This window comes from Ictidomys tridecemlineatus, chromosome 6 (assembly GCF_052094955.1).
Source record: "Ictidomys tridecemlineatus isolate mIctTri1 chromosome 6, mIctTri1.hap1, whole genome shotgun sequence".
Taxonomy (NCBI): domain Eukaryota; kingdom Metazoa; phylum Chordata; class Mammalia; order Rodentia; family Sciuridae; genus Ictidomys; species Ictidomys tridecemlineatus.
The window spans coordinates 40,065,792-40,209,970 of NC_135482.1; the positions used below are offsets into that span (position 1 = coordinate 40,065,792).

The 144,179-nt window shown below is 37.4% G+C and overlaps 3 protein-coding genes across 6 annotated transcripts; 2 read left to right on the forward strand and 1 right to left on the reverse strand.

Moving 5' to 3' along the window:
- Positions 1-27,512: 27,512 nt before the first annotated feature.
- LOC120888554 (uncharacterized) lies at positions 27,513-57,207 on the reverse strand. The gene is made up of 5 exons (XM_040281822.2): positions 56,704-57,207; positions 54,767-54,860; positions 38,835-38,900; positions 29,228-29,313; positions 27,513-27,664 (listed from the first exon to the last, which is right to left on the reverse strand). The coding sequence occupies exons 1-5, from the start codon at positions 57,205-57,207 to the stop codon at positions 27,596-27,598; spliced, it is 819 nt and encodes a 272-aa protein (XP_040137756.2). The 3' UTR covers positions 27,513-27,595.
- On the forward strand, positions 56,285-87,997 carry Nap1l1 (nucleosome assembly protein 1 like 1). 4 transcript variants are annotated; one of them, XM_078053114.1, is made up of 16 exons: positions 56,286-56,466; positions 66,323-66,359; positions 71,020-71,105; positions 72,505-72,607; positions 78,389-78,530; positions 78,786-78,866; positions 79,978-80,106; positions 81,000-81,071; positions 82,013-82,152; positions 82,967-83,112; positions 83,208-83,227; positions 84,740-84,862; positions 85,572-85,601; positions 86,108-86,158; positions 87,144-87,187; positions 87,876-87,997. In XM_078053114.1, exons 2-15 carry the CDS (start codon positions 66,343-66,345, stop codon positions 87,177-87,179), a joined length of 1,176 nt encoding a protein of 391 aa, XP_077909240.1. In that variant the 5' UTR covers positions 56,286-56,466; positions 66,323-66,342; the 3' UTR covers positions 87,180-87,187; positions 87,876-87,997. The 4 variants fall into 4 exon arrangements, with proteins under 4 accessions (XP_077909241.1, XP_077909240.1, XP_077909239.1 ...); XM_078053113.1 differs by having other exon boundaries at positions 56,287-56,466; positions 87,144-87,215; XM_078053115.1 differs by lacking the exons at positions 86,108-86,158; positions 87,144-87,187; positions 87,876-87,997 and adding an exon at positions 85,832-85,927 and having other exon boundaries at positions 56,285-56,466.
- Positions 87,998-99,989: 11,992 nt separating this feature from the next.
- Positions 99,990-105,708, forward strand: Phlda1 (pleckstrin homology like domain family A member 1). The gene is made up of 2 exons (XM_005343102.5): positions 99,990-102,132; positions 102,534-105,708. The coding sequence occupies exon 1, from the start codon at positions 100,901-100,903 to the stop codon at positions 102,104-102,106; it is 1,206 nt and encodes a 401-aa protein (XP_005343159.3). The 5' UTR covers positions 99,990-100,900; the 3' UTR covers positions 102,107-102,132; positions 102,534-105,708.
- The last annotated feature ends 38,471 nt before the right edge of the window (positions 105,709-144,179 follow it).

Consider the following 144,179-nt stretch of genomic DNA (forward strand, 5'->3'; position numbering starts at 1 on the left):
TAGGAATATTTTTTGTTGGTAGTACAATAAATAATAAAGGCAAACTTATATCAATTCTATCCAAATGCATATTTTCCATATATGTTTCAATGATTTTTAATGCCTTTCTTGCTTCAGGCGTTAACATTCGGGGTGAATTTGGATCTGATGGACCTTTTAGGATATCAAATAAAGGTCCCAATTCTCCTGTTGGAATACCTAGATAAGGCCTTATCCAATTTATGTCTCCTAATAACTTTTGAAAGTCATTAAGTGATTTGAGTTGATCAACTCGTATTTGAATTTTTGGTGGACGGACCATGGTTGAGGATAATAGAACTCCTAAATAATTAATTGGAAAATTTAATTGTACTTTATCTATTGCTATCTCTAGATTATAATTTTTTAATAAGTTTGTAAGTGTGGCATAACATTCTAGCAATGTGTTTTTAGCTTTGTGTGCCAATAACACATCATCCATATAGTGAAATATTTGTAGTTCAGGATTTTGATTTCTAAGTGGCTGGATTACTTTGTTAACATAAATTTGACACATAGTTGGGCTGTTAGCCATCCCTTGAGGGAGTACTTTCCATTCATATCTCTGATCAGGACCTTCATGATTTAGTGCAGGGATAGTAAATGCAAAACGTGGACTATCCTCAGGATGAATTGGAATTGAAAAAAAACAATCTTTAATATCTATAACTAAAACATACCAAGTTTTTGGCAAAGCAGACAATTGAGGAATCCCCGATTGAGCAGGTCCCATAATGACCATTTCATTGTTAATGGCTCTTAAATCTTGCAGTAGTCTCCATTTACCAGATTTCTTTTTGATGACAAAAATGGGAGTATTATAGGGAGATACAGAAGGTTGTATATGTCCTTCCGATAATTGTTGTTTGACCAGATCATGGGCTACTTGTGTCTTTTCTTTAGTCAAGGGCCACTGAGGAACCCATACTGGTCTTTCTGATTTCCATGTAATTTTTATTGTCTCAGTGGCCCTTTGTGAAAATCCAACCCATGTCTGTCTGTTCTTTGATCTATTTGTATTGGTGCTGCTATACATTGTTCTTGTCTTTCTAATCTTTTTCCTTTCCTAAAACCTTGTCTAGCCATAATAGTGGGTGCATTTTGATTGATATTATTTGTTAATGTCAAACCTAATTGATCTAAGACATCTCGTCCCCATAAATTTACGGGAAGATGATCCAATACATATGGCTGTATAGTTCCTTCACATCCTTCAGGATCCTTCCAATCTAATAGCATTGCACTTCTATCGGGATTAGTCGCCACTCCTAGGCCTCGAAGCGATTGAGTGGCTTGTTGTAATGGCCAATGTTTTGGCCATTCTTGACGAGAGATGATGCTAAGATCTGCACCTGTATCCAGTAGCCCATTAAATTCATGTCCTTGAATATTTAGTTTTAGCATGGGGCGAGAATCTAAATTTAAAGAAAGCATAGCCCAATCTACACCTGTGGAGCCTAATCCCTTGGAACCTCTTTCTACAACATGACTGGAAAATTTATCATGTAGGCTTGGTATTATTAGTAACTGTGCTATTCTATCTCCTGGTGAAATTACTGATATACCCTTTGGAGAACTGGCTATAATTTTTATTTCACCTTCATAATTGGAATCAATTACCCCAGGACTTATCAAAAGTCCTTTTAGAGTAGAAGAGCTGCGTCCCAATAATAAGCCTACTGTTCCTTTGGGAAGAGGTCCTTTTACCCCTGTGGGAATGATTTGAACTCCCATCTCTGGAGTTAGTACTGATTTGGTGGAGGCGCAGATGTCCAACCCTGCGCTCCCTCTGGTTTGTCTGATGAGGGATCTGATGTGCTGGGCACTACCCTGATGGGGTTGCTGGGGTTGCTGGGTTCCTCCAGTGCTCCGTATATTTGTGGTTTGGGGCCCCGGAGCATTGGGGCCCCCTGTCCATTTTTTGGCAACGGAGCCCGATGCCTTTGTCCACGATATTGTGGATAAACACCTTGTCCTTGTTCGTTTTTTGATAATGGAGTACCCTCTATGGTGGTTTGAGGACGGTATTCATTAGCCCAATATAATGGAGTACCCTCTATGGTGGTTTGAGAACGGCATTCATTAGCCCAATGTCTCCCTCTACGGCATCGTGGGCAAATACCCGGTATTCTACTTGTTTGATACCTAGTTTTGTTAAACCCTCCTCCTATGGGGCAATTCCTTTTAAAATGTCCTGTTTGTTGACAATTGTAGCATGTTCTTGGCCTGGCATCTAAAGCCTGTTTTACTGCAGCTGCCACAATTTGCCCTTGTTCATTAATGTCTCTGGCATCTAAAACCTGTTTTACTGCAGCTGCCACAATTTGCCCTTGTTCATTAATGTCTCTGGCATCTAAAGCCTGTTTTACTGCAGCTGCCACAATTTGCCCTTGTTCATTAATGTCTCTGGCATCTAAAGCTTGTTTTACTGCAGCTGCCACAATTTGCCCTTGTTCATTAATGTCTCTACATAATTTAATATATGTGTTTAAATCTTCATGTTTCCATGGTCTAATGATATCTCTACACCAACGATTCGCTTGGTCATAAGCCAGTTGTTTTATAAATGGCATTGCTTGTTCTGTATTCCCAAAAACTCTGGTAGCTGTTTGAATAAGCCTATCTACAAATTCAGCGTAAGGTTCATTAGCTCCTTGTATTATCTTAGATAATTGACCTTGTAAACCTCCAGGTTCTTGTAAAGACTTCCATGCCCTAACTGCATCTACAGCAATTTGTAAATATACACCAGGATCATATGCAAGTTGTTGCTGCCGATCCTCATAAGGTCCCTTTCCTAACAACATATCTAGATTTCTCTGAGGATAACCAGCTGCTGCATTTCGACTAGCCGTCTCCTTGCAAAATTCCTCATTGGCAACCTTCCATAACAGGTATTGTCCTCCATTTAGCACAGCTTTACACAAACTAGCCCAATCTGCTGGCGTCATGCTTAAGTTGGTAATGGATTCGACCAAGCTTACAGTGAAGGGTGCTTGAGGACCATAGGTTGCTACAGCCTCTTTTAGCTCCTTCACTGATTTGAAATTTAAACCCTGGTAAGTTCGCTGCCCTCCTACCTCAAATACAGGGCATACTTGAGATCCTGTCTCAGGATCCAAACTATCAACTGTGGGGGTTGGGAGTCTCTTAGCATATGGAGGTGGTGCTGTTGATTGGACACTTATGCCCTCTGGTGATAGAGTGCTGTTAGTAGCAGTCTCCTGTAGAGGCGGTGCTGTTGGTTGGACACTTACGCTCTCTAACAAAAGGGTCTTATTAGCAGTCACCTGTTTTAACTTTTCCCCTGATTTAACTTCCTTCCTCTGTCTCACTATCTCGAAAGACCTTCTCTTTTACTTGAATCTTTTCCTCTTTCTGACTAGCTCGAGCTTTTACTTGAATCTTTTCCTCTGTCTGACTAACTTGAGAGACTTCCTCTTCTACTTGAATCAATATGTCTTCTTCTTCCTCTACCTCTGTCTGAACTGAAGGCTTTGGACTAAGCAAACTAGATACCAACGTCCACAATGACAATGTGCCAACTGGCAGAGTCCCTGGGTTGTTCTTTTCTATTCTTTTTAAATCTTCACCATGATGGTTCCATTGTGATATATCTAACAACTCCTCCTTAAAAAGCCATGGGCTATATTCTTGTATTATATCAACGTATGCCCTGACTGCTCTTGATTTTACTGGGAAGCTTCCTTCCTTTAACAATTTACTTAACAGTCTTTCGGTTTGTTTTTTACTAATTGCTGATCCCGTATTTCTACTATAATACAACCCAGCAAGATAACAGCAAATAAAACCGAGACAGAATCCAATAAAAATGGAACCACACAAAATCATTATATCAGCCTTTCTATCCTCCTGACGTGTGCATCCGTCCTTTCTCCCTATCTGTTCCTCAGACGCAAATAGTTTTTCCTCAGATGTGAGTGGTTTTTCTTCCCTCTTACTCATCTCCAGGGACAGGAAAGTTAAAACAAAAACGAAGCAAAACAAAAGAGGAGACTTAGAATGGCTCCCCATCCTCTCGCCCTGCCCTCAGGGGCGAGCAGTTTACTTACCCTCAGTTGCTCCCCGTGCGAGCCACCAAATGCCGAAGTCTGGCTTGGCACAAATCAGGAGCCACTTGTCAAAAGGAAACTAACTTTATTTTTAGAACTACAAACGCCAAACAAAACAGCTCCAGGGAAAAACCCTCAGAGCCCAACTGCCACCACCGGCTTCCACAAGCCTCTCTCCCCAACACCAGCCTTTTCCTCCCACAATCCTCCTCCTCTTGAGGCCGATTGGCTGGGTTGCGTGGGCAGAGCCAAAGAAGTCACCCAATGAGCAGCTCCGTGGAGGAGCCAATCAGCTAGATGTTGCTGGGGCAGCTGTGAGCCAATCATCAGCTGGCAGTCTGAAGGGCAGGGAAACAGCCCAATGAACATCACCGCAGAGGAGCCAATCAGCTAGATGTTGCTGGGGCAGTCTGAAGCTTGCTGGCAGCTGGAAGTTTGCTGGGGCCCCTTTGGCTGTGGCTCTCAACACACTACAAAATGTAATAATCAGTTTCATTAGTTACAACAAAAGGCATCAGAAAAATGCAGATTACAATGTGATGAAATACATCTCACCTAAATCATTAAAATTAAAAAGATAGGCAATAACCAGTGTGGGAGATGATGCAGAGCACATAAAATTCTAATGGAAAGGCAAATGGGTACAATCACTGTCAAAAACTATTTTACACAATCTTCTAGAAGTGAACATACACATACTCTATGACCCTGAAATTCTATTCCTAGGCATAAACACATGTGCATACCTATGTGCACTAAAAAAATATTTAATATTTTCATAGCACTACTATTTCTAATAGCCAAAATTAGAAATAACTCATATGTTACTCAATAGAATTGCATTAGTCTGTTTTTTAGGGAGGGTAGTGTGGGGGAGGGTGCCAGGGATTGAACTCAGGGACACTTGACACTGAGCCACATCCCAGCCCTATTTTGTATTTTATTTAGAGCCAGGGTCTCACTGAGTTGCTTAGTGCCTCACTTTTGCTGAGGCTGGCTTTGAACTCACGATCCTCCTGTCTCAGCCTCCTAAACCACTGGGATTAAGGTGTGTGCCACCACGCCCGGTGCATTAATCTGTTTTCCACTACCAAATAAATGCTTGAGGCTGGGTAACTTGGTAAAGAAAAGAGGTTTATTTAGCTTCAGTTCTAGATGCTCAGGGGCTTCAGCTCAGCTCCAGTGAGGAACTTATGGTAGACAACATGTGTAAGAGCAAATGATTACATTGCTAGACAGGAAACCAAAGAGGTTTTATGAGTCAGGCTCTGGCTTTTATAAAAATTTGTTCTCATAAAATTAACTCAGGGGTCCCATGAGAACTATCTAAAACTCTTCAGAGGGTATGTCCTCAATGACTTTAGGATCTAATTAGTTCCCAATTTTTAACATTGCCACATCATCTTCCATGATAATATGGCTTACTTCAGGCCCAGAACAGTGAAGCCAAGTACCACAGACTCTGAAATTATGAACCAAAATAAGTCTTTCCTTGTCTGGATTGTTCTTTTCAGGTACTTGGTCACAGCAATAAAAAACTGACTAACAGAGGACACACTCAACCATATCCAAAACCATAGTAAGAATGAATTGACCAATGGTGCTATGTTTATAAACTTTAATACTACCCACGAATGAACACACACAACTACCTGCAACAACATGGTTAAATCTTATAAACCTAACCATTGAGATGACATTTGCTCTAGGTGTCATGGAATGAGCAGGAATTTGTGAAGTCTGGTAGGTAGGGAGACAAAGGACAGGGGGATCATTTTAGATGAAGAAGGTAGCACATGCAGGACATTAAAAAAATGATGTGTTATGCCCAGAAGGGAATTTGGCATTAATGGGAAGGAATGGAGGAAAGGGAGATTAGACAGGAACTGAAGTCCTAACGTTTGTGACTTTGTCCCCATATCATACGTTGTTTGCAGATACAGTTGTAGCAAATGCCAAATGTCACTCATTGCATCAGAGTGTATAATACAAGTCCTAAAGTTTAAAACATCTTTTTAAAAAATCTGCTTAATAGAAATAGCTTGATTTTTAAAAAATAATGGTCTCTACATTAGCATACTGGAAGCCCTGAAGAAATCAGCTTGAAATAAAAACAATCTTTGTAGAATATTCTCAGGCTCTAAATTATTTAAGTTGACCAAAATCCAAGCATGAATATAATATGTGCTAGGCCAACTACCAAGGACTTTCAAAACTTTTTCCCCTAGAATTAGAGAATAACTTGGTACCTACATCAGCATCCTTGCATGAAACGAGTTTTTAAGGAGGGGAAGTTACAGTCAGGAATACCAATATTATAAGGAGACACCTATTATTTTGATGAGTAGCTGCAGACACAATGTCTGTAGCCTCTCGGAACAGCTCTCTAGTTTGCCAAAGAATCACTTAAAAATGCATAAATGTTCTCTTTGTACTAATGGAACAGATCTTTGCAGTGGTTTCAAAGAGGAGAGAAGGGAGAGAGAGAGAGGGCCATTCTTGTGCCATTTCCCATGGCTTCCACACCAAGATAACCAAATGAGAAAGGCTGCTTGCTCTCCCAGCAGCACCAAGCCAGGGGGGAAGAGTCAGACCACCATCCACTCTGCCTTCCCACTTCTAAATTACACATGACAGTGGAGGCAACAGGGCATGCATTCAAATGCACAAACTTGAGGTTGGCTCTGGGAATGAATTCAGTAGTGCAGACATAGTTGTGTCCAGCAGGTTACCACACTCCTCTAAGTGACCAGTACAGGTGCGAATACTGTGTCCACTCAAGATACTGCGGCAGAATAGGCTGTTGCTGCTTTCAGCTTCAATTCCTGCCAAGGAAGCAGCAGAATGAATCACTTTGGGGCAGATTCCGGACTGCACCAGAGCTATAAATTGAATGCTTTCAATTTATTTATTGCTTTCACTGGCTCTGACATTAGCAGAAAGAGCTGAGTAATCATATAAATGGAATGGAAGAAGAAAATGGAAGGGAATTAATATTGAGCATCTGCTCTGTGCCAGGCACAAACTAAGTATTTATTTGTTACAGAGGCAGCATAGTGTGGTTGATTCTACATCTACCGTTTGCTAACCATGTGAACTTGGACAAGATCCTGCAACTCTCTGAACCTCTGTTTTCTCATGTCTACCTTTTAAGGTTGTACAGGAAAGAAAAGAGAATCCATTTCATGTGGCAAATAATAAATACATTTCAAAAGTAGGTACTTTTAGTTATTGTCATTACTGTCTAGATCATTTAATTCTCCAAATAGCATCATTACCATTTTACAGATGTGGATACTAAGGTTCAGAGAGGTAAGAGGGTTGTCCAGGGAATAAAACCTTGGAACTGTGATTCCAATCCAATCTCACACCAGAACTCATCTTCCTTACTTCTCTAGACCATGCTACCTTTATCAATCAGTTGTGAAACAATGGATTACAGAAATAAGAAGCAGCAAAAATGGGCTGGTTCTCAAATGTGAAATATCCATAAGACAAAAGTTGGCGTGGTGTATTAGTTAGGGTTGTCCAAAGAAAAGAACCAATAGGATACATATGACAAATACATGTTGTATATTGATTGCATACTATGATATGTAGTATATATGTAATATTATAGTTAAGCACAGTGATATGTATACTATATATATATAGTATAACATATAGTACACAACCAATATGTAACACACACAACGTGTACATATATATCATATTGATTCCTCCACAATTGCATGAGACAATTCCTTAAAACCTCCTGTCTCTCACTCTCTCACTGATGTCTATGTATTCTATTTGAAGCCTGTCCAATAAATGTATATTTTATATGTGTGTGTATTAGTGTACATGTGTGTTTAAAAAATGATTTTATGCATTGTCTTACACACTTGCGGATGCTGGCAAGGCAAAATCTGCAGAGCAAGCTGGAGACGTGGGGAGAGTCTGAAGGCATTTGGCTCATCCCTGGGTGAACTGTCTTTTTCTCCTAAGGCCTTCAACTGATGGATGAAGCCCACTGGGATATGGAGATGTAATCTGCTTTACTCAGAGTTCACTGATTTAAATGTTAATCCCTTTAAAGCACTCTCTCTCTCTCTCTCTCTCTCTCTCTCTCTCTCTCTCTCACATACACACACACACACACACACACACTCACACACACACATACACACACACACACACAGAGCAACATCTAGGATATTGTTTAACAAGCATGTAGGTACTGTTACCTAACCAAGTAGATATAAAAAATTAACCATCCTAAGCAGGGGTGGTGATCTGTGACAAATACAATACTCAGGACAGAAGGCTGGTGTCTAAGAACTGTCCTTAATTGACTTCAGGTATCAAACTACTTAGGGTTTTTAAAAAAAAAAAAAAACTGGATATTATTCCCAATTTCTTAAAACCCACCTGCCTTTAGGCAGTTTTGACTATTCAGATGAACTAAGATTATTGTTATTTTTAAATAAAGCAGCAAGGAATGCAGACTTTCTTAACAACAAAGACATGTTCTACATATAACAAGAACACAAAATATAAATCAGTGTCAGAGGTAGGTAAGTGACTTGTAGGAGCTAGTGTGGGGAATCAGATCTTAGCTGAGATAAAAACAGAACTTTAGGAAGTAAGGTCCTTTTACCTAATCCAAGCTCCAGGGTGAGCTATTATTTTCAAAGTACAGAAAAAGCTTTATATGTCACCTCTCTGTTCCTTGTTGCTAAGCTATGCGACTTATTCATAGCAAGAGCAGAGTCATTAAAAACATTTATTAAGATATTTTTAAAATATAATGATTAGGGTTTTTTCCTGAAACAAATAAATGAATAGTTTTGTTATAATTATTATATTATAATAATTCAAAATTATTAACTTCTCAAAATGACATCTGCGATAGAATAAATTTTCTGCTTTCACCTGTGAAGATAAATCTTCTGGATTCTCACATGGTAGGAAGAAAATCCAGAGCTGGTATTGTGGCCTTACAAAGAAACTTTATGAAGAAGTTCCATTGTGTTTGACTACTACTCACAGGGGTACCTCCTAACTCACACATGGCTCCCCTCCCAGCACTCTTTCTGGCTTCAAGGTATTGTGAAGTAGAAGGATTTGTTTTAATCCACTTTCATTCAATCACCAGTTCTCATACTGGTAGAAGCCCTGTAGGGTTAGGGAAGTGACCTTCAACCAAGAATCCATCCAAGGCGACTAGCATGACAGATGGTAGTCTCCTTTTCATCCATCTCTCCTTTCTTCCTAGTAATAGCAATGTGCCCAAGTAAAGAACAACATTTCCTAGTTGAAGGAGGGAGCAGTTCATTGTTCCTGGAATAAAGGCATAGTAGTTGGCATCTTAGCAGTCATTACTGAGTTAGGAGGTACCCTTTCGGGTAGTAGTCAAACACAATGGACCTTCTTCATAAAATTTCTTTATAAGGCCACAATACTAGCTCAGGATTTCCTACTTTCAGAGTTCCTTTATGTCACAGAAGAAATCCTTGTGTGTTTGAGCAGTAACAGCCAGGTCTGTTTCTTGTGGTACAAATTAGTCCTTACTGAATTATTAACCCTGGTAGTGATCAAAAACTACATACACTTCTGCCACATGCTTCATTGAAGAGTAATAGACCAAAGACTCAGTATTATTTTAAATCCTTTGGAGTTTGATGCACGGGACATTAATATAAATGATCCAAACAATAAGAAGAAAAGGGTTTTGCTCTCATTATATTTAGTCATAAAATAAAAACCTGTTAGAACTGGAAAAGTACCTTAGAAATCCTTAATCTATCTTTCCACCCCATTATTCATTTTATAGATGAGAAACCAGAAATTCGGTGTTTAATCCAGCAAAGATACTCAACAACTAAGCCAGGGGATATGAACACAAATCTTCCAAACACCATGGCTATTTTTTCTTCTGGTTCTATAAATGGGACATAATCTTTACATAATCATCAAAGAAACAGGAAACTTGCACACATTTGAGTACTGTTCATCGGAATACTCTTGGGGTACCTTCTAACACAGAGCTGCCCAATTGCTCAATTTACAGATGGAATAATCTGAGCTCACGCCACAGTGCTCATCCCACACTCCAACATCACGTAATAGTCCCTACCCAGTGTCCAAAGCCCTTTGTTGTCTTACTTTTGGTTTTCAGTGCCAGTTCTTGTTAGCTGAAGGCAAATTACCTACGAGCCTAGCAAAGAAAGGGGCCCATTTGGCAACTATTCATCCTCCTCAGATTTGTGTTCTGGGAAGACATTTTAATTACGCAGTGGGAGAGCTACTACATTTAGAAGCAGCTCCTAATGGGAAGCAGGGAATTTCAGGACCAACTGAAGTTCTTGGTGCTTGTGTGGCTTTACCATTTAAAAGACAGCCAGTGAATTCTTCTCTGCACTCCTTTAGTACTGCAGGCTTTGTAAGATTCAGAACGGTCGACTGGTTTCTTAAGGCTCATTCCTCAGTTCTCCTTGCACCTCAGTGCATGCTTTGCAGACAGAACACAGGTCCTTTGATTATTGTCTAATTAACTCAAGCTGTGTACCATGTAAATGGTCACTGTTTTGATTATTACCTTTGGTTTTTCCAAAAATGCGAAGAGACAATTCCTTTGGAGGGATTTTTCCATTCATGAATATTAAGTGAGTTTTATTTCATTCAAGCAAAGGAATAAACCAATAATCAATGTAACGCTCCATATTTGTTATCTGCTTGCTCACAAAAAAACTGAGCAGTATCTGAGTTGAGCTTCATTGTCTATTTTACAGAGGGAGATGTCACCTGCTTTGTGAAAGGCACAGCAAGGATTCCAAGCTAGAAGCCAGATAATATTATAGTATTGTTCAAATGAGAAACAGTTTTCATCTTCTCATCCTCCTTTTTGTGTCAAACACTTAGCAGTTATTAATAATACCTTGTGAATGAGCATCTTTTGTAAAGAAGTTGCCCAGTTTAGATATAGAGTGGAAAATGGCAAGCTAAAAGAACACCAGACTAGAAGTTAGGACTGGAGTTCTGCCCTCAGCCCTACCATTGCCACCTGCTGTGACCTTGAGCAAGGCCCAACACATCACTGATCTCCCGTTTCTCACCTACGACACACTGTATTAACATCAGAAGGATTTCATAATTCTCACTGCATAAAGCAAATAATAGCAGAGCACCCCAGTGCAGAAGGGGCCAAAGGGTCCAGTGCCTAAAACCCCTGAGTCTTGCTCCTCTCTGGGGATCAATAATGCCTACAGCCCCCTGTATAAGCTTAGGACACTGATCCACATAACTGTATATTCCCTTTCAAAAGTTGTGTCTTAACAGTTATTCCCTGTATCCTAGGCTTAACCAAAAGGAGAGAAAAATGGAAAATGGAGAGATATATGGAGAACTCAAGCAACAACCCATTATTTATCATCCCTTAAACCTTGTATTGGCTCAGGAGACACCAGGCAAAGCAGAAACTTGTTGCATTTCAGCAACAATATTTCTTTAATGCCCATCTAGGAGCATCCACCCAAAGTGACTGACAGCTGACAGTGAATGTCTATTTTCATTTTATTGGCTTATAGGAAGAGAGAACTTCATGAGCCATTTGGGGAAGAAGAGAATATTATCTGAAGGACCACAATTCCCAGAACCTGTTTATCAGTGAGGAGAAGAGGATGAGGTAAGTAGAAAATGTCCCCAGTACAACCTCATTATAAACAAGCAAAGTACCAAGGAAAATTAAAAATAGACCCATGTTGCATTAGTGTCCATGCTCATTAGAATGACTGCCTTTCTCGGGTTGAAGGATTCTCAGACATTATTACATAATTTTAAAAAATGTTTTTCATTTTTAAAAAAATGTAGTAAAAAAACAAATTTGTAACCCAACTTGTGACTTACCTGCCACGCTCATCCGCTCTGTGAATCTGTTGAGTTCATGCTGAGACTTCTTCAAAATAGTACTAACCCCTGCCCCATGCGAATGTGGCAAGGACTAGCAAACTGTCATTCAAAAAGAATCCAGGCCTCCTTGAATGAGGTGGAAAGGACAAAGTATTATTGCTGACACAGTTAGAAACAGTGTCAATGGTTTCTCCATTTATAGAAGGCAGGAGAAAAGCCTTTTTAGGAAAGGGGATGGGCTGGTCCTGCAGCCAGAGATGGAAGTAGAGACGGCAGTGGGTGGGTTCAGGAAGCACATGGAGGTGTATGAGTGAGTGAATTTCAGACATGCTCCTATTTTTAATGTTGGCTATACCGGTATTTTAGTCTGTGTACCTTATTGGGATATGGTGAAGATAAAAGCATAGATACAACATTTGTACCTCAAATCACAAACTTCCCAAAGATTTTACTTTTCTAACAGCCTGCTAGCTAATACTTTTCAATTTGTAACCAGGCAAATTATAAATATTTTCACTGAGATTAAAATATTTTACTCATTTGAAATACTTCCAAAGAAGAAAAGATTATTAAACAAACCATTATTTTTATGTATCTTGGTGACTCAAAACTGTGGTTTTTTTTTTTTGGGGGGGGGGAATTACTCTCTTCCATCCAGAACTCAGTGTTAAATATTCCTTTTTACAATCTGTACCGGTGAGTCCCAAACTCTTTAATCATCAGAGTTCCTAAGGCACTTTCCAAAAACATGGAAACATTGGCCTTACTTATGGATATTCTGATTCACTGGAAAGTTGGAATCTATATTTTCAAAAAGGTCAGATAATTGCCTTTATTACTTTTATTTTGGAGATAAGTAAATTAATATTCAGTAAATAAATTGCAGTAAACAAAGCATATTAATGTTAAACCTTAGTAATAGGGGAAACTAGGTACAGGATATATAGGAGCTATTAATTTTTTTTTTTCAAAATTGCTGGCCAGTCTTGAGCTGCAGGAAAGATCCCATGCAGTCAGGTTACTTCCTTATTCACTTCTCTTTGAACTTGGATTTCTGAACAATTCAAAAGAGGAGAAGAATTCTTTCCACATTACTGGCATTACATTTTTGTGTTATATACTATTTTCAACATTCTAAGCATATGATAAGTAATTCCTAGCCATGCCATCACAGAAGAAAATACCAACATCCTGTGGCTTTCCCCAACTCTTACGTGCTTAAGAGTGTTAAATCCTTCACTCAGGACAACTGGGTATAGGTTATCTTTTCTTAGTGGTTGCTTTCTTACCACGCATTAAATATATCAGAGTCTGGAGAGAATAGATGGAGATATGAAGAGTGTAGGCAAGAAGAGGTTAAAAAAGAAAGGAATCTACACATCAAGGAGAGAAAATTCTTTTAGCTTCCTCTAAAAATATTTATCCTTCATGTAGAGAGACACTTTTAAAAATCTCTATATTAGCATAGCATAAGTAAAAAATAAATTCAAAGGTAAGAAAATAAGAAAGGCCAAGAATCCTAGAAAAAAAATAGTTATTATATGATGGATATGGTTGTCCACCTACTGATGCCATATTGATATACCTCTTTAAAAGAAGATTAATTATAATAAAATAGATGGTTAGTAAATACCATTATAAAATACCTTCTTCTACATAGATTTGGTCCATTTTGGGTCAAATCCTATTCTTTATGTGCTGTGATGCAGAAGGTTTTATGTTGCCTGTCCTCCAACACCAGTGCCATTGAAATTTTTTGTGGATGTCTGTGAGTTGATTTGCACAGCATCTATTTTCCATTTTTCTGGTAATACCACTCAAATATTTTAGGGGAACTTTTGGGGGACCCTTTCACTCTCAATCCATGTGCTTTAGATGGGTCATCACACTTTAGCCCCAGGGGTAGCATGTGTCCTTGCCCCAGCCAGCCAACACATCCCACTCTTCTAGCTTAGGGTTTGGTTCAGTGAGGGCTTCATGACGCATTTAACACCAGTGAGGTCAACTGAGAACCCAAGAGAAATGGTTTCCTTCTCCTAAATATGGAATTTGGGCAATCTATGCTTGACAGCAACAGTGACCACCACCAGGGATGGTCAGCCTGACATCAAATCCAACAGAGCATGGCAAAGCTGAGAAATAGTGTGTAAGAAAGACACTTAACATTTTTAAGCTCCTATATCCAATGACATAAAGGACCCTAGTCTTTTCAGTTATTAGAACCAATAAATTTCCCTTTCCTTTAAGACTGCTTAAGTTGGGGTTTCTGTCATTTGCAACCAGAAGAATCTTGACTAATAACAAGTTTAACAAGTTATTTGTCTATTATGTAAAACCATATTTTAAAGGAAAAAAAAGAAGATCTCTTTTGGATGGCATGAACATCTTTGCAAAATAACTCTTCCAGCATCTCAGAATTAGATCAAAGAATTTATCTACTGAGCTCATGTCGGTAGCCATAATGATTCCCAATATCAGTGGCTTACCATGTACCAGGCACATGCTCAGGGACGAACTTAAATTTCTCTCATTCCAGCCTCACAATCAGAATCTCTGTATTGTAGATGAGGAAACTGAGGCCAAGAGTCAGAATTTGAGCCTGAGTCTGTCTCTGTTCAAAATCTGTGGCCTCAACTCATTCTCCTTCTGGATGGAGTGTGTGTTTTTGTTTTTTGTTTTGTTTTGAACCTAGGGCCTCCTGCATTGAAGTCAAGCACTCTGCCACTGAGCTACCTTCCCAGCCCCCTTTAATTTTTCTTTTGAAACAGGCTCTCACTAAGTTATCCATATGGGCCTTGAACTTGCAATCCTCCTGCCTCAGCTTCCAGAATAGCTGGGATTACAGGCATGGGCCACCCTGCCCAGATATATATATATTATGTTTTATTCTGGAATCTTATAAAAATTCATATTGGAAACATCTAGTTTGGTTGTCAGTTTAATAATAACTTTTTAAATTTTAGATTTAAAACACAAGTAGAAATACTCAGAAGGAATTAATGGATCCTTAAAATTATATATCAGTGTCAAGTAAACTCAATCCCCAGCTCTCCCTTTCCTGTCCCTGGCTGTGGCTGCTCCCTTCTCAGCCTTGCCTAGCCTGCTTGTGGACTCAGCGCCCCCTCATCAGGCACTAGGCACCACACATGCAGTCTGTCCTAGGGCAGGTTATTATAGCACATGGTTTTTAGCTATCATGGTTCTTTCTAATTTCTTCAGCCACCCCTATCCCTGGAAAGCTCTTTCTGGTTATGTTGCATTAAGTCTGTAGATCCCAGCCTTCTCCTCAAGTCCTAAGCCTCCCAAGTCTCCCAGCCCTTGGGTTATTTTGAAAAACCAAAAAATTCCCAATATTGGAGTAGTTTAGACCTATCTCAGTTTTTCCCCATTCAGAGAAACTCAGGGCTTTACCAAAATATTCACAATACTTTCTCAAACAAAATGATCCTTCTAGTGGATTTCTATCCTTAGTAATATGGAAATCAAGAAGAATCTTGGAATGATTTTTTGCTGTCTTATAATTGTAGTAGTACTAAGAGTAAGTGATATTTTATCTGTCTCAAAATAAAAAATTAAAAGGGCTGGAGATGTAGCTCAGTGATAAGGCACCCCTGGGTTCAATTCCCAGCACCAAAAAATCATTAATTATTTAAAAAGTAAGTGATATTCTGAGAGTTTGCCTCGATTTTTCACAGTACTTATTGCATCGAGAACATACAGTAAGAAGTCAATGAACGGTTGTTAATGGACTATCCACTCAATATCCAGCTTCTGTTTCTCTCGGATGCTGTTATATAGACCTGATGTCTTTGGGAACTGCTCTCTGGGGTATGTGATTTGGAGATCAGCTGAGTTAAATATTGTAGTTTATTTAAAGTTCTGAGAGATGTAAGCTTAGTGTCTTAAAGAATCCTGACAACTTGAGGCAATCCAAACGATGAATCCACCGAAACTAAGCAAAGCTCAACCCCGTCTTCACCAAAGAGGTACAGGCTGTGGATCCTCATTCCTACTGTGTTTGAAAACAGAATTGGATGGTGTATGATGCCTGAGCATCCATGTTTGGTGAAGGTTTCTTCGAAAAGATCCTGATCCTCACTGAATTTTCTAATAGCATTTTACAGTTCAAATGTTGACAAAGAAAGAGATATTTACAAGTGTGCTTATTTCTTTTTGTGGGAGATGGACATATACTATCGTCTCTCTAGCTGTTGAGACAGGGCCATTTGAAGAGACACCAGACTTTGATTGCTTAGTGCTTTGGGTTCTTGGGTAAAATATATTTTTAGATATTATCATTAATAATTCATGAATGAGAAACCTTTCCCAGACCTGAGAGATTCAATATTTTTGTTTGTAACATATCTTTGCATTTTTTTTCAATGCCCTTCAAATGCAGGTCTACCTTGAATTTATTTTGAATGATTATTAGAAATGATTAATGACATCCTAGTGCTCCATGAAAAAGGTCGATGGTAGTACCCCAGCTGTAGTCTTGTGTCTGCCTCACCAGGCCTCGTCTGGATGCTTCTACTCGCTATATAATGGCCTTTTTAACTAACTCTATTAGATTTTTAACATGTGGGTATATATTATTACACTTGACGTCTTTTTGTCTTACATTTAAATTATTTGATCAGGTGATGGGGAAAAGAAAGAACTAATTTGTCTTGCTAGTGTCTGTGTTGGTGATGGAAATTCATGAACAAAGTGATTTTCTCTGCTGTTGATACAGCCAGATGCCTTACCTCTAGATCTGAAGGTAAAATAAAAGACTTCTCTCCCTCCCTGTGAGCTTTAAAAAAATCAGAAACGGCTTTTCTTTCCTGGAGTGTGATGCCTTTGTAGATGTGACTTCATGCTTTCTGAGAGCAGCGGCTTTTTGGAGGTGGTTAGAATCATCTGGAAATTTTTTCAAACACGTGTAGAGTCTCACGCACCTCACTCCCTTGGTAGAATGCCAAGTCCCACCACCTGGACATCCTTCAGAAAAATAAGGCCAGCTGAGCTGACAGAATGCTGGGGGCATTCTCTGCCCTGAGTTGTGATGGGAAGAATTAGACATGGGAGGAGAGGGCTGGTCCTGCAGGGAAACCACATCTGCAGGAAGATGCTGTAGAATAAGGCTTCAGGCTTCTTTCATTTCCCTCAAAAAGAACCTTACTAGCTTTCTGCCCAGTTTATTTGACCAGTAGTAATAACATCAATAATAACAACAAATTCTGCTTCACCATTGGTTATGGGGAAGGAGAAGAAAAAAAAATTAAAAAGAACATTCCTAGAGAGGAGGAGTTTGATAATCCTGGGACCAAGGATTTCTGGCATGGCTTTTTTGATGTTTTTGGCTTATGAATCCTAAGAAAGTCAAACCCTTTAGGCGAGTAGCTTAAATGCTTGGTGTCCTAGTTTTCTTTTTTATAAATGGGGATGATCAGATAAGTGGTTGTACTATGCTTATGCTGTTGTAGGAAAAAATGGTGCAATAAAAACAAACCAAAGATGCCAGCTGAAGTGTTCTGAGTGCTTGCTATGACCAAGTACTGTTTTTAGCAGTCAACACGTTTGAGTTGACTTAACTCTCACAGCATAAAATGAAAGAGTAACCAGAAGGTTCCAGGCAGGTCAGGGGGTATGCCAAGTGCTCTTTAATTGTTAGCAGTTGTTCTGGAAAATGCGAAATAATAATCTCTATAGTTAAACCCATTCTTCATTCAGACGGATAGTTAGGTTTTCTTGCCATTGTCATTCTCATAAACAGGGCTTCGTGAACATCCCTGTAGGTTTCTCCTTTGTGCATGTGCAAGGATTTGGGGGTGGGGGTAGGAGGCTTGCGAGATCAGGGATGTCTACAAGCGCTTGGCTCGCCTATATTCAGCCTGTTTCCTTCCTTCTTTAAAAAAAAAAAAATCCATAGAATATATTCCTTAATCTTTGAAGAGAGGTATAAATTTTTTTTTAATTAAAGATTTCTTTCTTTAAATATCGGTTTGGATTACAGTGTGCTGCACTAAGCAAAGTGTGACAGCAGAAGGGCTACTAGCAATTCACTTATTAATTTGCCAATCCGAATTAGAAGCTAAGTTTGATAAAGTATTGACCAAATAGAGAAAATCAATTGGGGAAATTTATAGAAGGTACTAATGATTAGTTTTGCTGCCTAATTTTTGTTGGGTTTTTTTTTTTTTTAGAGAGAGAGAGAGAAATTTTAATATTTATTTTTAGTTTTCGGCAGACACAACATCTTTGTTTGTATGTGGTGCTGAGGGCTGCACACATGCCAGGTGAGCGCGCTACCGCTTGAGCCACATCCCCAGCCCCTGTTGGTTTTGTTTACTGTTTTTTTTTTTTCGTTTTTTTTTTCTTTTTAGGTTTTTATTCTTTTTAGATATACATGGCAGTAGAGGATATTTTGATATATTTATACAAACATGGAGTATATCTTATTCTTTTTTTATTGATTGTTCAAAACATTACAAAGCTCTTGACATATCATATTTCATACATTAGATTCAAGTGGGTTATGAACTCCCATTTTTACCCCGTATACAGATTGCAGAATCACATCGGTTACACATCCACATTTTTACATAATGCCATATTAGTAACTGTTGTATTCTGCTACCTTTCCTATCCTCTACTATCCCCCCTCCCCTCCCCTCCCATCTTCTCTCTCTACCCCATCTACTGTATTTCATTTCTCTCCTTGTTTTTTTCCCCATTCCCTTCACAACCTCTTATATGTAATTTTGTATAACAATGAGGATCTCCTTCCATTTCCATGCAATCTTCCTTTTCTCTCCCTTTCCCTCCCACCTCATGTCTCTAATGTTAATCTTTTCCTCCTGCTCTTCCTCCCTGCTTTGTTCTTAGTTGCTCTCATTATATCAAAGAAGACATTTGGCATTTGTTTTTTAGGGCTTGGCTAGCTTCACTTAGCATAATCTGCTCTAATGCCATCCATTTCCCTGCAAATTCCATGATTTTGTCATTTTTTAGTACTGTGTAATACTCCATTGTGTATAAATGCCACATTTTTTTATCCATTCATCTATTGAAGGGCATCTGGGTTGGTTCCACAGTCTAGCTATTGTGAATTGTGCTGCTATGAACATCGATGTGGCAGTATCCCTGTAGTACGCTCTTTTAAGGTCTTCAGGGAATAGTCCGAGAAGGGCAATAGCTGGGTCAAATGGTGGTTCCATTCCCAGCTTTCCCAGGAATCTCCAAACTGCTTTCCAAATTGGCCACACCAATTTGCAGTCCCACATCAATGTACAAGTGTACCCTTTTCCCCACATCCTTGCCAGCACTTGTTGTTGTTTGACTTCATAATGGCTGCCAATCTTACTGGAGTGAGGTGGTATCTTAGGGTGGTTTTGATTTGCATTTCTCTGACTGCTAAAGATGGTGAGCATTTTTTCATGTACTTGTTGATTGATTGTATGTCCTCCTCTGAGAAGTGTCTGTTCAGGTCCTTGGCCCATTTGTTGATTGGGTTATTTGTTATCTTATTGTTTAATTTTTTGAGTTCTTTATATACTCTGGATATTAGGGCTCTATCTGAAATGTGAGGAGTGAAAATTTGTTCCCAGGATGTAGGCTCCCTATTTACCTCTCTTATTGTTTCTTTTGCTGAGAAAAAACTTTTTAGTTTAAGTAAGTCCCATTTGTTGATTCTTGTTATTAACTCTTGTGCTATGGGTGTCCTATTAAGGAATTTGGAGCTTGACCCCACAATATGTAGATCGGAGCCAACTTTTTCTTCTATCATATGCAGAGTCTCTGATTTGATATCAAGCTCCTTGATCCATTTTGAGTTAACTTTTGTGCATGGTGAGAGAAAGGGATTCAGTTTCATTTTGTTGCATATGGATTCCCAGTTTTCCCAGCACCATTTGTTGAAGATACTATCCTTCCTCCATTGCATGCTTTTAGCCCCTTTATCAAATATAAGATAGTTGTAACTTTGTGGATTAGTCTCTGTGTCCTCTATTCTGTACCATTGGTCCACCCGCCTGTTTTGGTACCAGTACCATGCTGTTTTTGTTACTATTGCTCTGTAATATAGTTTGAAATCTGGTATCACTATGCCGCCTGCTTCACACTTCCTGCTTAGAGTTGCTTTTGCTATTCTGGATCTTTAATTTTTCCATATGAATTTTATGATTGCTTTATCTATTTCTACAAGAAATGCCATTGGGATTTTGATTGGCATTGCATTAAAACTATAGAGAACTTTTGGTAATATCGCCATTTTGATGATGTTAGTTCTGCCTATCCATGAACAGGGTATATTTTTCCATCTTCTAAGATCTTCCTCTATTTCTCTCTTTAGAATTCTGTAGTTTTCATTGTATAAATCTTTCACCTCTTTTGTTAGGTTGATTCCCAAATATTTTATTTTATTTTTTTTGAGGATATTGTGAATGAGGTGGTTTTCCTCATTTCTGTTTCAGAAGTTTTGTCGCTGGTATACAGAAATGCCTTTGATTTATGTGTGTTGATTTTATATCCTGCCACTTTGCTGAATTAATTTATTAGTTCTAGTAGTTTTTTTGTAGACCCTTTTGGGTATTCTAGGTATAGGATCATATCATCTGCAAATAGTGATAATTTAAGTTCTTCTTTTCCTATTTTTATGCCTTTAATTGTTATTGTTTTTGTCTTTCTGCTTCAGAGATGGACATTGATTGCTGGCCTGACCAGACATTCTTCTTCACTTTGAGCTAAAGTGGGTTTTTGTGGCACATCCTGGTGAGCTATGCCAACTACTGTCTGACCACTTTTGCACTCTGTTAAAAAAAAAAATGCTGGAGAGTTTAACAGGGCAGGTCCTGTCAACCCTGGACACCACAGAGAATTAAACCCCAGGCCACGGGCTGGGGATGTGGCTCAGTGATAGAGTGTTTGCCTAGCATATTTAACATTCTAAGTTCAATCCGCAGCACCAAAACAAAAATGAAACAAACAAATAACAACAACAACAAAAACCCCAGATCATGTCCCTGATTGTCTGTTACCCTGGATCTCTTGATTTGCTATGTTCATGTTTTGTGCTTCTTGGATATATTGTGCCCTTGGATATTTCAGTAGCATAAAAAAGATTGCCCAAGGAGCCAGCCCTGGTGACAATATGCCTCAAAGACTAAAATATTAACAGCAGAGCAGATTATAAAAATCTCTCCCTGTATAGTTGGTACTACCCAGGTGAATCAAAATGTGGCCATTATTGTTTGGGGGAATCTTCTACCCCAGTGTAATTTTTTGGAGGCTATAGATTGGATTATATATAGATTGTCATGCTTTGCTTAATGCAACACACTGTAATCCAGCTCAGTGATAGGACATTAGCCTAGCATATTTGAGGTCCTGGGTCTGATCCCCAGTACTAAAGAAAAAAGAAAAAAACCAGAGGCTGGGGAGGCTGAGATGAGAGGATCACATGTTCAAGGCCATCATAGCGAGACCCTGTCTCAAAATAAAAAATAAAGAGAACTGGGGATGTATATCAGTGATAGAACCCCTGGGGTCAGTCCCCAGTTTCACATTAAAAAAAAAAAAGAATAAAAGAAATAAGGAGAGTCTTGTGAACTATAGCATGCTTCTTTTAAAAGCAAGCATGTAATGTTGGTGTTTTTGTTGTTGTTGTTGTTGTTTTTGTAGGGGAGCAGGGACCAGGGATTGAACTCAGGGACACTCAACTACGAAACCACATCCCCAGCTCTATTTTGTATTTAGAGACAGGGTCTCACTGAGTTGCTTAGTGCCTCACTTTTGCTGAAGCTGGCTTTGAACTTGCAATCCTCCTGCCTCAGCCTTCTCAACTGCTGGGATTACAGGCATGCACTACGCCACCAGGCCAATGGTTTTTAATTTTAGTTTGCATTCCCCTGGCATTAGTAAAGAATTTATTCATACTGTTCATTTGTACTTCTTCTTTGTTGTTTGTTCAGGCTCTTTGACCATTTTTAAAACTGGAATGGTTAATGTGACACTGATTTCTAGAAACTTTTTGTATAATGTGGATAGTTATATTTGTTGAATGTGTTGCAAATTCTTTTCTTCCTAGTTTGTTGTTTGTCTACAAACTCTTTATTTATGGTTTCTTTCTTTCTCCAGGCTGACCTGGAGCTCCTGGGTTCGCGGGATTCTTCTGCCTTAGTCTCCCAAGTACCTGGGACTGTAGGTAGGAGCCAAAGCACCCCCACAGGTTACTGAATTTTACCAAGTGATTTTTGTAGAGGCTATTGAGATTTATTGTGAAGTTTTCTTTATTAATATGCTAATTAATGAATTACAATGATGAATTTTACTAATGATGAACAAATTCAACCAAATCTTGTTAATCATGTTTTGTATTTTAATACATGGCTGGATCAAATTCATAAATACTTTAATTAGAATGTCTGAATATATATGACCATAACTGAGACAGCCTTGATGTTGAATTGCTTGTCTTTTTACCATTCTCTTTTGCTTTTTGCTTATTCATTTGGATACTATAATTGCTCTGGCTTGAATATCAAGGTTATGTTCATTTCATAGAAAGTATATTTCTTTTTATGCTCTTGGATATTTTGGTAGTATAAAAATTATCCATTTATTGAAGACCTAAATGAAGTTTATTAAAGCTGTATGAGCTTGGTGCTTTTTTTAAACATAGATGCCTGTATTATTTATCTATTACTATGCAAGAAATCTTCCCTAAACTTGATGGCCTAAATCAAAAATAACCAATTTTACCCAACTGATTTTGATTTGGGGATAAGGAATTTGTGAGCAACTTAAGTAGGGGGTTCCAGCTGGAAATCTCTCATGAGGTTGCAGTTACATATTGGCAAGGGCTGGAGATAGTCAAGGCTTTATTGGAGCTGCAGGATCCATCTTTGACTTGACTCACTAACATGATGGGCAAGATGGTGCTGGTTGTTGGCCATGGGCTATATTCTCCTCCTGGGCCTTCCACAGAAGGACTCGATTGTCCTCACAGCCTGGTGGCTGATATCCTCCAGAGAAAAAAATAAAAGAGAGCAAGATAGAAGATGCAACTGCAACATCTTTTATTGACCTAGCTTTGGAAGTCACATGCTGTCACTTCTATTGGTCACACTGGGCCACCCCTAATCTTCCCTGATTCAGGAAGGGGACTGGACAAGGGCATGATACAAGGAGGCAAGGATTATTTGAGACCATCTTGTAGGCTGGCTTCCATACGCTCTCTGAAACTTCTCCATCATTTAATGATTGTTGCTCTTGTTAGGTTTTACCTCTTTTGAATCCCTTTAGTACTTTATAGTTTTCAGGAGATCTACCCTGTCCTATAGTTAAATATTCTACAAGATTTTATCAGAAAGTCCTTTCTCTCTCCAAGCATACATTAAAAAAAAAAAATTCCCTCTAAACTTCCAGAACTTTCATGGTTTTATTCTAATTACATTATTTTTTCAAAATTTAAATATTTGATATAATTGGCTTGTATCTTTTTTGTGTGTGTTAGATATGCATTCAACTTCATTTTTTTTTATAGATGGCTACTTAGTTGTTCCAATATAGCTAAATGAATAAGTGCATCTTTCTACAACTAATATTACCTATATCATATATAATAAATTTTGATAAGTAATTGGTATTATTTCTAGTCTTTATTATTTTTGTCCAATACACTATTAAATAACAATAATAATCCCAGGAGTTTAAAACAAACTCCTTAGTTTTTCCCATTGAAAATTATATTGGTATTTGGTCTCAGACAAACATAACAAGGAATTATTTTTTTATTTCTCTTATTGAGAGTTTCCCTTTTATTATTTAGGATATTTGTTAAATTTTGTCATAGGTCTTTTCATGATTATATGTTACACAATAAATACTACTGGATTTTCAAGAGTTGAACCATCTATATTTTCATGGGGGAAAACCTTCAGAGTTACAAATTGCCATTGGATTCTGCTTGTTAATAGTTATTTAGTATTGACAGTAATTGAAAGACTAGCTTATATCTTTTTTTAGTAGGTGTTATCAGATATATATTTTATATTTCCTTCATAAAGATAATTTGGAAGTGCTTCTTCTTTTTCTCCTTTCCTCCCCCCAACCTCCTCCTCCTCCTCCTCCTCCCCCATCTTCTTTTTTATCTACAGAATAGTTTAAACAACATTGAATTATCTACTTTTTTAAAAAATTGGTAGCATTCCCCTGTGCAAAATCTGGTTCTGACACTTTCCTTGGGAGGAAAAACTGTTAATTTTTTTTTACATTAAACTTTCTCATATAATCCAAGTATGGGATGGTGTGACATAAGAAGATATATATTTGGTTCCTGTAATCCCCCTTTCCTGGCAATCACTGAAGGGATACATGTATTTTTGTATGCTAATGAGATGACTGGTACCTGGGGGTAATTGAAGAGCCTTAGGGTGGTGGCTGGTTTTCAGGGGTACCAACTATGTGTGGGAACCAATCAGTACCTCTGACCTCCAGGAAAGATGAACTAGAGATTGACTTGATTACCAGAACCCAATGATTCAGTCAATTATGCCTATGTAATAAGGCATTTATAAAAACCCAAAGCTCAGAGAGCGTTCCATTTGCCAAACAGAGGGAAAGGCTGGGAGGTTAAGCATGCCTGGGGAGGGATGGAAGCTCCACACCTTTCCGTCTGGCTTTTCCTGAGTTGTACCCTTTTTATAATAAACTGAGTAAACTAGATTTTGTGAGTTCTGTGAACCATTCTTGCAAATTATTAAAACTAAAGGAATGGCTATAGGAATTTCCAATTAACAGCTGATTGGACAGAAGAACAGATGCTAACTTGAACTCAGAATTGGGATCTAAAATGGGGCAGTCTTGTAGTTCTGTGTCCTTTATCTACCAATTTCACATAGATAGGGTCAGAATTGAATCAAACACATTTAGTGTCAGAACTGAAGTGGGGTGAGTGATGTAAGTTGAGTATAGCAAAAATAGGAGTTGTCCTTTCAGATGGGATACAACACTGTGGGGCATCAAAAACAGGTGATGGCTTGACGTCATGTTGCAGATAGAGGACTTGCTCAGACTTACTGACATCTGCAGAGACATTGCAATGCTAATTTGAAAAGGCAGAATTAATAAGAAGCTAATAAGGAGAGCTTTGTGGTATAAGAAGAAAACAATAATATAAGAGATATCCAATGGAAATTTCCTATGTTTCCAAGGAAAACAATGAACATTGCTACTTTATTTTAATTTAACACTTCTTGGAAACAGCTGGCAACCCGCCTTCATGGCCTACATCTATTGTATTATAAAAATTTAAATCAGCCACCAAAATTAGCATGAATCATAGACAAGACAAAGAAGGAAGCAGGTTAGACTTCCTGAAGGCAAGAATTTGACTAAAAGAGAAAAATATCAACAGCTGAATTATTTTTATTTTCAGTCTGCTAATGCTGCATAAGAATGCTATGTCTTTTTATTATCACCATTTGATGAGGCTTTTTAAGTTATAAAATAGAAATTCTTTTTAAAACCATCACTGAAAGTATACTCGATTTAGAGATTAAAAAGTTGAGGGCGGTATTTGCTTTAGATAAGATAAGAAACACATCTAGTATTGCCTAATCTCACCGTTTTTTAGCCTAGGCAATAGGTATTGTTATAGAATCACTTTTTAAACACTTAGATGATTAATTCCTTGCTAAAGGAAAACTAGCTTAAAATTCAACAAAATATTATAATAATTAATTTTTTTAAATGTTATTTTTAGCCAGGTGCAGTGGTATACATCTGTAATCCTAGCTATTCTGGAGGCTGAGGCCTGAAGACTGCAAATTCGAGGCCAGCTTCAGCAATTTAGCAAGACCCAGTGTTATGATTTGAATGTGAGGTATCCCCCCAAAGCTCACATGTGAGACAATGCAAGAAGGTTCAGAGAAAAGTTATGGGGTTGTGAGTGAATTAACCCCCTGATAGGGATTAATTGAGTGGTAACTGTAGTGGTAGGGTGTGGCTGGAGGAGGTGGGAGTTGGAGGTATGACTTGGGGGTATATATTTGTTTCAGGCAAGTGGGGACCTCTTTCTGCTTCCTGATCATAATATGAAGTGCTTCCTTCCACCACACTCTTCCACCATGATATTCTGCCTCACCTTAAACCTTGAGTTTATGGATTGAAACCATGAACCCCCAATAAACTTTTCTTTCTCTGTGGTTGTTCTGGTCAGATCCTTTAGTCACAGCAGCAAAAATGCTATCTAAAACATCCTGTATCTAAATAAAGGATTTTGGAAAAGGTCTAGGGGTATAGCTCATTGGTAAAGAGTCTCTGGGTTCAATTGCCAGTACTGGGGAAAAAAAAAAAAGCAAGAAAGTTAAATTTTTAGCAAAATTGTATTATGAATGCGTAGATGTATATACTATATATACTATACACATTTATATGTATTTATTATATACTATACACATTGATATGTATTTAAATATTGTTTCAGGATCTAGTGGGTAAAATTTGTAAAATACCAATTTTGTTTCACTTTAAATTTTAAATTAATGTTGTGAATGTAGAAAACTGCAGTCTTTATATAGTAACAAAAAAAATGTATATGATACTGATTTTAAGTACTATGTAGGAAACCAGATGAATTTATTTGAGGTGGAGGAGTTAGATGAGTGGGCCACAGTTTAATGGTGCCAATATTAAATAATACTATTCACTCACTTCTGAAAATCGGAAATTTTGGCCAGACTACTTGTCACTGACATCATTTTTTATAAGAATTAGATAATTATGCTTTAGATCCTTACTGATATAATTTTGAACTGCATCTAAGAATATCATGTTTCAGTGACTCTAAGTGGAAGACCTCAGGTCTAAGATTCCCAATTTTGTCAGAGATTTTGCTACAGTTTCACTGTATTCAAGGAAACAAATAAAGCTGGTTCTCAAGTATAATTGTTTCCTTACTAAAAATCTTTTCATTAAGTCTTTTATAATTTGACCCCAGACGACCCTCTGTCCTTCTTCTGATTCTCTATTTTTTACATTTTATTCAACTTCATTTATACCAACACAAAATGTTAAATCACGCTCAATGGTTCTTTTTGCCCTGAATGTTCTTTCATTTGTTAATGTGATAAGTTATTTCACATCCTTCAAGGCCTAGCTCAAATTTTGGTATATTCAAGTACTCTACATGACTTCTCAGCAAATTGACTTCTCAGCAAATTGGCTTCTACCTTTTTCTTCTTATACTATATAGTTCAACTGTATGCCTCTCCCACTAGCCCATGGTCTTTCCCACTAGATGTGAGGTCCTTGGAAGCAATGGCAATGTCTCATCCACTTTTTACATTCCTGTCTGTATTGTGATTCCCTCACTGGACTGCCCAGCACAATGTCTGGCATGACACATCTTTTATGGATGAGTGGATGCTAAGTCAGTATGATCCCTGGTGGCTCCAAAGTGCAATCTAAAGAGCATGATATCAGTGTGGTTAGGCATGACACAAAGTTATACAATTTAAACCACAACAACAACAAAAAAAAACTACATTTAATTTAAGCCAAAAATTTTATTCAGGGAATAAAAATTAGAAAGCTAAGTATTTGTGGTAAGTACAGAAATGAAATGTAAATCATTGGAAATTTTCAAAGGACACAGTGCTTGGAGGTGGATGTAAATCTTGTTTCCACAGGTGCTCAGCCTATAAAAAAAGCAAATGATTATGATCAAATAGCTCATTTTTTTTACCTACTATGGCTGTTTTTCCACAAATAGTTTTTATACGCATCTAGATTGTGTGAACGATCCCGCCCCCTTTTTAAAAGCAATATACAGTCACAACAATTTGTTTCAACAAACAAAACAATGTTTATCGCAAGTCTCTGAAGTGTCTGTAACCACTGCAGTGAACCAGCCAGACATAAGGGGAAGTGTGACAGGGGGTGCTGGAATGGAAAGATGTGATGATCCTAACCACTGATGATTAAAATATCTAGCCTTTGCAACTTTACTCTACCATTTGACCATGTGAATACATTGGTGGGGCCCTCCTGGTGCCTTGGAGGGGAGCTATACCAAAGAAGGGCCCCAGAGAAGAAGTACAAGTGAAAGGAAAAAAAAAAATATTCCTTCCTCCTCAAATAGAAATGAGAATAACAAAGGCTGATGGCAAAGAATGTTGTCATAATTCAAAGGTTTGTTTTGTTTCATGAAGAAAACAGACCTTTCTTTCTTATTCCCCCCAAACAGGAAGGGGAACAATTCGGAGGCAAACTCAAGAAGGGAGTGAGCAAAGGAAAGACCATGGTTTTATACAAAATATGACTTATAAGACATGGATTCTGGAAAGAAAGTGACTTTGTGAATTAGGAGATATTTGGAAAAATGTGATTTTCTCCTTTCTAAAAAGTTTATATGGTTTTAGGCAAGGGGTTGCAAACTGACAAAACCTAAGGGTAGGTTTTATTTGGTCCGTAAAATGAGCTCTTTAAAAAAATGAGCCAGTATATCAAATATGACCTAAAAATACAGCATTCTGGCTACATCAACCTTCATCTCTCTATGGTAACATTCAGCTGGGCTGGGTGATGAGCACCTCTTTTAGATATAGTACTGATTGCCACTGTCCTCACATTTACACATTTATATAAAAGCATTTATTTCAGCTCATTTTTTTCAGAAATTTCTAGTTCTTGCCTAGGCCTGATTATATGTCTTTATACTTTAGGGAGTTCATATTTGATCCAACAGGCACAGGGCACACTTGTGAGGAGATCACGAAGGGACAACTTTATTTGGAGAGGTCAGGTAGATGGTTGATGGCACCACCAGATGTAGAGAGGCTGTTCCATGGGTAAGAGGCAGGGGATGACCACATTAATGGGCTCCTCCCACTATCACAGATGGAAGGAGTTAAAAGTTGGGAAAACTATTGCCACAGGGAGAATGGAGCAATCCTACTAGGAAAGAGGATAAGCTGTTATCATTAGCTGTGTGCAGATGATGGGGTTTTTAAAGTAGAGAGAGATTCAGACAAGACATCAGAGAAAGGAAGGACTTTGGGGAGAAAAATGCAAATTTGAAGGCAAAAGAAGCAAATTAGGAGCAGTGGGGAAATCCAAAGAGTATCACCATGTGAATATCTTAAGTGATTAGATCTCTTCCCCTTGGTGCTTTAAAAAGCCATTTTTACTTTAAGAGTTCCTCTCCTAGGGTACAACTCTCTTCAGTTAATCCCCAAGTGAAGGAAACCATATAACCATACCATATGTACAGCAGTGCTCAGGAGCCTGCTGGTCCAGGGTAGTAAAGGAGAAGGATGATCTAACCCACCTGCTGATTCACTAACACCTGCAAAAGGAGAGAAGCATTCAGTGGGAGGAATCACATGCCCAGAATTGCTAGGTGTGAGCAGCTGTAAGGTGAGTACTCTGAGTATTGCAGGAAAGAATTTATGGTTTTGTCAAGTTCATTTCAAGTAGGCCAGGTTGAAAGACTTCGTAAATCCTAGTTTCTGGCACAGAGGAAGTATCTAAAAATTTTAGTCATCCTTGTCATTTTTATTATCTTAAAACAAACAAACAAATCTGCATTCCTGCTCCTTTGGAGGTAAGGGTCCCAAAATGGCATCTCAGAAGCTACAACTGGTCCACAGATGTGTTTTGTTTGAAAATGTTTGGTTAGCCTGCCTCATTTCCCAGACCACACCACTTCCTGTTGCTTTACATCTCACTAGTTCCCTTTTGCAGATTAGCTGATGACCTTTGTAGGCAATTGAGTTTTGGCGTCTATTAAACTCAACCCTGTGGAAGGGGAAGGGAGGGTTACATAGAGACAGGATTCTGCTATTTTTTTTTTAAGAGGACAGGAAGTAGAGGACTTGAGGAAAGGAAATGGTCCAAAGGAAGAGTGGTTTGTGAGTGGATAGTTCTGGATTCATGTTAAAGCAGGTTGGTAGAAATAAGACAGAAGAGCAGGGTAAGAACTGGGTTTGGGAGCTGGGGTTGTGGCTTAGTGGTAAAGCTGCTTGCCTAGCACGTGTGAGGCACTGGGTTTGATCCTCAGCCCCACATAAAAATAAATAAAATAAAGTTTAAAAAGAACACAATTACTAAAAAAAAAAAACTGGGCTTGGGAATTCCAGCTTTAGATATTTACTGCCTGTGTGACCTTAGGTAAATTCCATAGATGATAAACTAAACAAGTAATATTAATGTGTTTTTTTCATTACTGGAACTTGGTGTAGATTGCTCTCATTGGGGCATAATAGATGCTCAAAAAGTCTTTGTACAGCGTATGCTTGTGTGAATGAAGTTCATTTTCTTCAAAATAAAATTGTTCAGTCCCTGCAGATGTCACAACCCACTATGAATCTGTCCTGTGATCATAAAGTCTTGCATTTTAATAACTCTTGAAAACAATAATGGTGTTTTCAATTGGTGATTATGATAAATCTATAAAATAGATTTGAATACTACTATTATCATATTTTGATGGCTGAAAAAATAAAAGATCAGAGAATGTCATAAAAATAACTATATTCTCTTAAAATTATCATGTCTAAATTTATCTATAGCCATAGTAAAATATTCAGAACATATTGTCATTTGAATAGCCAGTACTAATGAGTATATACTATAACCCCACTATAGTAGTCTGTTTTTGTGTTGCTTTAACAAAATCCCCGAGGCTGGGTAACTAATAGAATAAACTTTACCTGTCCCACAATTTTGGTGGCCAGAGGGTCCAACAGCATGGCACTGGCATCCTGATGATGATGATCCCTGGCTACTTCACAACATGACAGAGAAATAGAAAGGGAACCTACTGTGTGCACAAAGGACCAAGTGTGTGACCTCGCTTTATAACAACCCACTCTTATAAAAACTGACTCCATGAGTTAATCCCTTTCAAGGCAGTACACTCCTGGCCTAATCAGTTAAGGAACTTCTTAAAGATTCCTCTACCTCATACTGCCATACCAGAGACCTAGCTCCCAGGAATCATATGAATTTTGGGGGGATATACTCAAACCACATCCAAACTTTAGCAAGCATTTTCATTAAAAAATTAAATATATATTATAAATTATAAATAAAAATGGGTAACACATATAAAATATCTAAAAAATATTTTTAAATCAATCAATAAATTTATCTATCTATTCACCTGAGAGCTGGGAAGACTATATACCAAATAAATTACAATGCTGACTGTTGCTCAATGATAAAATTTCATTGCTATTATTCATTTTCACTGCTATTTCAGTTAAATTTTTTAATGTATCTATATTTCTATTTTTTCAAATGCACATATATTGTGTTATTTTATAATTATGAGACTTGTTTAAAAGATGAAGTTTTTTTTAATTAATGAGAGAACTATTTAAACATAGATTAAGATCCAAATTAGCTGTCACCAGGACATTGAAAAATGTATGGGATTAAACAAATGCCTATTCTTGGAGAAAAAAATGAAAGAAGAGACCTCAGTTGAAAAAAAACTGATAAAGATAAAGGGTTATAAAGAGAAGGAGAATTAGGTAAAATCTAGTAATATCACCAAGTGATGAAAATATTTGAACAGCATTTATGATAATAATTGCTACACTGTTTAAAAATTATTTACAGTTATAAATATTTCTTCTTAAATTTTTACCACTGAAAAGGAAACAATCACAGATGGTAAGTTAATAAATAAACACACTCAAATTTATAAATTAAAAATAAAGTTTTTAGGGACTTCAGATCCAAATATTTTATAAAGAAATTTATTCTACTGATGTTCCAACATCATGTTTTCCAGTCATCCAAGTTTTGTTAAAGAGAGAAAAAGTGAATTATCCTCAAAGATGACTAATTTTTCTAGGAAATCCCTCTAGAGAATGTAAAGAAGGAAATTGCTTAGCATCAGAATTTTAAGCTGCTAAAAGGTCACCATCTGGCCAGGTACTGTTTTACCTCTTTATGTGGTATACCAACATCCACAATATGAAAAATCTGAAAGCCCTTTATAATAAGCATCCACACAAAAAGGACAATGTGTAATATTAATAAATACACGTTAGTAGAACAGAGATCATTTTATCTTTGAACTGTTTTTGACTGTCTGCAGTACTCTGTCATCCCTGAGGATGCAAAAGAAGCACAGTTGGGGTCCAAGAAAAGCTCTCAGACCCAGGGGGAGATCCTGCAGTCGGGTAAAAAGAGGGTCCTTGATGTTTGTGGTTATCTTCTGAGTAACAAGTGAGCAGATGAGGCTCAGAGGGGAGAATCATCTGGAAACTGATTTTATAGGTGAGATGGTATTGGTTATGGCCACAAGGGAAGAGCTGTTGCAGTCACAGAATGATAGAAGCCATTGCCAGAGGGAGCAAAACTGGTTTTAAGCAGCAACTCCAAGAGTGAGGTATAATTGCAGCAACACTTCATAATAGCAAATCTAATCTCACACAAGTTAAGTAACTTTATGATCACAGTCACATTCATGTGAAAATATGAGATGGCAATTCCAAAGGTTTTAGTCTTTCCTAGCCTGGATTTGGATAAGTTTCTTTTTCTTTTTTATATTTTCTAAAAGCTACAATATTTTATATATACAATCAGTGTATGCTCAATGTAAAAAAAAATCAAAATAAGTGAAAATAAAAAATGAAATCCATGAAAATTTCAACTCTGAAGCAACTATTAGCATTTTCGGAGATAATATTAAACAATGTTCTCATAGTAGATATTATTTGAATGTGAAAACAAACGGAATTAAACATTTTAAAGGGTTAAAAAATGATTTGTTAATGTCATTTGGTCAATTCCATATTAGATTTGATTAAAATCATGTTCTTCTGAATTACCATCTAGTATTAGTATGCACATATTAGAGTAGTATAAGTGGGTGGAAGAGAAAATTTAGTTTTTGGTGATATATTCTTATTTCTTCTTAGACTCATGATTGGGAGAACTGTCCTTTATAAACAAATGGCTGATGGGTATGGATATGTTCATTAAGGATACCCATTCCCCAAATTTAACTTTAAAATTGTAATGGGAAAGGAAAGTAGAAGGCAGAAAAATAATTTCACTGATTTAAGCATTTTGAAATCAGTGAAAGTGAAATGACTGAGGTGACTTAATGCATCGACCTTGTAGCCTCTGAAGATGCTTGTGAAGCTGGTGCTTCCTGGAACTTCAAAAGAAAATAAAACTGAAAGCCAGTGGGAAGATTTGGGGATGAGAGGGAAGAAAAGGATGTTTATGAAACCAAAGTCACATATGGATGGGTTAGGTTTTTTTTTTTTTTTCCTGTTTGTTTGTTTGGTGGTGTGTGTTGGATATTTATTTATTTATTTTTGTTGAGGGCCCGGGAGAACTAAAAAAGGAGGTAGCATAACCTCTGTCCTCAGCTGTGTTTGAGCCCTTGAGATGAATACAGATAAAAACAAACAAAAAACCAGAAAGCCAAAAACTGATGGAAAGTGATTTCATGCTGTTGGTGAGGTTCTGGGCAAAATCTAAGGGTTTAGAAATTATTAAACCAATCCTTCTTTTAGCCTTGGGATTCTGGCTTACATAGAATGCAGAATGCTTCGTTTCCAAGTGGCAGAGTGTAGTCTGGAGCTAGAGAGGAGGCCACTTGCAGCAGCTTCCAGATAGAAAGTGTCACTCCTCAGATGCTCCCATGACCTGGGAGACCATGCCAGACACTGAGCTTGGCTTTCTCACTACAAGCACTGTCAAGACCGCCAGGGTGAGGCTTCTGCTTCTGCTTCTGCAACAGGTGGGAGATGAAAGAGGAAAGCAAGAAAAGGTAGGTGCTTGACAGTAACCACAATACCCATCCACATTGAGGACTTCCAGAAATGTTTGGGATACTCTGAGAGGAGCAGGTTTCCTGCTGGGTCAGATAAGAAGGGAGAACAGGAGGCGAGACAAGAGCCCAGGCTGCTAGATGAGCAGGAAAAGCAAGTGTGATTTTGTTTTACAGCAAGACTAGTAAGATCTGCTTGAATGAGCAACATACAGATGTGCTTGAAATCCATTGCTTTTGTGACCACTGACTTTCAGGGATGTTCATCCTATAAAATGTTTTCTCCCCTTCCATTTAGAACCACTGTTTCTTCACCTTCAGCACTATCATTTTAGATTGTTGTACATATTCGTATCAAATGGTTGTATCATGTTTGATTTTAGGATCTTATTCTTGGACATTTAGGCTGTCTGGGGATGTGCTATATCAATTAAGATACAATGAACATTCTTCTTGGTAGAGATTTGAGGGTGGCTGTTATCCTCTTAGAATAAAGAATCAGAAGGAGTATTTCAAGGTCAAAGAACACATGGGCTGGGGGGATTTCAACAGCACTACAAATTATCTTCCAGAGGATTCTTTCAGTTTATACTCCCACTGGGAAGACATAGGTGCTTGCTCATGTCCTTTTAATAATGGGTATTATTATGGTATATATGTTATGTTCATATATATGTTATATGTGCTGTATTCACCTTTATATAGGTGACTATTGCTTCTTGACTTTATCCTATATTTGATTATTATTAGTGAAGTTAGATGCTCTCATTTATTTGTTGGTGATATTATTCTCTAGTATTAGAGATTGAATCCAGGGCCACTTACCACTGAGTTACATACTTGGCCCATTTTTAAATTTTTAATTTTGAGACAGGCTCTCACTAAGTTACCCAGGCTGGCCTTAAACTTGCAATTCTTCTGCCTCAGCTCCCTGAGAAGCTGGGATTACCACAGCACCTGACTTCTATTTATTTTTACAAATCAATTTTTAAAAATTTGACTGACTTTTAGGACATGGAGGTCAAAAGCAAATACTAAGTCCTAAATTAGGAAAGAAAACTCAACATGAATTTTGGTGTACTTTTATATATTTTTAAAAAAAGGAAAGAAGAAGAGAGAGAAAGGAAAATGATAGTACAAGTCCTGTTCTTCCATCTCAAAATTACCTTTCTTTAAACATTTTTTTCTGAAACTTTGCCTTGCTGTGCGTATGTGCGTAGCACTCTGTATCAGTGTGTGCACACACTCCCTTATACAATTGCCTGAGATTTTAGTTAGGAATGCCCACAACTGGCCTGCAGACCCCATCGCTGTAGCCAAGTACCCTAGAAAAAACACTCTGCTTGGTGACAGGGCTGTGTTGACACTTCATTTTTCTGTCTTCAGTTTGCAGATATAATATGTTGGTCTTCAACTATGGACTATTGGTTTTCACATAAACATTATATAACTTATCCCTGTCTACCCTGTCTACCTTCATTGTCGAGGAGGGTAGGCAGGGGTGATTTAGGGTGACTTTTGACTTTCTCCACATATCCCTAATGGAAGGAAAGAGGCTGGCACTAACTGAACATTTATCATTTATTCATCACAATTGCTCTTAGAGGTTGATGCTTCTCATCCAAACATTTTATGGTTGAGAGTTATGAGGCTAGGGGAAAGTATGTAAATAAATTCATCCAAGCTTCCAGGGGCTGGAGTGGAGTGCCCTCAAACCAAGAGCACTTCTCAAAGTCAGTAGCTCCTAAATGTCAACCATTCACATGCCAGCTTCAGATGCTTTGTTACTTATGAGCACCACATTAATAAACATTTCACATCAGATCAATTCATATTTTTAACTTAAAATATTTATTTAAAAAAGAAAGTTTATATTAGTACCATAAATGGGAATCCAGTATTAATAGTCATAAACAGAAGGTGTTATAAATATATCCTTCAGCAAAATGCTGGTTTTCCAGCTGTCCTGAGGCTGTTTCTACCGGCTTGTGATTTTTAAAAGCCCCCCTCCCTCTTTTGTTTCTGGTCCTCAACCTCAATTTCCCATTTAGCCCCAATCTTTCTAAGAACTGAAGGCTGTTTATCAAGTCATTTTGAAGGCCATATGCCTCCACACTTGGCCCCTTGAGGAGCCCTTTTGCCCCACTTCCAGGAATATAATATTCACCCTTTTGCATAGATAAGCATACACATTTTAGGAAACTTCTAATTAGGGCACTTCCCACCCTTCCCTTCTAAGAAGAAATTACTAAACCCAAATATGTTGAGGGATCAAAATACAAGTAGCTCAGTCCTGAGATCCGAAAATTGCCCTAGTCACTGGGTAATGACTTTGGAAAAATACAAAGGGCTAATGGATCCTTTCTTGGCAGATAGCATTTCTCTTCTGGAGCTCTCCACAGTGACATTTGTTTATTTTTAGAGTCCTGTGGCTAGCACACTGGGCCGGGCCATGATTGATCTATTCATTTCTGCTCTCTTTAATGTTGAAAGCGATTGCTACAGTTGAAAACAGTCATGAACCAAACTAGCGGCCACCAACACAAGTGATTCAGTGGTGACTTGGGCTTTTATTTTGTGGGAAAGCATCGTTTCTCTCTGGTTCCATTCAGAAACTATGAGGATTTTTTTTTTTTTTTTTTTTTTTGTAGCTATGGTGAATTTTCTTTGGAGCATACGTTGTTAAATGTTGGTTCTCTGACTGGAAACCTCCTTAGGTGATGATGCTTTAGTTGCTAATTATATCTTGCTCCATTCAGATATGTATGTCTATGATCCCAATTCTAATACTAGTCCCTTTCCTTCCGTTAGTGGCAGGTGTCATTCTTAAACAGTCTATAAGTGGCATCCCTCTGGAACCTACGGTTCTCGACAGCCAAATTTTCAGGTTTCTTGTTCTTTGCAAAGTGTCATTTATTTTTTCTTATAAGGGCTTTTACTAGTGTTAAAAATTCTTCTTTGCAAGTGAAAATAGAAGCCAGAAGAAAAGAGAATAAAACACTAATTCTGAGAGGCTCAAAATGTTGGGCTAGAGATAAAAGGGGTTTGCTTCAGAAAACTGGAAAAGAGGGAAACATTAAGTACGAATTACAAGCAGTAAATTTTATCCTTGTTGCTTGAGCTGATGCCAACATATTGATCACTGTAAACAAATAGTCTATTTTCCATGTCTGAAGATCCCTGGATTTTTTTTTTTTTAACCTAGTTGGTTGCTTGTTGCAGGATTTAAAATCTTTGAAGAAATCTTTTTTTTTTTTTTAAATCAGCTTGAGAGGTAAGTACATGGGGAGTTGCTAATGAGGAAAACAAGATATTTTATGATTCAGACATGAGCCAAAATTAAATGTGAATAAATGCAGGATAAGTGCCATGGAAGTGATGGGATGAGTACACCTCTCAAAAAGCAGAGAAATTGTTGAGAAGTCATTCAGTGGGCAATATTTAAATGGCAAAGATACTTTAATGTGTAAGCTTGTGCCACAGGTATTACATGAAGAGCTATTTATCAATTTTATGAGAAAAGCTGCAGCAATTGAGACTGCTTTAAAAATAACAGCTGAAAAACTTTATGCTTTAAGAACTCAAAGTCCTATTAGCAGAAGAGTTTTTGCTATCTTAAAAAATATATATTTTTTTTATTTTTTTGCTTTTAATTATTGGTTCTCTGACTGAAAACCTCCTTAGGTGATGATGCTTTAGTTGCTATTTTTACTTTGGCTTTGAGTTATCCTTATAAACACATTTCTGTCACTTAATATTAGATTATAAAAGCACTCATTGGCCTGGTTCAAGTGGTGCATGCCTGGAATTCCAGCTACTCAGGAGGCTGAGGCAGGAAGATCACAAGTTCGAAGCCAACCTGGGCAACTTAGTGACACCCTTTAGCAAAATAAAAAATAAAAAGGGCTGGAATGTAGCTCAGTGATAGCGCATTCAAGAGTTCTATCCCCAGTACTGAAAAAACAAAACACTTCTTGGCTAATATTTCTAGGCATTACTCTCTCTCCCAGTTTAATCGGACAGGGATTCTTTTGCTGGACTTTCTGAATGGCTCTTCTAGAGACAGGTTTTACCTGTTTCTGTGCTTTTACTACATTTCCAGGATCTGGACTCAGAGACCATTCCAAAGCCAAGAACATGTTCTATCTAAAAGAGCCCCAATTGTCTTTGGTTCTCTGCGTGTCAGTGGCAATTTGTACCTGAGGAACCATTCCTGAACTGTTAATCATAGATCTTTTTTTTTTTTAATTTTTAAAAATTGAGATGGGCACAATACCTTTATTTTTTATTTATTTATTTATTTTGATGTGGTGCTGAGGATCCAACCAGTGCCTCACAAATGCAAGGCAAGTGCTCCACCACTGAGCTATAAACCTAGCTCCTCACCATAGGTCTCAATGACATCTCCTGTTTTTTACCCTAAGACAGGTGAATCATTTAAAAATGTGTTAGATCTTTTTACAATTTGGGATCAGTCTTACTGCTCAGCCCACTCTATCTCTTAACTAACCTCCCTCCATACACATTGCACCTTCTTGGAGTTGCAACAGCAAAACCTATAGGCTCCATAAGCACTGAGGAGCACAATTCATTCAAGTCTCTGAGTCTCTGCTCCCAAATTCAGCTACAGGACCCCAAAGCTGCTTATTAAGAGCCTCTCTGATTCAGTATAGACAAGATTGTCTTCCTCAGCCTGTCCAAGGTAGGGGTGTTTAATTCTTTCACTTTCAGTAGAATGGTTTTGTGAATTCAGGAAAAAAAAATTCACCAACTATCATGGTCATCATGCACAAATCTTGTTCAGTCCTGAAGAGAGCTACATTAAAAAATGCCTTCAACACATGGGGAGCACTCAACCTGCAAACAAGAGCCAGCCCCAAAGTGCAATTTGGTTGTTTGCAATGCTAAATGTGTTTGTATTTATACAAAGAATTGTTGAGAACCTATTATGCAAAACACTTTTTCAATCAAAATGATAGAATGAATATTGTTTAGGTTGTAGGACTAGATCATTAAAGCCTTTTTACCTAATGTTGAATAAACCATAACACAAGCTGTACAAGTCATACCTTTGTGAATTGTGAATGGCAGGCAATGTGATAAGAGGGGAGAGAGAAGAAGCCTGTGTCCAATCCCTAGTATTTAAAAAAAAAAAAAAAAGTTATACCATCATGGGGGACTCATTCTCATGACCTCATTTAATACTAAATATCTCCCCCAAATCCCCACCTACAAAAACCATTAGCATGTACATTTGAGGATTCAATTTCCAACACGTCAACTTTTAGGGGACACATACAAATTACAGCATCAATATTGTGAAAGAAATGGAAGCCTTCTTTGTAATCAGATTTCTATTACTGTTAATGTGCTGACTTCTGTATCTGCTATTTACTAGCTGACCCATGTGAAAATTTACATTTACCCCCTTTTAGGAGAACTCTACCTAGAAAATTAAGCATTAAAATTCGTTTCTATAAATTGTGATTTCTAGACTAGAAATACCCCTAATGTACTTTTTGTCTTAGTTTTTAATGATGACAATGGACTAAAGCCTTCAAAGACCAGAGAAACTAGTTTTTCATAGTTATCTTTTGGGTATAACTTCCTGAGGCAAGAATTAAGTATTTCACAAAGACATGATTTTTGCTTCTTAATCTTCTTAACGGAAGGCTAGGACCTTATTAGTCTTTGTCTACTTCAAATTAATAACATAGATGCCCAAAACAGAGACATCATTTCAACTCAATTTCCATTTTTATTATATTTAAGTTGCTTTATGTATTTTTCAGAGGAATTTTAAAGATGAGAGTTCTAGTGAAAGAAAAATGAGTATAATTATTGAGTACAATCCCTGGTAATTAAAAGGAATTTTATGCTTCTTATTTATTTTTATTTTTTATGATGAAATTATATGAAATTATATGCAGTGATATCAGCACATAATAGAATTCCTGATTAGATCACAAAGTTTGCTTTCAGAGTTTCTTCCTATTAAGTAACCCATTAAGCTAGGCCTATTGCCTGGTCAGATTATGCCATCATTCATTTACCTTTTATGGCTCTTGTCACATTATAAATCTCCTCCCCTTATCCAACTGTGGGCTGCCTTAGGAAATTGCTATCATTTTCAACAGTATATTCTGTACCCCCTGCACCCCATGCCCATTACTATAGTCCCTGGCACACGATAGACCTCATAAAATATAATAACCATATGTTTTAGTAAACAAATTATGTCAGTAGACACCCTAGATAAGTTCACTGTGATGGCTGAGCGATAGATTTGGCAGTTTCTTGGCAATTAAAGCTCAAGGGAAAATATACTGAGCTATATGATTTTTGTTCTAACTAAAAATAGCATGCACATGAAGAGACAGTTTTCTTGAACTGAACTCAAAAGCGCTGAATAAGAGAAATGACCTTATCTGCAATTTTGCAGAAAAAAACAAATGCTATTTGAAGGAATATATTTTATGGGCTCTCCCTAAAAGTTTATATATAACTAATGAGAATGGTTTTTTTTTTTTTATGTGTGTGGTAGTAGGAATGGAACCCAGGGCCCCTCACATGATTGGCAAGCACTATATCCATAGCCCTTGATGAGGATATTTTTGCAGATAATAGATTATATATAACCCAAGTATACTGATAACAATTATTAGTGTAGTTTTGTGTTTAATTGTTTAAGCTTTCTGTCAGATAGATCTGGATTTTTATACTAGGTGTACCATTTCCAGGCTTTGTGATATGAGAAATTTACTGAGACTTGGTTTTCTAAATCTGTAAAGTGCTATGCTATTTCCTAGTCGTAGATCTGTGTGAATTAAGTGAGATAATTTACATTATCCTCCAGGTAATGAGTAAGTGCTCAATAATTGATAGCTAACAATATTAATTAAAACTAGGGGAATCTAAAAAATAATATTGTGTATTCAGTAGCCACCAACCATATGCAGATACCTAAAATTAAAGTTAAATTGAATAAAACTAGATTTTCAGTTTTTTGGTCACACTAGCTACATTTCAAGTGCTCACAGGTGGCTAGTGGCTATCATATTAAACAGTGAGATTACAGGACATTTCCATCATTGCTGAAAGTTTTATTGAACATTACTATTCTAGTTTGATTAAAATTTCTGACTGTTAATTTGGGTTGATTCCTGGAATCATACAAAATATTAAGATCCTTCTAAGGTGGTAGAGTTGAAGGAAGTAATATGTCCAACTATCAATGGAAATCCATACTTTCATAATTCCTCTTGCCTTGTCAAAAGCAATTTTGACAAATAATGTCATGTCAAAAGTAATTTTGTTCTGACAGCTGAGAATAGTCTCTGATTCCCAAAATAATGCTACATTTCCAAGTTTTCTACTAGGCAAGCTTCAGGTTTTCTCATTAAATCTACACAATAGTCCCAAGAGGGAGGTATTATTTTCAAAATGTAGATGAGAAAAGTAAAGTTCAGCATGATGAACTTACTTGTTTCCAATAATTTGGATGGTAAAAGATAGAAATAGAAATTTAAAACCTGTTCTAATTCCAAAACCATATTCTGCAGCCTCTCTATTAGAAAATACTAATAGTGCTTCTTATATATGAACCACTTTAGATATTTTGAGCTAGACTCACACTTACTACCTGTGTGAACTTCAGCAAACTATTCAATTTCCTCATCTATAAAATGGGAATTGAGGAGCTGCCTCAAAGGGTTTCTGTGAATATTAGGTGAGGCATATGTGAAATATTTGAAAATAGTGTATATTATGTGATAAGAGCTCACTAAATGCTTGCTATTATCTAACTCAGTGTTTTAAGAAGAGCTTTTAGTAGTTTTAATTGATTATAATTTGGTATAGAAACATTTTTTAAAAATTATACCAATTTGGTTTTCAAGATATGATACAAAGAGATTTTGACCAAGACAGCCCTCGTCTCAGTTCCCCAAAAGGTGGAAAAGTTTGGCTTCAACCAACCTTTTGATTGACATATCATTAAAGGGGAAGGATCTTCAAAAAGTCTGATCACAGTAGCAGAAAAATCCTCAGAGCTCAGGAGTTTGCCCAGAGGCTGGGTAGAATCTATCCTAACTCTATCTTTGGAGAACACAAAAGAGGGAGAGAGGAGTAAGAAGTGTGGATGGAACATTATCAACTAAAAGGCCCCATGTGGGCTGCTATCAAATGCATATCTTACTTATTGGTCTTAATTTTGCAGTTATCAATCTCAAAATATTCTAGAAGCTTGTTTCCTGCTGGTCCCTGTAAGGTGAGAAATTCATAAATATTGGGGGAAGTTGATGTGTTTCTGGGGAATATGTTTCACACACTGGGGCATATGAAAAGTACTGAGGCTGAGCACCCCTTTATCATTTAGGGTGAGGACTCTGCATTTTATGTCTAGAAAAAAGAGTTAAAACAAACTGTCTGCTAGTGCATGGTTGTAGCAGTAATGGTCACACATAAACAATCACCACCACCATCACCACCACCATCACCACTGACTGCTACCACCTCCACAGGCAATAGTAATATCCCAGGCCTGAACAATTTAACTAGAAATTGGAAATATTTCAAGTTACAATAGCAGGAAAACAACCCCCCAAAACCCCCAAAACATACCCAGTAAAAATAAACATCCAGGTCTCCTTCCCTTCTTGTATATTTTATAGCAGTGACCTTCTAGAGTCAGTTACATTGCCTAACTCTTAGAATAGTTCTATTGAAAAGATGTGGGAGCAGGTTTCAGACCCAAGAACTGGAATATCCTCCCACCATAGGCCAGTAGAAGAGAGAGAAATTCAGATAGTTGCAATCTTCTGGCAATGCTGAAGTAACATTTCATTTTGTGTAGGGCTAGTCCTCATCCTAACACCTATTCTGCAGATTCAGGTGTTTCAGGCAGGAGGAAAGCAAGACCTCAAGAAAGAAATCAAAAGCATCACCCAATGGTAGAGGAATCACTTCTTATTACACAGCCTCATTTAATTTATTATGAAGTCAGACAAGACTTAGGAACAAAACCAAAGAAATGATATTTCTTTCTAACTACTTTTTCAGTTTTCTCCAAATCTATTATTTTAAAAAATTAATCTGATTTCTACTTCTTTCTCTATAAATTGATCTGCATTTTGTCCATTAAATAAAGCAATAATATATTTCTGAAATTGAATTCTTGACATGTCCTAGGCACTGTGTGAGAAACTTAAGATATCATTTCATCTTTCCAGCTCTTGAGCAGTACTGTTACTATTATGGTTTGGTTATGAGGTATCCTCCAAGAGCTCCTGTGTTAATGCAGGGGTATTCAGAGGTGAAATGGTTATGTTACAGAGCTGTAATCTTTCCATCCTAACTGGGTAGCAACTGTAAGCTAGGGGGTCCCTGGGGACCCTAGAAAAGTTCACCTTCCCTGCAGTCCCTTCCCCTTTCTCTCTCTGCTTCCTGGCTGCCATGAGGTGAGCAGCTTCCCTCCACTGCACCCTATAGTCATGATGTTCTGCCTTACCTTGGGCCCAGAGCAATGGAGTTGGCTGTCCATTGACTAAACCTCTGAAACTGTGAGCCAAAATAAACCTTTCCTCCATTAAGTTGTTCTTTGTCAGGTATTTTGGTTACAGTGATGCAGAGTTGACTAACACAGTTAGGAAAAGGCAGAGATGGGATTACAAACCCACAGCTCTCCACCTTTTAGCCAGGAAACCCTTTTGCCTTTGGTATGTAACTCATTAGGCAAAAGTGTAACCTCCACACTCACCCCAGTTGCTATCCACACTGAGGCTCTATACTACAAAGAATAGAAAGTTTACTTTCAGAGGTTTTGCCTTTGAACTTTGTGTCAGCATGGGAACTTCCCATCATTTTAAATTCAAACAAGACTCTCACCACTTCTCTTTCTCCCCCCCCACTCCTCCTCTTCCTCCTCCTCCTTCTGCTTCCTCTCTCTCTCTCTCTCTCTCTCTCTCACACACACACACACACACACACACACACACACACACACTCTTTGATGTTGATCTCCACCCAAAATTCTTTAAGAGCAGCTGCCTCTGGACCAATGCCTTTAAAAAAATGAAGGAGGTATTTCTCACATTTTTTTACTGTCTCAGATTTATTCTTCCTTACATCACATTAAAGCCAGCTTAGTTGTCTCAGGCTTTACCTAAAATCACCATTACTAAAAGGAATCATAGGAGTTAGGGAAAATAATTTTTTTTCTTAGCAGTATTGGGGATTGAACTCAGAGGCACACTACCACAGAGCTCCATCCCTAGCCCCATTTATACATATATTCATTTATTTTGAGGCAGGCTCTCTCTAAATTGGCAAGCTGGCCTTGAACTTGTGATCCTTCTGCCTCATCCTACTGGATAGCTGGGATTACAGGTGCATAACACTGTGCCCATATGAGGGAAAGTATTTTTAAACTATGTTTTATAAAACTATTCTTATAGTCTAAACCAGAAATTGCATACTTTTTCCATGAAGTGCCATATGCTAAATAGGCTTTGTAGCCATATGGTCTCTTTTCCAGCAATTCAACTCTGCCGTTGTTGAATAGTGGGGAAAATAACCTCAAATGATATACAAACAAATGTGTGTGGCTATTTTGCAATAAAACTTTATTTACAAAAGTAGGCATTAAAACTGGGCACAGTGGGCTGGGGATGTGGCTCAAGTGGTAGTGTGCTCGCCTAGCATGCGTGAGGCACTGGATTTGATTCTCAGCACCACATGAAAATAAAAAAAATAAAGATATTGTGTCCACCTAAAACTAAAAATGAATATTAAAAAAAAATGGTCACAGTGGCACATGCCCATAATCCCAGTAATACAGGAGGCTAAGACAGGAGAATTCCAAATTCAAGGCCATCCTCGGCAACTTAGTGAGATCCTGTCTCAAAAGTAAATTAAAAAGAAAGGTAAAAATAAAAAGGTTTTGGGTGTAATTCAGTAGTAGAGCACCGTAGGGCTCAATCCACAGTAACAATAAAATAAAATAAAATAGACATTGGGCTGAGTTTGGCCTGTGGTCTACATTGTGATGACCCCTGGTCTAGTCCAGGACTGAGGACTGTCCAATAGAAATGTAAAGTACATTAAAATTTAATGTAATTTAAAAATTTTCAGCAGCTATGTTTTTTTTTAAAAAAAAAGGAAAAAGGAACCAATGAAATTAACTTTAACAATATATTTTTAGCCCCATATATCCAAAATATTAACATTTCAATGTATAATTTATATCAAAAATTACTAATTAAATATCTTTAATTATTTGTGTTCTCTGAAATCTAAGTGGATTTTACACTTCTAGTATATCTTAATACAGACTAGCACATTTCAAAACTTCAATAGTCCATGTGGTTAGTGGCTACTATATTGGATAGGACAGCTCTAGACTGCGCTATTTCTAGTTCCTCACCTTCTTCCCTTCTTCTAGGTCTACTAATTCCTTCCACTCACCAGGCCTAGTCCAGTATCATTATTCCTTTCCCCGCATTTAAGCTATTCAAGGGGATTGCTCTGGGGCTGCTTATCATGGCCTTCATCACTGCAAGATCCATAGAACAGTGTGGAAGTCTATGGGATGGGGTGGTAGGGTGTCCCAGGAGAAAGAACTAGCAATCCACTTTCTGAAAGGCAGGCAGATATGTGGGCAGACTGATAAATCCAGTAACTTTTGAGATTTCCTATCAGAAGGAGTTCTAGAACCTCCTCTTTATTTTTCCTTCCTTATTTGGAGCATATCAATTAGTTCTGGAGTTCCTCTTCTCTCTCTGTCTTTGCTTCTATTTATATCTCTCAGAACACACACACACACACACACACACACACACACACACACACAAGCAAAATATGTCTTCCATGTAAATGGGGTTATACATTGACAAAAACATCATACCTCAAAAATTCATGTAATACATCTAACCTACTGAACACCATAGCTTAGCAACAAAGTATGCTGTAGAATATCTGTTGTTTCACCTAGTGATCACATGGGTAGCTGGGAACTGAGACTCCCTACTGCTGCCCAGCATCCAGACAGAATGTAGTACTTCATACTGCTAGCCCAGGAAAAGATCAAAATTCAAAATTCCTAGTATGGTTTACATGGAATACTCAGGCTTTTATACCATCATAAAGTTGAAAAATCATAAACCATCATAAGTCAGGGACGATCTGTATTATTGTTATACTGCCTGACCAAAAGAATACTAGTTCTTGAAGACTAAACCATCCAATAAATTTGTAAAGAGGAAGAGTAACATTTCACCCCAGCTGCCCCTTAATTTGTAATGCTGCCTCACTCACTTTAGAATCAAAGCTTTATGATAAATTATAGAGCAGTATAAATTCCTTTCCTTCATCTTTTTACCTCCTATTCTCCAGTTTCACCTGCCTGCGTTTGCTGAGAAGCAGACTCATCACTGAGCTGCATACTTCTTATGGCCATACCCCTGGTTGCATGAAGACACATCTGGAAACTTGTGAAGGTCCAGCTGAATTCTTAGGTCATGGCTGTATCAGCTTGGATGGGGCCAGACAGCTGCAACAGAGACCACAACTACAGCGTCCTAAACAGTAGAGAGTTTGTGTCTCACCATATAACCATCATAAAGAAGGTAGGCTAGGTCTAAAAGGCAGCTTTGCTCTGTGAGACTATTTAGGAACCTTTTCGTTATGTTGTTTATCACCTCATGGGGCTTGTCTTCCTCTGCATTGTTGAAGACTGCTAGCCACCAAACCACTCTGTATGATATAGCTGGAAAAACAGTGGGAACATGGAGCAGGCATTTGAAATGCTTTAAAATTGAACCCTAGAAGCAGCACACATAATTTCTGCTCATACTCTATTGGCAAGACTTATGTGTCAGCTTTTAGTTACTGTGACAAAATACTTGAGAAAAAAACAACTTAAAGGAGGAACAATTTATTTCTACTCATGCTTTCAGAGATTTTAGTCCATAGTTGCTTGGTCCCATTGCTGTGGGTTGTTGTGAGGCACAACATCGTGACAGGTAGCCTGAGTCATGCCATTCAAAGGTACTTTGACTAGAACCCCACCTCCTGAAATTTCTATACCTACTAATAATCCCTTAAGCTATTAATTCATCAGTGGATGAATCCACTGGTGAGGTTAGAGCCCTTGTGATCCAATCACTTCCCCAAGGACCCACCTCTGAGTACTGCTGCATTGAAATGTCCGTCAAAAGTTCATGTGTTGAAGGATTGCCTTCAACACATGAACTTTTGACGGACATTTTAGATCCAAATTATAATAGCTTAGCAACACATACATCTCAATATGTGAAAGGCTAAGGAATGTTGTCTAAGAAGACAATCATGTACCCAGGAAGGAGGAAGAGGAGAGTGAATTTTGGTGGGTAAATAATAAACTCTGTCAAAGGGTATTTTTCCCAGGCTGACTGGGCTGTGATTGTATGGGGATCATTCTTCCAATTTCAACTATATCTTCTTATTTAGTAATTTTAACAGTCCTATAGCATAAATATTATTATTTCCACTTCATAGACAAGGAAATTGATATCCTAGGTTATTTTACTTTCATAGAATAGTACTTTTTAAAAATAGTACATTCTTCCTTTTACTATACTATATATAAGGCATATATAACAATATCTCCTCAATTAGATTATACAATTGTATCCCCAGCATTACAAAATTCAGCATCTAAACATAGCAATTGCTTAGCAAAATTTTGTCAAATGAATGAATGCATGAATGACGAAGGTGTATTTATGCACAGACATTAGATACTGAATATCAAACTCCAAATCAGGATACACATGACCTTCTCCTGGGGTCCTAATTTTATAGGATGACTCACAGAACTCAGGGAAGCATTTGCTTACATTCACAAAGTTTATTAGATTATTAAAGGATATAATAAGAGGATACAGATGAATAGCCAAAGACATATGTGAAGTAAGGTCTGGCAGAAGGGGAGCAGAACATCCTTCTCCAGGCAGCCATCTTGGGGGCCACTCCAGTGTGATGTCAGTTTGGAATCTCTCCAATCCTATAGTTCAGGGGTATCTTTGGAGGCTTCCCCATATTGGCACCAACTCAACCGTAGCCCCTCTTCCTTCCCGGAGTATGGGGCAGTAGACCTAAAGTTCCAAGTTTCTAATCATGGCTGGGACTTTCTTAGTGACCAATTTCTATTGAGAAACTCACAGAGTGACATCATTAGAGCAAGAGACAGTCTTGTCACCCAGGAAATTCTAAGGGATTAGGAACTGTCAGGTACCAGGATCAAAGACCAAATATCAGAACAAAAGATTCTTCCAGTACCCCAATTGCTCAGAAAATTATAGGGGGTCTTAGCAGCTGTGTGCTAGGAACTGGGGAAGAAAAATAAAAATTATATATTTCTTAGCATAAATCACAATATCATAAGGGGTATCAAAGATGGTTACTAATTTCTTAAATAATGCTGAGTCATGGGATTTTTGTTTAGTTAGGTCATCAGTTTAGCATTAACAAAAACATCAAACCAATAAAAGAATCTAATTTCTTTTTTTTTTGTGGGGGGGGTACTGGGGATTGAACTCAGGGGTATTTGACCACTGAGCCACATCCCCCACCCTGTTTTGTATTTTATTAGAGACAGGGTCTCACTGACTTGCTTAGTGCCTCACAATTGCTGAAGCTGGCTTTGAACTTTTGATCCTCCTGCCTCAGCCTCCTGAACCGCTGGTATTACAGGCATGCACCACCATAGCCAGCAAAATATCTAACTTCTTAATGGTTCAGTAAAAGCAGGTAGGGTCAGTCCTTAGACCTAGGAAAAAAAAGAAAGTAGCCAACACTGAATGTCGTATGTGGTATGCATTTTGCTGTCTTCCGAAATGTTATTAGGTAAATAGCATATAATTTTTACTTATTCAGAATGAGATTCAGAAAGATGAGATTATTCATTCAGGTTTAGTCAGGTAGGAAGTGGAGGACTATGGGATTTCAATCTCTACCAGCTGGCTTCCAAAGCATCTTCTTATAAAATGTAAATATTCAGAAAAATAATCTGATTTTCCTATTTAAAAGTACTGAAATAGTAGTTTCATCCCAAAAATAACTGTATCACAATTCATTTGTGAAATATCTCATTTGATCCTCTAGGTGGTATACAGGCAAGACTTGCTAAACTGGTTTGACAGTGAGACTACTAGGATAGGAAGAGTGGGTTGGTAACATTGTTGTAGCCATATTCTACCTTCTCCTGAATCTTTTTTTTTTTTTTTGAGTGGGGGGGGCGGCTATTTCATTGTTGCCTCTACTCAAAGAATTAATTTTAATTATTTTATCTCATTTAACCATAAACCTCTGAGGCATAGCCTCCCAGATTAGTATGAAAATCACTGTTCTAAAATCACAAGGATTTGTCTGGAGCACAGGTTTAGTTCTGTACTAGCCATGGGAATGTGACCCTGGGGATAAAAGAAACTGTACTTTAAAGGAGATGAGGCATAAGGAGCGCTACCAAACCTCCTCCATGTCCCTGGTGTTAAGGACTTCCTCAACCAGTAAAACCTGCTTTAATTTTCCCCTCTCAATTGTTTAACTCGAGGGCAGATGGAGTAAGTGATTGGGGAGTTTGGGAAAAAGAACTGGGCAGGCAAAGCCCAGTCTCTTTTTGGGTTCCTTTTTCTTCAGAACCATTCTACATTCTGCCTTACCAGGATAGCGATGGGCTTGTATTAGTAAGAGAAGTCTTAGCAAGTCCAGCCCTCTGCACCTATAAAGCCATGTTCTCCAACCTGCCTTATCTGTAAGAAAGATGATAATTGGATCTCTATTTGTCTGCCTCCTGATTGCTCTCTCAACGGGTTCCAAACTCAGGGAAAATGGACTTTATGTACTGGTTACCTTGGAACTCGAGAATATAGTTTTTTGTTCACATGTTGTTTGTTTTTATTTTTTAACCTTCCTTGCTGATAGAAGTGTCTTAAATTAACTATAAAGTTGTGTCTAAGTTACAAATAAAGTTTGATGTGTGAGTCGAGTGTTAACCTGTGGATGTGAAAAATTTTTCTATGCAATTATACACCTAAATAGGTATTACTTTCTCACAAAAATCAGTTTTTGTTATAGGTGGTTCTGACAAATTTCGGTATTTTGGACATTTCAAAATGCCCTAAGAGAAATGGAATGATAATTGTTATGCTAATAAGATGTCACTAAAGTTGGAAAAATGGTAGTAAAATACTTTTAAATTTCGAGTCATCAAAGTAATTAGCAGTAAAATGTGTTAGCTGAATTTTAGATACAAGAAAGTCATAAAAATTTGTTCTTTGAACTCCTACTATTTCTTCTCAACTAAGGAAGACCCATTCCCCTTCCTCATTTGCATCTCAAACACTGCTGTCCTTTACTATCCTCTTACTCCAGGTCTTCCCTCCTGGCTCTTCCTGTGTTGTTAATGATATAAATGCTGGGCTCCTGGTCCTCATATTTGTCTCTTAATTGAAATCTTCTCCATGGGCAGCTTCATCAACTACGTGCTGAAGATTTCTAGATCTCTCCTTACTCCCAAATTATTTACCTAATTCACATATTCGGTTTCTAATTGCTAGAGACTTGGCTTCTAACTGCAAATGCAACATGTCCAGAATTGAACTCATTTTATGCACTCTATCTTCCAAATTGGAAGATTCATATCAAAATCTGCTTTTCCAACTTTTCTTTAAAACTTGGAAAATCTGATAATATTGACTCTGTGACTACAATTGGATCTGAGGAGTAGCTACCCCCTTAAAAAGAGGCCTATGGGATTGGGGATGTGCCATGTAGTAGAGCACTTTCCTAACATGGGTAAGGCCCTAGGTTCAATCCCTCACATCCTGTTGTTCACAATGTTTACCAATTCCCACTATTGTACACACCTGGTTGAATTCTCAGTATGTTTCCAGTCTGGCCCTGTAGATGTTAGGGTTTGTGATCACCTATCTAGGCCATACTAGACCATTGTTGAATTAAGAAATGAATCAAAACAAAAACAAGTAGTATCATTCCTTTCTGTTAAGACTGAAATTACTGGATTTTACTGAATCCACAAGTTACTAAAACTGATTACAACTTTGTGTAAGTTACTAAGCCTTTCTGTACCTCAGTTAATTAGCTATAAATAAAGATATCACTACTTTATTTATAAAGTAACTTTATAAAATAACTACTGCACAGGGTTATTGTGAGAGCTAAAATGTATAGGTGACAGAACAGTGCCCAGCACATAGTAAACTATGGTGTTTGTGGCTTCAACTTCTACTGTTTTAGTTACTGTCTTATGGATTTTTTAAAAACATACCTCCCCCAAATGTTTCTAAAAGAGATGATTTCATAAGATTTAAAAACTTAAGAGTTAACCTGGCTCATCCAGGTTAACTCTTAAGTTTTTAAGAATACATCTTTAATTGTGTGAAATTTTCATTACTAAGAAGTGAAAAACCTAGTTATTGAAAGAAAAATGAAGACTGGCATGGTGGCTCACACCTGTAATCCCAGCTACTTGGGAGGCTAAGGCAAGGGGATCATAAGTTCAAGGCCATGGGGCTGGGGATGTGGCTCAAGCGGTAGCGCGCTCGCCTGGCATGCGCGTGGCCCGGGTTCGATCCTCAGCACTACATACAAACAAAGATGTTGCGTCCGCCAAGAACTAAAAAATAAATATTAAAAAAAAAAATTCTCTCTCCTCTCTCACCTCTCACTCTCTCTTTAAAAAAAAAAAAAAAGAAAATTCAAGGCCAACCTAGGCAACTTAGACTCTCAGAATAAAAGATAAAAAGGATTGGGGATAGTTCAGTGGTTACTCTTAGTTTCAATCCTTAGAACTGCTAAATAAATAGTGATACTTCTAACAAAGGTGAGGTCTTGACACCTGAAAGTATGAGGATGAATAGACCCAAAATGGATTGATAGACACTTGATACCAACTCCTTTCATGATGACTTGGCCAAAGTTTGTCTGTGTGAAATTCGTGCCCAGGTAAAGGCAGGCATCATTATTTGTGCAGTTCTGTGTTTTCCACATGACCTTGAACAGCTAGATCCCATCTTTTTCCCAATGGCTGGAGTTGTTGTGCGTGTGTGTGTGGGGGGGGGGGGGTGAGGGGTGGGGTGCTGACCAGGAATGCCTGATCTATTGTCGCAAAATATGTTCTTATTTCTCTTTCAATATTTGTTCTCAGTGTCACTTCTGCACAGTCTTCTCTGATGGCCTGACCCTTATTTTAAGCAATTACACTGAGTTATAATGCTTGTTTACATCACATGCTCATTTCTCTTGAAATTAATTCCTTGAATCCTAGGACTACATCTTATCCATTTAAATGGAAAGGATGTATTTGCATGCAGAGGTTCTGATGCTAAGATCCTTGTAATTCAGTCTGGCTCTGCCACTAACAGGCCGTGTGAACTTCAATTTCCTCATCTATGATAAAGAGATAGTAAGAGAATATTTATGCAATGATTTTTATATCATTATGAACTCATGAATATTTGTTTACTTCTTTGGGTTATAATCAACATTATTATTATTTTGTTGATGAAACTGCTCCAGTTCTTTCAGATGGCTCCTGTGTCCTTTTGACAAGCTTCCATCTCTCTCTCCTCTCTCTCCTCTCGCCCTAATTTTTTATTTCTAACACTATAAAATGTTCCAGACTCACCTGGTATTTTCCCTCCTTTAACTGGCAAATGGTATTTAGAAGACAAGATTTATGTGCTGAGTATGCTTCTTGTTATGAGTGTACCACTGCTTCTAGACTTAGTGGACAGAACTAGGAAATGGGTATAGGTTTATTAAGATATATATAGATACATATCTCTATCACTCCAACAATCATCTATCTGTCTATAAACATAAATTTGTACTAATATCTCTGACTCAATCTAGTACCACAGGGTACCCCTGTATATTTGTGACATTTTCTAGGATAGTGAAGGGCCTGGCTCCCGATATCTACAATTGTTTACTTATTTGCTTGACCCTAATACTATGGGTTGAATTATGTCATCCTAAAACTCATGTATTGAAATCCTAATCCCCAGTACCTCATAATTTGACTTCATTTGGAGATAGAGTCTTTATTATAGAGATAACCTAGTTAAAATGAGATAATTATAGTGGGCCCTAATCCTACTGATATCCTTATCAAAAAGAGGAATTTTGACACAGACACACATATAAAGGGAAAAGACGAGCATCTACCAGCCAAAGAAGGAGGCCTGATACAGATCCTTCCCTCATAGCCCCCTGAAGGGACCAACTAGTTGTTCACAACTCAATTTCAGATTTCTCGCCTCTAGATCTATGCTTAAGTCCCCAGTTTAGTATTTTGTTATAGTAGCCCTAGCAAACCAATACAGATGTCCTAGTATACCTATAAAGTTAATTCATATTTTCTAATGCTTACCTAATGAGATATTTACCAACTATAATAGGATGTTTACATATAGCTCTTTTTGCCTCTATCCAATGAACATCCAAACTTTATTTTCCAAAGTCAACTTCCTTGTAATATACTTAATTTGTCAGTCTATTTCCATCCTATAATTCTCCAAGATCTGGTTGATTTTTTTAAAATTCCAAAACAGCAAATAGATTTTGACAAACATATAAAGTTATGTTCTCTACTACCTATAGAATATGAAACAATTTCATTACTTTAAAAGTCCCTTCTGCAACCCTTCTGGAGTCAGTTCTTCACCTCTCCCCCAACCTCTGCCAATAGAAAGTTTTCTATCCCTAGAGGTTTGCCTTTTCTATGTATTATATAAACAAAATCATAATATATAGGCTGGCTTCTTTCACTTAGCAAAACTTAATTGAGATTCATCCATGTTGTTGAGTGAATTAGTATCTCATTCCTTTTAATTGTTGATTAGTATCCCATGGTACTGCTTATCAATTTACCTGTAGAAAGACATTTTCATTTTTGATTTTGGCAGTTAGGAATAAAACTGCTATCAACATTCATGTCCTGTTATTATTGTTTCGTAGTGTGTGTGTGTGTGTGTGTGTGTGTGTGTGTGTATACATCTTTTCAACTCACTTGGCTAGGAGTAAAATTATTGGTTCACATGATGAATGTATATTCAACTTCATAAGAAACTGCCAAACTGTCTTCTAAAGTGACTGGATTATTTTGCATTCCCCCCGTAATTAGAGTTCCCATTGTATTACGTCTTTTCCAGCATTTTGTACCAGTAAGCTTTTTTCCCCCCAATTTGAGCAATTCATTTTAAAATTCATCTGTGTAGTATTAACCATTTTACATTCAGTTTTCTGATACTTAATACTATATGATGTACATCCACCACATTTTACTATCAATTCTCCCAATAATGTACACTCTAATCATCTTCCAATTACACCATATAACTTGTTTTTGTAATTCATTATGATCTCAAAGATGTTCATTTTTTACCTTTTGGTACTGGTCATTGAACCCAGGACTTTATACATGCTAAGTGCACATTCTAATACTGAGCTACACCCCAAGCCCCTAACCTTTTTTATTAACAAGTTGCTAATTAGCCATGAAATTGGTGAGGCTTCCTGGAATGAGATAACATTCCAGGCTAACATCTCAATTTTATCTCAGAAATTCTATCACTATAAAGGTTATGGAAAGTTTAGTTCATTTTAATATGCTAATTATCTTGCATTGGGCATAGCTTTAATTAGAATATAACACTTTTTTTGAGGGGTGGGGGGGGGAGTACCAGGATTGAACACTGGGGCACTAGGCCACTGAGCTACATCCCCAGCCCTGTTCTATATTTTATTTAGAGACTGGATCTCACTAGGTTGCTTAGTGATTCGTTGTTTCTGAGGCTGGCTTTGAACTCTCCATCCTCCTGCCTCAGCCTCCTGAGCCACTGGGATTACAGGCAAGTGCCACCACTCCCAACAGAATGTAACACTCTTGAGGCTCCTATTGTAATGAGTCAGTGCCATATACTATTGAGCATGGGTCTACCTTGTTCATGTATAGTGGGTTCTTCCTGAAGTGCCATTATCCATGCCATCACAATCTTTGTTAGCTTTATATCAATATTGAGTAGGGAAGAAGTCTAGAAAAACAAGAGAATCATGTATGAAAAACCAAAAGAAACAAGTAAACCAAGGCATCTGTAGACCGGGGAAAAGAACCAATCTCATTAAGATTGGGGGGTACCCAGAAAAAGCTGGGTACTTTAATGGAACACATAATTACTAACACTAAATGTGAGGATTCATATAGAAGATCCTAGGCAGTTTGAAGCAACATTTAGAGAAGCGGTTCTCAAACTTTTCCCTTTACACTCTTAAAAATTGAGAATTCCAAAGAACTTTTATGTGCATTATAATTATATTTATCATATTAGAAATTAAGATTTAGAAAATTTGAAGTTTTTCAATTCAAAACAATAATAAAGCAATCAATGGCAACAAGGAAAAATCTTCTGTATGAAATACAACAACAAAACGAGTGGCATTGTTGTTTCACATTTCTGTAAAGCTCTTTCATATATGGTTTTACAACAGATGACTGGATTCTCCTGTCTGCTTCTATTTCAATGTTTCCTTGTCACATGTCGGGGAGCCTCTGGAAAACTCTGCCATAGGCTTGAGAGAGTGTGAGTGTAAATGGTAAACAATGTCCTATGAATACTGTTTACCAATGACCTAGTATTATCATAGAAATAGTTCTGATTGTCCTCTTTGAAGGACCTGGGGACACTCAGTCTACACTTTGAGAACCACTGAAAGTTACTATTAGACAATCCAATGTCAACTGAAAATTAGCCAAGAGGTTTCGTAAGTTAGGATTTACATAGGGTTTACTTTTTTTAGAAAGATGACACAGCGGACATACTGAATGGTCTCATTATAAAGTAAGCTGAGAACACAGAAAACATGCTAATTTCATCCATCAAATGATAAGCAGAAATAAGGGACTGCTCATTAGGTAAGAGAGATAGACGAAGGGCACCCCTAGAAGGCGGGGACACACTCTAAGAATAACCGGCAGAAGATGCCGCCAACGTAGTCAGGAGGAAAGAACAGTAGTTCTTAGGTGAGGAAGGAAAATGGTTTCCAGAGGCCTGGGAGTTGAAGGAATTAGGCCAGGACAGGCATGGGAACCAAGAAGAGATCAACGTCAAGGGCAGCGCGAGCGCAGCGTTGGGCTGCTGGCCACTATCCTCATTGCCTACACCCCCTCGCCCCCCAAGGTGGGCCAGGGGTAAGACGTGAGGGTCAGGGCCCTGCCCGACTACTAATGGGGTTACGGTTTCTTTTTCAGCGAAGCCAGGAGAGAAAAGAGATGGCGGGGTGCTCAATAGAGGGAGGCGGATAGACCGTGGCGGGAACCCGAGGAGCCCAAGCTGGACGCTGAGGAAGAGCCCACCCCGCTGGTTGGAGACCTCCGCAGAAGAAGGACGGTTCTGTTACTAGGCAACCAGGCCCGGGCCCGCCTCCCGCCCGTGTTGCCAGGAGACGACGAGGCCTGGGGGAGGGCGGCGGAGCGGGCCCTACGTGCTGACGCTAATTGTATATGAGCGCGAGCGGCGGGCTCTCGGGTCTTTTTTAGCGCCATCTGCTCTCGGCGCCGCCTCCTGCTCCTCCCGTCTCCGCTGCCTCCCTGAGTCACTGCCTGCGCAGCTCCGATCGCCTGGCTCCCCGTACTAGCTGCCGGTAACGGATGGGGGCCTGAAAGGGAAAGGGGAACGTGGAGTTGGTCGGGCGGCCTTCACGGAGGGGAGGGACGGTGGAGCGAGAGCAGTGGCTGCTGGCTGCCCTGGGCCTCCGGGTCGTCCGGTGAGGCCGGAGTGGTCTGCGGAGTCTGGACACGGCAGCCTGAGAGGGGCCCAGGACCGACCGGTGCTTTTTTCAGGGGCCGCTGAGGAGACGCGGGGGGTCGGCGCGCCCTACCGTGCCTAAGGTTTCTCGGGGCCCCACCGGCTTCTGCGCGCGGACGGGAGCGAGGCCGCGGCGACGCCCGGGTATTTTAGAGGAGTCGGCTGCCGCGCGGCAAGGAGCGGGAGGCGCTGGGAATGCGGGCCGGGCCAGTGTGGAGCCCGCCACCTCGACGCCTCTGTCTTTCCCCCCCAAAGTAATACCCCGAGGGAGGCCGCTGGGGGATGGAAAGAACCGGGAAGGCTGCAAATTCCGACGGGAGGGAGGGAGGGGCCGCTGAGGGACCAGGCCCGAGGCAGGGGGGCGGGGAGGCTGCGGGGCTCTCCGCCCACTGGGGGCGGTGGCCGCGCGGGGCGGGGAAACCCCCGGCGGCTTCCTTCGACACGTGGTGAGGGGGCTGCGAGGCCGCCTCCTGGCCAAGATTGGAGACCCTTGCAGCGGGTGGGAGTGTATGTGTGGGGGTGCTATTCTTAAAAAGTTGTAGAGTTGGTAGGGTATGAAAAGGGATGATGAGCTCATAAGTCCCCGTCCCCTGGGTTTCCAACTCTTAACTGCTTCTCTTTGGTCTTAAATCTTTTTATTGGTACAGAGGAAATTTCGAATGTTAGCTGATACACTGCCAGGATTTTAAAGAATTAAAGCGTGTAAAGCGCTTATGTTAGCTGTTATTAACAAAAGATAGTATTGTGTGTCCCAGATACAGTTAGAACTTAAGATGGGAAGGTGGGTGTCTACCTTTGTTTTTGAGGAGTGGGGAAGGGGAAGGATTGATCCTCATCTATCTAAACCTTTAAACGTTTCTAAGACGATAAAGGGTTTGGCTTGTTATAGTTTAGATTCTCACAGGCTTTCCGACATTATTTCCTTTAATGAGGTTCCCAGAATAGGATACTTCACTAGCTATTTTGAAGGTGAATGGGGTGGCGGGTTAATATAAACTGACCAACCCAAGTGAGTACCTGCTACCTTGTCAATGTGCCCCATTTCAGTAAAAATCTCTCGGCAATTAAAGGAGGCGGCCACTGAGGTCCTGTGGGGGAGGGCTATTACAAAGGATCACTCAAGCAGGCACAGGCTGTCCTCAAGGAGTCCCTGGTTTAAACTATTACTGGTCTGATGATTTCCAGAAACACTATACTTTGAAAGTCTCAGAATTTAAATCGGTTGCAAATTTTCAGGAGAGGTGTAAAAGAAAATTTGCTATTTTTGAAAATACCATCAAAACATCTTTTGAAAATGGTGTCTGTGTCCTCTTTTTTTTTTTTTTTGCATGCTGGGGATTGAACCCAGGGTTTTGTGCATGGTAGGCAAGAGTTCCACCCCTGAGTTACACCCCCAGCCCATGTCCTGTTTTCTTGTCAGTTTAGATTAATGCTCCTTATCTTAGAAGTAATAGTTCTACCTTTAGATAAGAGAAAAATCATACACATATATGTAATTTATTTAAAACTGGAGGAAATGAGGTTTTCAGTGGTCTTTAGGGATTTTAGTGTCTCAAGCTTGTTTGAAGTTGCTAAAGTGGAAATACATGTTCTAAATCTAAACCATGCAGTTGTACTTTTAAGACTGGAGCTAACATAAGCAGGTGTACTTAGAAGACTTAATCTTTTGTGATTTTAAAATGTTCTTTTCAAGCCAGTTGTTGGTTAAAGTAATGAAATGAGAAACTTCACCATACTTGTGTGCAAATCTTTGTAAATTTTATCTATTGTGAAATATCTGCTTTTTATATTATACCCATTAATTGAACGAATTACTAAGTTAATACTAAATGAGGCAAATGACTGTCCTTACACAAGATTTTTTTTTTTTGTTTTTTTGGTTTTTTTGGTACACTCCCTAGCCAGAAGTAATGTGATCTAAATGCCACAGCTTATTTTATTATTCAATTTGCCCATATTGGCCCCAGGTGATTAATTTGATTATAAATTCTTAAAATATTTCAAAACAAGTGGTCTTTCTATAGAAGGGGCTAAAAGAAGCAGAATGCTTGATTTATAAAGGTCTGAGGATGTCAAAACAAAATTTTGTTACTTTAGTATTTTGCTTGGTTGTAAATTCTCAATATAATTAAAAGATTAAAGAATGAGCCCCTCATTTTCTCCAGTATAGAAATAATAATGATCAATCTATTTGGAGTCTTAAGGTTTAATCAAACCTGAAATCATTTGTAGTCTTGGCTAATACTTTGAGTAAATATTTAAGTCCCATTTAAACTCATTTCATCTGAATAAGAGTGGTGGTTAGAAGGTGGGAATAGTTGCTTTACACCTCTCTTTGTTAAGTTTTTCAGTGCATCAACAGCATTAGAGCACATTACTGGTGTCATGGAAAGTGGCTTCTGTACCTTCCTTGAGTTACCAATTCTGCCATTTATTGCTGCCTATTTGAATACTTTGCTTGCTGAGAAGTTTGTGCCTCTTGATAGCCACCCTCTCCCCCAACGTGGCCTGTGATAATCATTTTTTAAAATAAAGTAAGAATACAAAAGTACAATGGAAAACTGTTTTATTAACAGCAGTTACAGGGTGATTATTCAAGCCTTGTTTTAAAATTCTTTTATGAGTATTTCACATTTGATGCTCTTAAAGGTAGGTAGTATTAATATTTTAACAAGGAAACAGTATGTCATGGTTAAAGAAACTATCCAGGGTTACATAACTGAGCAATGATGACTTAAAATGAGGTGATTTTTGTAGTGGTTTTTGAAGGATGTCCCTTAAACTGTTCTGCTATATTTTGGATTCTACAGTGGTCTAGGGAAAAGCTACAGCATTGTATAGTTATGAGGTGTTCTTCCATGTAGTTGGGCCATATGTACGCAAGTTATGTATGCTGCACGTACATGTAACTTTGGAAGTACAATGAGGATAAATTTTGTAAGTAGGATGAGTTTTGACCAAGTGTCCTGGGTCCTAGGGTAAGTTTCCCTGTTATTGGATTAGATGATACTCTATAGATGTTTTTGGACAGAAGATAACAGTGTTCTCAAATAGGAATTCATTTTGCTTGGGAGTCTAATACAAAGTTCTCGGTTGACTATTGATAGCACTGAAATGAAAAAACTGAGTGTAAAAAAATAAGCTGTTTAAGCTGAGGGGTTGTGTTGTAGCCAAATGCAGTGCTATCTAAAAATTTTTGCTTAAAGTTCATTTGGAATGAGGTCTGAGGTAAAGGGAAAACTATATCCTGGGATATTATTGTTTCCATCTTTGGCTTTAAACCATTTTTGTTTTTTAGTGATTGGCTGTTTCATCATGAAGTAGTCATTTTTTGTAAAGGAATAATGATTTAGTTTAGTGAATAATCTATGTAACAGGCTGATTGGAAAGTACCTAGGTTTTTAGAATAGTGGAATGGGCTTTTGTTTTCAAAGTCAGGTTTTAAAACCTAACTACTTCAGGATTGTGTTGCTAAGCAAGGCACTTAATATTTTATTTCCAAAGTAGGAGGAAAGCCTATAATTCCTAACAGAGTGGCCAAATGTGTTTTCATAAATGTTGGCTTTTCTTCGTATTCATTGATAGTATGGGCAATTTACTCAGAATAAGGATTACCAGAATGGTAAGAAGTTGAAAGTAGGTGTCTGGACATCTGGTTATTAAAAAGACCACAAAATGATCAGATTTTGTGGCCTGATTTAGTCAATGGCCTGTCTTCTAATGAAAGATTTTCTTCGTATTAGAATTTTCAAGATTAAGATTTACTTTCAGGAATACTGTTTGGAATCACCATGCCTTTCCATTAAGATCTTGTGTACATTATATATTGGATTATAAATTGAACCATTTTGGGAAAAGTGGCCTTTTTATATTTAGTAATACTCTTGAAGTTTGTTTTTTTCTGATGTTAATATATTAGGTTCATACTGAGTTTTGAAACTAGATGATGAATTTCTTATCCATAGAATGACACTGAATTTTCTTGAAGACAGTCTTAGGAAATTTTTTTTCTTTTGTGTACTGGGGATTGAACCCAGTGGTGCTCTACTACCAAGCTACATCCCCAGCCTCCTTTTTAAAAAAATTGTGAGAGGGTCTTGCTAAGTCACCAAGAATGGAGTCCATCTGGGCGATTCTCCCACCTCAGTGTCCTAAGTCACTGGGATCAAGGTGTGACCCCATGCATGGCCTTAGAATCTTTGATAGGAACATTTACTTTTACATTTAATGTAATTACTCTGAAGTTTACAGGAATATTTTACTTTTCTTTATTTTTTGGTACTGAAAATTGAACCCAGGGACATTTTACCACTAACCTCTACCCCAGCCCTTTTTATTTTGAGACAGGGTCTTCCTACCTTGATTAGGCTGGCCTAGAATTTGGAATCCTCCTGCCTCAGCCTGTGGAGTTGCTGGGATTACTGATGTGCAGTACTGGGCCCAACTTTTCAGGTTTATTTTAAAAGTGTGTGTTTTCATTACTTTATTTTGGAAGTTATATATGCTGTTTTCTAATCTTTTGGTAGTCATTCTGGAAATTACTATTTGCATACTAACCAAACATTGGAGTGCTTATTCACATCACTGACTTCAAATACTGTGATAATTTTAATGTTTTAACACTCACAATGGTAATTTTATTTCTTTCAAAATCCTTATTTAGCTGGACATGGTGGTGTGTGCCTGTAGTTATAGTGCTAGGGAGGCTGAGTCAGGAAGATTGCTTGAGCCCAAGAGTTTTGAGCCTGGGAACCTAATGGGTCCTCATCTCTAAAACAGACACCATCTTCATGTAGATATACACAGATAATCTTTTTTCCTTAATGTATTTTCAAGTATCCATCTGGAATCACTTGCCTTCTATATGAAGATTATACTACAGAATATTTCAGTGATAGTGCTTGGAGGGAGGTGTTGTTAAGTGAAGTATTTGCTTTGTTTTCATTCTTACAGGTTACTTTGTTTGCATATAGTATTCTAAGATCATCAGTTATTTTCAGAAAGTTGTGAATTCTATTATCTTTTGGTATCTGATATTGAAGAGAAGCCAGCTGTCAGCTATGCCTTTGAAATTAATCTTTTGTGTACTTTCTTAGGTGACTTCTTTGTCTTTGGGATCTTGCTATTTTACTTATTTATCTAAGTATGGTTTTCTTTTTTATTTATCTTGAGTAGAATTGATAAAACTCCCTGAATCTGTGAGTGTCTGTTTCATCAGTTCTGGAAAGTGCTTAGCTATTAATTTGTTCATGTATTGTATCCTATCCTATCTTTTCCTCCTTGAACTTGAAGTTTTCTGTTTTTTGTTTTTTTTTTCCCTATGAGAGATTGAACTCAATGTACTTAATTAACCACTGAGCCACATCCTCAGCCCTTTTTATTATTTGGGACAGGATCTCACCAAGTTGCTTAGGGCCTTGCTAAGCTGTTGATATGATAAACTTGGTGATCTTCCTGCTTCAGCCTTTCAAGCCTCTGTTATTACAGGCATGAAATCTTTTTTAGACTTTGTTGTATCCTAAAATGTCTTTTCATTTCAGTACTTCCATTCTTTAGTTTCTTGCTCTGTTTTAGAATAGTTCTTCTTTGCTTTCTTTAGCTCGCTTAATTCTCAATTTTGTTTAATCTACTAAAGGCGACCCTTTTAATTTGATATATTAAGTTCTTTTCCAAATCTGCTGTTAATTTAATACATGTCTATTCTTGCAGATACTGTTTTTTCTTCCTTTCCTCTTTCTTCCTTTCCAGTGAACCCATAGTCTTGCACATGCCAGGCAAGCACTTGATTCTGGAACTATACCTACAGTTCCCGATACTATATTTTTAGACTTAGTAAGACTGGTTGTTTTTTGGCCTTTGTCTACAGTTTGTTTATAGTCTAATTGACAATAATACTTAAGTCTTTGTAGGGCTGATTTCTGTTGTATTCCTTTAGGTTGTTCTGGTTGCCTTTGGAAAATACTTGTATGAATTATTAGAGATCTAGAATGCAGTTGCTTTTCGCTTACATTTGATAAGCAAGTGCCTGTGAGTATACTGCCAGGATACTTGACGCTATCTTGGAGTTTGGAGCAGCAACACAGATGAAATGAATTTGGGTCATTTGTTTAAGAGAGTTGGCTTATAATCTCTGAAGACATAGCACTTTGGGGTTGCTGCTTATTTTCAGAAAGTTATTATAAAGATTCCTCATTGGATAGGCTCAAAATTTTGATTTCGAATTAAAACCAGAGTTCACATTTGCTGATAATGGCAGTTGACCTCAGGGCAAAAGTATTTTCCTATTTTGCCTTCATATTTTGACCAGTAGTAATTCTGTATTATATTATTAATGTTTCAGTGCTATTAAGATTTTAATAAATTTGTTCTTTGCTTTTAATTATTTTTTATTGGCAGTATTAATCTGCATAATATAGCTTGTCATTATCAGGAATGAAAAGTTTTTCACAGATTTAGGAGTGCAGTTTTATGTCCAACATTGTTTGATATAATGTTAACCAGATTAAAAAAAGCAATGTAGGTATTAATATAAACCTGTATTTTTCAGTGTAATCTGATTATCTGAGCCATCTGTTTCAGAAGCTGCGAAGGGTAGGGGTTAAAAATGAAGATTTTGGAGGGGGGGGCACTCCATTGGACCTTTTGGGTTTTTTTCTTCTTTTAACTTTTAATTTTAGGTTTACAAGAAATTTGTAAACATAGATCAGAGAGTTTCTGTATGCTCCTTTCCCATTTTTTCCTAATATTAGTATCTTAAAGTTACCATGGTATATTTTTCAAGACTAAAATAATCTATTTTTTAAATTATCATCCCAGCTTATTATTTTGGAAAACTGTTCAATGGTATAATTAAAAATGGATTGGATGAAAATAGCATGTGTTCTTTAGAGTACTTACCAGGTATCAAACTCTGGTTAAAGTTTTAACATGGATTTGTTCCTTGAATTTTTTTTTTTTTTTGTAATAGGATGAAAACATTTTTAAATGCTGATAAAAATATAAAGCTGTACATATGAGTGGAGTATATTCCTTGAAATAAATTCAATCCAATGAGGGAATTTTTTTTAACTTTTTTATATATGATGAAATGAAGCCAGAAGTTGTTTCCCTGTTGATTGCTTCAAAGGTAGTGTAAACCATAATGATTTAACTGAAATTAGGCCCAGTTTTATGAATGTACACAAGCAAAAAATCTAATTTTCCTGAATGGACAGTTTGGGTCTTCATTAAAAAGTTCTATTTCAAAAGTTCAGAATCTAGAGATAGTGCTGAAAACTGGACATTGGAGGTAGTTCTGTGAACATGTTAAAATGGCCTAAAAATTTAAATCTGAAATTCTGAGTTTTTTCCCCATATATTTTTCCATATTCTAATTGCTAGGTTTATTAGACAATATGTTAATGTTTCCAACCCAGGAAATTGAAAAATATTACTGATTTAAGTAAACTTCTTTAAACTGGAAAACCAAGTAATGCAAAATGGAAGTTCTCACCATGGTAAATCTCTATATCATGTACTACGACAAGACTGGGATCCTAATTAGAACAAAATGTATTCTATGTTTTTATAGTCAAATTATACTTTATTGTCATATAACTAAAAAGAAAAAAATTTTAAAAAATTCTCATTTCTCATGTTTTATAGTAACTACTTTCAGGTTTCTGATATAGAAAAAAGGTTTTATTTAAGGGGCTGGTGGTGTGGTTCAATCATAGTTATGTGTTTAGCATGTGATCTGGATTCAATTCCTCAGCACCAATAAAATGTATGCAAAGGTTTTGTTTATATTATAAAAGTATGATATTTTATTCATGTCCTAATGGGATTTTGCCATATATCTTATACCTTACATTTCCATATCAGCTCTTGAGAATTGCTTCCATTTTCACTATAAAGCATTTCTTTATGTGCATTCCATGCTAATAAATTTATAACATATAAGTTGTGTATATTACTCTGAAGAATAGTGATTGGTAAAAGCATATAAATTTCTGTAATGAGTCTCATCTGAAAAGTTGGGAGAGACCTTAGCTTACACTAATGTGTAATTATATACTTGAGCCATCTTGGGATGGAAAGAAATAGAACTATATAGGAGTTTGTACAACAAAGAATTATTTAACCAGTTGTTCAAGATGTATAGGATTTGTTCACTGGGGCTTTGGAGGGATCTTGAAGGTGAATATGAAAAACAAGGCCTTAGATGCTCAGTAGTTCTTTTTTTTTTTTTAAGAGAAAATTATAATATTTTTTTTAGTTTTCGGTGGGCATAGCATCTTTGTATGTGGTGCTGAGGATCGAACCCGGGCCGCACACATGCCAGGCGAGCTTGCTACCACTTGAGCCACATCCCCAGCCCGCTCAGTAGTTCTTTATGGAACATTCTTATAAGTAAATAAGGCTGGAGATGGATATATTTAAACTTTGCTTTTGATATTCCTTTAACCAGGAATAACTGTCCAGAAAAGTACTAGTTTATGAGAACATAACTCAGATTTAAGAAAGAATATTTATTAAATTTTTCCCTGTGTTGAAAGAAAATTCTCAATGATTTGATAGACACTTAGAATCCCAAATACATTTCTTTGAAGATTCAATATTTTTCTTAATTTTTGAATTCAGTTTCATCAGTAGTTTGCTAAACATTTTGTAGAGATATGCTAATTGCCCAGTATCACTGGAGAAATTTGTCATACTACTAGGAAATATTTAAGGAAACATTTTTAAACAAAAGGAAGGTATGTTAAATATATATTAGGAAGAAATATTTTCTTTACTAATTAAAGGACAGATACTAGATCCTCAAATATTACCACTTGACTTAAAATCAGAACCTTAAATACTCTTAAGTAATATTTAAGCATGCTGTTATGAGAGTAGTTCATCTTATAAGATTTTGTGGAATTAATCCTAAGGCTGAAAGATGAAAACTTGATTTTTTAATGCGGAATTCTGTCTAAACTTGGTTTAGGTTTTTTTTTTCAGTGATCTGGATGACTTAACATTCAGCCATTTTTCACTTAAGTATAACACATTTACCTTAAGGTTTTCTTCCCTCTCAGAAGTATTCTCTAAGTATTCTCTAAGTATTCAGAAGTATTCTCTAAGCTTTAGGAATTTAAGTCATTTAATCAATCTTTCCAGTAAACTTACTTAGATTTGGTAATCAGAGTGTTAATTAACAGTGTATCAGCATTACCAGGGGAGGTTGTTGCAGGGGATGGTGGGAATGGTTGTACATCAGTCATGTGAGATGAGATACAGAAGGTTTGTCTGACATAAAAGGTTGGAACCTAGATCTTTACAATTAATGTGTAATCGTTTTAAAGGGCTGATGTGTGATGCAGAGATTACTAAACCTTTATTTTTTTAGTACCTCCAGGAGCATAAGTACAATAGGTAGCAAATATTTTTTTAATTTGAATTTGATAAAAAAAATACTGTTAAAAGTGGATTTGTTCAAAGATGTCCTGAATAGCCTAAAAGTTTAGCAAAAATTTAACATTTATGATTAAAAGAATTTGAACAAAAGACTTTGTAACACTATTCCTTTTACAGCAAATAGGAATTCTTTACTGATGATGTTAATATAATAATTTTTTATATCAGATTCTAAAAGCCTACTCTAACATGTTTGTTTTAAGCAATATTCTCCTGAAAAAATATTTTAACACTGATGTTTCTCTCCATAGGTATTTGAAGTTCCTACAACATGGCAGACATTGACAAGTAAGTGGCAAATAGTTGATACTTTTTGAGAGATTTGGCATCACTTTGTATTGTATTGTAGTTAACTTCTGTATACATTATATATATTATGAAAATGTATGGTAATGACTAATGCTTGATACTTGCTATTATGAAAGTTGGGTACAGCACATCAATGGAAAAACACAGTATGGATAATCACTTTCATGGTAAATCATTTGTCAGTGTGTAATCTTAGGAAAGTGCTGAGAACTATAATAGGGCATAAGTACTTGCAGAGTTTTTACCATATGTGTATTTCCCAGAGATTTTTCTACTTTTATTATAATGGGCATATTACAGTGTTTACAAGATGTATATAAAAGGAAGATACACTATAGGTACAAGATGTATATAGAATGTATATATAGAATTTAAACAAAAAGACATAAGCACAAGTTAATTTTAGAACATTGCTATTAGAAGCCCCTTTTGCCCTTTCTAACTTGCATTTCCCACCTTTCCTCTTTAGGTATGTAAACACTATCTGGCTTTTGTCTAATTTATTTCTTTGCTTTTCTTTTTAGAGTTTTACTACTGATAAATTATTAATCAATATTTAATTTTGAAGAGCTGAATAGCAAGCCAAACTTAGTTAAGTAAAACAGTATTAACTACTGTTAGTTAAAGGCTCCAAGATAGGACAGTAAAAACAAGAGACTATTTGGGTCATAGTCTGGCTTAAGCTTTTCTGAAGCTTTTCTGGTTTCCATTTTGGGAAAAACTATAGGGTAAGGTGCTATGCACTTTGAAGTACGTATCTTGGGAAACAGTTTTAAGTTGTGTGGTAGTTTTCTAGTGTGAGTGGATGGATGTCTTGCAGAAATATAATCAGGGAGAATGGAAAAGGATGAGCTGCCCAACATCTGTTGCCTTTGATTTAATAGTAGCTTGCCAGTTCATATAGGTTAAAAAGAACACTTGGGGGTGAGGAAAATGATGGGGTTATTTGTTGCTGTTTTTAGGCATTAGTGCATAGTGGTAGAAGGGCAGATAATTTTACTTCAGGGCCAACAACATGCAAGTACACTGGAGAATTTGAGCAAGTATTCCCATGTCTACGTACTGTCTTTAGCATAAAAAAAAATAGAGGCAGCAGGCTTTTTAATGATATTGTCTCAAAGTGATTGTGTCTCAAAGACACTGCTCTCATCTGGATTTCTTCACCCTGGTTGTAAGGTTGTCATACTATCTTCCTGGTGTTTCCATTTCTTTCTCTTTGAGTTTGCTATATTCTACACTTTTTCTTTTCTTTTCTTATGGTTCTTTAGTACTTTCTTGGAAGAGTGCAAGGGAAGTAGATTATTTTAATACACGATATGATTGAAAATGACTTCTACTTTATGCTTGATAGTTAGAATTTTAAGGTAGGAATTATTTTTCATCAGAATTTTGAAGGTGCTACTCCATTGTTATTGTTACCTTGCTTGCAGTGTTGTTGTGTTGAAGTTAAAAGTTAATTCTTGATTATTTGCATGTGATATTTTTGAAATAATATTTCTGGAAGCTATTATGGCTTTGGAGTTTTGAAAAATTTCCCATTGTTTTGCTTATTCTATCTCTTTGTGTTAGACAGTCAGTGGTGGACCCTTTCAATCCAGCAGTTCAGTAGCTTTTAGTTCTAAGGAATATTCTTGACCTTTTGGGGGGCTTGTTTCTGTTTTCTCCTTCTGCACATTCTGGTAGATGTCATATGTTTGATAGGTCTTCTAATCACCTCATTTTATTTTTCATCTTAGTTTCTTTGTTCTTTCTGGACAGAACTAAAGAAACCTTGTTTTTCCAGTCTTAGATTTTAAATCTCTATTGTATTTAGTTTCTAAAAGTTCATTTGCTTTTTATTCCTGATTTTTTTTTTTTTTTAAACCATCCTGTTCCATTTCATTGATGGTAGTATCTTTTCTCTGGATGTTTCTTCCCTCTGTATAATCTTATTTGCTCTTTAATTTTCTTTCACCCATTTGTTTTAGTCTCAATAATGTAAGAGATGTAAGAGATTTCCTCAAATATGAGCTAGTATTTGGTTATCTGCTCATTAAGATTGGCATTAAGTTGAGAGATTAGGGGTAGGGGCAGTGGGAAAGACATTAAAAAGATGATTAGAAAATTTGAAGGTTGGGTAGGAGGGCTTATTGATTTGGAATTTTAAAGTAGCATCATTAGAATGGGTATTTGTTTTGAGAAGCCCCCAATTTCCAGAAATCCCCCCCCCCCGTCAGTAGTGATTTCTCCATCTGTAGTGTCTGGGTATAGGCTTGGCTTCCATTCTGTTATGTTAGCAAGCAGTCATGTATCTTAGGTACTCTAAATTGTGTCTGTCTCCCAGTACCAGTTCAGAAGTTCCATCTTTCAGAGATGAAACTTCCATGTTTCTAAGAGGGTGGAGTAGAAAATCTAGGGATTTAACTGCTTATTAGTTTGTACCCAGTCCTTTCTTGTTTTAGTCATCTTCATCCTTAAGCCCTAATTATAGGAGTATAGTTGATGCTACCAGTTCTTGTTTTTTTGAAAACTCTGTATTTGGGTTGTTCTTAGCTTTTCCCACTATTTACATTTTAGTTCTCAAGTGAAATTGATTATCTGTTGTCTATTTTCTGGCTTCCAGAGTTTTGCTGTTATTGTCTCCTTGTCTTTCTGTCTGTTGAAACCCTTTTTCATAATGCTAATGGACATTTTGGAGAATTCAGAATTATCATATGAGTTTGTGCAGTACTACCTTATTAATCTGGGAGCCTGCAGTTTGTAAATTTTTAGAAAAATAATAAATTGGTTATGGTGCCTTGATTTCTTTCTCCCTTATTATTTAATTTTAGATACCTCTTAGCCCTCAGTGACTGAGAGAAAGGGCATTTTGTTCTTTAAAGTAGGAGTCAGTGAGCTTTTCTCTGTAAAGGGACCAAAAGAAAATGTTTTAGACATTTTTAGGCCATGTGATTTCTTGTAAATACCCAACTCATGTCATGTAGTATGGAAGTGACTATGGTGATACATAAATGAATTAGTTTGTCTGTGTTTCAATAAAAATTCCATTTGTGAAAATAGAAGTGGGAGAGCCAGGCTTGGTGGTGGTGCATGCTTGTAATCCAAGCAATTTGGGAGGCTGAGGCAGGAGGATCACAGGTTGTAGGCTAGTCTTAGCAAATTAGTAAGTCCCTGTCTTAATCACAAAGGACTGGGGATATAGTGGTAAAGTGCCCCTTGGGTTTAATCCCTGGTACCCACCCACCCAAATGAAAGTGGGCTGAATTGGGTATCTGACATAGTTTGTGGGCACCTGTGTTTAAAGCCTTAAGATGTGGATGTTCAGTAGATGATTGAAGATATATGGCTGTTCCATGTTGTCTTTAGCTTAGCCTGTGACTCTAAACTCTTAGGCAAGTATACACTTAGGTTTATACCATGCTCGACTATTTCTGCAATGTTTTACTAAGTATAAACCGAGTACTTTGTACAAAGTAAAACAAATTGCATGAATCATCATTTCTAAGGGCTGAATTTCTTTCTTTAGCTGGCCCTAGATTTTGTTAGCTTACCACCTTTTATATACTTGTGCCTGTATGAGAGTTAGTATTTGTTCCTGTATGAAAAATAATTTTTCAAATGCTGTTTAGACATGAAGCAACTAAATCTCTAATCCAAATATTAAAATTCAAATTCAGAGGCTTGTATCATGACTCTGTTATTGATTTTAGGTATCTTTATCCCCCTTTTTAATGCTAGATATAATCTCATGTTCAAAAACTAGATTTTTGGTGATTCTTTAAGACTAAATGAGAAGGATGCTATCTTTTTACCTTCTCTCAATGAGATCCTCCTGATTTTACTCTAAGTGAGAAGTGGGCTTAGATATCTTAACAGTTCTTCTCCATCTCTACTGTGAAGTAAAGAAAAAGGAGAAAAGTCCAAAGATAGTGATTACAGGTTGGTATGGTTGCTCCACCAGCCATCAAGGACTCAAGGTCCTTCTATTTTTCCCAGCTCCTTTATAGTTATCTTGGTGGCTTACATTTTCTGGGTATTCATCATTCTGTGTGGCTGCTAGAACTGTAGCAATCAAATCCATATTCTAGGGGGGAAGGAAAGAAGTGAGATTAAAAAAAGGACTTCCTAGCTATCTACTATTCTCTAAGGATTCTTCCTAAGTTCTATTCTACTTCTGCTTTTTTTATCTTACTGCCAAAACAGACATATTGCCACATTTAGCTACAAGGTAGGCTAGAAAATGGTAGACTTTGTGTTTTGCTTCCTATATAAACTGAGGATGCTCATACTAGGAAGAATGAACTCAATAGATGATGTTAGGTCAAAAGCATATGCCACCTGAAAGGACATTCCCCTCAGATTGACCAAACTACATTTTTAAAGATGGAAGTATGTACTTTATAATTGGAAGGCAGTTGTGCTTACTACTATATCACCAACACATTTCCCTAAACTTTATAATTGGTTAGATGCTTTTAAATGAAAGTTTATATACTTCCAGTTAGTTCTTACCTATGAAGTTAAGAAACTGAATTACCTTTTGAATTTCCTATCATCTTTGAAAGAAAGCATATTGATTTAGAAAATGAATTTAAGTTTTTTTATAATTTTTTTTGTAATTGGTACATTTGAACCATGGTGTGATACTATGATATTGTAGCAAAGAACAGTCTGAACTTGATCAAGATTTGGATGATGTTGAAGAAGTAGAAGAAGAAGAAACTGGTGAAGAAACAAAAATCAAAGGTATTATTTTAAATTACTTTAGGAGCCAGTGGTGGCTGGCAGTGGACTTCTAGAGGAGAGTCATAAGTACCATTTCATTAAAAAAAAAAAAATGGGGCCCTCTACATTGTCCTTTGCCCACTAATCCATACTTCCAGTTCAGTAACTTTGAGAGGGAGGGAGTGTGTGTGTGTGTGTGTGTGTGTGTGTAAGAGGGAGGGAGGGAGGATGAAGGGAGAAACAAAGGAGGTAGTCAGGAATGAATGTAATGACTCATCAAAAATCACTCATCAAATCCTTTGCTGCTGGGGCAGCACATAGTATGGCTGTACTAAAGAGCTGTGTGGATTTTATCTGAATTTAGAAATGTTTCAGGTGGTGGGGTTGGGGGGACTTTGCTAGTGCTTTAATATGTTTAGTGTTTAATATAGAAAACATGCAGTATGTATGCCTTTCTAAAACTCAACTCTTCCAAACAAGAAGAAAGTAGTTCATTAAATGTAGATAAAAATCATTCAAAATTTACTCTAGCACAATTTTAAAACGAGTGGCAGTAGTAGGGAATTGTGCTGCTCTAGGTATACCCTGTTATCTGGGCCAAAAATATTGAAGCACCAGATGACTCATGTTTTCATTTTTAAACCAGAGATGAAAGTAAATTGTGACAGGATTCTAGAACTTATAGCTTTCATCTTTCAATGTTTTTTTAAAACAGATATGAGACTGTGTCCTCAGTGGACATTATTGATGTTTCTAAAATGCCTTTTAGTTACTACAGCTGTATGTTATCCAGTGATTTAATATCAGAAGTAATTTGACCTTCTGGAACATAATTGGGAAAAATTAATGGCAATTTTGTATAATATCTATATAGGTAAATACAGAAAGAGCAATATTATTTGTTTTGCATAAATTTGGCTTAGATTTGGACTGAATAATTTTTAAAAAACAATAATAATCAAATCTTGTTTGGCTTCAGTTATACCTTTGACTGTTTCAACTCTTAACTTCCTTTGTATACACACAAGTATATTACACAAACATGAACATCCAGGTCATTCCTCCGTCTTTATCCCAGGCTGTCACTATATTTGTTTTTGACGTGTTGTATGCCTTCAAAGAACTGTCAACAGTATTAGATAGGCATCTGGATGAAGCTTTGAGCTTTGCAAAGTACAAGGTGGGTGAAACAAGGTACTAGGAAGAATAGGAAATGAGAGAGAATATTGTTCTGAGCTTTCCTGAACATTGGGTTTTCCTACAGTGTGTTTTCTTTAGCTTACCCTGCCCATTTCTTATTACACAAGCATTTTATATATAGGCCAATTAGGAAAACTTCACGATTGGACTATCCTGTTAAAAAAGCTTAATACATTTTTATAAAAGCCTTCTTTCAATGCCCCCCCCCTTTTTTTTAAAGCGCGTCAGCTGACTGTTCAGATGATGCAAAATCCTCAGATTCTTGCAGCTCTTCAAGAAAGACTTGATGGTCTGGTAGAAACACCAACAGGATACATTGAAAGGTACAAGTTCTTTTTCATCCTCCTTATTTATCTTTTCTATAATCAGCATTGCAGGTATATCTGTTTTTTTAAACCATCTAAGATTTATGTATGCAATAGTGGAAACCTAATGTCTACTAGTACCTAGTATAGGATTATTGGAAGTTTAGAATTTTGCTTTAGAACCACCCATTTAGAGTTGATCTTTTAAAGTTTGTTTTAGTTTAAGTCCACAGGAGATACACTGATCTTAACCATTTCTGAGATTTGTTCAGTGGTTTGTTAGAAATGCATAGATTTAGAAGAACGATTTCTTATATTTCGTTAGTGACATAATAATTAACAATATCCTGAATATCTTATTAAACTTACAACTCCGCTTTATGATTTTAAGATCCAGTTATATTGGATATGGGTCTTATGTATCTAGTACTTAAGTAGGTAGTATCTAGTATATCACTACCTACTAGCTTCTAAATGTTTGGTTCTCTGTGGTATGTGTCCACTGTTTTTTGTTTGTTTTTTGAACCTTTTGATGGACTTCTCTTCATCAACACAGATTCTATTGTGATAGGCATCCTGTGCATCTCCTTTAAAGAAATCGTGCATATTTTCTTTGGGATGTGTACATTATGTATAGTGGGATCATTAGTACTGTAGGAGATGCAAGCTTTTGGTATTTCTAGCATGATTTCCAGAAATACTGTGCCCCGTGCATGAGGATTGCTTTATCTTTGTGTCTCTGCCAACAGTTGGCATCATCCAGATTTATAGTGTTTTTAAAATTTTTATTTTTAAACCAAATTAAGAGTTATGGGCTCACTTGTTGTATTTTCTGATTGTTCATGAATTTTGAGCTGCTTTTTATAAAGATAGTGAGACTTTTAGATTTCCTATTTGCACCCTTTGTCCATTTTCCTATTGGGGTTACTGTCTTGTTTCGTAGAATTCCTTTTGTATTCTAGATGCTGTTATTCCCATATTGGCTTTAGGTATTATAAACAATATTTTGTATAATTTCTATTAAGTTTTATCTTTGGAGTCTTCCATTAAACAAATACTTAATTATTTTTTAAATTTTTGCCTGTGGCTTCGATTTTTGAAACGTATAGAAGTCTTTCGTAGTTCCTTCCACATTTCCTATTCACTAATAGTTTTACCTTTGACATTTAGGTCTTTGATCTCTCTAGAAGCCACCTTTGTATTTGGTGTGAATACACATCCGTGTCCTACCCCAGGGGGCTAGGTTTTAGAACACTAAAGTATAACTTCTTTCCCCCATTTCACTTGTGTACCCCTCCACATTTATTGCATGTCACGTTCTTATAAACGCTTGCATTTGTCTTTGAGCAGCACTTCCTTTCATTGGTCTCTCTGTCTTTTTGTTATTTTCACAGTGTAGTTATGTCTTAATATCTAGTAGGACAAGTTGCTTCCTTCCATACCCTCACACCCCCAGACACAATATTCTACACTCTCTTGTTTCATGAGCCTTTTTGTGTATTCTTTTGTCATTTTCATAACTTCATTACTCTGACTTTATAGTATGTCTTCTTATCTGACAAGGCAAGTTGCTTCTTTCCATCTTTCCCCATCCCCAAACATAATCATAAAATTGACACAACATTACCACATATTTGACAATTAAGTTCATCAGAATTCCCAAATTTTAAAAAATTTAAAAACACTAAAATTTTGATAGGAATTACAATTTGTAGATTAATTAAAGAGAAGTGTATCTTTAATATTGCATATTTATATTGTGTTCTGGGTCTTATAATTTCACTTTATCAGAGAGGTTTTTTTTTCCAGACATTTCTGTGTATTTTAAATGTGTTGCTTCCTTAAATTTTATTTTGTTGTAGTTTTGGCTGACTGTTCCTGATATACAGAGGCATGCTATCGATTTTTTTATTATTGTTGTTTTAATGTTGATCTTCTATCCAGTAACATTACTGAGTTTGTTTTTGTAATTATGTTCTCCCACCAGACCTGACAAAAGAGCTTATCTGCATTAATGGCAGTTTTAGCTCAAATCTTCTACCTTAGATCATGCTATATTCTTCTGTCTTTAAATACTGTATTAAACATTAGCATTACAGATGAGCATCTTTATCTTATTTCTAGTCATATTGGGAATTAATATAAAAACTCCATTATATTCAGTCCCCACTCGCCCTTTAAGTTTGTCACAGGTAATTGAAGCCAGGGCCCTTGCACATACTATATAGGTGCTCTACCTCTTAGCTACATCTTCAGTCTTCAGTTTCTATTTATTTAATCCATCCTTTCCTGTGTTCATTCAAATGCTTTTTCCTTGAATCTGTTCAGTATATAATAATGTATGTTTTGGTAATACATATTTTAGATATCAAACTAGCCATCTTCCTGGAATAAACTTAATTATCATGTGTTACATTGCTGTATACTTATAATTCTGTTTTTATTCATTAGTGAAATAGCTTGTGTTCATATGTGTGCATGGATGTATATTTGTGCTTCCACAAAGAAACTTTCACAGAGTGATAATATTTAACAGGCTTTGGAGTCAAGACTCCAAAACTGTCTAATAAATGAATGCAGCTGCAATTACTTTTTTAATTCTGTGTTTTGAAACACCTTAGTAAAATAGGAATTTATTCTTCCTTGAACATTTGGTACAACTCTTCTAAATTATATTGGGGCTTTTGGAGTTTGGGGATTAGAGCTCTTGGGGAATTTGAGGCCACCATTTTTAGTTATAGACATATAGATAGGTATTATTATACTTTTATTTTATTTATTTATTTTTATGTGGTGCTGAGGATTGAACCCAGTGCCTTACGGGCTAGGCAACCACTCTATCACTGAGCTACAACCCTAGCCCCTGGGCCACCATTTTTTTTTTCTTTTAACACAGTTTATTCACATTCTTTTTTGTGTCTATTAAGAGTTTTATCTTCTAAACTGGTATGTATTTTATCTGGGTTTTAAATTGACTAGTATAGTTTTACATATTTTTGTTTAATCAAAATTATATTACTCTTATTGATTTCTGGCTTTAATGTTAACATGTATTTGTTTAGTTTGCTCTATTCCTTTTTACAGTTTGGTTTATTTGATTTGTAAAAATCTGTCTTTTGTTGCCTTAACACTTTTATATTTGTCGGGTATGAAGACATGCTGAAATTAATAGCTCAGGCTTATTTTATTGTTCAAGTTCTCATCCTTTCTGCTTATTGAGTACCTGCTTAATCTAAGTTTCTTGGAACAATATGTTAAAGATCTCTAGTTTATCTTTTTTTTTTCCCTATAATCCTATCAGTTTGGGGTTGGTACATTTTGAAGCTGTATTATTAGATATTTGCTGTTTATAATGTATATATCTTGTTCTTTTGTACTGAGATATTCACTTGTACTTAGCTTTTTTTTTTCCTTGCCATAAATTCTGTTTCCCTCCCCGCTTAATATTATGATAGCTATCTGAGCTTTCTTTTATTTATTTATTTTTTTAAGACTGACATTTCTTTTTTGACTTCTTGTATGGATATTTGCTTCTTTGTGAGTAAATTCAACTTCGTGCTTCTTGAAAATTACATTCTCTTTGAATTTACCACTGACATTTTTTTCTATTTTTAAATTTTTTGTACTTATTTCTTTTTATCATCCTCCTATACTTTCCATCAGGCTGTCTTCTGATGGTTTTGAAGTTAATACATTCTGTTTTAAGATGTATCATAACTTAATACCTAGGTTTATGTACCCCTGTTTGTTTATTAAATTTACTGTTAATATAAAAATTTAAGCTGGTTGATCACCTATATCTTAAGGAATTACCTGTGTTCTTGTTTTACCTTCTCAAGAATTTTCTTTAATATATGTATGTATGGCCTTCAAGCCTGATGTTCTTGATACAATTTTTATATTGCTTTCATATGTGGATAATTTGGCCATAAAATTTTAGATTGATAGTTCTTAAAACTTTTAAAAATTAGGGCTGGGGTTGTGGCCCAGTGGTAGAGCACTTGCCTAGCATGTGTGAGGCACTGGGTTTGATACTCAGCACCACATACAAATAAATAAATTAAACAAAGGTATTATCCATCTACAACTAAAAATTTTTTTAATTACAATTAAGTTTTTTCTCATAATGTTTCTTATGAAACCTAGCATTATCAGTCTGACTCCTTTTGATGATTATTTGCTTTTTTCTGTTGAACACCTTTATAATTTTCTTTTATTTTTGATATTAATAAATACCACTGATGAGTAAGGATTTTCTCAAGAAAAGGGAAATTGTAATCATTTTTTGTAATAGTCAACCCCCTACTGTTTAGCTGTTGCTACTTTTTTGTCGTCCATAACTCATATCTTTTCAATATTACTTAATGCTGTCTTCTGGGAGAACTTTTCAACCTCACGGACTTTTTTTTTTTTTTTTTTTTTTTGCTTTTGGGCTCAGGCATTTTGGGTAGTGTCATTTACTCAAAATAAACATTGGTGGGAAGAAAAGGTCAGAAGTAGTCTATGGCATTTTCTTGGAGAGAGGGGATAACTTGAATGCACTTGGAGCCTAAGACTCAGGTTGGTTGACAATTCCAGGCAATTATTCTGGTTTGCTTGGAGGAGAAGCAGTCTCCTTTGGTGTCTGATCTATTTATTATACTTAGATAGATGGGTAAAGGAAGTAGTCTGGCTTTGACTGACTGTTACCCTAGAAACTCTGGCATTGGGCTCTTTTGAATGATATAAGACAGTGTTACAAGGCAAGAGCAGAGATTTTAAATTTTTCTTTGCAAAAATGATTTTTTCTGCCTATCTTCAATGCTGCATACTCTAGCCATCCCCTCCCCAGATTGCAAACCACCTTATCACCCTATACCAGTTAAATAGCCTTTGATATTACTCAGAAGTGACTTATGGAGTGTGTGTGTGTATGTATATGTGTCTGTGTGCATGGGCACCTGCAATAGTAGTTTTCTCTTTGGATGGCAAAATTTCTAGAGGCAATTTTGGGGTAGGAGAGAAAGCCAGAAGCCCATGGTAGTTTACCATATTGACAGAATATTGTTTTTAACTTTTAATTATAAAATAGAAAATTTATCTTTCAGTATTTTTTTGTTTCTAATAATCTTAACTTAAGTAGTGGTTAAGTATGAGAATTGTTTGATCCACAAAAATTTGTTTGTGGTAGTAAATTTTAACTTGGATTCTGCATCTGTTGCATAGATTCCCTGAAATTAGGTAAATTTTGAGTGACATTTCTTTGGGTAGTAGAAGGGTTCATAAATTTGATTTATAACCTAAGTATAACTTTAAAAATCAGTGGCCCATAGTATATCATATATGAATTGTTTCTCATTAGATCTGTTAAAAGTTTATGCCCTCTGTTGATAATATATTCTTATTTAACATAATTCCAAATTAAATAGAAAGTAATACCATATTCTTTTCTTTAAAGTAAATATTCTGTGCTTTCCCCAAATTGGTACAAGTGATACAGATATGAGGGGAAAAAAAAATTCAAGTAGTCATTGTTATTCATTTCAGATGCCTTCAATGACAAGTCCAGCTCTGAACTTGATTACAATTTAAAGACGTTAGGGTTGACAATATGATTTATAATACAAACTTACTTTACCTGGTTTTATATAGTCTAGGGTCAATATACTTGTCTTTTTAGGTTTAATTTCTTTTAATATACTTTTACTTCAAATAGGAACTTATTCATTCACTCACTCCTTTGCTTCAATTTCATGATGATTAAAGAAGTGTGATTTGTGTGTTACTATGATGCTATGTAACTTGTATGTGACCTTTCAGCTTGCCTAGGGTAGTTAAAAGACGAGTGAATGCTCTCAAAAACCTTCAAGTTAAATGTGCACAGATAGAAGCCAAATTCTATGAGGAAGTTCATGATCTTGAAAGGAAGTATGCTGTTCTCTATCAGCCTCTATTTGATAAGGTAATAATTCTCTCTTTACTACTTTATTTAAAATTAGTACCAGCTCTGGAAATATAAACACTCTTGGAGGTGGGTTAGTCTTTGTACAGCTTACTAAAGTGGGTGTTAGAGGTACTTGGGGAAACCATCAATAGTAACAGTTAAGGTTGTGGTATGTTTGTTAATTAAATCTGTAAGAGTCCTTAGTGAGAAACCATTAGTTTTAAGCTTGTTCCAAGTGTGTTTATGAAAGCTTTTTTTTTTTTTTTTAATTAGCGATTTGAGATCATTAATGCAATTTATGAACCTACAGAAGAAGAATGTGAATGGAAACCAGATGAAGAAGAGGAAATTTCGGTTAGTACCAACTTTTTTTTTAGTATATTTTTACAGTTGTCAGAAATATTAGAATTGTTAGGAAATGTTTTCTTTTATAAAATGCATATTGTAGATGAACCACTTCAACCTGGCACCAGCTGTACCCAATATCATTTTTTCCTTGTGTTTTTGTAGTATTTCAAGCTCATAGATTTATGGTGTGTTCTTTTGAACTTTCTGATGACAGACAAAAGACTGTTTCCATTTTTCTATTGGAAACTTTTAAGTAACTTGCAACAGATAATGACAGAACTGACACCAATCCAGTGTTGTGTTTTTTTGACCCTGCTTTTCTCTAGCATTGCTATTTTAAATGTTGATTGATAAAGAGAATACTTTAAGAACATGTCAAGGTAAGGCATTAGACAAGTTACTATTTTGTTAGCTTTTCCTTTTTACTGTATATTTATTTAAAGTCTTTGTTTTTCATTTATCTTCCTAAAATGGTTTTCCTGATTCTAATAGTTTTTTTTTGGGGGGGGGGAGAAGTGTGGTAGCTGTTATTTTGTTGAAATTAAGGTTTAGAATGGATAAATAGCAGTTTTACACAATTAAACTAGAAGTTCATTGACTAAAAGTTAACTATTGGTGATAATAGATTTATTATTTCAGTATCTAGTTCACTGTAAGTTAAAGAGAATGTTATATGACAGTAGAATGCATTACAATTCATATTACTTGTAAAGACCACAAGTTTTCATATCTCTGCTTGTAGAGTCACATCCTTTGTTTCTTCATATATGTACTTAGGGTAATGATGACCATCATATTCCACCATCTTTCCTACCCCTCCCTCCCTTTTTCCCCTTTGCCCTATCTAGAGTTCATTTAATCTTCATATCCCCCCACGCCCACCCCACTCCCTGCAGCATATTATGGATTACCATCCTTAAATCAGAGAAATCATTTGGCATTTGGTTTTTTTGGGATTGGCTAATTTCACTTAGCATTATATTCTCCAGCTTGATCCATTTACCTGCAAATGCCATGATTTTATTCTTTTAATGCTGAATAATATTCCACTGTGTATACATACCACTTTAGGTATTCAATAATATATATATATATATATATACTGTCACTTATCAAGGAGGAGCTGAAAGAAAAGGCCAAGATAGAAGATGAGAAAAAGGATGAAGAAAAAGAAGACCCTAAAGGAATTCCTGAATTTTGGTTGACTGTTTTTAAGAATGTTGACTTGCTCAGTGACATGGTTCAGGTAATTTTAGTCATAAAAATACCAGTTTACCTGCCCGGGTAAACCTTTGAATTTTATATGGTTCTGGTGATTGTTCTCTTTAAAGGCTTGTTTTTTTGAAGTAGCAGTCATCCATAGAAGGAAAATTACAGTTTTGATGAGTGTAATCTTTCAAATATTAGATAATGAAAGAGATCTCATTAATAATTGATCAGTATTGACCGGGCACTTTCTCATACCTTCTTTATTTTGTTTAATTTTGAGATAGTAAATGGGAGGGAATCTTAATTGCAATTATATAGCTGTCAAGACCTTTCAGTCTGAAATCAGAACAATTTCAAGTGAAATTTGCATTTTAAAGGAATACTATAAGGGTGTGTTTAACTCATTCATAATTGTCTTATTCTCTGGAAAACCAATACAGACATTACTTTTTTGGGAAATATTGCTTCTCAAGCATTTCTTTGAACCCCTACCATCTGTATTATAGTACTTGTTGCCATGTCTTTTGGTTGTTGGAAGTCATGTGAAGAAAAAAATGGTCTCAATATAATGATTGCTTACTGCATTTATACTTTAACAAAAAGAAAAGGAAAAGGCAACAGTTATAATCAAGAAACATTTTTAAAGCAGAGATGCCTTATTTAGATTTGGTATTGTGTTTTTTTAGACTATTCAGCTTGTATGATGATTTGTCTCTGTTTAGTCACTTTTTCTATACCAGTGGAAATAGAACTATAGTATAAAGTAGCTTCAGTATAGGCCATAATCTGGAGAGTCCTAAGGTTTATAATTGTCATATAAAACTTTGCTGTGAAAGATATTACATCCTAGCTAGGGTTCATGTAGTAACAGAACATGGATCCAGAAATGCCATGTTAGATACTCATTTTTATTATTATTTTAATTTTTAGGAACATGACGAACCTATTCTGAAGCACTTGAAAGATATTAAAGTGAAGTTCTCAGATGCTGGCCAGCCTATGGTAAAAGAACTTTGAAATATTTTCAATTTTGTAACATGCTAACAGGTAGATAAAAGAAAGTTTTTAAAATTAGGTGCCATTCAAGAGTTAGAGATGGAAGTGAGACGGAACTGATAACTTGTTACTCTTAATTGTAGTAAATATTTGGATATTGCCATTGTTTATGCTGTTTTCCTTTCCCTTTCTATGAATTTCCACTTGTTTTTAAAATACAGTTAATGATCCTGGATTAAAGTGGATTAAAAAAAATAATGGCAAGGTAATATATTAATAAGTAAATTCTTAGTCATTAAAAATCATGTGCATAGGAATTTCATATGATATTAGAGGGTCCCTACTCCTCCTCAAGAAAAGATTAGCTAACAATCTCTCCTAAAAATTGGCAATATTATAACTATAGGCTATAGATTGTTAAGGTTGAGCTTTTGCTAGTGTCAAATTCTAGTCTCATTTAAAAGCCTGTTTTTGGAGAGGTTTAGAAAAAAGGGGGACTTGGTTAGACTGTTTACTTAAGTGTGATAGTTGTAAATTGAAACTATATTCATTTTATTTATGCCTTGTTTTGCTTTTAACATATTATGTTTCAAAATTAGGAAAACATTTAAAATTTTGTATATGCTTATTAAAAACCATAGATTAAGCTGGGTGCTGTGGCGCATGCCTGTAATCCCAGAGGTTCAGGAGTAGGCAGGAGTATTGTGAGTTCAAAGCCAGCCTCAGTAAAAGCAAGGTGCTAAGCAACTCAGTGAGACCCTGTCTCTAAATGAAAATACAAAATAGGGTGGGGGATGTGGCTTAGAGGTTGAGTGCCCCTGAGTTCTATCTCAAGTACCCCCACCCACCAAAAAAATACACTAAACCATAGATTAAGCTATTTACTTATTCACTGAAATTCACGGTGTAAGAGTTAAATTAATTTTTATGCTTTTTTTTTTTTTAAGAGTTTTATCTTAGAATTTCACTTTGAACCCAATGAATATTTCACAAATGAAGTGTTGACAAAGACATACAGGATGAGGTCAGAACCAGACGATTCTGATCCCTTTTCTTTTGATGGACCCGAAATTATGGGTTGTACAGGGTAAGTTAATTTTACTACTTTCACAGTGTATGTTTTAGTTAGTGATTTTCAATGCTGTGACTCAAAACCTGACAAGAACAGCTTTAGAGGAGGAAAAGTTTTTAGGACTCTCAGTTTCCGAGGTCTCAGTCTATAGACAGCTAACACCATTCCTTGGGGCTTGAAGACAGGCAGAACATCACTGAGGAGGGGAGCAGCTCACATCACAATCAGAAAGCAGAGAGACTCCACTTACCAGATATGAAATATATGCCCCAAAGGCACATCCCTAGGGACCTACCTTCCCCAGCCACACTGTATTGGTTTTCACCTTCCACCCAGTTAATTGCACCAGGAGATTAATTCACTGATTGGGTTAGGGCTCTCATAACCAACCATTCTCCTCTAAGCTTTCTTGCATTGTCTTACATGAGCTTTTGGGGAACATCTCACATCCAGACCATAATAACGTTATATCTCTTTGTTGTACTTATTATTTGTGATACTTGGTATTTCTATTGTGTGTACTTGATGTATACATATGTGTGTTATTTATTGCCAAACATTTCAGTACAATGTTTTGTCCAATTTTCCTACGATTTTTTTTGCCATGACAACAACAACATTTCTCTGCAGAGGAGTGCACTATTATCTTTATTATACTGTGTTTTTGCTAATTGTAAGTATATTTTAAAAATGTTTAGAAATAAAATGTCTCTCATTATGCTGCTATAGAAAGTATTTAATAAGCCAGTTATCTTCTCTCAAATTTGATATTAAAATAGAACATTTCTAAAAAATTCAAAGTGTGCTGTTTCCTCCTTTGTTTTGTTAGGTGCCAGATAGATTGGAAAAAAGGAAAGAATGTCACTTTGAAAACTATTAAGAAGAAGCAGAAACACAAGGGACGAGGGACAGTTCGTACCGTGACTAAAACAGTTTCCAATGATTCTTTCTTTAATTTTTTTGCCCCTCCTGAAGGTAAGTAGAGGTTCAGTTTCGATATTGGTGACTATTTTATTATGAAATTTGTTTAGTTTCTCACTCATTTACATTTCTTTTTCTCAAATTTTCAGTTCCTGACAGTGGAGATCTGGTAAGTTGAATTTTTATTGAGCTGTTTATTACATATACATATAAAAGTAAAGCATTGGTCTTCAAAAGTGGACAGTGTGGTCACTGCTAACATTTGTTTTAGACAGTTTTTTTCTATTAGGGATCTAATTTTTAAAACTCTTAATGAAGGCAGAATGCATTCTACTATGAAAATTTTTTTGTTTGTTATGCCAATGGATATGATTTCATATGGTGACTATTATCCATATGTGGCCTGTGACTTAAGAACCAAAAATGTATACAAAATGATCTAATGAAAACCGTGAATAAGTCCTTACAGGCAGGGTAGGCCAGTTAATGTTTTGAATTTGCTTTTCTGTTGACCATGTATTTGAATTTAAATTAATTGAGATAGTTTTAAATAGTTTTATGTGTGTGGGAAAGTAAATATTATGTTAATTTGAATACTGGAACACTCTTGACTGAGGCATAAGCCATATTGCAAATGGCAAAAAGTATTTCTGTCTGAAAAGAATATTAACTGGCCTACTCAAAACATCCTTTATAGGACAAATGATGGGAATGTAAATCAGTGTGTGAATTTTAGTAAGAACTACTTAGGAGCATTAAAAGAGCTTCACACTATTTTTATATCAGTTGATGGCTTGAAGTTTGTCTTCAAGTGCAGTTTTAGTATATTTCTAAATATTGATGGCAAAACCAGTCTTATATAAGAAATCTCCATTTAGGATTTCTTCATAGTCCTCCATGTCTGCCCCTTCCCAGTACATTTTTGTTTATCAGGGTGTGTTATCTTGATGGCTTAATAAACTTTTTTTTTTAATTCATTGGTAAGTATCTAAACGTAAGAATTTTCTCAATCATGTCAGTCATTTCTGTACTGTGTTTTGCTATTACATAGAAATCCTAGATTGACTTGGTTTATTGTCTTTATTAAGTAGGACTCTGTAACTCCTCATTTGCAATAATGACTTAAAACCTTACAGCTGTTTGGGTACTGTCCCTTAGGAAGTGTTAAGTGATATTCTGTGGTCTGTTATGTCCTTTTATTTATCATATACCTAGAGTTGTTACTTACGAAAGCATGAGATTTTTTTTTTCTTAGTTTTTCAGTAATATTTCCAAAGGAAAAACTCAAGAGTTGCTTTTACATTTTGTTTGAACCAGAAAAGAACTAAGTGATAACCAGTTTTAAATTCTATTTGCCATAACTATTCTTAGCATGAACACTAGTCTGCTAACTTATTTAAGTTTTTAATTAAAATTCTATAAACCTAGCACATGTAGATGACTACTTAGGAGCTAATTTAAATTATTTAATTTTAAAGTATTTTTTAAAAAGTAGAAAATACAGTTGGCCTTTAAAAAAAAAAATTGTGGTGCTCAGGATTAAACCCAGGAGTTTACACATGCTGGGCAATTGCTCAACCACTGATTTTGTTATTATTTAAATTCTTGAATCTTACATATGCCGAACTAAGTTACAGCTTATTCTTAAATTTTGTGCTTTTCTTAAAAAAAAAAAAAAAAGGATGATGATGCTGAAGCTATTCTTGCTGCAGACTTTGAAATTGGTCACTTTTTACGTGAGCGTATAATCCCGAGATCAGTGTTATACTTCACTGGAGAAGCTATTGAAGATGATGATGATGATGTGAGTAAATTTGAGTCCTGCAATGAAATAGTTTGGTGTGGGTATGAGAGTCAGAATTAGCAGGAAATTAGGTTTAATTTTTTTAAAGGGATGTAGAATAATTCAAAATGAGGCTAATAACTGATTATCCTATAGATCTTTTCCTAGTTTTGTTTTTTTGGTACTGGGGATTTAACCCAGGGCACTCTATCTCAGAGTTATATCCCTTTTTATTATGTTTTGAGTCAGGGTCTTGCTAAGTTGCTGAGGGTTTTCAAGGCTGGCTTGGAACTTGAGATCCTCCTGCCTCAGCCTCTCCTGAGTTTTAAAAATATTGTTCTTGCCTTTTCCATGTAGAACAACTAGGACTTCTTTGGTGTTTTAACATAACAGAATTTTTCTCTAAGAAAATATTACATGATGCTAACAGATAAAATTAGGCTGCCCTTTAATGTTCTGGATTTTTTTTTTTTTTTTGCTAATAGGTTTTAGGCTTTTTTTTTTTTTGCAATGTATTTTACACCTCAATACAGGCTAGTAATTACAGTAATAATTGTCTGATAGCACCGAACTGATTTCCCAAAGCTAATATATGATTAGCTTAATCATTTACTGTAAGAGAAAGCTCTCCCCTGTTTTAGATATAAAAGGTGTTGAAAATGATGGCTGTTACTGATGGTATTCTCAAGTGTTTTATTCATCCACATTTAATCCCGTTTTCTCTTTTCAGTATGATGAAGAAGGTGAAGAAGCGGATGAGGTAATGTTTACCAAATGAGCAAACAATTCTCTGTGTTTAAGACATTGAGAAGCAAATTGAGTGATTTATGTATTTCTTTGCTATATAATCATTATGTGATTTGGGATAAATTTTGGAAAGTATGATTTTAGAATTCTACAGCCAAACAATGTATGTATAAGGTTTCAATAAATAAATTGTAAAACTCAGCAACATTTTTTTTTATTTCAAATAATTTTGTTCTGCTGCAGGGTTATCAGCTCTTTGAAGAAGTCAAAAGCTGCAGTAAACTTTTTCAACGTTGGCTGCAGTAAATCTTTTCAATAAAAGCTGTCTGGATGTCTCAAGTTGTGTTGGGAAATTTTTCATAATAGAAGCTTTCAGATTAAATTGCATTATCACCAAACTCTGTAATCATGAAAATCTGTTGACCCATAGAGTAACTTGTATTAAATTTTCCCTACATTATGAGCCAGTTTTTCCTACTATATACCTACTTCATGGATGCATTTTGAACTTTAATATAGGAAGGGGAAGAAGAAGGAGATGAGGAAAATGATCCAGACTATGACTCGAAGGTGAGCAGAATTAGTGGTGTTTTCTGTTTAATTTGTGCAGGCTAAAGTAAGATTATGAAATTTAATTTTCTTCATTACAGTCAATAATATAAAATCCCATTGTCTGTGTAACTTTTATTTTTCCCCTTTTCTAATTCCCGCTGTCATTTCATATGGTTCACATAAAACTTCAGAGCACCTTTCCCTGAGAAGCATTGTTTTTGGTTCTTTGCATTTTTTTTTATACTTTTCTGCCAAGTAAACCCTAAAATTTTATTTTAATGGCACATTATTTGGGGCTTTTATTTATTTTTCAGTTTTTAAGTGTTAAAATTTAACGTGTTTTTATGTTTTCCCTCCAAAGAAAATCTTATAAACAAGGGTAAATTTTAAGAGATCTGAGTGCAAGAATGCTTGGAAAATGGCGACCAGTACTATTTTTTAGATTCTTGCAACCACCACTATTCTTAGTTTCTGAAAGTTCGAGTCCTTCATTCCTAGGAATTGAATTTGTCATATCCCAAATAATAGATAGTAATTTACCAGAGATTATTTAAAATGTAGGATCTGTTCATTCATTTGCTTGATGTTAAAAAGTATTCGTAGAACACTTCAACATAAGCAAGCAAGAGGCTAATTTAAAATCAAGTTAAATAAATCTTGTTAAGTATAAATGGATCTTAATATGTAAATATGAATGGAATTAGAATCTTCAAATACAAAAAAAAGGCAAATGATAATATGATTGACAAATTGGTTATATTTTTAAGATTATTATTTAGTGTGTCTCATTGAGTTAATTCTGCAATGTGAAATTTGGAGTTTATTTTAGCATTTCAACAATTTGCTAATATATGAAAATATAACTTGCCATAGTTGTCCTATGCCTTTTTTTTATTTGGCAAATTTTTTACAAAAGTGAGATGCTGTGATAAGGTAGTTAATTACTATTTAAAATGCATTAAGCAGGTAGAAATTAGATTGACTTGTTGTTTTCCTTTAACAGAAGGATCAAAACCCAGCAGAGTGCAAGCAACAGTGAAGCAGGATGTATGTGGCCTTGAGGATAACCTGCACTGTAATAGCCTATACACAACTATTATTTACTTACAGCCTTATGTTTTTGTATTTTCTTGGTAGACACAATAATTTTTTTTTAAAGGAAAGGAATTGATATTTTAAAGACAAATTTGTTCTACCTAGCATTTTAACTATAGCTTTTCTGTCATATCTGTTGAATGCACAAATTCTCACGCATGTTCATTCATTGCTGCAGTTTGGTTCTTCTGGAATATTTGTATCATGTAGCTATTGGAGTACAACTATAAAAATTAATAACTGTTAAATTAAGCTAAATGTTTTTTGTTTGCTATTTTTTTTTCCTGATGAACCAAAGTAGTTTTCAGCTGGTAGTAAGAGTAACTTTAAGTCTGCTTGCAAAGTTGTGCTTTTCATTTATTTGTTACAGAAATGTAGTGAATTTTTACTAATATAACTCATCATTTGAGAGAAGAAAAAAACCCATAACAAACATGGTTAAGAATTTCCAGTAAGACCAAACTCGATAACTGTTAGGATTATTAATGAAGTGTAGTTAATTTTAAGGAAACCTAACTCATAATTTGGTTATTGGTTATCACAGGGAGGTGAATAAAATAATTTTCAGAAGGTTATTAACCTGATAAAGTGTACTTGTAATTTTAACTTCCATTAACTAAGCATCTTTTCTTTGTGGTAGGATCTACCTTCTGCTTTCCTGGAAAGGATGAATTTACATCATTTGACGAGCCTATTTCAAGTTTTTGTTGTTTGTTTGCTTGTTTTTGTTTTTGCAGCCTAAAATAAAAATGTCAAATATAATTTTAGTTCTCACAAGATAATGTCTTAATTTTGTACTAATTCAGGTTAGTCCCAGAGGCTTGGATTAAGGGTTGTGCCCAGTTTACCATATTATTGACGGAAAGCATGCCAGCTTCATAAGCAAGTGGAAGGGGAAAAAAAAAAAAAAAGACTCTTAATGATGTGATATAGTTTTAAAAAGCAAAAGAGTTATATTTCATTTCCTTTGGGCTAGAACCAAAGCCCTAAGCCTGTATGGTTTATTCTAATTCTTATTGCTTTAGTATGTCATTTACCCATGCTTCTGTTTACTGTGTATTAAAATGGGTAGTACTGTTTACTTAACTACCTCACAGATGTGATAAGGCATATTAAGTTAAATTTCATGAGCTGTTTCTCAGCCTTTTTAAAAGCTTAAAAATTTGGGCCTGTTTTGTACCACAAGTGTGATATTTGGCATTTTTTTTTTCATACCAGGCTTCTGTAATTAACTGGAAAATGAAGTGAAAACACTTCTCTTCTGGATCTGGCCAGACAACACTCTTTCAGATCTGTGCATGGCCCCTATTTTAATGAAAATTGGATGGGATGAGTGAACTATTCAGTAGGTCCAAGGATTTTTTTCCAGGGTATCAGATGACCATACTGTAACAAAATACTATAGAGATCATGGGACTAAAGTGGTAATAAGACCATTTGGGAAAGGGGAATGCAATTAAATTTGAGACTATAGAGCCACATTTAAAATACCTCAGGCTTATTACTGTTAATTTTGGGGGGTGAACTTTTGGTTTGACAGTGAGGGTGAACTAAATGAATTGTAACAACAGGAGGGTTTGAGTTTCTGCTGTTAATAAAATTACATTAAGTTCACTTTTAGAAGTAATAGTTTTCTTTTGAAAATTTAGTATTAAGGTTTTAGAATGTGAAGACATTTTATTATTTGTATAGAATTATCCATGCCTATTCCTGAGATTTTTAACTAACTACTGGAAATCCTTAACCAATTATAATAGTTTTTTTCCTTCATTTTCAAAATGATTTTGATTGCTTTGACTTAGATAGTCTGTAATTTTTTTTAACCATAATCTAAACACAAGCTTTTTCTGAACTTAAAAATTTTGATCTAAAGATAGAATCCCATTTTTAATGAATTGAAAGAAGCAACAAAATCACTATTTTTGTTCCTTTAGGAAACAGCTATGCCAAAGTGAAAAGATAGTAATACTTCATCTTGTTAAATAATCGGTGTGGTCTGCACAGGAATTGTTTTCTTTATAAAATTGGAGTTTCAGGGAATGTCAGTGTTCATTTATGCCATTTCTTCAGTTCCAAAGTGGTTTTATTCCATTCTAGAAATTTGAAATATGTAATTTGAAATCCTTAATAAAACTTGGAATTAATTTTATAAAATATACTGGTGATATTTGGATTTTTTAAAAACACATGAATATACTTTTTTAAACATTGGAAAACGGATATCTAGATCAGGCTGTTCTGTGCTTAGTCCGCTGTGACCTGTAAATCTGTAACAGAGCCACCTCCCTAGTCCTGTTAAATAGAGTTAATTTGAAAACTAGAAAGGAATTCCATAATTCTGACAGATTTTATTGAAAATGTAGCTACAGATACTTTTGAGACACTTCAGAGTTTCTTTTTATGTGCTTAATTTTTGGTTTCCACTAACCAATTCACTATCAAGTTAGTTCTCTCTTTTTTTTTTCCTATTAGAAATGGTAAAATCCCATAAAAAAGCTTATAAGACCTGTCATTTTATGGTCATTCAAGTATGACAAGCAGAGAAAGAGTTGATTAGTCGTTAGTTTAACCTGGATGTCTGAAAGTCACGTCTGTGTAATTTCTTATTCTTTTATATAGATTTAGTGAAGCAGTATTTGTAATACTCTTATCTAGATGTGAAAATATCTTAATTGTTGGAATTGGTGAGTTGGTACCTAAGAAAAATGGGATTCTACCTCTATTTCCTTTTGAGCTCGTTTAACAACAAACATGAAAGGGAGACATCTTTGGTAGAAATATTTTTATTTTTCTTTGAATTTAGGTTAACATATAACTGATGTATGATAAGGCCCCTGAGATAACTGGATTAACAGTGTTGATATTACTGCTGCTTGTAAGACAGTATGAATTTGTGGATTTATCTGAGTTGCTGACTATTTCCATTATTAAAAATGAAGATAAAAACTAGATTGTTTATGAAAACCTTATGCCATGCAAAAATGTTAAACTAATGAAAATATCCTTTGCTGTGATTTCAAGGCTTGGTTTAAAATTTTAGTCCATTTATGGATTTAATCTTAGAAAGGTTTTTAGCCTTTTATTTTTGACTAAGCCAAGCCAAATGTTATTTTAAAATTATGGAACAAATAGTTAAGTATAAGTTCTTTGTAGGAACTTTAGAAAATAGAAATATATATGTAATTCAGTTTTTAAAAAAGTCTGCATTGTAATATACTTTAGCGCAATGAGTGTTCATAATTAGGTAATTTGCCACTTAAAAGCACTAAGTAAATGTAAGTGATAATGGTGAAATAATACTGAAATTAACTTAATAAGTGTATACTGGTAGTTTTTGTATACTGAATTAAAAATCCAGATATTAAAATATAAACTGGATTTAAAAAAAAAAAAAGGTTCTTGGACTGATTAAGATTCACCTGACCACCATGTAATTTTGGAGAAATGGGAACATTTTTAGTGTATGAAATTACTTTCTTTAAGGAGGAGTGTTCATCCATAGGAAATTTTTAATTTATGTACTTAGTATACTGTGTATCTTGTGTTTCTTTCATTTGACATTCTGCTGTACTTTCAAATTTATAAGTTAAATAAGTTTAATGACTAAAATTCTTTGGTATAAAACAAGGGCAGGGGCTGGGGTTGTGGCTTAGTGGTAGACTGCTCACCTAGCACTTGTGAGGTACTGTGTTTGATCCTCAGCACCACATAAAAATAAATAAAACAGTATTTTAAAAAAAGACACAAGGGCATAACAATTTAGAAATAAATTGCTGGCAGGAAATAAGTCATCTTATTTAAAAATTTTTCATATTAGAAATATCATTCATAGCTTTTGTTGATCTTTTAATTACCTGTTTTGATTTTTATTATTTCAGAACTCTGTAGTATTGCTTAAAATAAAACCAATGCTTTTTAATTTCTCATGTTTTACACCTAAAAGGAGGAGGAGGAATTGGCAATAAGCACTTCAAAATGCAACTGCCAGAAGTTAACAGATTTAATGACATTTCCATGATAAAGTTAGCGAGTTGTTGCTTTAAAAAATTTAATGAGGTTATTCTGGTTTTTGCTAGAGTACTCAAAATTTGTGTAAGTGTTTTTAGCAGAGATTTCAAGAATGAGTAGAATTTTGTAAAGTGCAATTCAGGTGGAGGAATAAAAAATGTGATGATTGTGTAATCCTTCCATTGGAAGGCAAGAACATTCGCAGTCTACCCCAAGTTATATATGACCCCAGAGTCATATATTAAGAAATTGAAAAGTAAATAAACGGATATAAGGAAGGGATGAAGAAGTTGTGAACAAGGTGGGATTCCAGAGCTGTGACTCTCCTTAGTCAAGTTCCAGATTGATATTTTAGGTTCTCTCTGATTAATGATGTGAATTACTTTTCCTTTAACTTTGAAATTATAATAGTTGAAAGAATTCTTGTATATTCTTAACTTTTGTTGAGTATTCTCATATGCATGGATATATACTATTTATTTCCTGACATGTTTGACAGAAAGCTGCAGACATAATAAACCATTTACCTCCTCAACACTGTATTTTTTTTCCTTGGTATGGAGGCTTATTTTAATTAGCAGTTAATCAAAATTGGCAAGTCTTATACTATCACAATTAATTTTGATGTTTTTATTGTCCCAGATTCAATGATTGGTATCCTGTGAGCTTTTGATACATCGGGTTTTGAGTATGTGCATGCTTTATGGCTAAGAAAGATTTTAGGAGCATCATTGGCTTTTTCTTTCCCAGTCCTGGAATGTGCCATTTCTTTAAGATCTGTTCCTTACAGTGGACAGTGTTATTTAGAATGCAAGTCCTGGATGTGCTTGTTTCTGGGGTTGTTTCTAGTCCCTTTCAGATGAAAAACTTAGAAATTGTACATCAAATGCTTTGAAATTCAATCCAATACTTAATATTTGTCCTAGTCTTATCAAGTCTATACTTGTAACTACCTTCAAATAAGTGAAATTGACTGATCCAATAAGATATTATAGATGAAGTTATTCTATAGGAATAAAACATGATGAATAAAAATGGGAAAGATGGAATTTTAGATTTAAAACCGTAAGTCTCTGAACAAATGTCTAAAGTACTTTTGGAACCTGATCTATCCATCTATGTGAGAATTTAGTAAATGTGATTTCTAAACATGATAATGCTTAGAATTTTGTTGAAATCACTTTGTAAATTGACTTTGGAGAGAATTTCAGAACTAGTTGAAGGTTTTTTGTTTATTACTGTTTTTAAAGGTCTTGCTTAGGTAACAGGTGTCTTGATATGCTGATGCTACATCTAAACTTATGCCCCTATTTTGAAAAGGTTTTTTCATGTTTGCTATGGAAAAATAAAGTAAAAAAAAAAAAAGCATTTGTAGCATTTAACTTTTAACTCAGCTTTTAAGTTTGGAAAATCTCATTTCATTCCTTTTTAAAAATACCTGTTTTTATATATTGGAATATTTTCTTTGACCATTGGATGGTATCCAGAAACAATCTAGGTTAAAAACTAAATGAAATCTGACTCGATTTCTCATGTTTCATGCTTTTATTATTAGCCTATCTTCACCTTAATATTTGCCAATGTTCCTGGACATTGAGGATTTTTTTCTGAGATGTGTATCTATCTTGACATCAGATGGAATTTTAGACTTTGATTATGCCAGTCTTACAAGTTTTAAAAGTGGAGGCCGAGTCTGTTTCTGCTATTAGCTGGCTTATTGAACCTAGAACCTGTAGAGTGAATTGGAAGGCAACCACTCAGCCCATCCAACCTGCATTTGCACAGTTTGAGCAGTTTGTCTACATTTCCTTTCACTTTCTACCACCGGGCTTTTGCCCATATGTTTTATTATTTTGACATAATTTTTTTCTTTGATTGAGTACCTACCTTTTTTGGTTCTTCAGTTCTGAACTGACTCTACCTGTTCATGACATATTCCAGAGATGCTTACTTACTAATGGATCTCCCAATTTTACATCACTGAGCTTGAACATGGAAGGTTTATTTATCTGGACTGTTGGCAGTATACTAGCCATATTCCTATATTGGATCCATGTAGCAAATTAAGTAATTTGTTAATAGTTGAGTCTCCTTGGTGTTAACCAAGATATTCTGAAGTCTTCTGTAGTTGTCATTTCTACATGTTGTATATTTTTGAGAAAACCAGTAAAACCAACAAAGCTAAATTGTGAATATTTTATAAACAGCTGTGAGAATGTAGAGGACATATTATAACAAAATTACTCCCCAGACCTCATGGTTTAGGACAATTGTTTTGGCTGACCAGTTTTATGTAGTTAGTTATTGCTCTATTGAGCTTCAACTGGGATAGCTTTTGAAGATTAGAAATTGGAATCATCTGAATATTCTTCATGCACAGGTCATTAAAGTTAGCTGACACCTAAGCAGCCATGTGGTAAGAACTTGACCTGTGTATGGTCTCAGCTTGGTGTCTGTTCCAAGACCTGGCAGGCCAGACATTTAACCCTTTGTCACCCTCTTGGGGTGGTCTTATAAATTCTCTATTTTGGATGAGTCAGAAGACCACCCAGATTTAATAGGAAAAGACTACTGCCTGCTGGAGGAAGGATAAGATACTGAAAAAGTAAGGAGTTGGCATCTTGCAGTGGCCACATACTTTATGGTTTTTGGAAAATAAAATATTCTACAGTAGTATTGACAGAGCAAAAGCTGTAATTGTTTTCCAAATGACCAGAAACAAGGAAGGTTAAATTACATATTGTATGTCTGCTTAGAGAAAATTTTTTCTCCATTTTTTGTCATTTTATCTGAACAATTGAGATTCGTTGATGTGTATCTAATGAGTTCATGATGAGCTTGATTAGTCAAGGAACCTTAAGTGGTAAATAAAAGATGATTTCTTTTTATTAGAGCTTTTAAAATGTGAAGTATTTTAAAGATCAGAGTTAATCTACACATCAGTAGAGCTTTGTGTGTGTGTTTTATAATAAGAAAAATAACAGTGGTTTAGAGTGTTCTTCCAGAACTGATGTGAGAGCTTAATAGTTTGAGAGAAGCTTCTGTCCTTGGCAAGTTGCTTTATCATCCATGTCTGCTGGGGCTCTAAATGTTATATCCAGGTGCTGTGCAAAGCAGCAGGGGCAAAAGGCTATTGGTATTCTTACTTTAAAGGAAAGCCTGTGATTTATGCTTATAGTGCTACAGGAGGGCTGGTGATTACAGTAGACATGGGCGTGCTGCTTGCTGCCTAGAGCAGAATCTCATAGGAAAATGGATGTTACAATGACAGACATTTGCCACAAAGGTTGAGTAAAATTTAGAAAAGGATTATTTGATCAAGGCTATCTGGGAACCTATAAATATCCACATTCCAGAAGTAAACAGGCCTAAGAAAGGAAAATCATGGATAAAGCCCCCAAAGATGAGTTAGGACAAGAGATCTAGTTTTTATCCACAATTTCTCTCACATTTTCTCAGAGCCGTGGCTACACAAATGAGGTTATTACAGGTTTTGAAGTTTTTGATCTGTTAGAGATATTGATTGTCACTCAGTAGTCATTTACTTAAAATTAGGGATTGTGACTTTTTTAAACTTTATTTTTTTTTTCCTCCTGGAATGTTAAGTGGCAATGTAGAAACTTGCTGCAGAAAGATTTCTTTATTTGTATTTTTGGTTAAAAATAATATTTTTTTTTACCTTTCTAGACTTGCTACCCCACAGATATATTTTTTAATCCCTTCTTTTGGATCTTTGTTATCCCGTCATCTGTTGTGCACCTCCACCTTCTGATTCTTAGCAAATTGTTACTAAAAAGTAACTTGATCATTTATACCACCCAAGTAAGCTGATAAGCTATCTCTTTTCCTTCATCCTTAGGCTTTTGGGAGGAATTGTCTGTAAGCAAGGCTTTATGTCCTTTATTGCCCCAAAAGACATTTGTCCATTTACTTTGTTTTTACTTCCAGAGAATCAATAATGACCAAATTAAAGTTTGTTGTTTCTTCAAGCTACGTTCTGTGTTCTAATGAAAAGAAGATGACAAAAGAGGGAGTCATCCTTGGAATCAAGTCCCTTCAACGGGAAGATTTGCCTAAGTGACCATCTATCAGATACTAAAATTGCAAAGTAGAAGCAGACCTAGGAAAGGAAATTAGGTGTTCATAATCTCTTAGATGAAGGGCAGAGTGATGGATATTATTTGACCAAGGCAATGTTCAGACTAAAATGTTTATTAATGTTTCCAGTGTTATTGTAGAATGTCTGATGCCTCTCTGCTTGCCAAGCCTGAAAGACTTTGATTTGACAGTTTTGAACTCAAGTGGTTGGAGTTTTGTGAGATCATAGTATTTTTCATTTTTGTGTATCATTGAGTTACTGCCTCTCTAACATACCATGTTTTGAATTTAATGCAAAAAGAGCCAAAATCCTGCTCCATTTGCTCCCGTATTTTCATGTTACTTCAAAACAAACACTGCCATAAGTGTCTTCTACATCACCAGACTCCTCAGCTGTTAACTGTCCTGAATAAAATATCTTAAGCCTATCTGCCCTATTTTGAGTAATATATCTTCATTCAGAAAGCATTTAGACACCTCATTTTAAGTGCTGTCAATGTATAGTGGTAAAAACAGTCAGCTGACATCTTAGCCAGTGAATTAGATACATATTAAAATCTGATTACCAATTGGAATTTGAAGTGAAGTACAATTTTGGAAGAATCTCAAGAAGTCTGAAGGATTTGGGAAAGTGAAGCAGTAAACAAGTAGATGTATGACTGGTGCTCACTTACAATTGAGTGGAAGGATTAAAAACTAAGGGGCAAATGGGATTCATTCTGTGAGGGCTTTCCATGCAAGGGTAAGGAATTAGGATGTTCCACAATGGGAAGTAATTGTAACATAACAGTATCTAAGTAGGGGGGCAATGTATATAATCCTATGAACCAAGTTTTGGGGCCCTTTGAGACTATGTAAATCAGAAGTAGGCTATTGGCAAGAGAAATGTAGAGAAAGCTAATTGACATAATAAGTAGATTATTGATAGCATCTTAAAAATGAGCACCAGCCTTCCTTATGTTCAGCTGTATTGCACAAATTGGTCACTAGGAGGCATTAGTTCATCAACTAGTGAGCTAGAAAAGCAGTCAACCAAATATATGTAAGAAGTCTAGATAATGTTAAAGGTTACCTTCCACCCAAGGCATTTTGGGAATTAATCTATATTTTGGGATAGTATTTTGGAAGATGAAGTAAATGGCTAGTTCATTATAAATAAGTCTTTTAAGTTGTATTCAGAATGTGAGATTGGTTATGCTTTGGTACATCAGTGAGGATGACCTGATTTTACTGGTTTTTAGGCTTTTTATGAGACAGGGTCCTCTAAGTTGCTTAGGGTCTTGAAAAGTTGCTGAGGCTGGCTTTGAATTTGGACTCCTGCTTCAGCCTCTGGAACTCCTGGGATTACAGGCTTGTTCCACCATGCCTGGCTGCTTTTAACTATTTCAATCTTTATTCTATCCAAAACTAACTTTGCAAGTTCTACATCTAACCATGTTGGTAATGGACTTCTAAGCAAATATTTGGTTAGTTGTCAAATACTAATTTAGTTTCTCTTCCTTTCAGTTACTCTTACTGGATAACAGTAGATACTTAGTAGTTTTCACAGTTTTGTGGGGTATATTTAGATAGCATCTAGGGAATATAGTAGCATTTAAGATAGTGGGCTTAGTATGTGTTGTAGTTGGCCATTTAAAAAATATACCAAATATATATTGGTATGGCAAGTTCGGAAGGTTTTTGGGGGGAGGGGGTAGACTTATCAAAAGCATAAAGTGAGCTTATGCTAGGCTTCTAAACAATTTCTCTTTGTGATGAGCACCCGTGTGCCAAAAATTGTTCCAAGTGATTGGAACACATCAGAAACTGATCCTTACCTTGAAGAGTGTATATTCAAAAAGAAAAAAAGGAAACAAATATGCAATGATCATCATTCAGTAATATGTTAGAAGGTAATACTATATGGGAATCAGGTGGTTGCAATTTTAAGTGAGTAGGATAGGCCACATTGAGGAGCTGACATTTGAGTAAAGTCTTGTGCTTGGGATGACTCCTGTGTTTAAAGTACATTGTAAGACAATGATAAACTCAAGGAGAAAAATTAGTAGGCCATTATAGTAATCTATGGAGGAGATGAAATCAGATCCAGATATAATCTTGAAGTACAACCAATGGATTTTGCTGTGTAAAAGTAGATTGAGAGAAAAGATTACTGGAAGGTGGACATGCTTCTAACACATTTGCAGTCCTGAGGTAAGAGTATAAAGCAGGTATCATGTATTTAATATTTAAGCATTTTGTTAAATAAAAATATGTCCAATCTTGACAAACGTACCTTTATAAAAACCTGGAAAGCCAGGTTTGAATTTTCACCAGAATGTAACTTATAAGCAGATCTGATTCTCAGCCCATGTCCCATTTTTCATTTGTTCCCCCCCTAAGCTGTGAATGGTTTCAAAAAGCCTCCTGCATGTTTGGGGGGACACTGTTGCCTGTGTAATAGAACTGTCCATGTACACAGTGGTAACTGCATTTCCTGGAACAGTTTGGAGGTCATTTGGAGTCCCAAGTGCCTGGAGTGTAGAATATGTATTCCAGATGGACATGCCATTTTGACTACTCTGAAGTACATAATACTTAAAAAGCCTAGGGCTCCTCTTGGCCTGGGGTAAGGGCAAACCTGGTCCAAGGTTTTTGACTTGATCAGCTGTACAGATTGATCAACATCACCTGAGAAGGGGGCTTTAGATAAAACATGTTGGAAGACCATATGTTGAGCTCTACAGTAAGTACCCAGTTAATATTAAAGAGAAATAAAAGAAAAACAATTCAAACTTGCAGTAGTGCTGGCCTGAAATCTATCCAAACTGAAGGCAGTTTTTCACATATAGCCATTCTAATCAGCTAAAGCGGTTTTAATACTGTAAACTTAGCAATCCTGGTTCTCCAGACCTTTTTGAACCAGTTTCATCTAGTAATCTTTTCAGGGGGTGAGGTGCTGCAGATGGAACCCAGGGGTGCTTTACTGAGCTTCATTCCAAGCCCTAGGACTTTTACATTTTGAGACAGTCTTGCTATGTTGCTGAGGCTGTCCTTCAATTTGAGATCCTCCTGCCTCAGCCTTTATACCCAGCCAGGAATCTGTTTCAATTGTGTGTAAATCTGTTGATTCCTCTTCCTTCTAGGTAGAATGTTTATGTTTTTCTTTTTGGTAAAAAGCTTTATGAATTAAGCTTCCCTCATACTTTAGTGAATGACTCAGTGAATGTTCTTCCTAAGTGTTCCCTTGCCTGGCATATTAATTTTTTTTGTTGTTAAACTTTAGTAGTCTGTTTTATTCTTTGACAATAGCAACTGGATGTTGCTTATACAATTTGGGATATAAATTTGGGACTTTGGGGCATGTGATGAGTCTGATTTAGATAAAGGGAATGAGTATAAATAAGAGAACCAAGGACTAGGATCTGGGGTATTTCAATATTCAAAGACTTGGGAGAAGAGGAACAACTTAGGAGATAGTGACCAGACAGGAGGAACAAAGTTGAGAATGATGCCATTGAAGTAGAGAACTTTATCCATGGGGTAAAAATGAACACTGTTCGATGGGCAACTGATGTAAACCAGCAAGACCCTGTCTCAAAGGGTGGGCCTTGGCCTTGCTGGGAATGTAGCTCAGTAGTAAAGCACTCCTAGGCTCAATCCCCAGTACTAAACAAAGAAGGAAAAAAGTGAGTTGGTAGTGATGAAATAAGAGCAAAGTTGTCACCAATATACAAGGTTCTTATACAAAGTTTTCTTTCCAATTATGCATGTGGTTAGAGCACATTATAGACCCATTTGACCTAATAAAATTAGGTCTATAATATTAACTGGTTACTTGTAATTGTGAAATAGCCAATGGAAAATTCATAAGTTGCAGAAAGTTAACACCAAACACTGGAGTTTTCTCCTTAAAAAATGGCTTGGGTTTCAGATTACATCTTATTTTTTACTCAGTCAAGTTTATGTTTTTCCTTATGAAATGTCTTTGTCAATGACACCTGCCCTCAGAGATTGTAGATTTAAAGGACATATCTTTTCTAAATGAGCTAAAGAATGTCATTCTGTTAAAAGGATAAACAGCTGGTCATGTAGAAATTCTCTGGAATGCTCAGTTGTCCCACAAAGAATGAAACAAATTGAGATGTTAGATATAGTGTTTGTCATTGATACATAGAATTGTAAATCTTTTTAACATGATATTATTAGAAATCTTTACAAAATTTCAGTAATTGCCCTTCTCCTTTAAAGGCTTCTAAATCAATTATGTGAAAGCCCTGAGATCTGGTCAAGTGCAATTTAATGGGTGCAGAACCATGTACCAATACAAGTGTTTCTTAAGATTAAGATTCAGGACTTTCATTTAAAACATCCTTTGTTCTGATTGTCTCTCAATTTGTTCGAATTTCTTAACACATAAAGAATTATGATTTGCTCAGCTTTGCAAGCTTCTTTATTCTTGAATTCTTTGTTATAGCCATGTGACTAGAAGCGGAGCTAAACTACCCCTTCTACTTTGGCCCACAGAAGTAGCCATTTCTCTTACCCTAGCTAACTTGGACCTGTTAGCCCCCGCTCCCGCCTTCATTTTTATTTTTTGCGAAATTATCTTCCTCAGGGTCGGTGCATAGTTGGCGCTCCCTGTTTATTTGATGAGTTTCCCTAACAAGAAGCAGTAGAAGCTGAGGGAGCTGGGGTCCGGTAGGACATTACCTTCTCTGTTCACAGAGATTCCAGATAGATCTGACCCATTAGGCCTTTGTACAAAGGCACCGGAAGGGCCAGTCGGCGTTTGTAAGATCAAGCTGTACCTCAGAAGTGTGGGATCTCAGGGAACATTTTCTCCTGTTTGTAGTTGGTTGAGTAACTATTCTGAGATGTTGCAGGCTGAATGGTCAAGGAACGGAGAAAGCTAGTGTTTTGAATAAGGGAGATTAGCTACTACTGGGGTCGAGAGAGAAGGAAGGGAAAATGCTGCCTTCGCAAATGCATCCACCTTTCCCTGCCCTTACTAAAATAAAGAGGCGGTAGCCCTATTGCTTTAACACATTTATTCCAAGAACTATTTAATGACTGAACAAAAAAGTACGATGTCCTATTGGGCCTTTGTACACTACATACGGGTCTGGGGCAGACACTTCGGCAATACTTCGCGGTATGTTAGGGTCAGTTTTGTTTTCAGTCTCCCTGCTCCTCACCAAGAAACTGGTTCTGCGGGATCTCAAGAGTAAGGCGCTAAACCCTAGGGCTGGTTCCCCAGGGTAGAGGGCTTTGTATTCCTGGCACTGCTTGGTAGCTGTTACCCGCCTTCGCCGCCACATCCTCACTTTCTGAGGCTGTTAGCAGAGGGACCCGTGGGCCAGGGAAAGGCGGGACAGAGGGGATGGCCTTTCAGCGCAATTTGGGCGTTGGCATCAGTCGCTAGGCAGCTGGGGCGCCGAGGGCGGAGTAGAGGAGTTTCCGGGGCTCGGCTCCTGCTGCCTTCCAGGCGAGGAAGCGCTGAAGCAAGTGGGTGGCGAGAGGCGGAGCAAGGGAAGCAGGGGGCGTGTTCGTGGCCGGCTTTGGGAAGGCCCCAAGTTAATGAGGCGTGCGCCGGCAGCCGAGCGCCTCTCGGAGCTGGGCTTTCCCCCGCGGTGCGGGCGCCAGGAGCCGCCTTTTCCGCTGGGTGTCACTCGGGGGTGGGGAGGATGGCCCATTCAAAAGCGCCGCGAGGGGGCCCGGCCAGTGCCCTTCAGTGAGCGCTCGCAAGAGGACGGCAAAAGCCAGGCAGCTCGCAGCTCCAGGACCTTGTGGCGTATCAGGACGCGGTTGCCCTTTTGCCGGGACTCAGAACCGCCACCGCCGCTCTGCCTCCTGCGTGTTAGCCTCCTCTGCGCGCTCCGGGCAGGCGGCCGTGGGAACCGTTGGGGCGAGGACGGCGCGCGGCTGCTACTGCTGCCCCCAGCCCGGGCGGCAGGAAGAGGAGAGGCCGAGCCAAGCGGTGGCCCCCCTTATGCCGGGAGGATGCTGGAGAGCAGCGGGTGCAAGGCACTGAAGGAGGGCGTACTGGAGAAGCGCAGCGACGGGTTGCTGCAGCTCTGGAAGAAAAAGTGCTGCATCCTCACTGAGGAGGGGCTGCTACTTATCCCGCCCAAGCAGCTGCAACACCAACAGCAACAACAGCAGCAACAGCCCGGGCAGGGGACAGCTGAGCCGTCGCAACCCAGTGGCCCCGCTGTCGCCAGCCTTGAGCCCCCGGTCAAGCTCAAGGAATTGCACTTTTCCAACATGAAGACAGTAGACTGCGTGGAGCGCAAGGGCAAGTATATGTATTTCACTGTGGTGATGGCGGAGGGCAAGGAGATTGACTTTCGGTGCCCGCAGGACCAAGGTTGGAACGCCGAGATCACTCTGCAGATGGTGCAGTACAAGAATCGTCAGGCCATCCTGGCCGTCAAGTCCACGCGGCAGAAGCAGCAGCACCTGGTCCAGCAGCAGCCCCCGCAGCCGCAGATTCAGCCCCAGCCTCAATCCCAGCCCCAGCTCCAGCCCCAGCCCCAGCCCCAACCCCAACCCCAACCCCAACCCCTACCCCTACCCCTGCCCCAACCCCAACCCCAACTCCAACTCCAGTCTCAGCCCCAACCCAAGCCTCAGCAGCTTCATCCGTACTCGCATCCTCATCAGCATCCACACCCGCACCCTCATCCTCACCAACTACAACATCCGCACCAACAAACGCACCCGCAACAGCACTCGCAGCCACTTGGCCACCGGCTTCTCCGCAGCACCTCCAACTCTGCCTGAAGGGGGCAGTACTTAGGCCAGACAAGGTAAGGTCTTCGCAACTTGGGCCACAGAGGAGTGGGATCTCGGGGGTGTTGAGAGGAACTTGTTCACTGGTTTGGCTGTTAGGTGGGAAAATGAGAAATCATTCCAAGTTTTGGGGGAGATGTAAAGAAGACATTAAGCTGGATCCAGGAAGGGCCTGGCAGAGAGGGGAGGATTGGAGGGTGGGGGTTGTTCAGGCCAGGCAGGGAGGCAGGTGGTCCGCCTCCATGCCCAACCTGACTCCTCCTTGGGTGGTGTGCGCTCCAGTGTCAACTGTGTGTCTGGCACTCTGGGAGCGATCTGATTCTTTCTGAGTGTGCTTTGTCCCCTGGACTTACCTGAAGAAAACTGGGTCTTGAAGAACTCCGAGCATCATACTTCATTCGGTATCATTTCTTTCCAGGTTTTGAGGACTTGAGGAAGTGGGACGAGCAGATTTCTATTGTCTTCACTTGGATCAAAAACAAAACAGTCTCCCCGCCCTGCACCAGACCAAGTAGTTTGGACATCACCTGATAACTTGCAATTCCTCTTAGTTTTCTGCATATTCTTCATCACGACGCAGGGATCGATTTTGAGTCAAGAAGACTTTATTTATGAACCTTTGAAAGGATCTTCTAATTTAGTGGACCGTCTAGAAGCTATGATGTACTGTAATTTTATTTTAATGTATTTTGGTTTATGGTTATTTATTAGTTTTTTTTTAAATACTTGCTCTAAGACATTTCTGAATGTAGGTCATTTCCCCAAAAACCTATTCCCTAGTAAGTTCTAATCTTAGAAAAGATAAAAAGGATGGTGGAGAGGAAAACATTAAGAATACAGTCAATATTCCCAGGGCATTTTCAGGAGGTCTGACACTTTCATTGTTGAAATTAAACTCTGTTATTACTTTTTTTTTTTTGAGGTTTCTTCCTTAGACATATAGTATATGTAGAACAGAATTTTTTAAAAAGCTAAGAGCTCAGAATTGTGTAATTATGAAAATCCAATGATCAAGATAATGCTTTCGGGAATCAGTAGTAATGACATCTGATTTCAAAATATCTAGAACTTAACCTAATTGATGGCAGAATGGTCATGTCTTAAATATGTGGTAGGGCTGGGTCCGCTGTGGGAGCTTATATAATCTGTGTGTGAAGGTTTAATAAGGGTTCTTTTTGAGGGTTGGAGGGTGTACTCAGTGGTAGAGTGCCAGGCTCTGAGTTCAATCTCCAGCACCAAAAAAGCAAAACAAAAACAGTCCTTTTAATTGTGCTTTCTGAATATGAATGCATTAGATGTTTCAGTTAGAAAATGTAGTGTGGTTGGGAGGGTGTGTGTGTGGGATCATTCAACTTGTTTAAAAGTATTTGTGCTCCTGTCCATACTGAAGTACCCTTCACCAAGAGCTTTGCACACTTGAATTGAACCACATTTTCTTATCCTTTCAGTTTGTTCTACAAGCACACTAAGAATCTCATAGTTTAAAATATAGTTTGTAAATATATCAAAGGACTAGAAGTCATATTTTTTTATTTTCATACAGAAAATAATGTTGATTAGAAGAACCAACTTTTTTTATTGTTCTGTGAGAAATTAGAGGGTTATATGTTTTCTTAGGTTAGCTAAACTCAGAATTGAAAAAGGAAGGACTGGATAAACAATGGATTTCAGTAAGAAAACAACCCCAGTCTTGTTTTAGCAGCCATTTGTTTAGGAGTCTGAGGGGGGGTGGGGGAGAGAGGATGTGCTTTTAAAGGTAGAACAAACCTCCTTCTGTGTTAAATCAAAAGGATGGTCAGAATCCACCAGGGCAGATGCTACTTAGAAAGAGCCGTAGATGGTACCAAATCCTCTTGGGGCTAAAAATCACTTCCTATCTGCATGGCTTTCAAAATGGGTCTCTGTTTTCCAGTGTCTTTTTCACAGTGTCTTGGTCAGTGTTTTTCCAGCATTTAAATTGGAATGGTCATTGTAGACCACTGCTAAATTATACAGTTAAGAAATGAAAATAGAATTGTATGCTGGAGATGTCTTTATTCTCCTTCTATTTAGAAAGGAATTTCAATGAAGTTTAAATGATGCAACTTTGAGATAATAACTTACCCAAGAAGTTACAGGGGAAAATTAAAACTTATACAAATAGCACACAACAAAACATAAGTGAACTCCCACTTCTAGGGGCTGTTTAGGTTGAAGTTGTGAAAATGTACTGTCAAGATTTAAAGACATTATAGGTATATGGGACAGCTCAGAGAGACAAGGTCAAAAGATTTCTTAAATTCAGTTTGATCTGACTTAGGAAATGCCTAATAATACTGTAGTTTTAATAACTCCAATTAATAATCATAATAACCCCAATTAATCCACAGCTCTTTTTCAAATGGAGGATTTTTCTTCTAAATAATTGTGTTATAAACATTTGTATCAAATACTTTGAAAATTAAGATTGATGTAGGTTTTTAAAAAGGCATTTGTATGTTGTTAGCTTATGTACAGAGCTAGATAATCTCATTGTTGAAAAAAAATATGCTCCAGTTTTCTCTTGGCTGCTCCAGTTTTCCCCCTACAATAGCCATGGCTCTTAGTGGTACTGCCAGAATCATAGTTTCTTGTTCTTCCATAGCCCTTGTCCCTTGGTCTACTGTGAGATTTGTATTGACTTGACCATCACTATGGCAGTCTAGTTAGAATCAATCCCTCTTAGCATTTAACTGTGAAATTTCAGAAACTAGCAGAAGTAGGACGGTTTTTATTGTTTTAACACTTTGAAACTCTTCTGGCTTAATAATTTTTCCAGAGCAAAATAACATGCATGTTCAACAAAACTAAACAAAAATATAAATATACATCATTTGATATCTCAGTGGCTCTGTCCTACCTGGAAGGAAATGATACAAACCACCTATGGTACTGTGAAGCCTGACAAGTCAGCTTCATGGAAAAAGATTCAAAAAAATACTTTCAGCTAACCCAAGAAAAAGAACAAAAGGGCAGGTCCAATAGAACCACCCTCCCAAACACAAACAAACATCAAATGTAAAAAGGTAAAAAAGTAGTGTCCCATCTGGAAATTGAACTTTTGTCCTTGAACTCTTATTGGCACCCAGCCTACAATGCAGCTAGTTACCATTTGTAGGGACAAATGATTGAAAAAAGAAAAAAAAATATGTAACTCCTCAGCACCCAGGAGGTGGTTTCTCTTGCCTCGCTGAGTGCTTCCTTCACTAGCTCTCAAGTTCACTGAGAACAACAAATTCAGGGACAGGCTAAGCATCATGAAGTTCCTTCATTCTTTCTTAGCAGAAATCCACTTAGATCTGCCTATGCCCTACAGGGAGTGTTGAGGTCAGTGAATAAACATCTATAAAAGAGCCCTTTCAAAATGAACATTTTTCCTCATTGAGCAAGCTGAGATTCTCTAATCATGTATGAGTCAAGCCAACTTGTATCATTTCACTTCTGATGATGGCAAGAAAAAAAAAAAGGAAAGAAAAAGAAAAACCGAAACTATGTATTGCTTAAAGGAGCTCTCCTTATGTGTAAATACTCTTATGAAGTCTGGCTTAAGTTGAAAAATCCATTTTTTGCTCTCATACTTGAAGTGCTCTGTGTTTCTCTAAAAATGCCCTAACACTAAACAACTTTTCTGCCTGGTCAAATACATCATTTGTTTTCTACCTCCTCCCCAGAAAGTGATGTGGTATCATTTAGCTGCAGGTGTTAACCATATGATAGTAGCAGGTTTAGAAGGGTCTAAGACTTGAGCAAGCACGCAGCAATTCCACAACCATAGAACTTTGTGGGATGAGGAGAGGTCTGCAAGCAGTTGCTTTGTGTGTGTGTGTGTGTGTGTGTGTGTGTGAGAGAGAGAGAGAGAGAGAGAGAGAGAGAGAGAAAACCTAATTCATTTTTGCTTTATCAATACATACCATCAGCAGAATAAATTTAAAACTTGGAAATTATGTATCATGATATTGCAGCCATTAGTGTGATTCCTTCTAGAGAAATACACCTGTTAACCTAAAGCAACCTAAAATGTTTTAATTGTGGAAATATGTTGAATAGGTTTTAGGAACTCTTTTCTAAATTCTTGACACAGTTTTGAAGGGTGATGTTTTGGATCTGCAATGTTGAATATCCAATCCAGTTATGTGGGATTGGGTGACAAAGTGATCTGTGACTTTGTTGTTAGGATATATGCCAAATGGAGTAGGATCCATCGGAGTTTTCTTAGGGCATACTTGAGGCTGGGGCTGTTGCTCAGCAGTAAAACACTTGTCTAGAAGTGGGTTCCATCTCAAGCACCACAAAGACAATAAAAAAAGAAAAAACCAAAAACAGGTAGGGTGGTGCATTCTTGTACAATGAAGGAAACGGAAGGACTCCTAGTCATTAGAAGTATTTGCATACAACTCCCCAGTGCTCTGAAGCTGGCTTGCTGGTGATTGGACAGTGGAGAAGCATGTTTTCCAAGAAAGATAAAAGTTTGTTACATTCCACCGTCAGCTGTCAGTTTTCTACTCCAAGTTTCAGAACACATGAACAATAGCTTCTGGAAAGCAAGTACTACCATGTACCAAATGTTTTACAAACTGTCACACTTCAGACTTAATAGAGTGGTTGGAATTTGTGTAAATGTGTCTCAAGTGATTTTGAAGAGATGTGATTTATTTTTCATATTATCAAAATGCATTCCATTTCAAATAAAGCATCTATTCAGTCAGCTGGCCTGTGGACCTTTTAAAGGCCTGGTTCCCTGGGAACTAAACTTGTTCCTATTGGACAAAGGTTCTAGAGGGCTTGACTGTCATAAAGGTCATGGTCATTCTGGGAAGAAAAAGACCTTTTGAAGTTAGAAATTATTTTTTTTAATTAATTGGGATTTTTTTGAATATAAAAATTCACCTATCTTTTGTTGAAATTAATTTTTGACTGTTAATGAATTTGAGTTGAATTTCCCATAGACAAGATCCGTAATGAATCAACTTGAACACAATTTTCTCTTGAACCTTATATCTTTGGGGTGGTTAAATCTTTGATAATAGGAGAATCATCCTTCAAACTGGCATCTATAAAGCTTCCTATTTCGTGTTGAAAGTAGAAGAGGGACTTCATTCCCTAAAGAAAAACAGCATCACTTTATTCTCACAATCTCTATTGGCATTCATTAAATGCCTTTATATCTTAAAATACTAGAAATTTTAAAAGCAATTGTTTTATCCTTCAATGTAGTCTTAGATTGACAGCTTTATTATTCTCTCTCTCTCTCTCTCTCTCTCTCTCTCTCTCTTTTTCAAGAAGAACTAAAACCAGAAGTTAAAATGCTGTTGTTGAGGGGACTTCAGGGACACTGTGTGAAATACATGCATATAGGATAAGAGGTGGTCAAGCAGGGTTGGTAAGAGTCATAGTATGTAGATTCAAGTCTCAGTTCTATCACTTATTGCTGTGTAGATCTTGATTTTCTTAACTTCTTGGGAATTCAATTTCCTTCTTTATAAAATGGAGTTACGTACCTCAGAGTTATTGAGGATATTTTTTAGGTTAGTACACATAAAAGTGCTTTAGAACAATACCTGGCATTGCTCTCGAGGGAAGCTTCCTGCATCTTAGGACAGATGAGCAGGTTTGGAATCATAGTCATACTAATCTATATGTTGTGTTTTCTGAGATCTCAGCACTTGTTTCTAGATGTAGAGGATGGTATGATGACACCTTCCTTGTATTCAACTTTGATAAAGGAGAAAATGAATTATTTGTAGTACTACCGTTTTAATGACAATTTACTTGTTACTTTTCAGTCTTGGTCCACTCATACATTTTAAGTCATTTACAATTATGCAATCAAAATACTCATCTATAGCTGTGGTGCCTTTCCTGGGTAGCCACTGGACAGGCAGATGTGGGAGCTTAGGAGGCTGTCATGTCCTCACTGAGTGCTTTCCCCAAAAGCTAATCTTGCGCTAGATCACACCCAGGTGCTAGTGGGTAGCTCACATCCAGGGGGGTTGCAGGGAGTGATTAAAGGACAGACCCTGTTGTCTGAAGTCAGCCATCCCGGCTTCAGGCTCTCTGTGGAATTGCCTGGAACCCATCTCAACAAGTTGGCATGGGGATTCAACTCTCCCTCTGCCCAGCGCTGATTCTCTTGCTTCCTCACAGGGGAAATTCTCAATAATATTATACCCCTGCTGCCTACCCCTTGAGTTGAATCTCAGAGTTTCACAGCCTGTTTCTCAGGGAATCCTGTCTATGACCATGTCTGTTTCTTTCATCACCATTTCTCTGAAGACTGGTGATGTTGGCTGGAGTATATGGCATAATGTAACCATTATCTTAAGGCTTTAGCCACTGATCCATGGTCTCAACCTGTAGCAATTTTGTCCCCTGGAGACATCTGACAATGTTTGGAGACATTTTTCTTTTTCATAACTAACTGGTAGGTAGACACCAAGGATGCTGCTAAGTAAGTACCCCACAATGTATAGGTTGATACCCCATGACAAAGAAGTATCCTTCCCCAAATGTTAATCATGCCAAGCTTGAGAATCCCTGCTTTACAGTTGGCTAGTTGTGTTCTAATTTGCTGAATTCCCTTGGGCAAGTGATTTACTTTATTTTAGCCTCAGGGTTTTTTTTTTTTTTAAAGTATTTGTTTGTTCTGATTAGTTATACATGATGGTAGAATACATTTTGACACATCATACATAAACAGAGTATAACTTCTCATTTATCTGATTGTACGTGATGGAGAGTCACACAGGTCATGTAATCATATATGCACATAGGGTAATAATGTCTGATTCATTCAACTATCCTTCCAACCCTCATACCCGCTTCCCCTCCTTTCACTCCCCTCTGCCTAGTCCAAATTACCTTTATCCCCACTCCACCCTTATTGTGAATTAGCATCTGAATATCAGAGAAAACATTTGGCCTTTGATTCTTTGGGATTTAGCCTCAGTTTTCAAGTATAAAAATACAGGCAATGATAGTACCTGTGTCATAGGACTGTGAAACCAAATTTAGTTCACACAAAGAAGTGGTGTTGTTATGTTTTAAAGCCATCATTTTAATGACAGCATAATATCCTACTGAGTTGATGTAATATTTCATTCATTCACCTATTGCCATCTAGCGATTTTCAGTTTTCAATACTGCTGGCAATAAACATGTCCATCATACATCTTGTTGTAAATAGCAAGGCATGGATTCTAGTTCTGACTCTGCTTGGTCTTGTGACATTAGGCTGTCAGTCTCTTTGAGCCTTCTTCATTTGCTCATGTGTAAGTGGGAACGATAGACCTGTTCATGAGAAGCAATTCTGAACATACTATGAATTAGCAATGTAATGAGTTCAAGTCCCAGAGCCACCTTTGACCACTTCACTGACAATAAAGCATTATGTAAACAAAAACACTACTATTATTATATGAATACCATTTTAAGAGGAATTGGATATTATATATTCATATACATATGGGTATTCTACTCCAAATAATTTGGTTTTAAGAAAAAGGATGTTGTAATTTTTTTTAAAAAGCAAAAATTAATTTTTAGTTTTTTGTAGAGTCCAAGCCAAATACATATTTATATTAAAGTGGAAGGAATCATATAAACACAACATTGTTACTGTCCAGAATTACTGACCAGACAAACCTGAATAATGAACTCATTGGTTGTACCAGCACATCATCATCCTTACTTGCTTTGTTTCTTTCCCAAAACCCAACTGGAATCTCACCCACCACACAAAAAGGCCATCGTCAGTGTCATGCAGGGAGTGTCCTGGAGTGCTAGCTAGCCTTACCTTAAAATGAGCCTGCTTATCAAACGTGGTGCTGGTGAGGACCAGAGGACTTTGTTATGTGGATATTTGGGATGGACTATTGTAGGTAGGGGCTCTGATTTTATCTTGAAGGGATTATTAGGACCTGAGGACAGAAAAGTCCACTCTGTTAGCTCCTTAGAGGTATCACGTTTAACCGCTTCTGAAATGGAGTAGACGTGAGAATGGCTTGCTCCCTGCCAACGTGTTCACTCTGGAAGTGGAAGCTTGAAAAAAATCGTCAGTGTGGTTATGCTGCACATTCTCAAGTTCTGTCAAAGTCCTTTCTAACAGAGTGAACCAACACCCACTGCCGGGCCTTAAGGCCTGTGCTTCCAAACTGAGACAGGAGGATGACCACAGGGTCATCCTGAAACAGGAAATGACCCTTGTGGTGTTTCAAAGTCTTAATTATGTCATTGTCCACTTCCGGTTTTCTCCTGAATCTGATAGTTCATACAGTTCGTTTCCTACTGAGGTTGATAGTTCAGTTGTTTGAAGTATTTTGAACTTTGCCATAGTATTCTAACCAGTAGTGTGGCTTACCCAGCCAGGGCTGACTCATCTCCTCATAAGAGTAGACCAACTTTGTGACTCATCACAGCCAAAGAAACCAAATTTGTAACAGTTTGGGTTATATTCTTTTTTTTTTTTAATTGATTTTTAGCACTAAAGAAACATTTGTTTCTACAAAGCTTGACTACCGTTGGTACAGACTTGCCTTTAATAATCCTTCCAAGTAACACCAAATGCATACTTTTTGTCACATATGTATTATTATTATTATCATTTCCATTTTTGTTGATAGAAACTTTCATGGCCCATGAAGGTAGGTTGGTCAGTTTTTGGTGTGGAACCTGACATCTAAGGGTTTAAAACAGCACAGAGTAGAACAGGCTTCCTCAGGGTTTTCCTGGTTTGAGGGACAGTCCCAATCAGACTGAACACCTATGACAGAGCAGTGGCCTCTGGTGGTACCAAGTCCCTTTCCTGTTGTGAAGTTTCATTGCTGGTGAAAAAACAATTCAGGATCTTACTCTTCATTTCTGATAGTAAAGGAGACTTATAAGATGCCTATTAGTGCATGGAATGAACTTGATACTTGCCACAACTCATTGGCTCATTATGGAATAATTACTTCCAGAGGTTTAAATGAAATTCTTGTCTGTAAAAAGTACCAGATTGCCACTGAGTTTTGAGTCGTTGGTGACCCCTGGTTTATATTTGCTTTCTATAAAATGTTAGGCAATGATGACTTTCCTCTACCTGTATGAGGTGAGTTTGAAATCAGAGCTGATGATGGCATTTTAGGAGTTTAAACAAAGCTTCATCCATACTTCCCCATTTTATAGAGGAAGAAGATGAAGATGGGAGGAGTCGGTTACCTACCCACAGGCAAAGTCAAAGACAGAACTAGAACCCGAACTCAGCTCCCTTTATTCTCAATCAATGCTCTTTCCACAACAACTACTTTGTAAGGCTTGCATGTAAATTCAAGGTGATTATTCTTGCAAATCACCACTTGAAACCTTCGGATATCATTCATAAACTTTCCAGCATCCAGGTAAAAATATTTATCATATCTTTTCCCCAAAAGGTATATGTTTTTATTTTTATTATATAAAATCTTCTTAAAGATTAATAATAATAAAAACAACAACAATAATAAATAATAATAATAGTAAAAACAAGTTGTTTATTTCCATAGTTTTTAAAAAAGAGAGACATAATTCAGTTATTTCAAGTATAATCCATGTGGTTAACAAAAACCTCAAGCAAGGAGCAGATTCACAAAAGAATTCAGAAATATATTTTTGAAATGAACATATTTCAAACTATGATCGTTAGAGTATATATTTTTTTAAATCTACTTAAAATCATTTATTTAGAAACTGGGTTAAGAAGCTGTTTGGAATTTACTTTATCTTTTGACTGTTAAAATATTCATGGAATGTTTCTAGTGTGTCTTGTTAGGCATCCTGGAGGTCTTGAAATTATCTGTGGGGCTGAAAAATGTTGAAGTGATTTGAATGTTTTTACAGTTACTTGAGGGGGCAGCTGACTGGATTTCCTAGCCTCTTCGTGTAGGTGTCAGCAGAAAGATTCCCAGGAAAAGGAAGATTCCCTGGAAAAGGTTAGTTGAGATGAACAGATTGGTGAGGCACTGTGAGATCCTAATAGGCAGATGATAAGACATGCAGCTGCCCTTTTAGGGAGCTGGGCGAATACCATTCACATAGCCCCAAATTAAATAATCAATAACAGTTTGTTTGTTTTTTTTTAACCGAAGACATTAAAAATCCCAAACCAATGCTCCTTTGACTTAGGATTCAACTTGCAGAGGATTTCAGAACTCACAAAGGGAAGACATGAGATGGATCCCAGCAAGTACACGTACTTGGGAATTCAGTAATCTGCTGTTTAATTCAAAATTATCTCTGTCCTGGGTGATGCCAACATAGCCTCTTTCATAAAATGACCTTTTCTGAGGTTTCATTCATGGCCCTTGGCTCCCTCCCAGAGTCACAGCACATGTCACAAGGCAGCGGTTGCCTGCTGGTTCTATGCAAGCCCTGACTGGGAGGGCTTGGCAGGGTGATGCTGACAGCCTCCCTCTCTGACAGCAGATTGTCAGCATTCTTGACCCGGGCACTCCAAGAGCCTGGGAAAACACTTTGATTACAGCATGGCTTTAAAAACAATATCCACTAGAACCAAATGACTATAAAACAGGACTGCAGGATATAGGTTTTGTGGGTTCCTCGGTTCTCTATGTCCTAAGCCAATTTATGCCCATGTCAGTGTGATAATCAGGGTACCCCCAGTTATTTGAAAACATGGCACATAAATTGATTATTACTTCAAACACTGTGCAGAAATAAACATACAGAATTGGGACGAGAGATAAAGCATGTTTGAGGATTTAAAATGTAGAAATGTAGAAATAAACAGGGCGTGGTGGCACATACCTGTAATCCCTGCTACTCAGGAGGCTGAGGCAGGAGGATCACAAGGGTGAGGTCAACCTCAGGAAATTTAGTAAGACTCCATCTAAAAGTAAAAAATAAAAAGGGCTAGAATGTTAGCTCAGTGGTAGAGCACCCCTGGGTTCAATCCCCAGTACCAAAATAATAATAATAATTATTATTATTATTAGAGCTAATCAGGTATGGAAGGAAAAGGTGTGAGCTGTGAGGCCGGTGAGAGGATTTTGTTCTCCAGATACACAGGGAAGGCCAGGGCTCCCTGCAGGCCTGGGAAGTAAGGTGATCTTGCAAGGAAATGAAAGGAAAGGCAAGGGAAGTTTTCCAATGATGTTCTCAGTTCTTGTTTTCTCCAGGTACCAATGAAATTTCCTTTTGGTGGGAAAGAGTCTTTTCTCAGAATGTAAACTTTCATGGACCTTGAGGCTTTGGTTTGTTTCTAGTAGGTGATTAAGAACATTATTATCATTGTTATTGTTATTAGTATTTTAGAAAAGGGGATTGGTTTTCAAGGAAAAGAGAAGAATTAAGCTCTCCTTCCCAAATCATCAAATTTTATACATTAAACATGTACAGAGTTTTGGACATTTGTTATATATCAAAAAATGGTTTAAAAAGTGTTAAACTTTCTTCTCCCTTTTGAAGACTTTGTTCCCCCCCTGAATGAGGCTCTGAGAAAGGAAATATGCAAAATTCAGTAAGACTTTTATGAGTTTTCTATGGGTTCATATCCCTTATGGAATATTTTCTGAAGTCTGGCTTGAGTTTGAAAAGTTAGCTTTCACTGAGCCATTTCCTCATTTACTCTAACCCCACCCACCATCAGAGATGGAGGTAACTATACCTCCCCCATGGGACTGATCGTGGGGATTAATTCAGACAAAACACACAAAATGCTTAGTCTAGCCCTGAACTTACAGTTAGTGTTCAGTGAAGGACAGCTACCATAATAACAAAGGCTGCTGGTGCTGTAGGGTGGGGTGTGGCAGATGGTTTTTGAGTTCAGGTGGCCAGATCTTTTTTTTTTTTTTTATACTGGGAATTGATTTAACTCAGAGACACTTAACCATTGAGCCACATCCCTGGTCTTAAAAAAAAACAAAAAAACAACAACAAAAAAAAACAATTATTTTGAGACAGTGTCTCACTAAGTTGCTTAGGGTCTTGCTAAATTGCTGAGGCTGCCCTTGAATTTGTAATCCTCCTCATTAGCCTCCTGAGCTGCTGGGATTACAGGTATGTGCCATTCCACCGGACTGGTCAGACTTTTTCATGGTTTTTTGTGCATTAATTTTTTCTGCAAAAAGACATAATCATTTGTTAAGAATACATCTTAACAAAACTATTTGCTGATTCACATATAAAGAGCAAAAGGGAATATCTGTCAGATAACAATACAAATACAATACAAATTATAAAACAAGAATTGGGGAATACAGAGCCTGATGTAAAAATTGGAGTCTTTTCTCTAGGCTTTATTATCAAGGATAGATATGCTTGACCACACTCAGCAGATTTAAATTAAAAAAATTAACTGCAGATGATGTTTTTACTTCAAAACTGTGCAACACACAGGGGATACAAATACAAACACACAGGGGATACAAAGTAAGATAGAGGTTCGTCTCAAAAAACTTACATCTGAAGGAGGACAAGGAAGCTTAGACACAATAATTGTGGTATGGTGGTAATCATAGTAATCAGCAGAATATTGGTAGTAGCAGTAGTCATAGTAGCAACTAACATTTATTGGGTACTTAATACATGTCAGCTACTATAACCCATGTTTTGTATTATCTTATTTTATATGTATTATCTAATATGTATTATCTTACTTCTTCTTATATAGGTCTTTAATTTGGGTCTTCCAATCAGCATTAGGTTTGACTGTTATTACAGGTAAATCCAAATAAGAATATTAATATTAATATAAAGATCTGCTTCTCTTTTCTGTGAAGCCCAGAAGTCCAGAGAGTGATCCCATGCTACTTTGTGTCTTCTTGAATCCACTCCCCTTCTACCTTTCTCTTGTGTTAGAACTTTCATCCTCATGATCCAAGGTGGCTGCTGGAATTCCGGTTACCATATCTGAGTTCTAGACAGGAAGAAAGAAGAGTTGGGAAAAGAGCAAAAGGGAATATCTGGCAGATAAATAATTCTTTTAAGAGAAATTTTTGTGACTCCTATATGATAGTTTGCTATCCAGAGCTGCAAGGGAGGGTCAAAATGTATTTTTAAAATTGCTCATATTTCCATCTCAAATAAATGTTGTATTAGCAAAGACGACGAGAATGATTACTGAAAAGGAAACTAGCAGTCTCTAAATTAGCTTTTATTACCCTCTACCTGACAGATAAAGAGTTGAAGATAGGGAGTTGAAGAAACTTCTTGGTAAACAGTGGGACTGGTTTGTCACCCAGGCATCTAACTGTGCTTTCTTTGTGCTGGCCACTGTGCAACCTGTACTAGCGCTGAAATACAAGTCAGGCCTCTCACGGAGATGGGACTAGGCTTAGAGACATTAGACTCATTAGGGTATTGTCACAAGTTTTACTAAGGTCTACACTTCCCTTTTGGACATGGTACTATCTTTGTAATGATTGCCCTTCGGTTTTTTTTTTTTGTTTGTTTGTTTGTTTGTTTTTAAACATCTGAATCATTTAAAGAGAACAAAATGAAAATTTAAAATGCATGTATGTAGTTGCTTTCCATGCCTTCCTGGAGGAGCCAAGGGAGGGATACAAGAAAGATCTCAGGGTCTCAGGAACTGGAACACTAGAGCCAGGGTCTCTGCAGGGGTGCAGGGTGATGTTATAGCAGCCAGTTCTCTTTGAGACCTCCTTTGCATTACTGTTCACAGGTTCCACAGGATGCAAATCAGGAAGATGGGAGAAGAAGAAATGCACATTTTTCACTCATTCTTTTTTCCCCCCATTCATTCTTAACAAGAAGAACAGCTGAGTTCTTTTTTTCTGTTCTGGGAACTTCTTGTCCTTTGGGAGATCCTCCAAGAATCACCAAAGAGTAGTAATAGACTTGAGATAAATATTGGCGAGGATTTGGAGGAAAGAGAACTTTTGTATGATGTTGGAGGGAATGTAGATTGGTATAGCCATTATAGAAAGCAATATAGAGATTCCTAAAGAAATTACCACATGACCCAGAAATCTATCTTCTGCATATACTCACAGGAAATGAATTTCTTCATAAAGATACATGATTGGGCTGGGGATATAGTTCAGTTGGTAGAGTGTTTGCCTCACATACACAAAGCCCTGGGTTCAATCCCCAGCACCACCAAAAAAAAAAAAAAAAGATATATGAGATTCCAAGTTCATTGCAGCACCGTTAACAATAACCAAGATGTGGAAACAACCCAGGTGTCCATCAGTGGACAAATAGACAAAGCAGCTGTGTGTGTGTGTGTGTGTGTGTGTGTGTGTGTGTGTGTGTATGTATATACATATATATATAATATAAAATATAAATATATAATACAATAATATAAAGATCTGCTTCTCTTTTCTCTGAAGCCCAGAAGTCCATGGAGTGGTCCCATGCTACTTCGTGTCATCTTGAATCCACTCGCCTTCTACCTTTCTCTTGTATTAGAACTTTCCTAAAAAGGACAAGGCCCTGCTATTTGCCACAACATGGATGAACCTGGAGGAAATCTACTAAGTGAAATAAGCCAAATACAGAAAGAAAAATAGGCCAGGCATGATGACCCACACTTATGATCCTGGCAATTAGACAGCCTGAGGCAGGAGGATAGCAAGTTCAAGGGCCAATGTAGTGAGACATTATCTCAAAATAAAAAGGGCTAGGGGTGTAGATCTGTGGTAGAGCACCCAGGGTTCAATCCTCAGTACTGCAAATAAAACAAAGTCCAAAACCAAAACCAAGAACAAAACAAATTTAAAAACCTGAAAAAAAAATGTTACATGATCTCATTTAAATGTAGACTATTGCTGAGAAAAAACTTTTTAGTTTGAGTAAGTCCCATTTGTTGATTCTAGATGTTAACTCTTGCGCTATGGGTGTCCTATTGAGGAATTTGGGGCCCGATTCCACAGTATGTAGATCATAACCAACTTTTTCTTCTATCAGATGCCGTGTCTCTGATTTAATATCAAGCTCCTTGATCCATTTTGAGTTAACTTTTGTGCATGGCGAGAGATAGGGATTCAGATTCATTTTGATGCAAATGGATTTCCAGTTTTCCCAGCACCATTTGTTGAAGATGCTATCCTTCCTCCATTGCATGCTTTTAGCCCCTTTATCAAATATAAGATAGTTGTAGTTTTGTGGATTGGTTACTGTGTCCTCTATTCTGTACCATTGGTCCACCCACCTGTTTTGGTACCAGTACCATGCTGTTTTTGTTACTATTGCTCTGTAGTATAGTTTGAAGTCTGGTATCGCTATACCGCCTGATTCACATTTCCTGCTTAGCATTGTTTTTGCTATTCTGGGTCTTTTATTATTCCATATGAATTTCATGATTCTTTTATCTATTTCTACAAGAAATGCTGTTGGGATTAGAAACAATAAGAGAGATAAACAGGGAGCCTACATCCTGGGAACAAATCTTTAATCCACACACTTCAGATAGAGCCCTAATAACCAGAATATACAAAGAACTCAAAAAATTAGACAATAGGATAACAAATAACCCAATCAATAAATGGGCCAAGGACCTGAACAGACACTTCTCAGAGGAGGACATACAATCAATCAATAAGTACATGAAAAAATGTTCACCATCGCTAGCAATCAGAGAAATGCAAATCAAAACTACCCTAAGATACCATCTCACTCCAGTAAGATTGGCAGCCATTAGGAAGTCAAACAACAATAAGTGCTGGAGAGGATGCGGGGAAAAGGGCACTCTTGTTCATTGCTGGTGGGACTGCAAATTGGTGCAGCCAATTTGGAAAGCAGTATGGAGATTTCTTGGAAAGCTGGGAATGGAACCACCATTTGATCCAGCTATTCCCCTTCTCGGTCTATTCCCTAAAAACCTAATAAGAGCATGCTACAGGGACACTGCTACATCGATGTTCATAGCAGCACAATTCACGATAGCAAGATTGTGGAATCAGCCTAGATGCCCTTCAATAGATGAATGGGTAAAAAAAAATGTGGCATTTATACACAATGGAGTATTACTCTGCATTAAAAAATGACAAAATCATAGAATTTGGAGGGAAATGGATGGCATTAGAGCAGATTATGCTAAGTGAAGCTAGTCAATCTTTAAAAAACAAATACCAAATGACCCCTTTGATATAAGGGGAGTAAACAAGGACAGGGTAGGGACGAAGAGCTTGAGAAGAAGATTTACATTAAACAGGGATGAGAGGTGGGAGGGAAAGGGAGTGAGAAGGGAAATCACATGGAAATGGAAGGCGATCCTCAGGGTTATACAAAATGATATATAAGAGGAAAGGAGGGGTAAGACAAGATAATACAAATAGAAGAAATGATTTACAGTAGAAGGGGTAGAGAGAGAAAAGGGGAGGGGAGGGGAGGGGAGGGGGGATAGTAGAGAATAGGATAGACAGCAGAATACATCAGACACTAGAAAGGCAATATGTCAATCAATGGAAGGGTAACTGATGTGATACAGCAATCTGTATACGGGGTAAAGTTGGGAGTTCATAAACCGCTTGAATCAAACTGTGAAATATGATGTATTAAGAACTATGTAATGTTTTGAACGACCAACAATAAAAAAAATGTAGACTCTAAAAAATAAGATCAACTGTCTAGAGATACTGGTTATCAGGGTTGGGGGTAGAGAGATAAGGGAGGAAAACAAGAGGAAAAGATATAAAATAGCAAATTATAGGATGAAAGAGTCAAAAGATCTAGTGTGCAACAGAAGAACTATTATTAATAATAGTATACTGTATTCAGAAATTTTGCTAAATGAATAGATTTTAGCTGCTCTTGCCCTAGAAGGGTAAAATGGATAACTATGTGAAATTATGGATATGTTCATTTGTTTTACCACAGTAGCCATCTACTACCTAAATCTATATGTCTGTATCTGTCTATCTACATTTATCTTACAGCATCATGCTCTATACCTTAAATATAAACCACAAATTTATTTTTAAAAAAGAGAGAGTAGTGGAAAGAATCCTGGCTTTGCTGCTAACAAACTGTGATCCTAAATGCATGACTTTGCCTCTCTAGACTCTGTTTTCCTTGTCTTTAAAGTAATTGTCTTTAACTGCAATATTTTACAATTGTTAGTTATTTCTATATCCAACTGCCTTTCTATGGAAAGAGTACAAAGCTGGAGGACCTGGGTTTGAATCTTAGCTTTGTCACTCATGAACTGGTGTGGTTTGCAAAGCTCACCTAGCATTTGTGAACTTCCCCTTACCTGTAAAAGGGGAATAATAAAACCTGCTTCACATAGCTAAAGATAATTTATGTGGAAGTATTTTGTAGGTGATCAATAAGTGTGGTCAATAAATATGATATTAACTCACCCTTCCTTTCAACACAGCACTTCCTTTTTTTTTTTTTTAGTGCTTAATTTTTTTCCTGGAATTTGCATTTTATTTAATTTTTTTCATTCTTTTTATTCATTTGTTTATTTGTTCTAATTTGTTATACATGACAGCAGAAGGCATTTCAATTCATAGGACACATATGGAGCATGATTTTTCATTTCTTTGGTTGTTCACAAGGTAGAGTCATATCATTTGTGTCTTCATACATGTACCTAGGGTAATGATGTCCATCTTATTCCACCATCTTTCTTACCCTCCCTCATGCCCTTTCTCTTCCCCTCCCTTCCCTTTGTCCTATCTAAAGTTCCTTCATTCCTCCCATGTTCCCCCTGACCCCCATTATGGATCAGCATCCTCATATCAGAGAAAAATTCAGCCTTTGGTTTTTTGGGATTGGCTTACTTCACTTAGCATGATATTCTCCAACTCCATCCATTTACTTGCAAATGCCATTATTTTATTCTCTTTTAATGCTGAGTAATAGTCCATTGTGTATATATACCTCAGTTTTTTTATCCATTCATCTATTGAAGGGTATCTGGGTTGGTTCCATAGTTTAGCTTTAGTAAATTGTGTTGCTATAAACATTGATGTAACTGTGTACCTGTTGTATGCTATTTTTAAGTCTTTTGGGTATAAACTGAGGAGTAGGATAGCTGGGTCAAATGGTGGTTCCATTCCAAGTTTTCTAAGGTATCTCCATATTGCTTTCCTCATCATGTTGGATTAGACCCTAACTTCCTTTTTTTTTTTTTTTAAGAGAGAGTGAGAGAGGAGAGAGAGAGAAAGAATTTTTAATATTTATTTTTTAGTTCTCGGCGGACACAACATCTTTGTTGGTATGTGGTGCTGAGGATCGAACCCGGGCCGCACGCATGCCAGACGAGCGCGCTACCGCTTGAGCCACATCCCCAGCCCCTAGACCCTAACTTCCTTAACAAGAGTCCTATAGTGCAAGAAATAAAATCAAGAATCAATTAATTAATTAATTCTTAATATCTACTTTCTATCCAAATTATAGAGAGTGTGTCTTTTTGTAATCTCTCTCTGCATTGGGAGAATTGAGAAAGCAGTGCTCCATGCCAACTTACACCTCTAGACACCTCTCCAGTTTATCTAGTGGTTTAGAAACCATAGTTCTCTGCTGAGAAGCCTGTCTCCATTCAGGCAAAACATCTAGAAAGTGCTCCTCTCTACTGTCTGCTAAAGAGCTCCTGCATTTCATGATCTCTTCATTTTAATCCCCTGGAACCAGAGGCTGCAAAAATCTCCATCAATCTACAAAAGCACACATTCTTACTTTGTGCCATTCTCCCTTTTCCCTTTAGGAAAAAAGAAGGAGAATATGAGGACTCATGGTATTTCACCAGGTCTTGTGTTTTGACAGTCTGGTGTGCCCCAAGTGTACAATGAGAACTTCAGTTCAGATTGGTGAAAGATGCTGAATGATCAAAGCGCTGGATTACCTGGTGAGGTTGCCATGAATCCCAACATGACCTGGAACTATTTCCTACCTCACGGCCTGAAGTAAAAATGACTTTATTTAGGCAGAAAATTCCTTGAAGCTGAATCCTCTATTGCCTGAACACTCTAATGAACAGTGTTTTTCTTCAATGATGAAACTGAAGAGAGGAACAATTGAGGAAATAATAATAAAGTTTTAGCCATAATCGTCGCCATTTTTCTCAAGTTCTTATTTTCTTACTTTATAACAGGTCCTTTATCATAGCACTGCTCCCAGACACATACTGTCTTTCCCTTTCACTGATAAGAAAACAGAAGCTTATATAATAAGCAAATTCAAACAAATTCTCAAGATCAGAGGGCAGTTTTGTGGAATATACCACAAAGCTGTGATCTGATGCAGATTTACAAGGCCCCAGAGCCCCAACTCCTTCAGACAGGAGGTTGACTCAGTCCTTTTCAGAAAGCAGGAATGGGGGGAGGTCAAGTGCAGGCAGGGTGCCCTTTCTCCAGGAAGAAGAGAGTGTCCCAGGGAGGTCAGCCTCATGGCCTGTATGACTTCCCAGTGATGAGTGTGGAGGAATTGGCCATCTCAGAGACCTCAGAGCCTGTCCCCAGACCACTCTGCCAAACAGTCTGAGTGCCATTGTAGTTATAGAATGATGGGTTTGTGAATCAAGTGGACTCGTTTTGTTTAGCATTTATTCAAGAAAAACACATGGCTTTATAAGGAGGGGAATGGAAATCATGTGTCCCACTGCAACGGCCAGCCCAGCTTCCTGGGGAAGTAATGAGAACATCTCCCCATCCCAGAGGGCCCCCACCTTGCTAAGCCACACCTGGGCCTTCTCCAAGGGAAACACATGAATCACAGGGAATGGAAAGGCTCCGTGGAGGGCAGGACAGCCAGGGGGGCGAGGTCGAGCTACACAGAACACAAGGAAGAAAGGAGCCCAAATCTTGGCAGTCAGCCCTCACCCACCTCTCGCCACCCTTTGCTTTTATATGACTTGTTTTGGGTAACTTATCAAAGCCCATTCCGGTCTTCTTGCTTCTCCATGTCTTAAACATAAGCATTATAAACAACAATACAAATGATAATGAGAAGAATTCTTAGGGTCTCTAGAGCATCACACAAGTGGTGCTGTCCTGATGCTCACCTCATTGCCTTTCTTATGGGTCTGCATTGTATCCCAGCGGTGGTATTACCATGATGAGACCCATCAGTCAGTTTCCTCCAGCTCCTTCATTGTTCCTGGGGATTCCTGGTTCCTGCCTGATCCTCAGAGCCTTAGTGTGTGAAGGCAGGCTGCCATCTGGGGCAAAGGCATGCTGAGGCTCACCTTGGGAGTATGGAAGGTGAAGCTGTCCCTGCCCTGTCTCCTCCCAGTGGGGAATTCAGAGGTGATAAGCACAGGTAGCAGGAGGGGAAAGGAGGTGACCTGGTCCTTGTTGACGTCATAGTTATTGTTAAGAAATCTTAACAACTCAGACTGTGGTCACAGAGGTGATCGTGGCTTGGGCCTTGGTAACAGCACTCTTTGGTTTGACCCCCCCCCCCACACACACACATTTGCTGCTTCCCCTCATTTCCTTTGCAGAAGGTCTAGCAGCTTATCCTTGATTAAAGTCATTATCAGCCAGGGCTACTGCTGTGTCCTCTAGCATCGTGGTCTCAGTTTGTCCCTTCAGTGACTAAGGGGTGCCTGTTGAGTTCTGCAGAGGTGACCCTAGCTTTTTCAGTTTATGGTGTCACCCCCTGTGACGTCTCTAAGCCTGGGCTAGATGCCATTTTAGACCTCATCGAGGATGATATTTAAAGTGTTCTGTGATGTTCAAAAGTAGCTATCAGCGTGGGTGTCCACACAGGACCTGCCCTCAGCTGCCTTTCCCTCAGTGTGTTCCCTGATAATCCGTCTCTCTTCTTTCTCACTTTCTCCTCTGCTCTGTCAGGAAAACAGGGCAGCATTTGCCTCCTGGCTTAGCTAGGCAGTGCTAATCCCGTCTCCCAGGTGTCTGTTGTCAAGACCCAGAACCCTTTGCGGTTTCTCCTTGGAGGCTGTTGTCCTCACATAAAGAGAGCACTCCCAGTAGCCCACCCCATTTCTCAGTGTTTCCAAAATAAGCATACAGATTAGAACCCTACAGTGATTTATAATTCAAAAAGTAAGTAGCAAAATAATTTTTTGAGTGACTTGTAGAAACCAGGCCAGACTTGTGTTTTTAAGCAAAAAATAGGCACTATTTCAATGAGATTTTATTACGCTCTCAGCTATTTTTGAGGTTGAGTGCTGGGAATCTGTATGAACACAAAGGCAGAGTCCCTCTGGGCATATTGGACCACCCCCAGAGCTACAAAGTGGATCGCAGAGGCATTCCAAAGCCAGGCTGGGAAAAACCTAACAGGAAGTATTCCCAGAACACACTACTCCCCAAGTCCCTGTTGGCTAATGACTTGGGCATGACTGTCAACAAAGCAGACCAGCTTCAAAGAATAGCAATCTATATGCATGAACATCAGCCTCAGCAAGCAGGGAAATGCTCTTCCTGGCTTTTGGCAATTCATAGCATCTCCTATGCCAGGGCATTCCAATGCTAACCAAGAAAATGCACATGTTCTGCTAGCCAGGGCGATGTTTTTAGACTTTTAGTCCAAGCTTGCCCGTACAATGTAACTCGGAAACCCCCAAGACTCAGTTTCTCATTTACAAAAAAGGGAAATAATATTAATACATGGCTTAGTGAACTGTTGGGAGGATTAAGTGAAGAAGTGAGTGTAAAGCCTTGGCACCTAGTAAGGACCTGAACCAAACCACCTGGTACTGTTCTATTTCCATTTCCAGTTGGGACCTCACTAGCTTTATTGTGAAGAGAAGTACAGTGTCTCTGTTTATTATGCAGAGTCTTACTATGACATCTTGTTAGTCATTAGAGGCGAGGATAAGAGGCAATGGTATTTTATGTAGGATGATAGAAGTAAGGGCTAGAACATTCTGAGCTAACTGGAGGGAATTTAAATATTGTAGAAATGTATAATATAGGCCTGAGCTTCTTGAGCAACAGGAGGGTTGGGGCCTGACTTGAGACATAGGGAGAGACCCCAGAAGAAATCCTGACCTACTTCAACCAGTGAAGGGGAGGGATGGGGATTTCCATTCCAGCTGCTTCTAAAAGAATTTAGTAAGAAGGACTAGCATCTTTTGTCACTACTTAACCCTAATCAGTGTCCCTTGTAGTTGTTTCTCAGCCAACCTTTGAGAAACTCTGTGTGTTTGTGTATGGCATATGCATGTGAGTGTGGTATGCATATGTGTGTGCTGTATATGTGTATGCATGTGCTTGTGTGTGTGGTGGTGGTCTCTGTGTAAATGCATGCTTTGTGTGTATGTGGGTGTGGTGTGTGTGTGTTGTCTGTGTGTTTGCATGCACTTGTGTTTGTGTGTGTGTGTGTGTGTGTGTTTGCGGGGAGAATTTGAGGGGCAGTAAGTCGCAGTTGTATACTTCTGGTCCATTATTTCCTTTTATTTGTTCATGTAATCAACAAATGTTGGTCGAATATTTCCTATTTGGCAGGAACTTTTCATTATATATAATAGTGGGATTCATTACATATTTATACATGCATACAATATAACAATATAATTTGGTCAGTTTCATTCCCCAGGATCTCTCCTTTACCTCCCCTCCCCCTCCCCTTGGTCCTCTTCTTCTGCTCTATTGTGTCTCCCTTCCATTTTCACAAGATCCCCCCCCTTTTTATTCCATACCCTGGTTCACACACATGAGAGAAAACATACCATCCTTGATTTTCTGAGCTTGGTTTATATCTCTTAACATAATATTTTCAAGTTCTATCCATTGTTTGCAAATGACATTTTTCTTTAGGACTAATGAAAACTGCATTGTCTGAATTAGAACAAGATATATTCCATGGATTCTATTGTCATGTATAACTAAAAAAAAAGAAAGAAATTTGTAGGAAAAAAACAATAAAAATGAAAAATAAATATTTTCTTTAACAATCCCCCCCAAAACAAAACAAAACAAATAACAACAAACAAAAAACTCCATTGTGTTATGCATACCATTTTTTCTTTATCCATTCATCCATTGATGGACACAAAGGCTGGTTCCATAGTTTGGCTATTGTGATTTGTGCTGCTTATAAACATGGCTATGCATGATTTTCATTCTTTAGGCTGAGCACTGAAGAGTGGTGTAGTTGGATCATATGGTGGTTCCCTTCTTAGTGTTTTGAGGAATCTCTGTACTGATTTCCACAGTGGTTGTGCTAATTTATAATCCCACCTATGGTGTGCAGGTCTTCCTTTTCCCCTACATCCTCTCCAGCAGTTATTATTGCTTGGAGAACATACTTGATTGCCATTCCAACTGGAGTGAGGTGAAATCTCAGTGTAGTTTTGATTTGCATTCTCTGATTGATGAAGATGTTGAACCTTGCTTTTTTCATGTATTTGTTGGCTGTTTGTATTTCTTTACTTTAGAACTATCTGTTTAGTTCATATCAATGGATATTAATCCTCTGTTGGAAGAGTAGCTGGCAAAGGTTTTCTCCCATTTTGTAGGCTCTCCCTTCACACTCTGAATTGTTTCCTTTGCTGTGCAGAAGCTTTTGAATTTGATTGGCAAGGACTTTGATTAGGTCTATGAGTAAGTAAACTTGAGTAAGACACAGTCTCTGCCCTGAATGAATTCACTGATAAACTAATAAATGTGACTCCGGGGGTCTATTAAAGGCTTTTCAGGTTAGCTCTCAACTTGTCAAGGGACTACAGGAAATTCAGTTAATAGGAAACCATAGATTTTGCCCCACATAAGACATAGATCAAAGCTTTAAAAAACAAAGGTGTTGCCGGGTGCTGTGGTGCATGCCTGTAATCCCAGAGGCTCAGAAGGCTGAGGCAGGAGGATCGCAAGTTCAAAGCCAGCCTCAGCAACCTAGTGAGACCCTGTCCCAAAAAATAAAAAGGGCTGGGGATGTAGCTCAGTAGTAGAGCGCCTCTGAGTTCAATCCCTGGTAACAAAAAATCAAAACAAAACAAAAACAAAGCTGTTAAAGTAATGGATTGAAATTCACTGAGGTTACTGTATAATCAATCCGTGTGGCTAGAAATGATTTATTTAATTCATGCTGATCTAAATATAGGTCAAGCTGGGGTTGGGGGGATGTAGGTGAAGAGCTATAATAGCAGAGGAGGAGGTGAAGAGATAGGAAAGAAGCCAGAGTGGGAATCAAAGATCCTGGCTATATCTCTTGCTCACTCTGTTTGCCCACCGGCTCTTGCTGTTGGGAGCCTGACTACAGTGTCCTTTTGTGTCTTTAATGCTGACTTTCTTTAAAATAGAAAACAAAGGCAATTGATTACAAAGTACCTCATTAAACATTGGTTAACCAACCCATCACTCTGTTCATTTGTTGCCTTAGGAGGCCCTTAGTCTTGATTATAGCCATTCTCTCAGGAAAAAGCCACAAGAGGCCTTGGGGCCTCTGGAGATTAACAAGCATGGGGTTCAACAGATTGGTGAGTTTCAAGCTCCACCATTTATTCTGTTGAAAAGTAGTGCTAAATCTAATGAAAGATGGAGAGGCAGATTAGCCCACTGCATCATTAGCTCTGATAATAACAGTAAATTGTCTTCCCCCTGTCTCTGCAGTTCCCAAGAAATCTCCAGACTCCGAGAGAGTGTGGCAGGGTGAAAGAACACGGCTCTGGAAGTTCCTGGATGCTAAACACAGCAGCATCAACTTTCTGGAAGTATGTCCTCAGATATTCTCAGGTCTACTCAACTCTCAGTGTTCCTGTCTTTGAAATAGGGGTGGTAATACCTACCTCACAGAATTAGTTGTTGAAAACACCTACATGAAATCCTGTATATGACATTGGTGAAGGGCAGGTCCAAGATGGCTACAGATAGGCTCCCTTACTGAGGCTCCCAGCCAGTTGATTTTAGTATGTAGCCAAGGTCATGAGCACCCCGATTCAGCATATGTACTCAAGGTCATACACATTTGCTTGTGAGCATGAGCTCACTTATGTAACCTTGGGGCAATGTGCCTTCTTTGGCCTGCATATATAAAAGGCTTATGGGAGTGACTCAAGATGGGACTGGCTAGGGACTGCTGCCACTCCCCCCAAATACAGCATATCTTAGTATCTCAACTGTGCCTCACATCTTCCTTCACAGCCAGAATCTTGCTTCCTGGGCCTAAGCCCCACCGTGACAGTTAGGCAAGTTGCTTAAATGCTTTATGTCTTGGTTTATCCTTTTGTGAAATATGGATAATGACAGGACCTACCTAATAGAGTTAGGGAATTCTCTAACTGCATTTAAGAACTCTAATAGAGGATTAAACTTGGTTAATATTTATGAAGTGCTTGGAACCGTTCCTGGCATATAGAATTAGAAAACATTATTATTATTGTATAAAGCACTTAATAGGTACTCAATAAACACCAGCTATTTTATGATCCTTCTTTAATCCCAGGTATGCCATGCTGTTTGTAGCATTGCTTCTGTCAGGCAGCTCCCTGGTGGTATCAGCTGGGTTGTTGTTTTACACAGTGGTAACAAAAAGACCTGTGAGTATTAGCACAGGAAAGCTTAATTCGGAGTCCATTATGTAACCTTATGGCAAAGTGCCTTCTTTGGCCTCTTTGAGGTCAGAGCTGAGGCTGTGCTTCACAGGCTGCTGAGGGCCTCCTGTAGACAGAGGTTCTGGCATCTTTAACACATCACTTTCAGAATTCCTCTGGGGTTCTGTCCACATCAGCTGGAAGAGGAAGACAGCAAGAAGAATGTACATAAGAGGTTTTATGGGCTAGGTCCTGATAAGGAGTACATATATTTACCTACGTTTTATGGTGGGTTCTTGATCACAGGGTCATGCTTAGCAGCAAGGGAGAGAATGTGGTCCACCTGTGCCTAGGGAGCTGCGGAGACCACGAAGCTGGAGAGAAGCCCGCAGTCCCTGGCTTTCTGCATCATACACCAGCAAATTCTCCTGCCTTCACCATCACTGTGTACCACTTTACCTGTCTCCACAACCATGACTGCCCTTGAGCTTTGAGCTACAGCCCAACACAAAGCCTTTGTAGCACCTATTTGGCTCAGTCTCCTTGCTGCCCAAGGAAAGTGCCACATTCACATGCTCATGTTCACAGCCAGACTCTCCATACATTTGCTTCAGATTCAGTGAGCCTCCTTTGTGCCCGGCACTTTTTCCATCTCATTTAATCTTCACAATTACCTACAAAGTGGGCATTCTTATATCTGTTCTATGGGAAGACAGAATCTGGACTCGGAGAGGTTAAGTAATTTGCTTGCAGTCACAACTTCTCCCCCTGCTCTCCTTTTCTTCCACTCCTCTAGCCTTGAGCCTTTCCCATATCCATGAGCACCTAGCCCTCTATGGCTTAAGAGGAATATGTCTTGCCTCCTCCATAATTGTAGAGCGGAAGCTTGTAGGAAGCATGGAGCCTCTCTAGAGCTGTTTTTTGGGGGATTCCTGGAAGATTCTTACACAACATGGGGAGGATTAGTTGCACCTAAGTTCAATGAAACGCTGATTAACTAAATTGTTCTTTGCAACTCAGGTGTCAGTCATTTTGGGGGCCAAACCAAAAGTTGTTCAGACCCTGATACCTACAACCTTCTTTCTTTCTCTTCCTTGAAGTGAATTTTAAAAGAACTGCTGTCTCTTGAGAAAGTGATCCCTTGCCCCCAGCCCTCCCGTTACATGGCACATTAGTTTTGCTCTTGAAAAATGAACCTTAAGCAGAAATTCCTAGCTGCGATTTTTCTTTCCTAACTTCTTGTGTTGGATGTGAGGTGCACACACTGGAAATGCCGACTCCTGAACTGCTGAAAGGGACTCTGCAGCCCTTCCTTTGGGATCCCTCAGCTGCTGGAAGACTCCACGTCCTCAGAGCCAGAGGATTATAAAGGAAAAACTCCCTGGCCTCACATGGTCCTTACCCCAAGCAGCTAGTCAAGAACAAAGAAGTGGCAGTGGTGAGTTTCATTGCTTTTGTTGTTTTTCCCCTTGGGCAGAGATTTTTATGATGATTATTTAAAGATATTTATAACAAAGTAAACAGTTACAAATGTTGAGGGGGGATTGTGTTGCACTGGGGCTCTCACACAGCTGCGAGTGTCGCCTCCTACATGATATTAATTTAGAGGTAATCAGGTTTGCATTTGCAGCTGTGCAGCATATGTTTCTCTAAAACAGTTATGGCCATGGGCACCAGAACAATTAAGACTGGAAAAAATGCCAGGAAGCATTTTTGAAAACTCCTCTGATGAACTCAGAATGTCTTTCTTTTAATTCTTGGTTTTGTGCGGTTAAATCACCAAAGAGGGTAAAGCAAACAATTTTTGAGCACCTACTATGTGTCGAAACTGGTTGCTTTTCATAAAGGTTATGGGTACCATGCTGGGTTGTTCATGTTTGCAGGGCGGGGGATGGAACCCAGGGCCTCCTGCACACTAAGCAGGTGCTCTGCCACTGAGCCGCACCCCAGCCTCCATGTTGTTGTTGTTGTTTTAATGATTCTATTAGTGGAGAGAAAGACTAAGGTCTGAAATGCTTCATGGTGGGGGACAGTAATGCCATGTCAGACACAATAGAACACATGGAGTGCTATTACTGGAATGTAATATGAACATCAGGGGAAAAGTCCATCAGTATTGATGGATGAAAGTAGCTATTTCTTTTTTCAAATTTCAGTTGAATTCTGTCTAAATCGTTCTGATAGAAGAGTTTAAATTGCCATACGGTGATCTGATTTCTGACTCGAACACAATAAACCGTTTTTACTTTTTGGATAACCTTGTAGAATGTAACAGATTACAGATTTTTTTGAAATAAAATTGAATGGAATTATGGTGTACAAATGATCAAGAAACCAGAAACAAGTCTTGGATCAGAGAAGTCCTGAATGTTCTTTTAGGATGTTCTTTTAGTGTTTAACATCCCTGATTTTTTTTCCCCATTCAATGCAACTTGTTCATTCTCTTGCATTAAAATAAGAATACTGATACAAAATAAAATTTACTTGAGGACTTTACTTAGCTAAGGAAACCTCTTTATGAATTCATGCTTACTCAGCAAATATACAATTTCATCTTATTTTGTGTGTGTGTGTTTTTAATTTTCTGCTTAACTTTTTGAACAGTAAAGGAACATGCAAATCTGCTGAAAAAATGGTCTAGTTCAGGCATTGGCAGACAACACACTTGGGCCCAATTCTGCAGCTACCTGCTCATTCATTTACTTGTCTGTGGATGTTCTGTGTGCTACAGTGACAGAATCAAACATTTGGGACAGATAACAAGTCTATCTTCACCTGCATGACTGTTCAATCCTCAAGGGTCCTCAGCTTGGAAGTGTCCAGTGCTTGGTTTAATGCTGGTCTTAAAATTATTCAGTTTCAAACATGGGACCCTACATTTTCATTTTCTGGTGGGTCTTGCTAGTTATATAACTGATCCTGGTGACAGAAACTGTAAATCCAAAAATATTTAATGTCTGGCCTTTGACTAAAGTTTGCTAATCCATCTTGTTCTCTTATATTGGTAGTGATAGCCCTCCATATCCACAGTTTCAACATTGATGAATTCAATCAACCTTAGATTGAAAATTTTTGAAAAAAATATTGCGTCTATACTGACTATATATGGACTTTTTTCTTGTCATTATTCTCTAAACAACACAACAATTTACATAACACATTGTATTACAAATTATAAGCAATCTAGAGTTGATTTAAAGTCTATGGGAGGAAGTGTACAGGTTATACGCAAGTGCTACAGCATTTTAAATAAGAGATTTAAGCACACATGGGATGTGGTATTGTGGTTGTCCTGGAACCAACCTTTACAGACCAAGGGATAACCATATTTGAATGAGTTAGTGTGTTAAGAACCACCTAGGGAAAATGTTTAAATGAGAAAAATGTTTAAAACATAAAAACTTGATCCTGCACTCGAGATTCTGGTTCACCAGCGGTCTCACGTCTGATCCAGGTATCTATATTTTTTCAAGTTTCTGATATATCTACCTCCAGGGCCACATCTGGAGAAAAACTAATGAGCACTTATTACCATGGATTTACACTGTCTCAGCAGTCTTACAGGTTTCCTTCCACCAGCCCTTCTGGTTTCCAAACCATCTTTTATCCAATGGTCAGGTTAATCATCTCCTTATGCTGCCTTTGACATCTTATCACCATGGTCAAGATAATTTAATGACCACCTGATCTGTACAGAATAGAGTCCTAGCTCATTTGATTGGCATCCCCCTCAACAATGGCTTCCACGAAAATCCCATTCCTAATGCTTTCTCAGAGTGTTGCCATTTAGAGAAAGTGAATAGTACAAAGTCAGAATTGTTTTTACCTCGAGGTTTTGCCACTCTTTACTTGTGTAGCCTCTCATGAGCCTCAAAATCTTCATCTAGAAAACGAAGCCCAGACCTTAATATGATGTGGCGAGAAGAACACACCTCATTTCTCTAGTATGCTTGCCCCAAATGCATAAGCTCACTTTAACCACAAGAAAACAGCAGACAACGTAAACAGAGGGACATTGGACAAACCTCTGACCAGCACTCTTTAGAACTGTTGATGTTAGGAAAAACAGGGATGTCTGGGGGACAATCACAGGAGGAGACTAAGGAGACACAGAAAATGCAATATGGGATCCTGGATGGATCTTGGAGCCCGAGAAGAACATTAGTAGAAATTGGTGAAATTTAAATAAGGCCTACTTTGTAGTTAATAATATTAACGTCAATGTTAATTCCCTGTCTTTGATAATTGTACTGTGGTTTTATACAGTATTGGGGGAAGCAGGAAATTCTCTGTTATTTTTATTTTTGTGTGTGTGTGTGTATGATTTTTATGTATGCTTAAAATTAATTCAAAATAAAAAGTTTAAATTGCAATAAATGCATCTATATTGTAAGGGAAATGATAATAGCTAGAATTCTGAGGACATGTATTAGGTGCTAGCCACAGGAACATTGTGTGCATTTAGTCATTATCAAAACCCTAAGTGGTAGTAGGTAATCATTTTATCAGGTATAGTATTTGACACTTAGCAAGAGCTCCATAAGTTCCAACAAAGGATGTAGCTCAGTGGTAGAGTGTGTGCTTATCAAGTGGGAGGCCCTGGGTTTAATACATCAAAAGAAAAAAAGAAAACAACCGGAGGCCAGGTAATTTATAAAGAATAGAGGTTTATTTAGCTCAAGGTTTTGGCAGCTGGGATGTTTAAGAGCATGATGCTGACATTTGCTTGGCTTCTGGTGAGGGCCTTCTTGCTGCATAATGACACGGCAGAGAATATCACATAATAGGAAAGAGCAATCTAATCAGAGAGAGCTCATTTTTTTTTAGACAAGTCATTCCTACAACAACTCATTAATTCATTAATTCATCAACCAATCTACCCTAATAGCAATCAAATTTCAATTAAGTTTTTTTTTTAAAGAGAGAGTGAGAGAGGAGAGAGAGAGAGAGAATTTTTAATATTTATTTATTCTTTTTAGTTCTCGGCAGACACAACATCTTTGTTGGTATGTGGTGCTGAGGATCGAACCTGGGCTGCACGCATGCCAGGCGAGCGCCTACCACTTGAGCCACATCCCCAGCCCTCAATTAAGTTTTGAAGGAGACGAGCTAGTGAAACCAAAGCACACTGCCTTCTATACATGTCCACTTTTGAAGTCTCTGTAAAGCCTTTTGGGGACATTTCTGCCTCTCTGGATTTTATTTTATTTATTTGTTTTATTTTTTATTTGTTATAATATATTCATACATTCACATAATAAAACAGTGTAATTTGATCAATTTCATTCCCCAATCCCTCCCCTTTCCCTCCACTCCCTCCCCTGTTCCCCTTCTTCTATTCTACCCGTCTCCCTTCTATTTTTAAAATTTGTTTTAATTAGTTATACATTGCACCAATCTGGATTTTATACTTCCTGTTGCCTATGACACTCATTGTGTACAACTTAGTATTATTCATTTTCTGAATTTTGTGATCCCAGCTAGACTCCTTGAAAGCAGCGAATGGAAATTCCTGGAAATTTGTCTATGTCCCAGTGCCTTGCACCAAAAACCTTGGATATCATGTGCTAACAATCTTAGATATCCCATAGTGCTTTGTGGTAATAATCTCTATCCCATCATGCCTTTCACCAAGACTTTCCAAAGTTCCTCATCGTCCTCAGGATCTTCAAATGTGATTCATCTTGGCTGGGCTGGGACACGATCTCTGGTCTTAACGAGTTGGATACATTTGTCCTTGCTGTAAGAGGGAATATTATCAGTTGGTTTCTTGGATGATTTTCTGGAAAATCACACATCACCATCTTATTCCAAGAGTGAAATTCAGAAATTATATATATATATATATAATTCAAATGGTTGAGCACTTAATTTTATATATATATATAAAATTTCTGAATATATATATATGCAAAAACATATAACAAGAAATTGCAGCACAATTGTATTAATATTTCCATTGTTGTGAAGCAGATTATGGTCACACTTTTTTTGACATCAAAATACTTTAGCTATCTAGAACATATGACAGTCTTTCACTGTTAATAATAAGAGAACAAGCAATAAAAACATCCAAAACCACCTAGGCTAAAGATTAAACTGACATTTACCCATGAAGACATACAGATGACAGATAAATCAACAAAAAGATATTAACATCACTAGTCATTATGGACATGAAAGTTAAAGGCACAGTGTGATACCTAGTGGCTTTAAACTGAAAACACCAAGTGCTGGCAAGAAATGTGGGGTTAGTGGAATTCTCATGCACAGCTGGCAGGAACACAAAAAAAGGACACTTTGAAAAACTGGCTGGCAGTTTCTTATAAGTTAAACATACACCTGCTATATAATCCAATATTCTCACTTCTATATAATTCATGCAAGAGAAATGATGACATATATCCACACAAAAACCCGTATGTAAATATTTACACCAGCTTTATTCATAATCACTAGAAAGTAGACACAGCCCAGTGTCTATTCACTGGTGAATAGATGGGCAAATTGTGGCATATCAATCTATATCATGGAGATGATTTCTTGGTAAAAAGAATGCTCTACTGATACATGCAACAGCATGGATGAATCTCAACTATATTATGCTAAAGGACAGAAACCAGACTCAAAAGCTAAAGATTGATTATTTTGATATAACATTTGGGGCAAGTAAAACTATAGGGACAGACTGGATTGGGAACAATGATTGAGTAAATAGTATAGTTTTGAGGTGAAATATTCTGTATCTTGAATGTAATGAGATTATATAACTTTTTAATTGTTCAGAGTCATAGAAATGTATTCCCAAATAAAGCTAATTTCTACTGTATGTAAGTTATAGTGCAATTGGCCTAACTTAAAAAAACATGTCATAGTTATATAGTATTTCAAATGGTTGAGCACTTATTTTTATGTGCTTATTTTTTATGTGTTTATTTAGTTTATGGCATTGTCTATCAGAAATACCTGGACTAGGTAGGAGAACCTTCTGTGTGGTCAGATTGTAGCTTACTCTAGACAGTTTAGTTAATGCCTGTTTTCTTGGAAACCTACTTGGTTTAGCATTTGTCCCAGATAGTAGAGACCTGGTTTGCATGATGTATTGCATAGTTATGTTAGGGTTGGGTGATTTTCTCATGGTATTTCATACAAATTCTTGAAATACCAGACTTGAGCAGATGCTTTAAGGGTAATAGATAGGTGCTTCTAGCCTTTCTCCAAGGGAAAAAATAGAAGATGGAGAGCATTCTTAGTGTCCCTTTGACTCAGTCAATTGGTAAAATATTTGATTCTTAAGTGCAGTAGATGAGGCTTTAACACCAGCACGGCTCCCAAACATGTTGGCATGGTATTGTTGGCAAGTGAAAGTGCTTGTAAAATTGGTATTTGCTCAATAGAAATCCAAGGCTTGTATTTTCTATAATCACCATTGTCACCGTGGTCATCATCATCATGATTCACTGTGAATTAAAGAACCCCTTTCCATGTGTGCTGGCACAGATGGTGCCATGAGAGGGGGTTCAGTTTCCTTGTGATCATGAAGTCATGTGCACTTTGGAATTTTCTGCTTTTTTCCTTTTTCTCATAAAGTTACTCGATGACAAATTATTCCTCACTCAAATTCTCCCTGCAGAATTACTGTTGGCACCTTCAAGTGTCTCCTCTCTCCTGGCTGTTCCTTTGCTGGTAGCATGTTGTCTGGAAATTTCAAGATAGGCAGAAATGGATTTAAATAACTCCAGGAATGCTGCAGAACCAAGATGTAAAAAAGACAGCGAGAATCATGCCTCACCTGCCTTACTTATTCACTGTGAGCATGGCCAGATCAGTGGCTCAGATGTTGGCATGAGTGAGTCAGAAGGCTAGAATAAAGTGTGCAATTCAAGTAAGACTCATTTGAACCTTAGGAGAAAGGGTTTGTTGCTTAGTATTGAATTGAATGCCCACACGGGAGCCTCTGAGAACCTCAGGCAATGTTCAGCTAGACTAGTATTTTCTTCGGACCAGCAAATGAATTCTAGGTTATGGTACAGCTAGAGAATAAGAAGAAAAATAAGATCCAGAGCCTGCTTCGAAGGAGTTTACACAGTGAAAATACAGAGGTTAAGGGACTAACAATATGGAATACAACTAAGTACTACATGTTGTAATGGAAGGTGTGAGCTGAAGGAGAGACGCATATAAATGCAAGTGGTTGAAGACAAATATTTACAAACTTGTATGATTTTAGTGTTTTGCTCTGTGCAGATTAAGAAATTAATTTCTGATCACTAACAGTGATTTCAGTAACATCGTAATCCTGAACCAAAGCTGAGCAAGAAGTAGTCCGTGTAGCTAGTATTTAAAATTAAGTTCAGTTAATTGTTGGCAGATGCAAGATTGATCAGAGTGGGAGATAACTTGGGTAGGAAAATAGAATACTCTTCAAAATTTAAAAAGGCCTATTCATGAACATTTAATAGCAAGCTGCTATGGAAACTTCTGAACATTTTTTTTTGTGTGTGTGTTAATAAATGGTGGGAATTCTACTTTGCTATGAGGGAGATAGGAAGCAGAGTTTTTTGAGAGGAAGCTTCAAAGGGCAAATGGGTCCTTTTTGATAATTTCTCACAAAGTTACTTTCTTTTTTTTTTATTTTGAGAACATTTTCCCATTTAATTTTTTTTTATTGTTGGTTGTTCAAAACATTACATAGTTCTTGATATATCATATTACACGCTTTGATTCAAGTGGGTTATGAACTCCCATTTTTTCCCCATATACAGATTGCAGAATCACATCAGTTACACATCCACTGTTTTACATATTGCCATACTAGTGTCTGTTGTATTCTGCTGCCTTTCCTATCCTCTACTATCCCCCCTCCCCTCCCCTCCCCTCTTCTCTCTCTACCCCCTCCACTGTAATTCATTTCTCCCCCTTGTATTATTTTTCCCTTTCCCCTCACTTCCTCTTGTATGTAATTTTGTATAACCCTGAGGGTCTCCTTCTATTTCCATGCAATTACAAAGTTACTTTCTGCTCAGAGAGAAAGGGGGAGAGGGGGACCGTAAGGGAAAGGACCTAAAAAAAAAAAGCTGCCTGCAAGAGTGTTTGATGCTAACATACCCTGGGATCCCTTCAACCCCAAAGTTCTGAGAAAAGCTCAGAATTAGTGGCAAAGTTTTGTTTTTACCACCTATTTTTTTTTAAATTTTTACCATCTATCAGAGTGAAATTAAACAGTGGTTAAAAGCAGTTAAGTGACTAGACATGGTGGTGCACCCTTGTATCCTGACTCAGGAGGCTGAGGCAGGAGGATCACAAGTTCAAGCTAGACTTAGCAATTTAGTAAGGCCCTAAGCAATTTGGTGAGACCTTGTCTTAAAATTAAAAAATCAAAAGGGCTGGGGATGTGACTGGTTAAGCACTTCAGGGGTTCAATCCTGGGTACTGAACAAACAAATAAAAACTTTTTACTGTCAGTGAGTGAAGTCCTACATTTCTGTTTCTTTGTATCTTGCTATAACTTAAAAATATATTCCTATGCTGGTGAGAATGTGGTCTAGTACAGTGCCTGTGAAAAACAGCATGTTGGTTCCTTAAAAGATTAGCATAGAACTACCATGTGATTTAGCAATTCCATTTTTGGCTGTTGATACTGAAGAATTGAAAGCAGGGACTTAAAGAAATATTTGTACACTAGGGTCCACAGCAGCACCCTTCACAATAGCCAAAAGGTGGAAACAACCTACTGTCTGCTGACAGATGAATAAGTAAACAAAATATGGTATATGATGTAGTAGGATATTATTTATCCTCAAAAAGAAATGAAGTTCTGACATATACTGCAACATGGACGAGCCTCAAAGACATTATGCTCAGTGGGTTAAGCCAGACACTGAAGGACAAATATCGTGGGAATCCTCTCATGTGAGTCCCTGGAGTAGCCAAATGCAGAGACAGGAAGTGGGGTGGCCAAGGTCAGGAGCTGGGGAGTGGCCGAGGTCAGTAGCTGGGAGGAGTAAAGAGAAACTGTTTAATGGGAACAGAGTTTCCATTTGGGAAGATGAAAAAGTTCTGGAATGGATGGTGGTGATGGTTGCACACCAATGTGATTGTTTCTTCAGGCCAGGAGCTGTATGTTTAGAAATGGTTAAAATGGAAAGCTTTAGGTTTTGTCTGTTTTATCCCAACTAGAAAAACTGCAAGACATTTCACATAAAAATTGTTCTGATGCAATTGATCTTTTTCCTCAAATAAAAAGCCCCTTTCCTTCTAAAGTAGAATTGAGAAGAAAAAAGTGTTTCTTTCAATTCAGTCAAGCATTCCTTTGGAAACCCTAACTACATTACAAGGTCAACTGAGGCAATGGTTCTATGATTGGGAATAAAGGAGCCTTAGAAACTGTAGCCTCCTAAACCTAAACCTAGCAATGATAAGGTATAAACGGCAGTACCTTTATGGTTCACTTGTGGGTCCAGGGTATTCCAGGTGGTTAGAAAGCAATGGGGAAGGCACATAGGCAGCAATGAGCTGTGGTGGGTGAGCACATGAAGGAAGTTCATGGCAGGTTCTTACTCTAGTTTTATGTACATTGCCTACATAAAACATAAATCCATTCTAATAGTGACTGCATTTTTCAGAGAAGTCCTTCAGCTTTCTGAATTCTTTATTCCTTCAATCAGGGCCCTGCTATGTCCAAAATTTCTTTAAAATGCAAAGCTTCATCCATGGAAAAACTGAAGCCATTGCAAAGAAGGCAAATTATATTTGCACAGTACACTATGATGACTCTCCAGTGATTCTGGCAAATGACAAAATTGATAACTGGGTTCTTGAAATCCATTCTTGGGACCAACTGTATGCCATTTCTAGTTATCTAATTTACTTTTCTTTAAAGCTGAGGTGAGGGTCACAGTGTATTGACTTGTGGCATAAATACAAACGTTTCCTTCACAATCCTTTTCTTCTGACATCATCCGCTAGCAGGGGAACATGGAGACTCTTTGTTTGATTTGGAGAAGGCAGTGTATTTACCAATGGCTGAAGGGTCATTAAGAAATAATGTAGCTTCAAAGAGTGTGGGAGAGAGACCTAGATAGAGATTACCTGGGTCTATTCTAGATATTATGGGAAGTTGACTTAGGTTATATTTGAACAAGTCCTGTTGGATAGGTTGTTGAAAGTTAAGTACAGGCTGAAGTGTCTAAAAACATTGCCTACAGTGGCAGTCCCTGGCATTGTGTAAGAAGCTGATGCTGTTGTCAGGATCTTGTTACAATATTGTGAATGTTCATCCTGGGATCTTAAAAGGTCTTAAGCTTCTTTTAGATGCCTATGAAGTAGGAGTATACATTTTTCAAATATGGCAGTTAATAGAGGTGGAGTGATCCATTGATGTGTGATTAACCCATATTACCAACAAGGGAAAAGAAGGTGTTAAAGTCCCTATTTCTATATAGGTTATATGTTGGAGAAAATTGCTGTTAATTTTCAGGGATGACTGAGAAGCAGCCTCAGAGTCTTTATTTTTGGCTAATGATAAGCTACGTGAAGTATGATAGTCCTGAAAGGGCCAAGCAATGCATTCCATTTCCAGCAAAGACCTCATAAACGCACGCACGTACACACACACACACACACACACACACACACACACACACACACACACACAATAAGGTAAAAGGGACAAAGTGCCCAGTACATGCCATTTGTCACGAAGCCCAGCTCTTTTTTTGTAGCAAAGCTCACGATTCTTTGCCAAAAAGTAAAGAGCCAGAAGGGGAACATGCTCACTTTAATTTTCAGGCTGTCGTTCATGTAGACCGGCACAGTGTAAAACCGTAGCTGCGTTGCACGTGTGGCTGATGAGACCTGAATGTGACTAGTGTGTATTGAGATGCGCTGAGTATAAAATAAACACCAGATTTCAAAGTCCCAGTACAAAAAAAGATAAAAGAGGTAGAGAATCTTATTGTTGACTTTTTATATTGACTTCACATTTACATTATAATATTTTGGCTCTCTTGAGTTAAAACTTGATAAATTACTAAAACTATCTTCACTGTTTCTGTTCACCACTTAATGTATCCATTAGAAAAATTATGTCCCCTGAGTGGCTGGCATCACCTCTCTCTTGGACAGCACTGGTGTACATGGTCTATCACTGCTGCCTCTCCATTCTCCTAGAATAGACCCAAGTCAAAGCTCAGTTAAGAAGTAGGAATCAAGGGCAAGGGTTGTGGCTCAAGTGGTAGAGTGTTTGCCTAGCATGTGTGAGGCACTGGGTTTGATCCTTAACACCACATAAAATTAAAATTAAAAAAAAAAGAAGTAGGAGTCATTTTGATAATATATATTTTTTAAATATTTAGTTTTTAGAAGTAGTTGGACACAATACCTTTACTTTGTTTATTTATTTTTATGTGGTGCTGAGGATTGAACCCAGGGCCTTGCATGTGCTAGATGAGTGCTCTACTGCTGAGCCACCATCCCAGCACCCATTTTGATAATATTAATTCTGCCTATCCAACAGCGAGGTAGATCTTCCCACCTTCTAAGGTCTTCTTTGATTTCTTTATTTAGGGTTCTGTAGTTTCCATTATATAGAGCATTCACCTCTTTCGTTAAGTTGATTCCCAAGTATTTCATTTTATTTTTTGAGGCTATTATAAATGGGGTAGTTTTCCTCATTTCCCTTTCTGAGGATTTGTCACTAATATACAGCCAAAATGGAAAGCAGTATGGAGATTTCTTGGAAAACTGGGAATGGAACCACCATTTGACCCAGCTATCCCTCTCTTCGGTCTATACCCAAAGGACTTAAAAACAGTATACAGGGACACAGCTACATCAATGTTTATAGCAGAACAATCCATAATAGCTAAACTGTGGAACCAACCTAGATGCCCTTCAGTAAATGAATGGATAAAAAAAGTGGCATATATGCACACAATGGAATATTACTCAACAATAAAAGAGAATAAAATCATGACATTTGCAGGTAAATGGATGGAGTTAGAGAAGATTATGCTAAGTGAAGTTAGCCAATCTCAGAAAACCAAATGCCAAATGTTTTCTTTGATATAAAGAGGCTGATTAATAGTGGGATAGGGAGAGAGAGCATGGGAGGAATAGACGAACTCTAGATAGGGCAGAGGGGTGGGAGGGGAAGGAAGGGGGTATGAGGTTATAAATGATGGTGGAATGTGATGATCATTATTATCCAAAGTACATGCATAAAGACACAAATTGGTGTAAATATACTTTGTATACAACAAGAGATATAAAAAACTGTGTTCTATATGTATAATAAGAGTTGTAATGCATTCCGATATCATATATAAATAAAAAAAAAGAAAAAAAAAAGAAGTAGGAATCAGTCTTTTCAATTTCTAACTTATTGTCTTAAACAGTGAACCATGTTATTTTACATAAGTTTTTTAAAAACACCCCAAACAATTATCCTTTATGCAATTTCTTTAGTATTTGTTTAGTTATTTTATTTCAGTGTGCTGTCATAATGATATCTTTCTATTCTTTGGAAAAATTAGATCAGATGATTAAATCCCCTTCTAAGCATTTGGAAGGGGGCGGCCAAAGAAAGCTGATTTGAATACAGGGAATAAACAGTAATTAAACTGTAAATGTTGATTTTCTTTTGAAGTCCACTGGTGTGTTTGGTGTGAATAAAGAGCACATTGTCAGTTATTATTTCTGCTGCCACAGTTATGGCATGAGAGAATCATTGAAAGATGATTTTAAATTGGGGAGTTTCCCAGAGCTGTTGCACACTGAAACTTCCTTTGTTTATATTAAAGCCTGGATTTTTTTTTTCCCTTCAAACAGTACACATTGATTTTAGATAAAATCTGAGCAGTCCCCCCCCCGCCCCCTGCCCCCTTCAAACTCATCTACTTCACTGTATTCTGGAGAGTTCTTAACTCCTGGAGATGTGGCTTCTCATAGGAAAATGAAAAGGGATTATTTCACTGTGCATTTTCTGGAGACTTTAAAAGAGAAGTTTTGATCTGGGCCTTTTATTGGTCTCACCTAAAGAACTTTTAAAAGTGCTGGGGTCCAGGGTCCACCCTAGATCAATTGTATTGGAAACTCTGAGATAGGTCTGGGGATCAGTAAGTAATTATTAACACTCCCATGTGACTCCAGCACACACCAAAGCTGAGATCTGCAGCTGCACTAACAGTCTAAGGCACACCTGTGTTCCCCAGCCTTTTCCAGCAGCACTTAAGGAATCTGGCTTGTAGTATGTGAATCAGCCAAGTTCCTAAATGACTCCCCACCCCCAACCCCCTCTGATTGAAGATTATCAGGGCTGTCATTGTCTCGCTCCGAAACACAAAGAAATGTATACTTTTCTCATGCTTTAATATTAACACCAAAGAGACTTTTATGATTATAAAGCCGACACCAGTTCAATAATTAATTAGGCTTGCTCTATTCAGGATATGTGATCAAGCTATTTGTCTCTTAAAACCACACACACACACACACACACACACATATACACACATATACACACAATGTACACACGTATACAAAGTCAGGGAGTTATTCACCGATAATAGGTTTTCATAAGTTGTTTGTCACAATATCAGTAGTTTCAGGCAGATTCTTAAGAGGACATTTTCAACAGGGTGAGTATCATAGAGGTTATGCTTCATTCATTTGAGTTGGGTATTACTGTCTGCAAATGCAATTTATGATCATGGAATCCATTTTTTCCCATTGTGAAACCATTTGTTCCTTTTGAATCTGGGACTGTTGCATTGAAGACCTTTGACAGGTTCCTCTAGTGAAAGTATTTTATAAGCTGTAATGAACTAAACAAACTAATTAGTAATATACCTTTTTTTTTTTTAATGGTACTGGGGATTGAACTCCAGTCTACATTGTGCTCTACCACTTAGCCACATCCCCAGTCCTTTTTATATTTTCTTTTGAGACAGGGTCTCTCTAAGTTGCAAAGACTAGCCTCAAACTTGTGAACCTCCTGTCTTGGCCTTCCCAAGCTTAGATTACAGATGTGTGGCATTGTGTCTGGCTCATTATATGTCTTTTATGAAGTGTGGAGTTTTTATATTTAAAATCAGCATCAAGTGAGATAATCCCTGTTGTGGGTAGCCAAAAAAGGTGATTTGCTCTGGGGCTGCTTTGTTGGAGGAGGCTGAAAAGGCTTCTTTCAGTATTTGCAAAGTAGATGGAGGGTAAAGTATTACAATCCTTAATTAGTAGCAAATTGTTGGCCTTTTTTTTTAAATCAACACTTTGAGAGTTCATGTGTTCATGCATTCATTTAACAAACATTCATTGATGGTCTACTAGGGATCAGGTAATGTTCTGAGTGCTAGGGATATAGCAAGAACAAATCAAAGCAACAACAGTAAAAACCAACCCTGCCCTCCCAGAGTGTAACCCTCTCTAGTCAGGGAGATCAAGAATACTTAAGTAAATTATGTTTTTGAGAAAAATAAATCAGAGAGAGGGAACAGAAAGTGCCAGATTAACATTTTTCATGTAACTAGAGCCAGCTTCACCAAGAAGATGACATTTGAGCAAGGGATTTAAGTAGGTGAGAGATCAAGCCACACAAATGTCAGGGGAAGTATGTTGCAGGCAGCAGGAATAAGTACATGCCAGGTAAAATAAGGAGCTCAGTTACATATGAACTTTAGATAAATAGTACCTAATCTAAAAATATGTGTCATGCACCATTTCGAAAATATTTATGCTAAAAAATTACAGAGCATCCTGTATTTTTGTTTCCTAAATCTGGCAACACTAGACATACCTAGCAGCTTTGAGGGAGTAAGAGGAGGTCAGTGGCTGGAGTGGAGTGAGGAAGGGGAGAGTAGAAAGAGATGAAGGAAGAGATAACAGGGATCCACATTGATTGTTAGGCCCTTTTAGGCCACTGTAAGAACTTGAGCTTTTACTCCAACTGAGCCTAGACATCATGGCAGGGTTTGGGAGGCAAGGTGCTATGACCTTTCTTAAAGTTTCAAAGGAGCTTCTGGCTGCTCTGCTGTATGGTAGGAGGATAAGAGCAGAAGCAGGGAGACCAGGTCAGAGGCTATTGCAAAAATCCAGGTGAGAGATAAGGGCAGTAGTGAGAAGAACTGATGACGTGGGAATCTTGTGGTGGTAAGCGAGCAGCATTTGCTGAGGGATGGAACATGGGGTGTGAGCCCAGAGAAGAGCGAGAGGAGGGATGAAATTGCCATTAAATGAAAGGGGAAAAACTTCAAGTGGAGCAAGGGTTGGTCTGTTGTTGTTGTTGTTTCTGGTTTTTATTTTTATTTATTTATTTCATGGGAAGGATAGGGGAAGATCACAATTTTGGACATAATTCTGAGATATCTATTATATGGCCAGGTAGAAGTATCAAGTTGGCAGATGTATTTTTTCAAAGACAGCAAAATCTGGAGTTGCATCCTTTCACCCAAGGGGAAAAGAAAAAAAAATGTAAATAAGGATGAGGAAACGACAAGAAAGTGGTGTTCTTCACCCTCCCTTGCAGAGGACTGTGGCCGTCTTAGGGAGCTGCTAACCAGGGGCGGCGGCTGGTGCTGGGTGATCTCTTGAGCTCCGGGGAAGATGGGCCATCAGAGCTCTGGGTTGGCAGGTGGAGGAGCTGAGCTGGATGTCAGGTCTCTGTGC

Coding starts and splice junctions, on each gene's coding strand:
- LOC120888554 (XM_040281822.2), bottom strand. CDS start 57,207: ATGAGCTCATCATCCCTTTTCATACCCTACCAACTCTACAACTTTTTA. Junction 54,861..56,703: donor CCCGAGAAACCTTAGGCACG/GTAGGGCGCGCC, acceptor TTGTTTTTCTAG/ACTTCTTCCCTACTCAATAT. Junction 29,314..38,834: donor GCCATTCACAATTCACAAAG/GTATGACTTGTA, acceptor CTCCTTTTGCAG/GTGTTAGTGAATCAGCAGGT.
- Nap1l1 (XM_078053114.1), top strand. Junction 80,107..80,999: donor TGCTCAGTGACATGGTTCAG/GTAATTTTAGTC, acceptor TTTAATTTTTAG/GAACATGACGAACCTATTCT. Junction 86,159..87,143: donor ATCCAGACTATGACTCGAAG/GTGAGCAGAATT, acceptor TTCCTTTAACAG/AAGGATCAAAACCCAGCAGA.
- Phlda1 (XM_005343102.5), top strand. CDS start 100,901: ATGAGGCGTGCGCCGGCAGCCGAGCGCCTCTCGGAGCTGGGCTTTCCC.